Genomic DNA, 144,179 nt, shown 5'->3' with positions numbered 1-144,179 from the left:
GAGTGGCCGTGTTTGATAGTGATGCTCTATGAAATTGCTTATGTTCAACAGGAGAACACCAGGGCCTCACTGGCAGTACAACCCTGCTCCTGGCTATCAGGGGCCATTTTTCTCTTTTTCACTAACCACTTCACTTTTTTCAAAGTCACAAAATCACAGGATAGGGGAAACAGAGAGGACTTTAAAAACCACCTAGTTCAGGGCTTCCCTGGTGGCACAGTGGTTGAGAGTCCGCCTGCTGATGCAGGGGACACGGGTTCGTGCCCCGGTCCGGGAGGATCCCACATGCCGCGGAGCAGCTGGACCCGTGAGCCATGGCCGCTGAGCCTGCGCGTCCGGAGGCTGTGCTCCGCTACGGGAGAGGCCACAACAGTGAGAGGCCCATGTACCGCAAAAAACAAAAAACAAAAAACACCCCACCTAGTTCAAAGCTCTCATGTTTACGTTTAGGAGATGAAAGCTCAGAGATGTTACCTGCCTTGCCAATATCACACAGCCAGTAAGCATCACAGGTGGCATGTCACAGCTGGCATTGGGACCCATGTTTCTTGACTCTGAAAGCCCTGCATACACTGGCTCTACCTCCTCAGCAGCCTCATCCATAGGTGCAGGGAGAGCCTACTTTGCTCTCCCTCTTTCTGTGCTCCAGCCTGCCCATCCCTTCAGTTCCTCCAACAGGTCAGGTTCTTTATTGTTTTAGGCCCTTCCCACAAGCTGTTCCCTCTGCTTGGAATGCTCTTCCACCCCTATGATCTTCACCTCTTGCTAAATCCATTCCTCCTCATCCTCAGGGACTGGCTCAAACACCAGTTCTTAAGCAGGCCCCTCCTGATTCCCCAGGCCCCACTCTCCTGTGCTCTGTGCATCTTGCTAACACTTCCCTGCCAGAGTCCCTCTGAGTCTCCATGCAGTCGGGAGTCTGGTCTATCTTGTTCACTGATGTATGCTCAGGACACAGCAGATGCTCACTAATGAATGGATGCTTTACCCCAAGCCTGCTGGAGGCTCTACCACTAGAATTTTTTTTATAGTAGAGTAAAAAAAGGATTCTGAAATCTTGGGGCCTCTATATAAACGTACAGTCTGATTGCAAGTAAAGAATACAACGGGCTAAAGTAAAAATGCTGAGGTGTTGCAAGGAGGTGGAGGATTAATTTGATGATCTTATTCCAACGTCGTCTTTCCTGCGATCGCTATCTGGACATGCGGGTGTGCTTGAAAGAACAGCGTGCAGCCAGGAGCCCTTCACACCCCTAAACCAGAGAAAGGTCCTGGAGTCTGAAGCTGCTATTGCATCATTATCTAAAATGTTAGAAGAGAATATAGAGAAGACTGACATGAAAAAGTGTATAAAAGCTAAGATAGTTCAGAGAGTTCTTATACATATATAGTATTCTGGGGCAGGGGGGAGGCAGAGAGGGTAAATGAATCTAGCTGAGATTCAGCTGATGAGAACTATGGCGGCTCGTCCCAGAAAAATGCACACCTGCACATGATTCTAAATGTCTCAGGGGTTTCATGTACCTGAAAAAAAGGTTATGTGACTTGCCCACAGAGGTAGAGCTAGAATAGAAGGCTTGTTTCCTCATTCCTCATGTAGTATCCTTTCCCTTACAACAAAATGTTTATTCCATCACGAGCAGCAACAGGGCATAACCTTTGAAGGTACGGGCTCTGGATGAACCTGGGGTTCAAATCTCTGCTTCGACAACCACTAGCTGGTGACTTGGGGCAAGTTGTTTAATTTCTGTGACTTTGTTTCCTCATCTGTATAACAATACAGGAATAACAATAGCAGGTTTGCTTATATTAAAATACTTGTAAGAACTTGGCAGAGAGCCTAGCACATAGTAAATGCTCAAGAAACTTAGTTCTTCATATGATGAGGACAGTGATGCCCCACTTGAATTGAGCAGAACTGTCAGTGTGCCATCTCCCTCTGGTCCTAGAACACACCTGGTTTAGTTCACCTGCGGCATGGCTGCCTTCAGACAGCAAGTGTATGACGATGAGACAGGACTGCTTCAGAAAGCCAGGCACGTCACCTGACAGCTAGATTAGAGAAATGGAACCCTCCCAGATGCAGTTAGCATGCTGTCCACAGGGTGGATGAGATTAGCTGTGTGACACACTCTTACATGGGATCATGATCAAAACATTTGCTGACATCTCTAAGGTGACACAGGCCAGATGGTGACATTCAGAAAGCTGCAAAAAGTCTGAACTGAGGGCAAGCAGAACAAGCAAGGAAAGACTGCTGTAGATTCCACAGGGAGGGATGGGTTTCAGGTTCCCAATGTGCAAACCCAACAATCTGACAGGTCAACGCAACAACTTGGAAGCCTGCTAGTGAAGAAACCAAGAGAAAGCACTCGGCCTGAAGAAACCTGGTGGAGGAGACCGTGGTTCTAGGCTCGGCTTTGCCACGCCACTGCCCCTTGGGACCAGCTGCTGCCCTTTTCTGGGCGTTGGTCTTTTCATCTGTAAGTGGGCCGGAGTTGAGCAGCGCGGGTTTCGTGGGTCCTGCGAGGACCTTTCTATGCAGGCGGAGCCTCAGTGACTGCTGGGCTTAGAAGTGGCCACTCTTCCTGTCCCCTCCCCTCGGCTCGTGGGTGAGAGGGTCTCCCTCCTCCTTCCTACCCACCGCCCATCTCCTGGGGGCTCAGCCACCGTCCTGCGGCTAGGGGCGCCGTGTGGGGAGAGAAGGGCTCTCCCCGGACGCGGGCTCCTTTCTCCGCCGTCAGCAGCCAGCCGGCCTTTCCGCCTGTGCGTCCATGCCCACATCCGCCGCGGGGCTGGCTGTGCTGGAGCAGAAAGATTGAAGATCGATTTTCAGCCCCAACCCGGCCGTGGCGTCAGCAGGGAAGAGAGATTGTTTTGACTTGTGATGCATGGGGCTAGAGGAGGGGCCCTCTGGCCTTGGGCGCCGGCTCCACGGCGCGGGATGCTGCCTTTGAGCCTTCCTGGTCCAGGCGGGCCATTCCTCCGAAGGGCCGCCCCTGCGCGCCTCTACTGGGCTCGGAGCATCCAGGCCCAGGGTCCTAGCTCCACCAGGGGTTATTGATAACTTAAGATCAGCGACATACTCTAAGCAGAATGAATACGTAATTAGAATCCAGTAATGCCTGGGCCAGAAGTCATCTCGGAATACTTTTAGCTTAAATCTCCCATTTACAAAAGGGTAAACTGAGGCTCAGAGAGGGGAGGCAGCTTGCCAAGGTCACATGGCCAGCCTCTAGCAGTGCTAGGAGTAGGATGTGAATGTCTCTCACTCCATAGAGCTTACTTAGGTAAGGAATGGAAGGTTTTCAAAAATTTTTTAGTGTACAAACTTTTTACAAAAGAAAATAAAACAATGGAAATGATGAAATAATTCATATTTTAAGGCATGACAAGAAAAATGTAAACATAAAAATTTTCTCTGCCCATTTTGGCCTCCCCCCTCCTCTCTATTGTGCATTATGTCTTAACTAGACTTCCCCAATGGCAGAAATACCTGCTCAGCTATAAAAGTTAAGTTTTCTTCTTCTGGTGCCAGCCCTGTAGCTCCCCAGAAGATAACATTCCTTTCTCAATCCCGTAAGGCTGACCTTACAGGTCACAATGTAACGTCACAATGACTTGCATGTGCAGACATCTTTGGTGAACGTCATGCACAAATGCCAACGTATTATCTCCTTAAAGATATCAGTTGGTGCAGACTGGTCAGCTGACCTGGGAAGATACTGGGCCGCACCTAATGGAAGTTCTTAGCTTAAATACTTATTTATGACCTTATTAATGTTACTAGCTATATTACTTGTATTCTGCCTATTTTATAAGATTACTGTTTCTTGCATTACCAAATGTGTGACTGAGCCTCCAATAAAATTAACAACAAACAATTGACCAAATATATAGTCCTATAAGATCAATGATTTTAACAGTGTAACTCCAGATACGGGAAGAAGCAACAAGAGGGAAGCATTTCCTGGACCATGAGAGACTAATAAGACAGGCAATCCAGAGGCTTCTGGCTACTGTTAACGGGGCCTAGTCCAATAACAGCACATCGAGTGGCCTAACAACAAAATCCTCACCTGACCTGGGAATGAGCATTCCTAGTGCCCTGGAACAAATTGGTCGCGAAACGCCTCCCAAATCTTGGTCGAAATTAAGTCTGAAAGGGAAGGGATTATAAAGTAATGTTGCCTGACCTCTTGTTCTATACGAATCAAGTCATTCGCCACTGCAGTCGCTGACCTACAATACATCCTAAAAGGAACTCAGAGCAAAAGATCAGGATGAGGGACTGTGCCCTGGGAAAACTTACAGAACTGGCTCTCAGATAGATATCTTCAGGAGAAATTTTTTATGAGCCTGGATTCTTGCATCTTCCCATACTTAGAAAAGCACTAAGATGTCTGTTCCTCATGACCAGCAGCAACCTTCTACCAAGACGTATGCTTGGTTGCACATACCCTCCTCATCAAAAGCACATATATTCTGACCCCACCCCTTACTCCTTCAGAACAGTTCTCAGAGCCCTCTGAGAGACTGACTCCCAGGTTATAATCCTCAGTTTGGCTTGAATAAAATTTTCTATTTCTTTCTTAGATTGACTGTTGGCTAATTTGTTTTTGTCGACAGAAAGATCCATCCCACTGGAACATTTACATATTGTGTCCAAATGATACGGAATTTTAAATTTGGAAAGGATATTAGAGGTCTTCTGGCTCATTCCCTCACTTCAGTCATGGACTGCTTAGTGGCAGAGAAGAGCAGAGACTCCCACAGACCCTGCCACTGCTCCAGCTGTTATTAAATAAGGAAACTCATCTTAACAGAAATGCAAATAAAATCCATACACACAATCCAGTAAGAAAGTAAAAAATTTTGCATCTAGTGTGTGTCCTGATTTTGAGGGTAGGGTGGAGTGGGAGGGAAAAGTATGGAGACTGGTAAGAAGTGTTTAGCAGACTTAAAAATGTACATTTAAACTTTAAGACTGTTTACCATAAAATATACACTTAGTATAGAGTATCTTTATAGTGTTGTGGGATCATGAAAATTTAAGCTCAAGGAGTTTGTCTATCTTGTAGGGACGTGATTGCACGCAGGCAGGGCTGTGTAAATCAACTGTAGTAACCCTAAGAATCTGAGGGTTAAGTCATTCATAATAAAATGCTAAATATGCGGTTGAGAATCGCGGAAAAGATAAATCAGCGAGTATCTGAGGGATGTATTTGAAAGGAGTGGGGTGTTGGGGGATGGAAGGTGGGGATCGGAAGCACAGGAGGGGGTGGCACAGTGGTGGTTCTGTTCTTAGGGGATAACCTTTACCTCACAGTGTTGCTGTTTTAGCACACGTAAAATTGTTAGTCCCCAATAAACAGACACAGCTCTGGCTCTGTTCTACTCAGACCCTTCCCCTCTTCAAAGTTACCAGCCCTTCAGTCCCTCGGGTTTTCAGGGTCTTGATTCCAGCCAGAGACAGAGGGGTCTATGTAAGTAGAGCACAAGAGGTGTGATCTCAATCTGAGGAGCTCAGATTCTTCCTTTTCTCTGCATCTGGCAACACTATTCATAACAGCAAATAATGGAATTCCATGCCCAACAAGTGAGGACTGGCATGCAAAGATGGTATAGTCTCACAACATAAGACTGTGCAGTCCTAAAAAACACACGGTAAAACTACCTAAAGACATGGGACAATACTTATGATATGCTGTTAAATAAATTTAAAAAACAAATTTACAGAACAGAATGTACAGAGAAACTAATTTGTTCTGAAAATACGAATAGACAAAGGAAGAAAAGATGGAGGAGTATTAACATCCCTGTGAGCTAAATAGGGAAGAGATTACTAGTGTTGGTCCCATGATGCTGAAAACAAACAACAGCAAAAGCAAAATTACTTGAGGTTCACGGGGATTAAGCAACTTATTTGCCCAATATTACATAACTGGTAACTGACAAAGCCTCAGCTGGAGCCAGATTTCGCATTCCTCTTTCAATGTTCTTCCACTGGACCATTCTAAGCCACTCCTCCAGATTGCTGGTGTCCCTCATAGGTATAACATTTCAGGAAGGACGTGTTACTTTACCCTAGCCATACTGACATGGCCACAGGGTCATTTAGATGCCTTTAGAAATACATCCTCCCTACTTCCTGAATCTCTCATTGGCAAGTCGTGTGGGCAAGCTGCCAGGCACGTTATGCACACACTCTCTGCCCCTAGGCTATCAGAGCTGGAGGGGACCCTGGGAAATACTTAGCAAATGAGAACATGAAGGGTCAAGACAAAGTGAATTGTCTTTACCCCCAGCTGGGAATGGACACTCCTGAGGGCCTCTTCCAGTCCCCATTATCTCACTTTGCAGAATCTACTCTGAAATAATGCTGTTGTCTTTTAGAGGCTATCCCAGAAGAAGACCAACCCCACCTCAAACCTGAAAGAAAGTTCTCCTTTTCTGGTAGAATTCTTAGTTGATGTGCCTGGGTCAGGAGGAAGGGGCTTAATAGATGTGGATGCAGGTATTTTGTGTGGAGAATGTGCTAGCTTAATGGGATCTCGAAGGAAGTAGGAGAAGATGAGAGCTAATAGACAAATAAGAGAGACGTGAGTAAAAGGTAAAAGGTATCTGCCATAGCTGTTCATTAAACCCTCCCAACGATCTCCACATGTTTTCCCCGCTCACAGGATGAATTCTGTGACACTCAGATATGTGAAGCAATGTGGCCAAGTCACACTGTAATAAATGATGGAGAAAGAATTTAAACCTAGGGTGGATTGTTCCCAGAAGACTTCACTGGTGTACTGGAGATTTTTGTTGTTGTTTTTATTGTTACAGTCTTTCTAGCTGTAATAGATCAGTAAAGAGTCTACAACTTTAATAAAAGATTTGAGTTTAAATGGCTTAATAAAAACTGCAGAATTAGAGCCTCTTCCATACCAATTAGGTTCATTCTTAATATCTGTTGAATGAAAGATTAATAAATTCAGAGCTTCCTCCAAACCTCTGTAGATCCTTACTCTACCCCATTGTGGACCATCCAGGTGAAGATCTGCTATGGGCAGGGAGAGGCTGGGGCTGGGGCTGGGACAAGAAAGACTTTAGCACCAAATGGTGAGAAGTGATGATTCTCCAAGGAAGGCAGTAAGGGGAAAATAAAATGAATGATAGCCTTAAGGTGGAATTTCGCAAAGTGTTCTTGGTCAAATATATATGGAAACACAGTGTCAAATAAAAGCAAACAGGTCTCTTTACTGCAGGATTTATACACAGTCTAATGTGCATCGTATAATCTCCAAGAAAAGGACATAGTAAATAAAGTTGAAAGTTAAGACAAAATAATGTCATTTTGTTAATTTTCTTCTTATTTTTTCTCTTTCCTGGATCTCAAGTTCAAAGTGCTGTAAGTCCTTGATGTTCTATGATTTATTTAATTCATTTGTGGTTAACTGCGATTCCCTGATGATGATGAACAGGGATGCTGCTCTGTGTTTCTCTAGAAATGTTCAGTCTATGTCACACTGGATTAGTTGGAAATAATCAGTACTATCTGACACGTCACTGGCTTCTGGCTTATTGTCATAAGTTGCCAAACTTTCTGTGTGTTGTTTGGTATTTAACATTGGCTGGGATTGAGATTGGGAGAAGAACAGGAAGGAGTAGTCAGATGCAGGCAAGCTCTGGGAGGAGGTAATTGCTGATCCTTGTGATTGACACCAGAATGGACCATCCTTATTTGTCGTCTGCCTTGGAATCAGGTGTCACTTTTCTTTCTTTTATAAAAGCATTTTTACTGAGGTAAAACTAACATACAACAAAGTTCACAAATCATAAAAGTACAACTTGATGAACTTTTACAAATGTATAACATCCATGTAACCACCAATCAGATCAAGACATACAGCATTCCCAGCACCCCGGAAGACTCCCTCATCCCCCCTCCTAGTCAATTACACCCCCAACTACTGTTCTGTTTTCTATTACTTGAGATTAGTTTTGCTTATCTTTAACTTCATATGTAACTCAGAGCATGGTGATGCTTGTTACCCTGCAGGTTAATGCATCTTAGTGTAGCCATTACTCACACCCCAGCTGCCACATATGTTCATCATGCTTGACACAACGTGTGTATACACCTATGTGCGTGCAGATATACCAGCATGGGAGCACTGGAATGAAACTTGTCACAGAATTCTGAATATTTTACCTTATGTGCAAAATGCTGTTGAAATGGCAGAGAAACAGAATGGAATCATGAAGCCAGTTATGTTCCCAGCAAGGGTTCCAAAAGGCCTTATGCTCTAGATTAAACTAAGACTGGGAGGCAGGGACTCCTCCTGTCTAAAGCACAAAGAAATAAAGAACATTGAGATCACACTATGTGCTATTCTACAATAGATCTCAAATGTCTGACTCATCCTCCAAATGTCTCATCAAACTGGTGTGATAGGCGGCACGTCTCCATCCTTCTAACCTTTAACTGGCAGCTTTGCCACTCTAACCTCCATGGTTGGCCCAGCCCTGACCCAGGTTTTGAACCAGTTCCCACTTCTGGTGCCAGGAAGGCAGCTCTTCCTGTTGAGACCTAGCTCAACAGATTTCCCCTTCACTCTGTGACTTTGGCGACCCCAGTCTTGGTGAACTCTGATCCCAGTTACCCTGGTGCCAGGTTTGAGTCTCTGATCCCTGATCCAGGCTGGGTTTCCCTAATGCCAACAACCTGCTCTTCTGGAGCTTGGACTATTGCAGCCCCATCCTTGCCTGGACTCAGGAAATGAGCCCTATATTGTTTCTATAGGTAGGTTACACCAGGCTGTCAACCTCTGCAAATGAATCATGTCACCACTGCTTTAGGGGCCATTTGGATCTTAAGTGAAGCCAGTTAGATTTATCTACGAAACACAACTATCCACCTCATATCCGTCTACCTCTCCCTGATTCACCAACACCCCACCTAGTCCAAGCCATCATCTTCCATCTCCTGAATGACAGCTTCCTAACTGGTCTCCCTGCTCTCATGCTTCCTTCTAAATAATCCATTCCCCACCCCCCATTTTTCACATAGCAATTAGAGTAATCTTTTAAATACCGACGGATCTGCCTCTCCTAAATGATCTAAATCTAAATGACCTGCTTCTCCAGCTCCATTTTGTACAATCCTCCCTTTGCTCATTATATTCAGCCATCCTAGACTCTCACCTGTTCCTGGAACACACCAAGCTCTTTGGCCTTGCTGTTACCTCTACCTGAAATGCTCTTCTTCTGTCTGCCTCCTTCTCATCCTTCAGGTCTGACCTCACATGTCTTTCCTGACTAATATATCAAAAGTTGCCCTCACCTAGTCTCTGACATCCCTGTATATTTTGAATTCGTAGCACTTATCTGTGGTCACACACTCTGTAACACGGAATTGTAATTTGCAAAGGCAAGCATGTAATTGTTTATCTGTTTACTTACTTATTATCAACTCTCTAAGCTCCAAACCTAGATTGTAACCCCCTGAGGTCAGGGACCTGCCTGTCTTGTTCATAGCTGAATCTTCAGTACTTAGCATATGTTGGAATTTAATACGGGTGCAATAAATATTTGCTGAATGAACAGACTATTCACCCTCCCCTTTCCTACCATCCAATTCATCAGGAGATCCTACAGACTTTTGCTTCTTAAATAACGCTTGATTCTTCCCACTTCTTTCCAGCTTCACCACTATCACCTAGGTCAAGCTACCATCAGCCCTCATGTGGCTTGCTGTGATGGCCTCTCACACTGTCTCTGTGCATTCACTTGGGCTCCCCTCCCCTCCAATCCATGCTTCTTTTTGCAGTGGGAGTGATCTTTGAATACAGGAATTTGGTCTTTTCATGTTCTTGCTTAAGTCACTTCAATGGCTTCCTTTGCTGTGAGGGTCAAGACCACAACTGTTATCATGGTCTATAAAGCCCTGCCTTTTTCGGTCACCGCCTGCCCCCAACCTCATTTTCTGCTCCACACCCATCATTCTCACTACTCCAAGATGTGACTATGTCCTGTTCTTTCCAGCCTCTGGGCCTTTGCATCTGTCATTCCTTTCACTGGGAATCTGCTTCTCCTCACTCTTTGCTACATTTGTCCTGCTCATTATTTGGATCTCAGCACACCTGTCATGTACTTAAGGAAAATTCCCCTGAATCTTCCCTACCCATTCCCCATTCATCCACACAAGATTGGGTCTACTCAGCTACATGACATCATAGAATTATACTTTCCCATCATTGCACTTAAGTTCTAATAGAATATTCATTTCCGTAATTGTTTACTGCTTGTCTCCTTCACTATGCAGTAAGCTTCATGGGGATGAGGGCTGTTTGGTTCTCTGTTGTATCTCCAGTGGACACACAATGCCTTAGATGTAGTAAACACTCAATGAATATATGATGAATAAAAATTAAAAAACAGACATTCCAAATGGTGGAATTATATCTATAAATTATGTATGAGTAGTAGTAGCTCATTATTGCTGAGGTACTCTTTCATGCATCAAAAGTCACTGATAACATACACTGACATCTTTCTAACTTACAGAGTCAATAGATTCCAATCTTCGTGTTAATAATAACACCAAAAATAACAGCTAACATTTATTGAGCACGCTTTATGTGCCAGACTGTACTAGTACCTGAAATTTAGCCCATCCAACCACCTATTAGGATGGTACAGTTTTACTCCCATTTTTCTAGATGAGATAACTGGAGTTTTAAATCTTTCTTCCCTTTTTAAATGCATCATGGGAACTCAGATTCCCTTGTTCTGTGACAGATGATTTGATGAGTTTCAAATGTCAAAAGAACTTTGAGGTAACTAGTAAATCGATCAGATCCTTTTAAACTTCCAAGATAGACACCCCAAACTGAGATCATTCACACCTGCCCCCCACCCCCGGCTGCTGAAAGCTAGAAATGCCAGTGGTGATGTGTGAAACTGCGTCCCACTGGCCTTCTCTGATTTCCCTTGTCCACGCTTGGGTATTGGAAAAATCAGGTAAAATGATCATAAGGTCAAGGGCAAAGCAGCCTCGAAGGGATAATAAACCTGCAGCCCGAGGAGAGCAAAAGGGAAGAGAATGGTCCTACCCACTTATGCTTTGATGATGTGGCCATGGAGTGACTGTGTTTGTAGGAGGTGCACCCACGAAGAAACAAGATTAATTTGACAAACATACTTAAATAATAGTGCCTTACATTTGTATGGGGCTTGACAGTTTGCAAAAGAGCTTTCATGTCCATGACCTAATTTGATTCTCATAACAGCTCACGAAAAGTGGACATTAGGAACATCCCATTAAATATGAGCAAACATAAGCTCTGCGAGGGTAGGGACCTGACCGAAGCCACAGCCCTCAAGTTAGGGCACAAGCCTGGCTCGGTTCCAGAGTTTATGGTTCCCTAGGCTTCTGCCACCCCAGGCACATGTCCTTCAGAGACAGCCCCTCAGAGAGCAGCCCTTGATGCTCAGAACACTTCTGATATGAGTGCCCCTCTTAGAGCCAATTTCTAAGCTGTCCAAGAAAATCAATTACACCTGACTTGGCAACACAATCTTGTTACTTAGCTTAATCATTACCTTCACCAGACTTAGCTGGCTCCTGGCAACTTGGACCTATTTCTGAAAATCAAATCCTCCTTCAAAGGTGGAAACTTGGCCCAAACTGAAGATATTCAAAAGAATGGGAAATACAGAGAAATGCCTGTAATAATGTTCACCAAATATTAATGATGAACTTTCAGGTGTTTATAAAAAATCGTTTAATATTTGTTCTTTTCTACATGACTTGAAATTGTTATAATAAACCATGTTTCATTTTAATGAGAAACAATAGAAAGAGATTTCTTAAATAAACAAAAATGTTGGAAGCAAATATGCCAAAATATTAACAGTATCTAATTCTGAGTTGTAGATGTAGATGGTTGTCATTTGTGTGCACGTGTGTGTTTTCCTTTACCCAGTTCCCCAACAATCTTTTGAGCAACGGAAGCGTCACGGAATAAGTGCAAAGCCTTTCGAAAGGCTTTTCTTAAAAGAAGACCACACTCATTAGGCTGTGCACACACCAGTGTGTTGGTGGAAAATAAATTAACAAGTTATTTTATGCTTCATTCGTAGTCCAACTGTCCAGCTGTGCCCTTTGTTCCCACCTGGAGGCAGAGGTAATCATAATACGGCCCACCTTACTCATATGTGCAGGCAAGGCTCTTTATCCATTTGTTAGATGGTGCAGCATCCATATTTGAGAAAGTAGCAAAGGCAAGGATAAATCTACTTCCTCCTTTCTTCTACCCTCCCCCTTACAGGTCCAGAAAACTCTGGTTTATGTCCTTTCAGTGACACAGATTAGTCTCTTGGTGATGCATTCCACACTCCTGAGGTTAATAAATGACTCTGAAGAAAAGCAAGTCATTTATCATGGGCTTTTGTGTGACCCTCAGTCCAGTCAATGAAAAAATACTGTGCTATGGGCACTTTCAAATAAGGAATTGGCCTTACTGCCTCGTTGCCACGTGTCCTGTTAGGGCAAATGGTCTTTTTTGGCCATTTTCATTCCAAGGACTCCTTAGCAGCCAAGAAAATTTTTACTTGGCTAAATTTTAGCCATTGGAGTCTAGACCATAAAGCATTCCTATACAGTCCAAGTACAAAGTGAACGACAACAGAGCTTACTTGAATAGTGGTACACCTCTCCCTGTTGGGCTAGAGCTGGGACTCAGATGTGGCATTAGATGCTCCTGATGTGCCCAGCCCAGCACCCCCACCTCCCACCCACCCCACTATCTCCTGGAGGTTTATAAACATTCTGAACTAAGAAAGAATAAGAAGGTTGTGTCTCCATGCTCTTGTCTGAGACACACAAATGAGAAGCTGGAGAACTGGGTTTTCTTCCAGCTTTGAAACTGCTTGTTCACCACTCCCCTCCCATTTAAGATACCATAAAGCTACTATGGCATATTTTAGAGAGGTTCAGAAGGAAGCTTGTTTCCTTTTTTTCTCTTTTTTTAGAAGACAGTACAAAATAAAGACTTTAATGGGTAAAATGGATATGCTCCATTAAAGGATCTTCAAATGGATATTGTAGGTAGAAAAAAAGAACAGAGTCATAAAGTCGAATCAACAAGCCTAAAAGAGCAAATGACAGACTCTGGCACAGAGACCAGAGGGACAAAGGGATAAGGAAATAGTATACAAAACAACAAAAATGCAGGCACTTCTAAAAGTCACCTTGGAGTTTTCCAGAAGAGGCGATGACACAGGATCAAGTGCTGAGGAGCTAAATGTGGGCAGACAATGCACTGATATAGGTCCTGGACAACAGGCAGAATCTGGTCAAGAGGAACAACCACATGGGAGAAATGAGAAAGACAACTTCAAGAAGAGGTCTTGCACCTCTTAGAAACTATAGGTGAAATAGTCAGGAGCCACCCTGAGCAAGTCATCCTAGATTATCCTTGACCTTTCCTTGCTATGGTCGTCAAAATGGCAGATAGGGAATAAGTGATTTCAGTAATTCAGACAGGTGTTTATGAAACTGGCTTAGTCACTATTTGTAAATAGTTAGAAAAAAAGACAAAAGAGTCTATGATGCCTCATAAAGACAATACATGAGCCTCAGGGTCAGGTGATTACTAAAAGCAATGTATCGTTAGCAAGGACCAGGGGGACCTATCAGTCTCAGCCTTGGCCTAGACTTCGTATGCAGTACGGTGTCCAAGTATGTGTACCTCAGTCTCAGAGAAGGGGACCCAGACAAGCTGGCCTATGTTCAGAGAAGGAGAGCAGGACAGTGAAAGCTTGGAAATGAAGCCATGGGGAGGAGACAATTGTGGGAACTAACCCTGAGAGTCTGCCTGGAGAAAAGAACTCTTACTTGGGACATAGTTTGGATACTCGAGATGCTAAAAGAAGTCTCAGATTTTTTTCTAGGTGGGTATGGAGAACAGGGCTGGACAGACAGGCAGAAATTCCATGGCGATAGATTTTGGTGTGATGTGAGGAAGAATTTTCTAACCTCAGAATTGTACAGCAATGCACTAGGCTTCCAACACAGCACAAGAAAAATTTCCCATTACAACAAGTAGGGCTAGTCAACAATGGAAATAATGCCTCCCAAAGTGAAAGTGAAAACATTTTCAGAAAAAGGCTAGATGATCAGGTGTAAGGGAAGCAGAGAGGACATCGTGCCAGGGTAAGTGTAGACATGAGATGTGTAGGTCCAACTAGAGGAACCTGCAATTCTAAGAATAATCTTGAATTTACATTGTACTTTTCTTTTTTTTTTAAGATTTTTTGATGGGGACCATTTTTCAAAGTCTTTATTGAATTTGTTACAATACTGCTTCTGTTTTATGTTTTGGTTTTTTGGCCCCAAGGCATGTGGGATCTTAGCTCCCCGACCAGGGATAGAACCTGCACCCCCTGCATTGGAAGGTGAGGTCTTAACCACTGGACAGCCAGGGAAGTCCCTGCACTTTTCTTTCTTGGAACTTAAAGTGCCTTTACCTCTAGTCTCACAAGATTCAGTGAATCACAGAACAATGAAGCAACTTGCTTAAAAATTGTCTGCAGCCAATTTGGGATCAAAACCCTTCCTAGGAGCTCCCAGTTTGGGCCTTATATGAGCCCTAGCAGTGATGCTGCCCACAGGGGCAGCACAGCCCTTCTGTGGGCCTCTCAATCAGCGGCCACCAGGCTCTGGGCCTCTAGGAAACACTAGTGGCCACAGAGCGCTGCAGGTTAAAGCAATGGGTTTTGTTGTTGTTTGTTAGTGGGGATCACAGAAGTGGTGCTTTGCAAAAGTAGATTTAATATTCTTAATTTAAAAATCATAACATTTATTTTGACATTTCAAATAACATTAAAGGAGAATGATTTAGGGACTTCCCTGGTGGTCCAGTGGCAAAGACTCTGAGCTCCCAATGCAGGGAGCCCGGGTTTGATCCCTGGTCAGGGAACTAGATCTCACATGCCTTGGGGCCACTAAGAGGTCACATGCCACAACTAAAGGTCCCGCACGCCGCAACTAAAGATCCCGAAAGCCAAAAACAAAAAAAAAAAAAAAAAAGATTTCACATGCCGCTACTAAAAGATCCCACATGCTGCAACGAATATCCCGTGTGCCGCAACAAAGACCCAGCACAGCCATATGAATAAATAAATAAATCTTTTTTTTTTTTAAAGGAGAGTGATTAAAAATATTTTTTAAGGCATAGCTTTTAAATAATTGAAAAACATTTAGTTTAAGAAGGCTTTTTTGATAGCTTTTTAAAAATGCTTGCATTTTTTCCCTTAATGTCTTAAAAATATAAAAGGTATGAAATGTTCCCTTTTAACACATAGGTACTATTTCAGTTTCTCTTTGGACGTTGGGCATAAGGCCTCACTGCCATTCACTCTGTGATCATAGCAAGAAGAATCTGGGCCCCAGTGAGCCGGTGGGATCTGATGTATCAGTCTGAGAAGCTGAGTTTTATCATTAAAATTAAGTTGAAAACATTGAAAACAAAAAACACCAAAACCCTTCCTAGGAATATAATTCTCAGTGGTTTCTATGCACTTATACCTATGAAGCTACTTGAGTTTACCCAGAGGCAAGATACTACATAAATCCAAGGCAAGCTTTTCAGATTTTATACAGTAAATATGGGGATACTGATTTTTATGTTTTAATATGTCAATAAATTGAATCAAGCAGTCCTAATGACGAATTTGTAAAATAAAATAAATGAATGAATGCAGTTACTCTGGTTGAATTTTGGCAAGTCACTCCTGCTATCTGGGCCCTGCTGGACCAGTGAGGATCACCTCTTCAGATCTTTCCAGCTCTGACATGTTGTACACTATCAAAGCCAGAGGCAGCTTTAAGACATGGTGCCCCAGAAAGCCAGCTAGTCCTTGACAGGGAGGTGGCTGGCAGCACGTATGCAATCATATGGTGAAAGCACCATATGATTCCAGTTCTCCGTGTAGAGTTAGCCTTTGGCTCTCTCTGGCACCTCTGGTATTGCCTTCCCTCCAGCAGGGCACAGCCCCAACCTCCTCTTCTTCGAGTGACTCTCTCTGTCCCACTCCTGCCACCTCGCAGTCCCTGAGCCCAAGTCAAAGCGTCTCTGGCAGGAATTGCAGCTCCTCAAGTGATGAACGTGATTTTAAGCCTTGTTTGCTTATAATACTTCCCCTTTTCTTTTCCACTTTAAGAATAAATCCAATTCATTGTGTGATGAATTGGGAGATTGGGATTGACAATATACACTAATATGTATAAAATGGATAACTAAGAAGAACCTGCTGTATAAAAAAATAAATAAAATTCTAAAAATCAAAAAAAAAAAGAATAAATCCAGTTTATCTGCTTAATAGGAAATTTGCATTAAGTCTCATTTCCTGAGGCTTGGGTTTCTGTTTTATACAGCACTTATTGTCTTACTAGGCAGAGGCCTGTCTCTATGTGGAACAGATCTTTACAAGGAACCATGGCTTAAATGGCCATCCTGTTACTTCTCCTTCCCAAAGTTACACAGGTCTCTTATCGCTCCCCTCAGTGTCCTTTGTGGGATGCAGACTGAATGATCAGCCTTACCTGATGTATTTGCTTATTCATGGTCTCCCTTCATACTTTCCCATGAGTTCCTTCCATTGTTCATTGTCCCAAATCTCCCATTTTCTCCTGCATTTCCCTCTCCTTCCATTCTCCCATGTTTGGAGGTAGCCGTCTGCCATCCTCCAGGGGTGCTACTCATGGTAGCTGCTGTCACTCTCTTGAGTTTTCCTCCTTCCTTCTAAGGCACTTTAATAATTTTGCTTCCTTGTCTCTGTTCTGCCCAGTGTTGGGATGTTTTAAAGAGACAGTATTAGGACAGTGTTTTTCAAAGTGTGATTCCCAAGCCAGCAGCATCCGCATCACCCGGGAACTTCTTAGAAATGCAAATTCTCAGGCCCCAACTTAGGCCTTTCAAGTCATAAACTCTGGGGTGGGACCCAACGATGTGTAATTCTGATACCCCACCCACTGCATTATAAGGTGGTTTTGGCTGGGGACTCAGAACTACTCAAATCCTGCCCTCAAGGTTTCAGAGGAAAATGCAAGTACAGAGAATATTATCTGGGCTTTGCCCCCCAACCGCAATGTCAAACTCTAGTAACTGAGGGTGAACAACACGGAAGATCCTCTTTCTCCACTACGTTAGCCTAAATAATCTAGACTAAGGCAAGCAATCGTGCCCCTCTCTCCAAGGCTAACCTTGAGTTGAGCTCTTTCCAATTAAGTATGAGAAAAGTGTATTCCAAAATACACAGAAACTTGGTGCTACAGGTGCTGAAAACAACATGTAATGATAAAATGTTAAAAGCCTTCCCTTCAAAATCAGGAAGAAGACAAGGATGCCCCCTCACCACTTCTCTTTAACATGTTCCCAGAGGTTTTAGCCAGTTTAGTAACATAGTGAAAAGATATCATAAGTGTAAGGTTTAGAAAAAAAAATAAAATTATCATTGATTATAGACAACATGATAACCTTAGAATCTACATTGAAATAATTAGAATAAATAAGAGAAATGAGCAAAGTTACCAGACATATACTATATAAGTCAACTGCATTTCTATTAATCCTCAGTAACAGAAATAGATACTTTGTAAACAGATACTATTTATAATAGAAAAAAAGTAAGTTTCTCAAAAACAGAATGAACTAAAGATGTGTAAGAACTGTATGGAAAAATTTCAAACATTATTGAAAAACTTTTTGAAAAAATTGAAATAAATGGAGATCTCCACTGTGTTCATGGATAGTAAGACTCAATATTGTTATGATGTCATTCTCCCCAAACTGATTTATAAATTCACTGCAATCCTAATAAAAACTTCAACAGGTGTGTGTGTGTGTGTGTGTGTGTGTGCATGCGTGTGTGTACTTGACAGCAGGTGTGTGTGCTGCATGTGCACAACTTGACAAACTTCTTCTAAAATTATATGGATGAGCAACAGGCTGAGAATAGTCAATACTCCTGAAGAGGAACATGGAAGGAAGGCTCACCCTACCAGCTGCCAAAACAATACTATGCTGGAATAATCAAAACAGTTGATAATGGCAGAGAAGACAGATATTACAGAACTGAGAGCCCAGAAGCAGATTCATGCATACATGGAACCGTGATCGTTGACAGATGGCATCTGTACTGGTAGGAGAAAGGGCAGACTATGCAATAACAGTATTGGGACAACTGGTTAACCATGTGGGAAAGAAATGAATTGGACCTGTACTCAGATCATACACAAAAATCAATTGCAAATGGCTTGAAGGTTTAAATGTGATAGACAAAATTTTTTTAAATTTAGGAGAAAATATAGAACGTCTTTATAACCCTGAATATGGAAAGATTTCTTAAACAAGTAAAAAAAGCACAAACAACAAAAGAACAGATGATAAATTCAACTATATTAAACTAAGAACTGCCATTCATAAAAAGACCCTATTAAGTGAAAAGATAAGCTGCAAAAAGGAAGAGGATAGTTGTAACAATATAACTGAAAAAGGAGTGGTATCCAGAATATATGGCATTCCTATTGTAAGAAAAATAGAAACCTCCCAATGGAAAAACAATGGGCAAAAGACATCAACAGACATTTCACAGAGGAAAAAATGAGTAGACAAGGAAAGAAATATATACACATTTGTAAACAAATTAAAACCACAACAATTTGGCAACAACTCAACTCTTGGCAATGACGTGAATACATGAGAAGTTGCATACGCTAATGATGGAAGTTTGAATTCGTTAAATCACTTTGCAAATCCATTTCACATTATCTCGTAAACATGAAGATGTCCATACTCTAAGCCCAGCCCTTCCTCCCCTAGGTAGAATGCACTAGAGATTTTTGCACATATGCCAAGGAGTCACGTACAAAAATATTTATAACAGGCTTCCCTGGTGGCGCAGTGGTTGAGAGTCCGCCTGCCGATGCAGGGGACACAGGTCCGTGCCCCGGTCTGGGAAGATCCCACATGCCGCGGAGCGGCTGGGCCCGTGAGCCATGGCTGCTGAGCCTGTGCGTCCGGAGCCTGTGCTCCGCAACAGGAGAGGCCACAACAGTGAGAGGCCTGTGTACCGCAAAAAAAAAAAAAAAATATATATATATATATATATATTTATAACAACATTTTTATTTTTACAACAGCAGGAAACTGCAACTACTAGTTGCTGGTCGACAGGAGAATACATAAATTTTAGAACGCTTGTACAATGAAATTCTATACAGCAGTGAAAATGAATGAGCCACAGCTATAGTCATTAACATGGATTACTCTTACAAATAAAATATTTAAAAAACTGTACATTGAAGAAGAATGCAAAGAACAGGACTCCATTTGTACAAAATTCAAAACAATGCAAATTAAACAATGCATTGTTTAGGAATACATAGGTGTTTCTCATATAAGGTAATATATCTATTTTTAAAAAAACTTCTCTCATCCTACAAAACCATGCATTAAAAGTAACAGACTTAAAAGCTTTTGCACAGCAAAGGAAACCATAAACAAGACGAAAAGACCACCCTCAGAATGGGAGAAAATATTTGCAAATGAAGCAACTGACAAAGGATTATTCTCCAAAATTTACAAGCAGCTCATGAAGTTCAATATCAAAAAAAAAAAACAACCTAATCCAAAAATGGGCAGAAGACCTAAATAAACATTTCTCCAAAGAAGATATACAGATTGCCAACAAACACATGAAAGAATGCTCAACATCATTAATCATTAGAGAAATGCAAATCAAAACTACAGTGAGATATCACCTCACACCAGTCAGAATGGCCATCATCAAAAAATCTACGAACAATAAATGCTGGAGAGGGTGTGGAGAAAAGGGAACCCTCTTGCACTGTTGGTGGGAATGTAAATTGATACAGCCACTACGGAGAACAGTATGGAGGTTCCTTAAAAAACTAAACATAGAACTACCTACGACCCAGCAATCCCACTACTGGGCATATACCCTGAGAAAAACCATAATTCAAAAAGAGTCATATACCACAATGTTCACTGCAGCTCTATTTCCAATAGCCAGGACATGGAAGCAATCTAAGTGTCCATCGACAGATGCATGGATAAAGAAGATGTGGCACATACACACAATGGAATATTACTCAGCCATAAAAAGAAACGAAACTGAGTTATTTGTAGTGAGGTGGATGGACCCACAGTCTGTCATACAGAGTGAAGTAAGTCAGAAAGAGAAAAACAAATACCATATGCTAACCCATATATATGGAATCTAAAAAAATAAAAATGGTCATGAAGAACCTAGGGGCAAGATGGAAATAAAGATGCAGACCTACTAGAGAATGGACTTGAGGACACAGGGAGGGGGAAGGGTAAGCTGGGACAAAGTGAGAGAGTGGCATGTACATATATACATTACCAAATGTAAAACCAATGGCTAGTGGGAAGCAGCCGCATAGCACAGAGAGATCAGCTCGGTGCTTTGTGACCACCTAAAGGGTTGGGATAGGGAGGGTGGGAGGGAGGGAGGTGCAAGAGGGAAGAGATACGGGGATATATGTATATGTATAGCTGATTCATTTTGTTATAAAGCAGAAACTAACACACCATTGTAAAGCAATTATACTCCAATAAAGACGTTAAAAAAAATTTTAAAAGTAACAGATTATGGACTGTTTTCCTATGGAAAAAATGAAAAAAAATGCTATATCACTTTGTAAACAGAGTATTAATAAAACCAATAAAACCCCTAATAAACACATTAGTATAATCACAACATACATTGCATTCTTAATAAATAAATAATACTGAAAATATGAGAAAAGAGGAAGATAGCTTCTTAGGAGAAGGTTTAAGAAAGGTTGAGGAAGCTGCCTTTGGACAAAACGCCTGATGATCAAGGCATGTGTAACAAGCACTTCCCACACAGGGTATTAGGCCAAAGTGAGCCAAGAGAAAAACTTGGAGTGGATGAGCTTCGGGAACAGAGATTCACAGCTTGCTGCATTCAGCTGTGTCAGTGTACTCTGTGTCAGCTGCTGCTCCTTGGTGATGCACATTTACATGTGGGTAAAAATACTTTATAAGCAATGTGACTCCTGTGTATATTGACACAATTCCCTTATTTACTTATTGCATATGAATCAATGGGCATTACAGTAACACCAAGTTGTAGCATAATGAACTGAACATATGTATCTCATAAAACTATAAGGCAAGGGAATGTGAAATACAAATTTGGGAGTCGTTACCTCTTTGGAAAAAGGAGTAGGACTTGACTAGAGGCACATACGGGCTCCAAAGAATGAATTTTCTTAAGCTGAATTATAAGTACACAGGTATCCATTTTATGATTATTCTTTAAACTGTAATATAACTTATCTCTGATATGAATGACAGATTTCATAATAAGAAGCCAGGCAAAGGATGTTTGATGTTTTCATTGTAAACAGTAGGAAAATATAAAATAAACAATCAAAAATTGAAGTTATTTATGTAATTTGCTAAGAAAAAAACTAAGATTTTTCTTTGCTTAAAAACAAAATTTGCTAACTGTAAAATATGCAAGCAATGTAGAAAAGTATAAAGAAGAAATCAAAAGAAACAGAAAATTAAAAATCATCCAAAAAGTTCATCATCAAGAGACTTCCTTTTGCTGACTCTATACAGACGTACATATATAACTTTACAGAAATGGGATCCTCTTATACATTCCAGTCTGCAACCCAGTTTATTTATTGCTATAAATACAGAATAATCATATTCAATGACTTTATAGTAGTATATACGAGTCCAAATGTACATAGCCAATCATCTACTGCTGGGCATTTAAGATATTTCTTATTTTTTTACTATTACAAACAACATTTCAATTAACCTAGTTTCAAATACTTCTTTAACACTTGCCAGAGATCTTCTTAGGATTCATTCCCAGGGATGGAAATTAATGCTCTGTCACGAACTCTTGTTTTGGTTAGTCAGGGATAATATATATATATCTTATAGAGGAAATGCTAATTAATGTTTTGTTTTAGTATTTTATTTTTCTGAGGTTAAACTGTTCCTTCTACAACTGATTAGGTCCTAAAGAAAAAGGCACGAGTCAGAAAACTCCACACCCCTCTCAGGACAGGGTGTGGTGGGACTTTTTTTTTTTCCATTAAAGAATTGAATTCATTCTTTTTGTGGTTGTTATTGTTGGAACTTTGTTTTAAAATACCTGAAACAACGCTTCAGGGAAGGCCCAGATCAAAGGCTGAAATGATCAGACCAAGGATTACCAGCTAAATGGAGAATATACAATAAGTCCCCTATCCATGAACGAGTTCCATTCTGAGAGCGTATTCGTTTAAGTCCAACCAAGTTAGCCTAGGTACCCAACTAACACAATCAGCTATATAGTACTGTACTAGGTTTATAATACTTTTCACACAAATAATACATAAAAAGCAAACACAAAACATAAAGAAATCATTGTTAATCCCACAGTGCAGTACCTTGAAAAGTACAGTAGTACAGCACAACAGCTGGCATCCAGGGGCTGGCATCAGTGAACAGGATAGAAGAGTTACTGACTGGAGGAGGGAGAGGAGGTGGGAGATGGTAGAGCTGAAGGATCGTCAGCAATAGGGGACCGAGAGCAAGCTGCAATTTCACTCACACCTGACGTTGATGGAACGCACGTTCACATCTTTGAAAGTTTGCAACTTGAAGGTTCGTATGTAGGGGACTTACTGTAAATAGATAAGAGACAGACAGGTGGGCCCGACGGAAAGAGAAAAGGGGAATACAAAGGGGTTGATGAAGCAAGCAGCAGACAGATGATAAGAGTGGTGAGAGCAGAAAGAAAAGCTGAGGCAAGAATGAGGGCACTTTGCAAAGACGTCTTGAGTCCTGAAAGAAGGAGAGGCAGTGTGATGAGTGCAGGAGATCAGTGTGAGTCAATGGCACAGGCAATTGGGAGGCGACCTGGTCAGGACACCAAAGCACACTGGGCTAATGAGAAAAAAACGAATGAAACCCTACACTAAAAAAAAATAAATAAAAGAAACAGCAAAGATAAACTCAGTGTCTGGAGAAATGCTTGTTTGTGGGGGAAATTATAAATATAAAATGGGAGCATTAGTAAATGTGAACAAAGGCTGCATGTTCAAACAACATGCAGCCATTTTCCAATTAAAAAGTAAATAAATAAATACAAAATTATAAAACCCCTCAATGTCAATTAAAAAAGTAATTATTACATATGAAAAAAGGTTTTCATATTACATATGAAAATCTGGAGATTTTCTTCTCCAGAAGAAAATTAAAATCAGTCTTAATTCTATCCCCTTTATCTCATGACTCTTCACAGTTTTTATGTATGCTACATATCTGAAATCCTATAGTATGTTATTTATTACATCATGAACACACTTCTGTGCCACCAAATATTCTTTTTTCCAAATAATTTATAATGACTGCTTGGTATTTCACTGTTTCTATGTATCATACTTAATTTAGCCAATTCCTTTCTGTTGGACATGGAGCCTGTTTCAAATTTTTCATATTATGAATATTGTTGCCCTGAACTTCCTTAGGGTTAAGTCTTTACACATACTAATGATTATTTCCTTAGCATAAATTCAGGCATGGAAATTGTTAGATTAAAGGATAAGAACATTTTTAAAGCTTTTAATATGTATGGCCAAATTGCCCTCCAGAAAGGGTGTACCCATTTATACTGTCACAGTGATGTATGTGAGAGCTTTTGGCAAAATCATTATATTTTTTGAAGGATGGAAGAAAGCTCCCAGAAACTAAATTTTGACTATGAGCTTTGGAATTATGTGACATAGATTTGTATCTAGCCTGTTCCACTTACTGGCCACAAGACCTCACGCAAGTCAACCTCCTAAACCTCAGTTTCCCCATCATATTGGGATAATACCTAACTAAAGTTTTTGACAGGATTAAACAAAACAAGGTATAAAAATGCTTGTTCGTGCCCCGGTCCGGGAAGATCCCACATGCCGCGGAGCGGCTGGGCCCGTGAGCCATGGCTGCTGAGCCTGCGCGTCCGGAGCCTGTGCTCCGCAACGGGAGAGGCCACAACAGTGAGAGGCCCGCGTACCGCAAAAAAAAAAAAAAAAAAAAAAAAAAATGCTTAGCACCATGCCTAATACATTGGAAACACTAAAGAAACAGTAAAGGGCAGTCCTCAGAAAGACTTTTTTTCCTAGGGTTTCACTCTGAAAGCATCCAAGAAAATGGAATGAGGTCCCAAGGGGAAGGAATTGAGGCCCCGGAGACACTGAAGGAGAGTATCAGGATCACTACGGAGATGGCTTATAACCATGGGTCACAAAAAGCCATCTGAATGAGAAAACTAATTGAATCTAAAATCATCTACTAGTGCAGGTGTCAGTTTAGCAGTGTAGCTCCACGAGGCCGACACAACCAATACTTTCATCTAATGGACAGGGAGGAAATGAAAGCAACACAGAAATCCCACCCTTTTGCTACGAGGCCCAGTTGCTCTGAAGACCCCTTAAAAGTTTTGGGAAAATTACAAAAGGAAGCTTACAAGGCCTGAGGTGTGTAAGCTATCAGAGTGGGTTGATAATACCAACCAAGCAATATCAGGAATGATGACCTCAGAAGGAGGAAGGGAGTAATGAAGGGAGGGAGAAGAGGAGGAAGAGGAGGGGAAAGGGGAGGGGAGGAGAAAGGAGAAAAGAACCAAAGTGTACAGACCAGGTGAATGTGTCCCACTGTACTGGCCCTAGGAGGTTTCATTAGGGGGGAAGTAACTCCGAAGATATACAAGTTAGGAGTGGGCAAGGGAGAACTTCTTGACATATACTTGAATGAAGACAAGGATGGAGAGTGAAACTCTTGTTTTCGTTTTTTTTTGCAGTACGCGGGCCTCTCACCGTTGTGGCCTCTCCCGTTGTGGAGCACAGGCTCCGGACACGCAGGCTCAGCGGCCATGGCTCATGGGCCCAGCCGCTCTGCGGCATGTGGGATCCTCCCTGACCGGGGCACGAACCCGTGTCCCCTGCATCGGCAGGCGGACTCTCAACCACTGCGCCACCAGGAAAGCCCGAAACTCTTGTTTTACTGGGAAGTAAAACAAAGGAAATGGGATTTGAGGAAATATGAAAGGAGGGGAGGGGTGTCTGGAAACCCTCAAGAAGGGCACTGCAGCTACTTTGCTGCCCAGTGCACGGCCGCATGGAAACCTTCCTTCTCATGATACTGTGGAACAACAGGGCAAACACCAGCAAACCACCCACAACTGCACTGCAGGGAAGGGGATTAAGAAGGGTTCAGCCTGGCCTATTTTTCACCTTCTCATTGATGTGGCTTGATTTTACCAAATTAGGAAAGGACAAGGTAGAGACTTGGGGGATAGGAAAGGAGAAGAGTAGAAAGGGGGATAACGGAGGCAATCAGTCCCCACCATGGCTATTCCAAGGGTGACCGAGAGATGCAAGGGATGGGCCCTTCCTTCGAGGAGTTCCAAGTCCAGTTAGGAAGACAAAAATCCCTTGGTATGAAAATGCAAGCACATATGATAAATGGCCAGATTATAACAAAAGATGCAGAGGGGTGTGGGCTATGGGCAGGAAAGCTAGGAAAGCTTCCTGGCGTAGAAGGCCTGGATGGGATCTGGACAGATTCTGAGGTGAGGGGTGTTCCATATTGGGGAGCTAAACAGCTGGGACAGGACTGAGAAGGCATGTCACTGGAGACTTGGTGACATGTACCACTGTGTGAAAGAGGTAGGGCAGTAAAATGGAAAGTAAATTGTTCTTCCCACTTACTGGGAGTCCTAGTACTTCAGTTTTCTCACCTCTAAAACTAGGATAATAATGCCCTCTTTTCAGGGTTGTTGAAAGGGTGAAAAAGCGATATGAATAGAGCACTAACACAGTTACTGGTACATGACAAGTGCTTTGGAAAGTGATAGATAAGTTTATTATGTTACTACTCCTGGACATAAAAGCACAGCATAGAAATAAGAGGACAGGAGAATGAGAATATAAAAAGCAAGTTGAAGATTTCCAGAAATGAAAATGTTCACATTAAAAAGGGACAGGGCTTCCCTGGTGGCGCAGTGGTTGAGAGTCCACCTGCTGATGCAGGGGACATGGGTTCATGCCCTGGTCCGGGATATCCCACATGCCGCGGGGCGGCTGGGCCCATGAACCATGGCCACTGAGCCTGCATGTCCAGAGCCTGTGCTCTGCAACGGGAGAGGCCACAGCAGTGAGAGGCCCGCGTACCGCCAAAAAAAAAAAAAAAAAGGGACAACATAAGGGGTGTTAAAAATTAAGGCATAAATGTAAAATAGATAGCTAGTGGAAAGCAGCCACATAGCACAGGGAGATCAGCTCAGTGCTTTGTGACCACCTAGAGAGGTGGGACAGGGAGGGTGGGAGGGAGGTGCAAGAGGGAGGAGATATGGGGATATATGTATATGTATATCTGATTCACTTTGTTATAAAGCAGAAACTAACACAGCAATGTAAAGCAATTATATTTCAATCAAGATGTTAAAAAATTAATTAATTAATAATAAAAAAAAATTAAGGCGTGACAAGACCTGAACAGGATCTTACTGTAAGTTGAAGGGAGTTTTGCCCTAACTCATGGATTGTGCAAGAATGAACTGCTGTTGGGTTTGACCGATTGTAGATGGGTTGTGGTGTGGTGTGTCTGAAGGCTACTGAATGCAACTTACAATGCTTAATAAAAATCTTTATTCTTTTAGTATATAAAAAAAATTAAAGCGTGGATTACAGCAGGGCTACGTAATGTGTAGTCTATGGATCAGCATCACCAGCATCACCTTGGGAGCTGTAACAACGGTGACTTCTCTCCAGACCTACTTAATCAGAATTTCTGGGGGTAGAGCTCAGCAATCTGCATGCTAATAATATCCCCATCTTAAAGTATGAAAGCCCTGGACTGGAGGATGTGGAAAAGTTTCTTGGCCAAGAAATTAGCTCAAAGTAGATATACCTGATTCCAGTTAGCTTTGCCCTCAAAATTAATCTTTTCACATGTGCAAGAGGGTTATTAATTTATAAAGAGAACCTTAGAGATTCTACAAGGAAAGCGAAACTATGAAAAACAGTTAAGATTCAATCTCAATTATAATAGTAGAAAATAGTCACAGTAAGTGGGATAAAGTTATGTTAGTTTATGTTATTCAGTCATGTTCTCCTGATAATAAAGTTCTGAAAAACCTTTACGTTTTTAAAGCTTTGAGGATTTTAGAATTGTAAACCTATATCAATTCATTTAATTCACAAAACTACCCTATTGTGATAGGTACTCTGGTCATCCCCAGTGTATAGATGAGGAAAGTGAGACGTGGAGAGGTGTCTAAGCTTAAAGGGCTAATAACTGGCAGAGCCGGGATTTGAAGCGAGGCGGTGAGACTCCAGATCCATGCTTCTAGCTGCCAGTCTGTGCTGCTTCATCCCCACCATAAATGACTTAGCCATCCCCTGACTACTGGGCACAGTGGTTGTTTCTAGTGTTTCAGGTTCATTAATAAACACTGTGAAGAACATATTTGGGTATAAGTTTTTAACCATATTTCTGATGATTTCTTTAGGATAGAGTTCCAGAAATTGAAATCCTTGGTCAAGGGTGACCAACAATTTTAAGGCAATTGTTTTCCAGACAATATGTTAAGAGGGTAGCCATTTCCTTACTCCACCTTCATTATCTTTAAAGTCTTAGTATTCTTGATCAACAAACTGGTATATCATTCTAAAAATTCTTACTTCTTTTGTTGAGTCAAAATGTTTGTATATGTTCACCAACCATGTGCTTTTCCTCATTTGAAAAGTGTTATAGCCTTTGCCCAATTTTTTGAAGCCATGGTTTTAAATTCTATGAGCTCTTTAGATATTGAAACTTTTAACCATCTGGCATACTTGCTGCAATATTTTTTAGTTTATTTTCCTTTTAATTTAATTATGACTTTTTACACATAAGTATTTTAAATGTTTATGTAATACAATCTATCAAAATTATCCTTTATGATTCTCTGTTACTTTCTCACTTTGAAAGAACTTCTGCATTCTCACAAAAAATATCCCCTGCTTTCCTCCCCACACCCCAAAATAGAAACTTTCCAAACTTCAAGTTTTAACTTGAAGTTACTATTTGAGGATATCTACAGTAAGATTCATTTTTTTCAGAGAGCTAAACAAGTTATGTGTGTTCATTTCTTTCAGGTGGATATTCTTTCAGGTGGATATTCTTTCAGGTGGATATTCTTTCAGGTGGATATTCACAAAACCTGTATAGGATCGAGAGTCAGATAGTGGGAAGAGCAGAGGGCTAGAGATAGAGTCAGGAGCATTAACCAGGTCTGTCATTTATATCATTTATAGCTGTGTTTCTCTTGCAAGTCACTCTACCTTTCAGTTTGCTGGTTTCCTCATTTGTAAAAGACGACACCTAGCCTGCCCATATCCCTTATGAGTGCTTTGTCAGTCACTTACTGCTATACCAGCCTGTGTATTAGACTTGTTCATTCTGTATGCTCCTCCAACGTACCAGGCACTATGCTGGATTCTGGGGTTTCAGTGTTAAATAAGACATGCTGTCTGTGCCTGACGACCTTGAACAATGTGTATTAGCTCAATGAGTCCTTTAACAATCAATGAGGTAGATAATATTAATAACCCCAGTTTATAGATAAGGAAAGTAGGGCCTAGAGTGATTGAACAACTTGCCCAAGGTCACACAACTGATAAGCTGTAGAGCTGGGACATAAGCCCAGGTAATCTAACTACAGAGCCCAGACTTTTAACCAATGTACTGCACTGCCTCTCCTAAGATGAGGCTGAAAATTGGCTGACAATGGCACAGAGCCATACTTTATCTGGAATATTTTCATTTTTAAGAGTGCAGAAAGAAAAGGTCACTTGGCCTCCTCATTCCCTTCTTCTCCTGATCACTTAGCACAGAAGGTGCCCTGTGGACGTAAGGATGAGCAGATCTGGATCCTGACCTGAAGGTGCTCATGATCTGATGGACTTGTGGTCTGAAGCTGTGGTGGAGAACCTCGGCCTGAGGGTTCCCCTCTCGCCAGCTCTTTCAGATCAGCTGGCAACCCTCCTCTCCCTGGCCACCCTATTCCGCAAGGGCTACCAGACTGGAGATCTGGGTACCACAGCTGGCGTCTCTGAGTGAACGGTGCCAACATAATGCCTGACAAGCAGTTGGAACTCAACTGATGCTTGTTGAACTAAACTATGTCAAATTATAGAACATTTAGAGAGACTCTGAGGATATGATCATTCTTTCAACCATCAACCTCCATTGTGAGGTGAAAAACAAAGCTTTTTCTCTCCTAAGTACAAACAGTTCACAGTTATTAGGGGGAACAATTACAATCTCTTTGAGCCTGCTTCTTTCTTTCTACATGAAAAACAACAATTTAAACAAGAAACATGCATGTTAGGAACTCCACCAACAAAGCAACATGGGTGAAAGAAGTCAAATAATTCCGTTTTTCTATTTGATAGTAATTTTGCTTGTGTGTATTGAAAGATTTGTTGAAAGAAGAATATCTAAAATTAGCTTCCTCTCTGCAGGTATCATATTACCTTTGCCCTCATTACTGATAAGCATTCCCTGAGGGTGGAGGAAAACAGGTTTCCAACCCGGTTCCCAGGGGGCGGGGGGGGGGGGGGGGGGGGAGGGGGGTGATCAATCATAGATGAGAAATACATAAAAGCCAATTAATTCAGTTTACTTAACCTAAGAAACCTTCATCCTTCCTGTTTTTTCCATGTAAGGATAAACCTCAGAGACAAGCAGGGGCAAAGGATACGGGCCAGGTAAGCAGCTACCATATGCCAAGCACTGCGTTAAGCACTTTCCATATAGAGTCCATTTCAACCTGACAACTACCCTTTGGAGGAAACATTACCTCAGATTTATAGCTATCAAAGGGATAGCCACCAGTGAAAACTGAGGCTCACAGAGCTTAGATAGATTGCCGAAGGTCAGAGAGATGGAATGTCCACTTTTTTTACTTTTATTTGCATTTATTTTTTGTGGCATTTATTCCTAGGCCATAAGCTTTTGTTTCTTCAGTTTCTTCTAGCATATCTTTTTCTTCTGTGCAACGTCCTCTTCTGGTTTAGGAACAAACTTCTTTTTCTGTAAGGATCATCTCAATGTGGCAGAGAGAGCTCATGTATGCATTGATCCAACCATGATCTCTGTAAGTCCAGTGCCGCATCTTGGCGGCTTTGTTCACCTGGATGTGCTCAATGACCAGAGAATCTACATCTAAGCCCTTAAGTTCAGCATTACTCTCTGCATTTTTGAGCATGTGCAGTAAAAAGTCAGCACTCTTTTTGGGTCACTGACCCTGCGTCCAGCCCCACTGTTTGGCCTGGGCACACCTACCAACTCCACCATTGTAATGACGGAATGGCACACGTTGCCTCTTTGAAGTGACATCCTTCACATACTTGGTGGCTTTTTGGATATGCATACCCTTAATGGCCTGGGCAGTTTCACGAGTGTTCTTAAAGTGAACATGAAGATTTGAACATCTTGACTTGCATGGTTTTGTGGGGTTTTCTGGGTCAGGTGAATAGCGAACCAGTTTTAGAGGTCACCTCAGGCTGCTTATCGGAAAAGGGAAAGTCCACTTTTAATCAAATTCTAGACTGTCCATGGCAGAAACAGACCTTTTTTTCCCCTCGTTTCACATTTTGCCACCTCACTCATTGGCCCTGCCTAATTTAAGGTCTGTTCATTTCTGTGGCTTCAAGTAATTAGACAGTTGTTCAAGCAACTGAATCCAAGAGAACCACATTCAATCAGCATTTCCCAGGATCCACATTTGGGGGACACAGGCATAAAGCTCCCAGCAACTTTTCAGCAGACACTATCCATATGTCTGGATTATTTTCTGTCTTATGAATGGACAAATGTGGTTACCAAGACTACACTGTATTATAAAATAGGGACCACCTAAATCCTCTAATTCTCACTGACTTTAATAAAGGCACCTTGGCCAGAGGTTATTGGACTGTGGGAGGACACTTGAGAAAAAAGAAGGAAAAATTCAGTCATGCTAGTGTCAGGCAAGAATTGAACCAAAAGTACCAGGCATGAGTGAGGGTTATATGTGCCACATTATGACAATGGCAAATGGATGAAGTCTAACGTTCGTCCACCTTGAGCTAAAAGCCTCCCAGAAATGAGAGAGAGAGAGAGAGAGAGAAAAACAGAGAGAGACAGGATGAATGAATGAATGAAATTTGTTATGGATGAACTAGACTTTCCTGATCCTATTTAATGTTATGAGATGGAAATTGTCAAGGGGTCTCCTAAATTAGAAAGGCAGCTTTTTTTTTGGTACCAATCACTGAGTCCTCAGTATATAAGCACTTCCTAAATATCTGATCCCCAGTTCTGCTTGACACCTGGCTTCCTTTTGTTTATCCTAAGAACACTTGGATGACAGTACCAAAGGATGACAGACCAGAATCCCATTTATCACAGATAATGAGTAATTGAGTTCTGTGGTATTTACCTTGCAGACATCCAAGCACTTGTCTCCTTTTCTCCATGCCCATGGCCACCATGGTTCAGGTCATCATCACCAACATCTGAATGGTTATAATCTCTTTAAATGGTTGCTCTCCTCCAAACTTACCCCCCATTAACCCAGCATCCACATGCAGCCAGAATGACAGCGCTCTAAACAAAAATGCTCACTAAGTCACTTCTCTACGTAAAACCCAACAGTGGCTCCCTTTGCCCCAGGATAAAAAATGAAAATAACAGCCAACAACAAGTGGGTGCATAAAGTGCCAGGTACTCCATGACTTAATTCAGTTCTTGCAGCAACTTTATGAGAGAGATACAACCTTCGTTACCATTACTTATTGAGGCTAAGTGACTTGACCAAGGCCCCACAGCTAGAAAATGGCAGAACCATGACTCATACCTGGGACTGTCTGACCTCAGAGCACATACTTTAATCACAATGCTATCGGTGTGATGGCATGCAGGTTCTGTGTCCTGGCCTGCCCGCCACTCCAGCCTTATCTCTTCATGAGACCCTCTTTGCTCTTTATGCTTCAGCTCTTTGAGACACTTGCAGGTCCTCGACCTTGACACTCTGTTTCATGCGTGTCTTTGCTTGGGCACATGGATCCCTCTTCTATAATGCCTTCTCCCCTTTGTCTATCTCGTGGTATGTCTCATCTTTCAAGATTCAGCTCAAGTATTAACTCTTCCATGAACCTTTTCTGGACCCCTCCTCTCCTTTTCTAGTAGAATTGACCACTCCCCTTCCTTGTGCATCACTGTACTTTAGTTATGCTTCCATTCTAGCAACCACAATGCTTTCCTACCCTTACATAGATTAAGTATGACTCTCTCCTCTTACACTTCTGTGAATTCCTTAAATGCTGGGACTGAATCTTACTAATCCATTTTACCCACAGTATCTAACAGAGTGCTAGGCATATTGAAAGTTCACTGTAAATATTGTTGAATGAATAAAAATATTTGCGCATGAAATATGATGCTTGGTCAAAACTCACCATGCCACTATATTGTGAGATTTATGTTAATTTTACTTACAGCGTCAATGCAATTAGTAATTTTTTTCTTTACCTAACGACTGTATATGAAACTTTGAAGAGGTACTAGAGCAGTGGATAGGGGTGGAGAGAAGACACTGTAGCTGACCTGCCACACCTGTTTTCACCTGGGAAAGTATTCAGTGACAACAATGAGCTATCACCATACAAGCCAAATTTGGTATAGGAGTTATGTACATATCTACCTTAGCAGTGGAAATATGGATGATTCACATTTGAACCACAATGCACACATTTTATTGTGCTCAATAAACTAAACTGACAAGAATAAAATTAATCTAAACATTTAATTTAGAAGCAAGAACAACAATAATGGAAAACCATGACCAACTCAGGGCAGTACAAACAATGCTGTGATAACAAAGCATCCTTGCCCCAAATTCCAGAAATTCCAACTCTACATGTGTGCATATGCAGTATTGCAAACAGTACACCTGACTTCTTGATTACTGGCAGCCAAATGGAATTCCTAACTGATACATTCTGGTCCTACCTCAAAGCCATATATATCCCCAACATTCCCACCTACCCTTGAACCTCAGCTCAAGGGAAACCTCCTTGAGAAAGCCTTCCCTGATCTCAGAGGACAGTCTGTATACACCCTCAAAGACCTTTATTTCTTTCCTTTAGAAAGCTTATCTTAGGGACTTCTCTGGTGGCGCAGTGGTTAAGAATCTGCCTTCCAACTCAGGGGACGCGGGTCTTGATCCCTGGTCAGGGAACTAGATCCCACATGCATGCCGCAACTAAGAGTTTGCATGCCACTATGCAGGCCGTGAGCCGCAACTAAGACCTGGCGCAATCAAAATAAATAAATAAAATAAAATAATAATGAAAAAAAGGAAAGCTTAAAAAAAAAAAGAAAGCTTATCTTAGTTTGTAATTACATATTCAATACTCAGTTATTTTACTAATGGTGGCCTCCCCAAAGCATCTGTAAACTCCAGGAGATCAGAGACCTTGCCTGGTTTTATTCATCATTTTTCTCCCAGTGATTGGTACATAGCCAGGCATTCTGCAAACATTCTGAATGAACGAATGAATGATGAATGAGTCCTTCACGTCTTACTTACTCATTATTGCCTTGTTCTAAGAATTACACCCGATTCCTTACCAGTCTCAAGCTGGTACTCAGTGCATCCCTCTTCATTATTCCCCTACCCTACCACAAGGCTCAGTCCTTATTTTCCAATCCTCTCCTCTCCCAATCCTTCATTTAAAAAGGCTCTTAGAAGTGGCAGCTTCTAACCAACCTGAACTTCCTGAACTGTGTGGGATGCAGGTCAAGGTCATGCAACATGAAAAAATGAACAGAGCAAAGGAAAATGTAGTGACTGGAGTAGCTATTAGGTTATTTTAAAAAACCCTATTAATTCAGGAAAAATAATTTAAACCACTTCTATTTTATCACATAGACAAAAGTGGGTTAATTTGCTGATTTTTTTCCCCACTTCTCAGTATGTTTTGGCCTTGCATAGAAAAAGTCTTGGAAAGTAGTTGATTGTGCTGGTTGATGGCAAGAAGTAAGCTGCATGTGTGGTCTGCTAGCCAAATTATCTAGAGGTTGTTCCTAAATGACAGGGCCCCGCTTCCAGGATTCTTCTCCTCTTAAGGGTCTTGGCCTGCTCCTCTCTTTCTAATCCCCTGATCCCCTCTAACTCCTTCTTCTATAGCTTCCCCTCCCGCCTTGTCTACCGCAAAGGTATGTCCCTGAGCCCCTTCACAAATATAAAACATCCACCCTATGAGATTCCTACTGATGAAAAATCCTATTCCTGTTACTTTGCTGGTCCTAGGTGAAGGCAGCAGAGAAAATGGGAAGTGTGACTGGCAAAGTTCTGCTTTCAGGAATAGGAACTAGTGAAGTGTTAATTTCTGGAAATCTAGAACACTTTAGGAAATTTCCTTCATTAATTTTCCTCAGTACCAGACTCTACTTAAACTGCATTTGCAAAGTCCAGTTTAAGGGAAAGAACAGGTAGTACAGAATTCATCAGGGGCTCTTTCCCAAAGCTCCTTTCTTTGAATCTCTGGGAGAGTTAAGACAAGTAAAAGAAATGTCCTCTCGGGAGTGGGCTCCCTACCCCAAGGGCCACCCGGGTGAAAGACTTTTGAAGAGAGCAGGGGTGGGACCAGCGAGGAACCCAGGAGATTAAGGGATGCGGCCAGTGGCGGTGACGTCATTTTCTTTTGGTACTTTCATTAGGCAGGAGGTGAGATAACGAATCAAAGGGAGGGGACAGAAGAAGTAGAGTTGAAAAAGATATGGGTAAAAAACAAGGAAGGTATAAATAGACACAAATACAAGTATAGGAATATCTCTAGAAGTTAAACTTGCATTATTTGATTTTTTAAAAAATCATCTATTTAAACTATAATTTATTGATTAAAAAATAATAAAAGATTCCATCAAACTGGTACTTCTTTTTTCTCCCCAAGGAATATAGCGGCTGGTGATAAAGCCCTGGGACTGACACCTTAGTTTGGTGTCACTGAGACAAGGTCCCCAAGGCAGCTGGAGGCTTGGGCCAAGGATCCTGCTCGGGGACTCATGGCCCAGGAGGATGGGTGCTGACGCTGTAGCCTTCCATATGCACACACACTAGAAAACTGCCCGTTCTCTCATTAACACACGGAAAGGGAATACTTTCTGATTGTGTCACGGGCAGAAACAAGGCGGAGGCACAAGACGCTACCCAGAAGCCGCGTCTTCGTGCGCACTCCCGTTCATCCGCGAGGGCGACCCACTGCCCCTTCTGAGGACCGGTGAGCCCTTGGTCCGGTAAGGTGGACCCTGACTTCCCCCACGCCCCACGCCCAGTGTTCCGAGGCCTGAGCTGCTCCAGCGTGCGCCCTTCGCTTAGCCCCCAGCCCGCGGCCCCCAGCCCCGTCACTGCCCTCCCCCATTGGGGCCCTTTCTGACCGCCCTTGCGGCCGGTGGTCCAGGTTACCTGGCGCCCCGGCCCGGGCTGCCTCACCGCGGGCAGCGCTGGCCCGTCGGCCGTGGGTTTCCACAAGGCGCGCTCAAGACGGCGCGCGGGGTCGGCTCCCGAAGCCAAGGTCACGGTCTCGGAGAAGCGCTCGTCCTCGGATATGTCCAAAGCAGCCCCCACAGACCCTCTGGGCTGCAGCCGCTGCCCCGGCCTCGGAGCTCCGCCCCTCTCCCGCTCCCGCCCCCTCGGGGTCCCCGACTGCCGAGTCCAGCTCCCCTCGGAGCCGCTCGCGGGCTGCTCTTCAGCCCTCCACCCCGGGTAGCTCCGTTTCCCTCACCGGCTTCCCAGGTCGTGCTGAGCTGACTCCGCTGGAGCCAGGCGCCGAGGGCCACGCGTCGGGTCTGGTTCTCGGGGCGGCGGACCCCGCGCTCGCGTCCTCTCCTGTTCTTTCCGGTGCCGCGCTGGGAGGTCCCGGACCCCAGATCCTGCTCCGGAGGTTGGAGAGACCCCCCACTTTCCTCCTCCTCCTTGGAGATGGAAAGAGGCTTAAGAGGTTGGGGGCCTACGACTCCTCCAACGTTCTCTGTGCTCAGTGCTAAGAGTGGGAAACTTCTTTTTCCGATAAAAGCCAGAAAGTCACCGTAAAATAAATACAAATCGCGTACCAAAATTCTTACTCATTCTGCAAGACTCAGGTCAGGTGCTGCCTACGTTGCGAGATCTCCTCGGTGCTTGCAAACAGCTCCCTCCTTCCACTCTCTTGCGCGAAAGGGCACTTCGGCCCTCCCTGGTTAGAGGCAGAGACACCTGTTGCGTGTCGTTTCCTCTGCCCGACCTGACCGTGCTCTCCTTGAAGACCGCGACTCGGCCTGCCCTGCTCATCCCTGTACTCAGTCCCTGGCACGGCACCTGCCACCTATCAGGGGATCGAATACTTTATGAATAAGTGGAAAATTGATTTCTTTTGTAAACAGCCAGTTATTTCTTTTTATCCTCAAATAACACATACTCCTTTGGGTGAGCAATTTGCTAGTCTCTATAAAGAGCCACAAAAGTTGTTATCCTCTTTGATGCATTAATTCCATTCTTGGAGAAATTTCCGGAACAAAATACTACTTATGTGCAGATGTTTGTAGCAGGATCTTTTATTACAGAAAACAATAAAAAATAAACCCCACAAAAAGCAAAGAAACAAAATCAAACTGTCAACAATAGGAAATTGGTAAAATAAATTATGGTAGGGTAACTGAATGAGATATTATACAATCGTTAAAATGAGAAACATCAAGGCAGGAGTGCCTCAAAATGTTTTTAGAACAAGGAGGGAGTATTTATTTACTTATAAAGCAAAAAAAAAAAAAAAGGAAAATATGAAGCAATGTGATAAAGTGTTTACAAAATAATATTAAGCCAAAAGAGTAAGAAATTGCATAGTTACCATGCTTAACAACTTCAAGTGAAAATGCAGATTTCTTCTCAGTAAAATGGGGTTAACACCTACCTTAAGGGGTTCTTGGAGCTTTAAATAAGTTATTGGAGAAAAGTGCCTGATACCTAATGGGAACTCAGCAAAAAGTTTCCATTTTCCTACTCCAGAAGAACAGATACATCTAGAATCACAAATACATCCTCATCCTAGCCCAGTTCTGCTGACCTCCTTCTCTTCAAATGCAGGGTAAGAGAAGGAGTTGAACAAATGTTGAAGCACCAGGTTAAAGTGAAGGGGAGAATCTAGTTAATAAGAATAAATGCCTAGTCCTCCCTCAGGCCCAATTGCCCAGCAATACAAGTTCACAGTGGGGCATTTGGCTCAGCAGCAGTCCATATCAAACTATCTTAGAGATTTTAGTTGGCTACCAGCACAGCCTGGTCAGTGCCCAAAGGCTGAATTAATTCAGCCCAAAAGCTGAATGACACTGCAATCTTAGCCTGAATTTATACTCTTCAATCATCAACTTACAACTGGAGCAAAATATTCAAATGTCTTTAAGAAAACATCACTCTGAAGAGCTATTGTTACTTCCACTTTGAAGATGAAGAAACTGGTTAAGGTGTATAGGATTGGGCAGCTAGAAAATGGCAGAACAATGACCTGAATCTGATCAGGTTGACCACTGCCAAGCTGCTTTGCCAGTGGGTCCCAGTGTGTACATCTCCCACTAGAAGTATAGGCAGTGCTTTTGAGTGGTACACAGACAATGTTAAGTAACAGTGGATCACATGGTGAAAAAAGTTATGCTTTCTTCAATTCTCTTGAACCTATGAATGTTAAGAAAGAAGTATCATTTCTGTGGTGCTTTGTCTTTACACCTCTCAACACTTGCTAATCTCCTGTTCTAACAAAGCGAGAGCCTGCCTCAGGAGCAGCACTCTTGCCAGGCAACAGTTCCTGAGTAGAATTTAACATCATCACTTTCTCTTCCTTCTGATATTATCCCTTATGCTGTTAATTTGTAATTGGTGTGAGGTTTTCACTTACAAGGTGATGTAGTTTCCATTTAAGGCAAAATTACTTGGCTAAGAAAATTGGGTAATTTGAAAGGGAGATATTAAGGACCTAATAGGACCAGTGATACATAGATATGGTAAAAATGACAAAATGTGGAGGTGGTACACAGGTGTTTGATGTTTGGGAAATACTGCCCTACACTCTGTTATGATCAGTGGGTGCAAGGTATGGTGAGGTGGGTTTCAGTTCAAAATGAATGAGAACTTTCTGACAATCAGAGCTGTCTAGGAAGATGAAAAAGGGCTGCCTTGGGGGTGTTAACCACATTTCCCTCACTCTGGGGTTGAAGCAGAGGTTAGATGCCTGTTTGTCATGAATGATGCCTTGAGAGGTCAAACACCAGATAGGCTAGAAGCTTTATAGTTCCTGCGAACCAGAATCTGAGATTTTTGAAAGCAGAACTTCCCAGGGACCTGACCACCTCAAAGACTGGATTTTGGAGTAAGTTACATTAACTTCCTTTGAGGACAAATCCCAAAGAAGAGTTCCAAGTGAGCTTTGAGCAATAGCTGCACCACTGTGCCAACTGTATAATTTATGGAGCACTTGAAAATGTTAGGATGCTTGTTTACAATTCAATTATCTACTCTCTAATTACACTTTCTTTTGAGTAGCCTGTATTCATAACCATCCCCAAGGGCCAAGAGGATGGAGTTGCTCCTTCCTTCCACACATGAGCATCTCCCAGCTCCAGGCTTTTGTGGTATCTGCTTACCCAAAAGCAGCGCTTCTGCTGTTCACTGTAACCCGTTTTGACTGGAATAAAAATATGTGTGTGGGGAAAAAGGTAAATAGCAGTTAAAAAGTTACTTTGGTTTAGGAAATTTACTTCGCAACCATTTAGCCTAAAATTGATGATGTATAGACCACGTTCTGACTGCCTTAAAGTTCTAGAATACTTTGCACATGAGCTATCTTAGAGGTCACCTAGGTCCATTGCCTCAAAGGGCAGAGATCCTCTTAGGAGCTTGTTTGGCAGGTGAGCTGGAGGGAGAAGAGCATTCAGAAGGCCCCATGAAGGAATAACTGCTTCCACTCGGATAACTGCATCAAGGGAAAGCTCATCTAACTGTCAGACAGCTCTTTGGGTTAGGAGGTTCTTTCCTGAGGCATTCGTGATACCTTTCTTTCCCTCACACTCCATATCCAGTCCATCTGCAAGTCTTGCTGGCTCTGATTTCCAAATACATCCAGAATCAAACTCTTTTCTCCACCTTCACCACTACCAGTTTCTCTAAGCCAGTTTGATCTTACTCTTAGAAAACCTTCTAACTGGTCCTGCATCCACCCTTGTGGATATCTCTATAGTCTATTCTTCACACAGCAACTGGATTGATAGATTTGAAACAACTTGGATATGTAATTTCTCTGCTCAAAAACCTTGTCTGTAATGGCTTCCTGTCTCTCTCAGAGTAAAACCTGAGTAAATCCACGCCCCATGGAGACCAGCATTATCTGGCCCCTCGCTATTTCTATGATGTCATCTCCTACAATCTTTCTTGGCCCCATACACACTGGTTCCTTTACTGGTTTTTGGAGGTGCCCAGCATATCCTGCCTTGGGGTCTCTGCATTTACTTTTCTCAGTCTGGAGCACTCTTCTCCCTAACTTCTTTTACTCTCAATTCTAAGTGTTACCTTTTCAGAGAGACCTTCCTTTGGGATTCCTGTCCTCTAATAGTATAGCCTCTCTTTCACCCCTCTTCATCACTGTTTATTTATCCTGCTTTACTATGTTTTAAAGATGTTGTAAAGTTTACTGATGGTTTGAGAGCAGTAAATTTGCGGGGTGTGTGTGTGATGGGGTCATAGAGGGGTTAGAGCAAATCACAGCACAGAAAACAACTTAAAAATGAATATTAAATACTCTGTTCTTTAAAAACACTTAAGGAATCCAGCTACTGTGAATTTCTCGTTGGCTGTCTTTCCTCCATGGTTCCCAGTCTCCTGTTTCATTACTGTCGGGTTTTCTCACACTCTCACTTGTAGCCCAAGTGCTCTTTTTATTCTAACCCCGCTCAGGATACTCTAAAAAACTCAAATGGGGCCTATCTCTTTTGTTCATTTTTGTTTTAATTAACTAATTTCGTTTAAGTATAACATATGTTTAGAAACATGTACAGTTTGACCAGCACGTATATCATTTTCCATCCTCTAAACCCTCCAGAGAGTAACCACTAGCCTGACTTCTAATACCATAGATTATTTATATTTATACCAATGGAATCATTCAGTAAACACTCATTTACGTCTAGCTTCTTTCACCCAATAATTTGTGAGATTCAACCATACTGTGCAGTAGTTTGTTGCTTTTTCATTTCTGTGTCCTATTCCAATGTGTGACCATGTCACAATTTATTGATTCATTTTACTATTGATGGGCATTTGAATTGCTCTCAGTTTTGAGCTATTATTAATAATGCTGCTGTGAAATTCTTGTATATGTCTCGGTGTACATGTGCTTGCATTTCTGTTGGGCAATATGTAGGAGTAGAATTACTTGGTTAAAAGATATGCATATGTTTAGCACTAGAAGATATTGCCAAAGAATTTTCCAGAATGGTCATACTAATTTATATTTCCACCAGTAGTAAATGAGAATTCTTACTTATCTCCTTACCAACACTTGGTGTAGTCTTTTAAAAAAAATATTACTCTTGTGTGTGTAAAGTGATGTCTCATTGTAGTTTTACTTTGCATTTCCCGGATGACCAGTGAAGTTGAGTGCCTTTTCATGTTTATTGACCATTTAGATATTCTCTTTAATGAAGTGTCTGTTTATGTCTCTCTCCCCCTTCTCGTTTTAAAATTGGGTTATCTCTCTTTTTCCTTATCAATATATGTTTTTTTCTGATATGCTAGGCTTATATTTAGGGTTTTTTTGTCAATTATTGACATTGAAAATACCTTTTCCAATTCTGTGGTTTGCCTTTTCACTCTTTTTTTAAATTGAAGTATAGTTGATTTACAATATTGTGTTAGTTTCAGGTGAACAGCCTTTTCACTCTCTTGATAGTGCCTTTTCATGAACAGAAGTTCTTATTTTTAATGTAGTCCAGTTTATCTATATTTTCCTTTATGGTTAATGTGTTTTGGTCCTGCTTAAGAAATCTTTGCCTACACCAAGTCATGAATATATTCTCCAATGTTATCTTCTAGAAGCCTTTTTGTTTTGTCTTTTACATTAAGATCTGCAATCCTACTGGAATTGATTTTTGTATGGGTCAACTTTCATTTTTTTCCCAATGAATTTCCAATTGACTTGGCACCATTTATTGAAAAGATCAACCTTTCTCTACTGTTCTGTGTGTCACCGTTGCTTTGAAGTACCCATATATGTGTGGTTCTGTTTATGAACTCTCAATTGTGTCGGGTTAGTCTATTTATCTATTCTTTTGCCAAAATACCATACTGTCTTATTTATTGTGGCTTTATAGTAAGTTGTAAAATCTGGTACAGTGAGTTCTCTAACTTTATTCTTCTTTAAGATCATCTTGGCTACTCTTGGACCTTTGCATTTCCATATACCTCTTTAGAATCAGCTTGTCAACACACACACACACACACACACACACACACACATACACGCACTCACGAATTGTTCTTTGGGGTTATGTTAAATCTCTAGAACAATTTTGGAGAAAATGGACATCCTGAAAATATTTAGACTACTAATCCGCAAACACAGGATATCCTTCCACTTATTTAAGTCTTCTTTAGTTTCTCTCATCAATAATTTACAGTTTTTTGTGTATGTGTCATGCACATACTTTGCTGGATTATTCCTAGGTATTTGATGCTTTTTGATGCAATTGTATTTGACATCCTTTTAAAATTGTATTCTTAATTGTTTGTTGCTGATACCTTGTTATATTTAACTTCTTAGGATACATCACCTCATCACTTGATATACTATATATTTATGTTATTGTCTATCTCTCTTCCAAAATGTAAACTATGTGAGAATAGATAATTTTGTCTATTTTGATCATTTCTTTATGCCCAGTGCCTTAACCAGTTCCTGACACATAATAGACTTCATATATATTTATTGAATTGGATTGACTTATATTGAGCTGAAATCTTCTTGCAACTCATACTTCCTTCCTCCAGAACAATACAGAATAAGTCTCCTTCTTCTTGTATACTGTGGGTTGTCATCTATTCCCCAGCACTATTCCTTTCCCAAAGCCCAGCACTTCAGTTCTTTCAGCAGTTCCTCATGAGGCAGGTTTTAGAATTCTCTCATTATATTGTCTGCTTCCCCTTAGTACATGCTCTGGTTTGCCAATATTCCCTTTCAATCTGGGCTCCCAGAATTGATCTGATCAATGTATATGGTAAATTTAGAATATTAATTGCCTGAGCTGGATCATTTTTATTTGCTGTGTCACAATATTGATGCATAGTAAGATTGCAGTCATACAATATCCCCCAGTCTGTATTTTTGAAATAAAGTTTAATTATTTTAATATATATGAAGGAGTATTGCCAGAAGTACTTATACCCTGAAGCTAAAAAAGTTTAAGCTTCAGGATCTTTTATTTGTATGGCCCCTGTGAATGTAGGGAGATGTTGGGAGTTGGATAAAGAGATCTAGCTCCAAGCCTGGGCTGATTTCTTTACCATGCTGATAAATATTCACTTTTGTATTTTATTTCTTTATTTTTTTTGTATTTATAATTTTTTTAAATTAAAGAGGCCCCTCCAAATTCTGTAGGCTTCAGGCCCCACAATTCTTGGATCTGCTCCTGCTAAATTTTAACCTAGCATTACAACTCACTGAGATCATTTTGAGTCTTGAACCTGTCATCAATCATATTATTAAACCCTTGTGTATCTAGAAAATTTGATAAGCAGGTCCTCTTATACATTAGTTAAGTAACTTAAAACCTACAAACCTAGATAGGGTTAAAGACCAGGCCCTGCAGGTCTTCACTTATTTACACCTCTGGGTAAATACCAATCTCTTTATCAACTCTCTGAAGATACACTGGGTCAGTCAGCTGCAGAATTGCTGGCTATATTATCATCTAGCTCTTATTTAACCATACAAGTAACATTACTATCACGAGAGACTTGTCCAACTCAAGGAATCTAATAACACCCTTCCTGTTATAATCCTAGTAATTCTGTAAAAAAAGAAATGACATTTGCTTGTTTCAACTTGTATTATTGAACTGAATGACCCTTCCTTCTAAATACTAAAAAAAAAAAAAAGTTTAGTTTTAAAAAAATTTTGTCCGGAATCAACACCTACCTTATTTGTCTTTTGTGTCCAGAATCCATTTGTTGCCCCTTATTTGAAAATAAGGAGAGTATTTGCCTTCTTTATCCATTCTTTACGGTTTCTCAGTGTTGCATACAGGGACTTTTAGATCATACCTTTAACGTTTTCTACCTCATTAGAATGAGGTCTTCTGGAATCTGAGGATTCAAACCCGTTCATAGGGGTTAGGTGTCTTTATTATCTCTCCATCTACCTCAGACTTTCTTTCCGATGTTAATTCTCCACTTTTCTGTTGGAAGGCCACTTTGATTGATTGAGAAGATAGAGGCAAAACAGATCTAGAATAGTTTTGCCTTTTCTGCACTGGTAAACAGCTACCTAGGCGTATGGTTGGAGGAAATTTAGTTTTCCTCTCTTTGCCCCAGTCCCAACACAGTGTCCTCCCTGAGCTACCATCCTTTAGGAATGTTAGGATTGCTAAACTTTTCGTATTTACCAGGTTCTATTGTCCTAACCCAACTTCTTGCCACAGTTTTTCATGACTCAGCACTGATAGCCTGGTTATAAATTATTTTTGAGCTAGCTATTAAATTCCTTTTCCATAGAGAGTTTTAGTCTCACTGGGAAAAAGAGACCACACTCATGCAAGTGTCAGAGAATTAAAAAAAACACAAAACCCACACAATGAAGTCTTTTGTTTAGCAGAACTGGCAAAAGTCCTGGGACAGACAGACACTACTCTTCAAATGGGTGTAATTTGCAATTTGAGACAGCTCTCTGGACCCAAGCTGTTGACCGTCACCCTTCTCCAGCTTCTATACGCATAAGAACATTCCTTCACCTTCCTAACTCCAGGTACCAGTCTTGATATCATCTGTAACAATACAGGGGCCAGTTGGGCCAGTGGTAGGTGTGCTGTAGAGAACATACACCCTCTCCTGACCTCTGCTTCTCTTTCCTCCCGTTGATTCCACCTTTGCTTTTGTCTTTTCTCTCAAGTCTCCTCCTTTTCCAGCTTGGAGGAGAAGGGGGAGGAGTTGGAGCAGCTCCCAGGTACTGGAGAGAAGATGGAGCTTAGCCAAAGAAGCAATTTGCAAGTTTTCTTCATCCAATTTTATGGTGGCAACAAAGGAGAGCTAGGAGATAACTTTTTAAAAACCATTAGAGGAAAAAAAAGTGAACAAAGGAAATTTGATCAAGGAACAAAAAGCAGGAAATAGAAAAACAAGACCCAACAAGAAGGCATAATAAAAGGAAAACATAAAAGAACATGACTGGAATAGATCCAACACATCACTAATCATAATAAATTATTAAAAGGCAGAAAATCTCAAGTATAGTTTTAAAAGCATCCAGCTATATGCTGTTTCAAAAGACACACCAAAAATAAAATGACATGAGGATATTTAAAATTATAGGAATAAAAATGTAACTGATAAATGCTTACAAAAACAATAGTAGTAACAGAAAAGGCTGAATTAAAAGCTAAAAGCATCAAATGGAAAAAAATTTACACTGGTAGAAAGTATGATCCATCTAGAAGATAGGACAGTTGTCAATTCTTTATCCATCTATCAAGTTAATTTTGAAATAGATCTTGTGGGTATTGCTTTACAACCTTAGGTATAAAAATTAAAATGAAACAAATTTTTATGTAAGTGAAATTAAATTTTGTTTCAACTGTTCATGCTGCTAGATGGCAGAAATGTAATCTTATTTGGTTCAGGCGAATCTCAGTTGGTTCAGATTTTCCGTATTCCATTTATACTACCTGACAAATTCTTTGAGTTGAATTTGTGTTCCAGGGGACATACTTAATGCCAGGGGGGCATCATTTTCTGTCTGTTCTTAGCATCTGCTGAAATGCTTGTTCCTGATAGGTCTCTAATCATTGGCCCATGTGAATCAGTGAGGCAGTATTCTTCTTGTCCTCATTTCAAGACCTCTTCAGGTCCGACCCTGTCTTGGTTACTTCTATGCCCCTCTTGGGAAAATTTGGAAACCTCTACAACACTGTATGAAATATTTGCCTAGTCAGTGAATGCAGCCACCTCTACTCTACTGCTCCCATTCCATATTTCATGATAGAGAACTTTGAGTATTTGCCACTTCTTCAAGCTTCACTCAGGAAGCAACGTGCAGGTCCTCTATGCTCTTAGATCTTTCAACCCTGTCTGGAGTTTTTAGTGTGTCCTCTAACCAAAGTAAGTTAGCCCACAGTGGGGAGGGGAGAGGGAGCTGGTCACTTTCTCAAGGAGACACACCAGTCTCCAACTCTCTTAATTCCCTTCCAGTCTCCTGATCCTAGCCCAAGGAATACTGATCTAGTCTGAGAAAGTAAAACCTAGCTATTATAACATCAGGAATTCTTGCAAATTTGTTTTATGGCTTTGGGCTTCTAATCCATCATGACTTAGACCTTTGAAAGCCAGGCATGTGCAACTCAAAAGCTTTTGACTGATATCGGACTTTATTTTCTTCTGTTTTTGTGTAGAAGCCTTCCTCTCTCAAAGAAATGAATGATTCAAGGTCTAGTTTGAATGGGGGAAGAAACACTGGGAAAAAAGACATTACCAAGAGCAAAAAGCACATCAGCTGATACACCAAAAATTATCTTTAAACATATAAAAGGATATGTATTAGAAGCACAAAGATAATTGTCAAATTGACATTCATAGAGGGAGAATTGACACCTTTTTTTAAAAAAGATACATTTTTAAAGAAATTAGAAGATCAAGTAAATTAAAAAATGAGTAAGAACGTATGCTATGTGAGTAGTACAATTGAGGTTAAACACACACATGTGTATGCATAAAATTTTGTGGTCCATAGAGAATATTAATTCCTTTCGCTCACTTCTAGAATATATTTTTTAAATTGTCCATGTATTAGATCACAGAGAAAATCTCAACAAATTCTCCAAAGTAGACGTCATAAAAGCCACGTTTCTCAATTATAATAAAATAATGAAATACACAGACATTTAAACTCTCTACAGTTGGATATTTTAAAATCTTTATTTAATTGAAGTATAGTTGATTTATAATTTTGTGTTATTTTCAGGTGTACAGCAAGGTAATTCAGTTATACATACAGTATTCAGTTATACATACATATATATCTAATTTTTTTCAGATTCTTTTCCCTTATATGTTATTACAAAATACTGAGTATAGTTCCCTGTGCTATACAGTAGGTCCTTGTTGGTTATCTATTTTATATTTATTAGTGTCTACAGTTGGATATTAACAAAAATTATTCTAAGTAACTCTTAGATTAAAGAAGTAAAAACTGACATTATAGATTGCTTAGCAGTAAGTAGAACATAGAAAAACCTGTTGAATTTAGCCAAAGCATTATTCAGAGAAAAATGTATAGTCTTAAATTTTCTCCTTGGGAAAAAAGTAAAGACTAAACATAAAGTACCTAAACATTTAAGTCCATAAAAGGACAATAAGTTGTCTAAAAGTGTAGAAGACAGGAATTAATAGACGTTAAAGACAGAAATTAATGAAATACAAACATACAAAAAAATCCAGTGCTTCAATTAAATCAGATACTATTTTTTCTTGGGGAAAACCAATAAAATAGATAAATGTTGTCATTCAAAAGAACAAAAAAAATCATAAAATCATTAGAAACAAAAAAGTACACAGAACTACAATGGTTGAAAGGAAATTCATTATATCAATATATTAGACAATGTGGATAAAAATGGAAAAATTAATAGGATATCATAAATGATCAAAATTTAATCAAGCCCTTGACTTCTGGAATGACAGAGTAAGGACTTCTGAAAATCTCCATAAAAGCAATGAATTAGAACACTGGCAAAAATGGACAGACCAAGTTTTTCAGAACTCTGGAAATTCACTAAAGTCTTACAACAATCAGAGGAGTGTTTATTCAAGAAAATCTGCTGAAGCTTACTTGGAATGGCAAATCTTGTGGCATTTTACCTTGCCTTAATCCTATCTCCCTCTCCCCAGTTGTGTGGTAGCCTTGAAAGCCAAGAGTAATGCAGTTATGGTAGCTGTGAAAACCAGCAGGCTAGAAGCTACTGAGTGAACAAAAAGAGTTTGGAGCTCCCCAAAGCCCCATCCCCAGAGAATAATCACCATTTTACCTGCCTAGAAACTTGTTTAAAAGCTCCATTCTCAGGCTTGCCTTTATTAGATCTCACTCAGAGCTCACCGCATGCAAACTGCCCTGCCTTCTGGGTATTCCTTGGAAACAAGCAGCAGTAATTAGCATCACAGCTGCCTGATGTGGCATTACCAGAAGTTGAAAAACTTGATAAAACATGGGGAATAAGATGTCCATAGGGAACTTTAAAAAGCTGTGACATATTCCTTGGACTCTAATGTGCAGGGCTGTGTGGGAAAGATCTGAGAAGGCTCTAACTTCTCACTTCTGGCCTTGAGATTCTGTGCAAACAGGAAGTGGAGGCTAAAACAGAGTTGTAAACTGCCTGTGGGAGCAATGAAGGCATATCCCAACACACAGAGCCTTTCAGCAAAGGCTGAGGCTATTGGTCCCAGGCATTTAAGGAAATCCCTGTCCAATCATTAGCTGACCACTAAACTAACTAAGCAGAGATTTCAGCGGCTGCACACCACAAAGAATATAGACTTTACAGAATTAGTCCAGGAATGTTACCAAGCAAGCAAACAAACAAACAATAAATAACAACAACAGACTTTGCAAGAAGGATCTGATTTCCATAATTGATACACTATGTTACTTTAAATATCCAGCTCTCAACAAAAAAATTATGAGACATGCAAAGAAACAGGAAAGTATGGTCCATACAAAAGAAAAAAGCAGTCAATAGAAATTGTCCCTGAAGAAGCCCAGACATTGAACTTAATTAGACAAAGACTTTAAATCAGCTATTTTATATGTGGTAAGAGAACTAAAGGAACTGATGTCTAAATAATTAAAGGAAACTTTGAGAACTATATCTCATCAAATAGAGAATATCAATAAAGAAATAAATTATGAAAAGAAACAAATAGAAATTCTGTCACTGAAAGGTAAAATAATTGAAATAAAGTTTTTACTGGGCAGACTCAACAGCATATTTAAACTGGCAGAAGAAAAGAATCAGCAAACTCAAAGACTGATTAATTGAAATTATTCAGTTCAAGAGAAAAAAAAGAATAAATAAAAAATAAACAGAGCCTCACAGACCTGTGGGATAATATCAGGAATATCAATATACACATAATGGGAGTCTCAGAAGGAAAGAAGAGACAGAAAAGGGCATAAAGGATTGTTTAAAGAAATAATGGTGGGAAACATCTGAAATTTGATTTAAAAAAAAACAACTATTAATCTGCACATTCAAGAAGCTCAATGCATCAAAGTAGAAAAACTCAGATAAACCATATCTAGACATCATAATCAAACTGGCAAAAGGCAAAGACAAAGAGAAAATAACTAGAGAAAAGCAACTCATCACATACAAGGGATCCTAAATGAGATCAACTGCTGATAGAATTCTGAGAAACTATACAGGCCTTCAGGCCCCACATGATATAAGGCAGAGGGATGGCATGTTCAAGTACTGAAAGAAAAAAATGTCTAACAAGAATTCTATAATCAGCAAAATCGTACTTCAAGACCAAAAGAGAAATTAAGACATTTTCAGATGAACAAAAAGTGAGAGACTGGCCCTACAAGAAATATTAACTGTTATACTTTAGGTTCAAATGAAAGGGCACTAGATGACAACTCAAATCCACTTAAAGAAATAAAGAGCACCAGTAAAGGTAATTACAGAGATAATTATAAGAGAGGATATAAATGTATTTTTGTTTGTAATACTTTTCTTCTCCTATCTAATTTATTATTTTTTTTCTACCAAGGAAAAAATATAATGTTTTTTTTCTCCTATCTAATTTAAAAGAACCACATAAAGAATAATTATAATGTTGTGTTGGTGAGCTTTGAAAGAATTTTATACACTATTGAAATTAAGTTGGTACTAATCTAAATTAGATTGTTTTAAGTTAGGGTGTTAATTGCAATCACTAAGAAAATAACTAAAAATTATATACTAAAATAAACAAAAAGGGACTTAAGGTGTTACACTAGAAAATATTTTATCTGATAAAAGGCAGTAATGGAGAAATAGAAGAACAAAAAGACCTAAGATTCACACATAAAACAAACAACAAAATGGCAGACATAAATTCTACTTTTGCAGTAATGTAAGTAAATGTAAATGGATTAAAAACCTCAATCAAAAGGCAGAAATTGGCAGAATGAATTTAAAAAACACGATCCAACTATATACTGTAATAAGAGACACAAGATTCAAAGACACACTTAGGTTTAAAATAAAGGGATGGAAAAAGATGTACCTTGCAAACAGTATCCAAAACAGAATTGGAGCAGCTGTACTAAACCCAGACAAATATGCTTTAGGGCAAAACTTATGACTAGAGATAAAGAATGTTATTTTTTAGTGATAAATGAGTCAATCTATCAGAAAGACATAACAATTCTAAACATATATGTACATAACAAGAGAGCTTCAAGATACATGAAGCAAAGACTGATAGAATTGAAGAGAGAAATAGACAATTCAACAATAATAGTTGGAGATTTCAGTACTCCAGTTTCATCAGCTGAAACAACTAGAACAACTAGGAAGAAGATCAACAAGGAAATAGAAGACTTGTGCAACACTATAAACCAATTAGACCTAAACAGATAACTGTTTAGAACATTCTACCCCTAAACAGCAGAATATGCAGTCCTCTCAAGTACACATGGTCATTCTCTAGGATAGATTGTGCTATAGACTAAATGTTTGTATCTCCCCCCAATTCATATATTGAAACCTAATCCCTAATGTGATGTTATTTTCAGGTGGGGCTTTTGGGAGGTGATTAGGTCATGAGTGCTGAGCCCCATAAAAGAGGCCCAGAGAGCTCCCTTGCCTCCTTCCCCATGTGAGGACACAGAAAAAAGACATTAATCTCTAAACCAGGAAGCAAGCCCTCACTAGACACTAAATCTGCTGGTGTCTTGATATTGGAGTTCCCAGCCTCCAGAACTGTGAGAAATAAATTTCTGTTGTTTGCAAGCCATGCAGTTTATGGTATATATTTTTTTAATAGTAGCCTGTACGAACTAAGACAGACCATATGTTAGGCTGTAAAACATACTTCAATTAATTTAAAAAGATTGAAATCACACAAAGTATGTTTTCTGACCATGATGGAATGAAGTTAGAAGTTAATTACATTAAAAAATTCAGGAAATTCACAAATATGTGGAAATTAAACAGCATCACCCTTAAATAACAAATATAGCAAAGAAGAAATCATAAGGTAGATTAGAAAATTCTTTGAGATGAATAAAAATGAACAACATACCAAAATGTATGAGATGCAGGCAAAGCAGTGCTTAGAGAGAAATGTATAGCTGTAAGCAACTCTATGGGAAAGGAAGAAAGATCCCAAATCAATAATCTAGTTTTCTACAATACCTTCCATAAGAAACAATCTGCAAAAGCAGGGAAACTAAATCTAGAGCAAGCAGAAGAAAGGAAAAAAGGACTGGAGTGGAAATAAGTGAAACAGAGGCTAGAAAACTAATAAAATCAGTAAAACAAAAATTTGATTCTTTGAAAAGATCAACAAAATTAACAAACCTTTACCTAGATTAACTAGGAAGAAGAGAGAAAACACAAATTATTAAAATAAAGAATGAAAGAGGGGGCATTATTACTGACTTTACAGAAATAGAAAGTTTATAAGAGAATATTATAAAAAATTATATGCCAACAAATTAGAAAACCCAGGTGAAATGTATAAGTTCCTCAAAAGACACCTACCAAGACTGACTCAGGAAGAAATAGAAAATTGGAATAGATCTATAATAAGTAGATATTGAATTAGTAATCAAAATTCTTCCTACAAAGAAGTGTCCAGGCCCAGATGGCTTCACAGATGTATTACACCAAACATTTAAATAAGAATTAACACCAATCTTTCACCAACTCTTCCCAAATATAGAAGAGGAGAAAGAACCCCCTAACTCATTGTATAAAGTCAATGTTACTCTGATATAAAAACCATTGAAAGAAACCACACAAAAAGAAAACTACAGACCAATATCCCTTATGAACACGGAAACAAAAATTCTCAACAAAATACTAGCAAAGCAACGTTGGGTTAACATCTGAAAATCAATTATTGTAATACACCACATTAATAAAATAAAGGACAATGTTCATCTCAATAGATGCAGAAAAATTATTTGACAAAACCCAACACCCTTTTATGAAGATAAAAACACTGAAAAAACTAGGAATAGAAGAGAATTTCCTTAACCTGAAAAAGGGCATTTTTGAAAAATCCACAACTATCTTCACACATAAAAGTGAAAGACTAGACGCTTTCTCCTTCAGATAAGGAACAAGACAAGTATGTCTGCTCTAACTACTTCTACTCAGTTCTGAAGGTTCTAGTAAGAATAGTTAGGCAAAAAAAAAAAAAAAAGCATTTAGATTGGAAAGAAAGAAGTAAAACCATCTTCATGACATGGTCTTCTATATAGAAAATATTAAGAAATCTACAAAAAACTATAAGACCAAATAAATGAGTCCAACAAGGTTGAAGAATACATGATCAATATAAAAATCAAGTTCCTATACACAATGAACAAGCTGAAAATGCAATTAAGAACAAAATTCCATTTACAATAGTATTTAAAAAATGAAATACTTAGCAATAAATTTAACAAAACAAATAGAAGATCTATACTTTGAAAATGACAAAACATAGTTGAGAGAAATTTAAGAAAACCTAAATAAATAGAAAAACATATCATATTCATGAATCAGAGGAGCTAATATTATTAAGATGACAATACTCCCTAAATTGGTCTACAGATTCAATGTAATTCCTATCAGAATCTCACCTGAACTTTTGGGTAGAAATTGGTGAGTTGATTCTAAAATTCATATAGAATTTCAAGGCACTCAGAATTGTCAAAACAATCTTGAAAAAGAACAAAGTTAAGAACTCACATTTCTTGATTTCAAAGCTACTATAAAGCTACAATCATCAAGATTATGTGGTACTGGTATAAGGATAGACATATAGATCAATGGAATAGAATGGAGAGTCCAGAAATAAACCCATGAATCTATGGTTAACTGATTTTCAACAAGGGTGCCAAGGCCATTCACAGAGAGAAAGAATAGTCTTGTCAACAAATGATGCTGAGGAAACAGGATGGCCACAAGCAGAAGAATGAACGTGGATCCTTACTTCAGATCACATACAAAGATTAACTTAAATAGATCATAGACCTAAATATAAGAACTAAAACCAAAAAGCTCTTAGAAAAAAACATAGGAGTAAATGGAAGACATGAAAAGATGCTCAATATCATCAGTCATTTGGGAAATGAAAATCAAAACCACAATGAAATACAACTTTATTCTCACTAAGATGGCTATAATAAAAAATGGACAGTAACAAGTGTTGACAAGGAGTGGAAGAAATTAGGATTCCCATAAATTGGTGATGGGAATGTAAAATGGTATAATCACTTTAGAAAACAGTTTGGCAGTTCCTAAAAGTGTAATAAATAGAGTTATCATATCACCCAGTAATTGCAGATATATATAGGTATAAGTATATATGCCTATATCTATACCCAAGAGAAATGAAATCATACCTCCACCAAAAACTTGTACACAAATATTCATAGCAGTATTACTGTAACAGCTAAAAGTGGAAACAACCCAAAATCCATCAACTAATAAATGGATAAACAAAATGTGGTATATCCATATAACAGAATATTATTTGGCCATAAAGAGAAGTAAAGTTCTGATGACATTCTACAACATAGATGAATATTAAAATCATTATACAGGGCTTCCCTGGTGGCACAGTGGTTGAGAGTCCGCCTGCTGATGCAGGGGACGTGGGTTGGTGCCCTGGTCCAGGAAGATCCCACATGCCGTGGAGTGGCTGGGCCCGTGAGCCATGGCCGCTGAGCCTGTGCGTCCGGAGCTTGTGCTCTGCAACAGGACAGGCCACAACAGTGACAGGCCCGCGTACCACACACACACAAAAAAAATCATTACACAAAGTGAAAGAAGACAGACACAAATGGCCATGTATGATTCAACTTAAATGAAATGTCCAGGATAGGTAAATTCACAGAGACAGAAAATAGATTAGTAGTTGCCAAGAGCTAGGGGGAGGAAAGCAATGGGGAGTGACTGTTAATGGGTATGAAGTTTCTATAAGTAATGATAAAAATCTGCAATTAGACAATGGTGATCAATGCACAACTCTATTAAGACACTAAATACCAGTGAATAATGCACTTTATTTTATTTATTTATTTATTTATTTAAATCTTTATTGGAGTATAATTGCTTTACAATGGTGTGTTAGTTTCTGCTTTATAACAAAGTGAATCAGTTATACATATATATGTTCCCACATCTCTTCCCTCTTGCATCTCCCTCCCTCCCACCCTCCCTATCCCACCCCTCCAGGCGGTCACAAAACACCGAGCTGATCTCCCTGTGCTATGCAGCTGCTTCCCATTAGCTATCTACCTTACGTTTGGTAGTGTATATATGTCATTGCCTCTCTCTTGCTTTGTCACAGCTTACCCTTCCTCCTCCCCATATCCTCAAGTGCATTCTCTAGTAGGTCTGTGTCTTTATTCCTGTCTTACTCCTAGGTTCTTCATGACATTTTTTTTTCTTAAATTCCATATATATGTGTCAGCATACGGTATTTGTCTTTCTCTTTCTGACTAGCTTCACTCTGTATGACAGACTCTAGGTCTATCCACCTCATTACAAATAGCTCAATTTCGTTTCTTTTTATGGCTGAGTAATATTCCATTGTATATATGCGCCACATCTTCTTTATCCATTCATCTGATGATGGGCACTTAGGTTGTTTCCATCTCCGAGCTATTGTAAATAGAGCTGCAATGAACATTTTGGTGCATGTCTCTTTTTGAATTATGGCTTTCTCAGGGTATATGCCCAGTAGTGGGATTGCTGGGTCATGTGGTAGTTCTATTTGTAGTTTCTGAAGGAACCTCCATACTGTTCTCCACAGTGGCTGTATCAATTTACATTCCCACCAACAGTGCAAGAGGGTTCCCTTTTCTCCACATCCTCTCCAGCATTTATTGTTTCTAGATTTTTTGATGATGGCCCTTCTGACTGGTGTGAGATGATATCTCATTGTAGTTTTGATTTGCATTTCTCTAATGAAGTTGAGCATTCTTTCATGTGTTTGTTGGCAGTCTGTATATGTTCTTTGGAGAAATGTCTATTTAGGTCTTCTGCCTATTTTTGGATTGGGTCGTTTGTTTTTCTGTTATTGAGCTGCATGAGCTGCTTGTAAATTTTGGAGATTGATCCTTTGTCAGTTGCTTCATTTGCAAATATTTTCTCCCATTCTGAGGGCTGTCTTTTGGTCTTGTTTATGGTTTCCTTTGTTGTGCAAAAGCTTTTAAGTTTCATTAGGTCCCATTTGTTTATTTTTGTTTTTATTTCCATTTCTCTAGGAGGTGGGTCAAAAAGGATCTTGCTGTGATTTATGTCATAGAGTGTTCTGCCTATGTTTTCCTCTAAGAGTTTGATAGTTTCTGGCCTTACATTTAAATCTTTAATCCATTTTGAGCTTATTTTTGTGTGTGGTGTTAGGGAGTGATCTAATCTCATACTTTGACATGTAGCTGTCCAGTTTTCCCAGCACCACTTATTGAAGAGGCTGTCCTTTCTCCACTGTACATTCCTGCCTCCTTTATCAAAGATAAGGTGACCATATGTGCGTGGGTTTATCTCTGGGCTTTCTATACTGTTCCATTGATCTATCTTTCTGTTTTTGTGCCAGTACCATACTGTCTTGATTACTGTAGCTTTGTAGTATAATCTGAAGCCAGGGAGCCTGATTCCTCCAGCTCCATTTTTCGTTCTCAAGATGGCTTTGGCTATTCGGGGTCTTTTGTGTTTTCATACAAATTGTGAAATTTTTGTTCTAATTCTGTGAAAAATGCCAGTGGTAGTTTGATAGGGATTGCATTGAATCTGTAGATTGCTTTGGGTAGTAGAGTCATTTTCAAATTGTTGATTCTTCCAATCCAAGAACATGGTATATCTCTCCATCTATTTCTATCATCTTTAATGTCTTTCATCAGTGTCTTATAATTTTCTGCATACAGGTCTTCTGTCTCCTTAGGTAGGTTTATTCCTAGATATTTTATTCTTTTTGTTGCAATGGTAAATGGGAGTGTTTTCTTGATTTCACTTTCACATTTTTCATCATTAGTGTATAGGAATGCCAGAGATTTCTGTGCATTTATTTTGTATCCTGCTACTTTACCAAATTCATTGATTAGCTCTAGTAGTTTTCTGGTAGCATCTTTAGGATCCTCTGTGTATAGTATCATGTCATCTGTAAACAGTGACAGCTTTAGTTCTTCTTTTCCAATTTGGATTCCTTTTATTTCCTTCTCTTCTCTGATTGCTGTGGCTAAAACTTCCAAAACTATGTTGAATAAGAGTGGTGAGAGTGGGCAACCTTGTCTTGTTCCTGATCTTAGTGGAAATGCTTTCAGTTTTTCACCATTGAGGACCATGTTGGCTGTGGGTTTGTCATATATGGCCTTTATTATGTTGAGGAAAGTTCCCTCTATGCCTACTTTCTGCAGGGTTTTTATCATAAATGGGTGTTGAATTTTGTCAAAAGCTTTCTCAGCATCTATTGAGATGATCATATGGTTTTTCTCCTTAAATTTGTTAATATGGTGTATCACGTTGATTGATTTGCGTACATTGAAGAATCCTTGCATTCCTGGAATAAACCCCACTTGATCATGGTGTATGATCCTTTTAATGTGCTGTTGGATTCTATTTGCTAGTATTTTGTTGAGGATTTTTGCATCTATGTTCATCAGTGATATTGGCCTGTAGTTTTCTTTCTTTGTGACATCCTTGTCTGGTTTTGGTATCAAGGTGATGTTGGCCTCATAGAATGAGTTTGGGTGTGTTTCTCCCTCTGCTATATTTTGGAACAGTTTGAGAAGGATAGGTGTTAGCTCTTCTCTAAATTTTTGATAGAACTCGCCTGTGAAGCCATCTGGTCCTGGGCTTTTGTTTGTTGGAAGATTTTTAATCACAGTTTCAATTTCAGTGCTTGTGATTGGTCTGTTCATATTTTCTATTTCTTCCTGATTCAGTCTTGGCAGATTGTCCATTTCTAAGAATTTGTCCATTTCTTCCAGGTTGTCCATTTTATTGGCATATAGTTGCTTGTAGTAATCTCTCATGATCTTTTGTATTTCTGCAGTGTCAGTTGTTCCTTCTCCTTTTTCATTTCTAGTTCTGTTGATTTGAGTCTTGTCCCTTTTTTTCTTGATGAGTCTGGCTAATGGTTTATCAATTTCGTTTATCTTCTCAAAGAACCAGCTTTTAGTTTTATTGATCTTTGCTATCGTTTCCTTCATTTCTTTTTCATTTATTTCTGATCTGATTTTTATGATTTCTTTCCTTCTGCTAACTTTGGGGTTTTTTTGTTCTTCTTTCTCTAATTGCTTGAGGTGCAAGGTTAGGTTGTTTATTCGAGATGTTTCCTGTTTCTTAAGGTAGGCTTGTATTGCTATAAACTTCCCTCTTAGAACTGCTTTTGCTGCATCCCATAGCTTGTGGGTCGTCGTGTCTCCATTGTCATTTGTTTCTAGGTGTTTTTTAATTTCCTCTTTGATTTCTTCAGTGATCACTTCGTTATTAAGTAGTGTATTGTTTAGCCTCCATGTGTTTGTATTTTTTGCAGATCTTTTCCTGTAATTGATATCTAGTCTCATAGCATTGTGGTCGGAAAAGATACTTGAAACAATTTCAATTTTTAAAAATTTACCAAGGCTTGACTTGTGACCCAAGATATGATCTATCCTGGAGAATGTTCCATGAGCACTTGAGAAAAATGTGTATTCTACTGGTTTTGGATGGAATGTCCTATAAATATCAATTAAGTCCATCTTGTTTAATGTATCATTTAAAGCTTGTGTTTCCTTATTTATTTTCATTTTGGATGATCTGTCCTTTGGTGAAAGTGGGGTGTTAAATTCCCCTACTATGAATGTGTTACTGTCGATTTCCCCTTTTATGGCTGTTAGTATTTGCCTTATGTATTGAGGTGCTCCTATATTGGGTGCATAAATATTTACAATTGTTATATCTTCTTCTTGGATCGATCCCTTGATCATTATGTAGTGTCCTTCTTTGTCTCTTCTAATAGTCTTTATTTTAAAGTCTATTTTGTCTGATATGAGAATTGCTACTCCAGCTTTCTTTTGGTTTCCATTTGCATGGAATATCTTTTTCCATCCCCTTTCAGTCTGTATGTGTCTCTAGATCTGAAGTGGGTCTCTTGTAGACAGCAAATATATGGGTCTTGTTTTTGTATCCATTCAGCCAATCTGTGTCTTTTGGTGGGAGCATTTAGTCCATTTACATTTAAGGTAATTATCGATATGTATTTTCCTATTCCCATTTTCTTAATTGTTTTGGGTTCGTTATTGTAGGTCTTTTCCTTCTCTTGTGTTTCTTGCCTAGAGAAGTTCCTTTAGCAGTTGTTGTAGAGCTGGTTTGGTGGTGCTGAACTCTCTCAGCTTTTGCTTGTCTGTAAAGGTTTTAATTTCTCCATCAAATCTGAATGAGATCCTTGCTGGGTAGAGAAATCTTGGTTGCAGGTTTTTCTCCTTCATCACTTTAAATATGTCCTGCCACTCCCTTCTGGCTTGCAGAGTTTCTGCTGAAAGATCAGCTGTTAACTTTATGGGGATTCCCTTGTGTGTTGTTTATTGTTTTTCCCTTGCTGCTTTTAATATGTTTCCTTTGTATTTAATTTTTGAAATTTTGATTAATATGTGTCTTGGCGTGTTTCTCCTTGGATTTTTCCTGTATGGGACTCTCTGTGCTTCCTGGACTTGATTAACTATTTCCTTTCCCATATTAGGGAAGTTTTCAACTATAATCTCATTAAATATCTTCTCAGTCCCTTTCTTTTTCTCTTCTTCTTCTGGAACCCCTATAATTAGAATGTTGGTGCGTTTAATGTTGTCCCAGAGGTCTCTGAGACTGTCCTCAGTTCTTTTCATTCTTTTTTCTTTATTCTGCTCTGCAGTAGTTATTTCCACTATTTTATCTTCCAGGTCACTTATCCGTTCTTCTGCCTCAGTTATTCTGCTATTGATCCCATCTAGAGTAGTGTTAATTTCATTTATTGTGTTGTTCATTGTTGTTTGTTTGCTCTTTAGTTCTTCTAGGTCCTTGTTAAATGTTTCTTGCATTTGTCCATTCTATTTCCAAGATTTTGGATCATCTTTACTATCATTATTCTGAATTCTTTTTCAGGTAGACTGCCTATTTCCTCTTCATTTGTTAGGTCTGGTGGGTTTTTATCTTGCTCCTTCATCTGCTGTGTGTTTTTCTGTCTTCTCTTTTTGCTTATCTTACTGTGTTTGGGGTCTCCTTTTTGCAGGCTGCAGGCTCGTAGTTCCCGTTGTTTTTGGTGTCTGTCACCAGTGGCTAAGGTTGGTTCAGTGGGTTGTGTAGGCTTCCTGGTGGAGGGGACTAGTGCCTGTGTTCTGGTGGATGAGGCTGGATCTTGTCTTTCTGGTGGGCAGGTCCACGTCTGGTGGTGTGTTTTGGGGTGTCTGTGGACTTATTATGATTTTAGGCAGCCTCTCTGCTAATGGGTGGGGTTGTGTTCCTGTCTTGCTAGTTGTTTGGCAGAGGATGTCCAGCACTGTAGCTTGCTGGTTGTTGAGTGAAGCTGGGTGCTGGTGTTGAGATGGAGATCTCTGGGAGATTTTCGCCGTTTGATATTATGTGGAGCTGGGAGGTCTCTTGTGGACCAGTGTCCTGAAGTTGTCTCTCCCACCTCAGAGGCACAGCACTGACTCCTGGCTGCAGCACCAAGAGCCTTTCATCCACATGGCTCAGAATAAAAGGGAGAAAAAGTAGAAAGAAAGAATTAGTAGAAGTAGAAAGAAAGAAAGGAGGGAGGAAGGAAGGAAGGAGGGAAGGAAGGAAAAAAAAGAAAGAAGATAAAGTAAAATAAAGATAAAATATAATAAAGTTATTAAAATAAAAATTATTAAGAAAAAAATTAAAAAAAAAAAACAATGTACGGATGGAACCCTAGGACAAATGGTGGAAGCAAAGCTATACAGCATAAATCTTGCTCTCAAAGTCCACCTCCTCAGTTGGGGATGATTCGTTGTCTATTCATGTATTCCACAGACATCAAGTTGATTGTGGAGCTTTAATCCACTGCTTCTGAGGCTGCTGGGAGAGATTTCCATTTCTCTTCTTTGTTCTCACAGCTCCCAGGGGCTCAGCTTTGGATTTGGCCCTGCCTCTGCGTGTAGGTCGCCGGAGGGCGTCTGTTCTTCGCTCAGACAGGACGGGGTTAAAGGAGCCGCTGATTCTGGGGCTCTGGTTCACTCAGGCCGGGGAGAGGGAGGGGCACGGATTGCTGGGCGAGCCAGTGGCGGCAGAGGCCGGCGTGACGTTGCAGCAGCCTGAGGCGCACCGTGTGTTCTTCCGGGGGAGTTGTCCCTGGATCCCGGGACCCTGGCAGTGGCGGGCTGCACAGGCTCCCCGGAAGCGGGGTGTGGATAGTAACTTGTGCAAGCACACAGGCTTCTTGGTGGCGGCAGCAGCAACCTTAGCGTCTCATGCCCGTCTCTGGCGTCCGCGCTTTTAGCCGCGGCTCGCGCCTGTCTCTGGAGCTCCTTTAAGCAGCGCTCTTAATCCCCTCTCCTCGCGCACCAGGAAACAAAGAGGGAAGAAAAAGTCTCTTGCCTCTTCGGCAGGTCCAAACTTTTCCCCCGACTTCCTCCCGGCTAGCCGTGGTGCACTAATCCCTTGCAGGCTGTGTTCACGCCGCCAACCCCAGTCCTCTCCCGGCGCTCCAACCGAAGCCTGAGCCTCAACTCCCAGCCCCGCCCGCCCCGGCGGGTGAGCAGACAAGCCTCTCAAGCTGGTGAGTGCCGGTCGGCCCTGATCCTCTGTGCGGCAATCTCTCCGCTTTTCCCTCTGCACCCCTGTTGCTGTGCTCTCCTCCGCAGCTTTGAAGCTTTCCCCCTCCGCCACCCGCAGTCTCCGCCTGCGAAGGGGCTTCCTAGTTAGTGGAAACCTTCCTCCTTCACAGCTCCCTCCCACTGGCGCAGGTCCCGTCCCTATCCTTTTGTCTCTGTTTATTCTTTTGGGGGGTTTCTTGCCTTTTGGGAGGTCTGAGGTCTTCTGCCAGCGTTCAGTAAGTGTTCTGTAGGAGTTGTTCCACGTGTAGATGTATTTCTGGTGTATCTGTGGGGAGGAAGGTGATCTCAGCGTCTTACTCTTCTGCCATCTTCAATAATGCACTTTAAAAGGATGAACCTTATGATACATGAATTGTATCTCAATAAAGCTGTTATTAAAATTTAATCAAGACAAAGTGAAAAATTTGAAAATACCAATAAAAATAAATTGAAAAGTAGTCCAGTAAATAAATGAATGGAGAGTAATGCCATTTTATGCATAGAAAGATTTAAGATTATAGCAAGGTACTATTCATCCCCAAAGTAGTATATAAATTCAGTGTAGTCTCAATAAAAATTAATTGTTCAAAAAAATGCTCTTCAGATGGTTCTAAAGTTCATCTGGAAAAGTTAATATACAAGAATTACCCATAAAATTTTAAAACGGGAAAAATATCAAGGAGTAACTTGCTCTAGCAGAACAAAACCTATTATGAAGGTAATAATTAGAGAGTATTACACTAGATCCAAGGGAATTCCCTGGTGGTCCAGTGGTTAGAACTTGGCACTTTCACTGCCAGGGCCCAGGTTCAGGGAACTAAGATTCCCGCAAGCCACGTGGCCCAAAACAAAAAAAAGCTAGATCCAAGAAGACTATGAATTTATTATGTGATAAATGGACAATTGCTAATTGTTTGTGAAAAATAAAATGAAATCACACTTTATTCAAAACTAAATTCCATATAGATTAAATAGCTAAACATAAAAAACAAAAATATTAGAATAAATCTTCTGAGAATATTTTTATAATCTTGGATGGGTAAGACCCTTCTAAGGTAGGTAAAAAGCACAGGTGTTCAAAAGGGAAAGACAGATGGATCTGACTACATACAAATTAAAATCTTCTGTACAATAAAAAGCATTAAAAACAAAGAAGGAAGGAAATATTTGCAATATATGTAATAGGCAATATATTTTTGTAATATTTAGAGGTCTTCTACAATCAGTAAGTAAAATATGAACAATCTAATAGAATAATGGTCAAGGTATGTGAACAGGCAATTCACAGATGAAAAAAATACAAGTGGCTGATAATATGAAAAGACAGCCCCTCTAGCAGTTGTGGAAATGTAAGTTAAAATAATAATATATCTTTGACCATCAGATTGACCAAAATAGCCTTATGATGAATTTTATAATACTCATGTTTGCAGAAATGTGGAGGAATGAGTATTTTCATACATGGTTGATGAGAGTTTAAGTGGTCTAGCCTATTTGGAAGGTAATTTGGCATTATCTACCAAAAGTTCCACTATGCATATCTTTTGACTTAGCAATTATACCTCTAAGAATACCAATCAATCTTAAGAACATCTCCCTCCAGAGAATAAGTGGAAGTTAACAGAGAGCTTCTTTTGTGTAAAGAAAATGGGATTCCCCTAGTATTGATGGAAGTAGAAACTACTTTACCAATATTAACAAGAGTTCAAAAATTTCATATCATCTGAACTGGTAAATTCCATTGCTGGCAATTTATCATGAGGAAATTATCATAACTACGAAAAAGCTTTATACATAAAGATATTCATAGCATCATCCTTAATAGCTAAAATTTTGAATTTATTTAGAAGTCCAAAATAGGGAAATGTTAAGAAATCCATGGTAAAGCTGCTCAGTAGACTATTATGACACCACTGAAAATGATATTCATGAAGATAATATATTATTAACATAGAAAGTGCTACTGAGATTATAGTTTGCAAAAATAGTCAAGGTACTAGATTTTCATGAATTATCATCCCAGATGTGTTAAACAAGTACATGCCTATCACTTGGAAAGCCCCTTTGCATGTAACAGCCCCAAGGCCTTCTAGCCCCGTCTACCTGTTTTCCCTTCCCTGCCCCCTCGACTGCAGGGTTTCTCCTGTGTCTGTCTCTCTCTTAGTCTGTCCACACTGCAGCCAGCCTCTCTACTGTTTCCTGGCTTCTACCCTGTCTTTCAGCGTCAGTAGCTGTGGTCCTGTCTCCCCCTGCTTCACCCCACACAGGCACCACCTTTCTTCCTTTATTCCCCAACTCTTCAGGAATACAAGGTGGCTGTCTATCGTAGACTCTGATTGAGGAATTAGGGATAACAGAGAGGAATTTGAAAATAGCACTGGAAAGAGCATCAACATGAATGTACATTACTGTTGGGAGAAGTGGTTGTACTCTTCCCTTAGTGGAATTCTGGTGTCAACTATTAAAGTAGTAATGTGTTTTCTTCTCCTAGTGAATAAAAAATATGCATCTTTGAACTGAGGAAATATATGATGGTTTAGATCACACATGCCTCCTGTGGTTGATGGGGCTGCCAAGAGCTCTGTATTCTGAGATTGGAGCGAGGTTCAGCGAGAAGGATCCGCGCTGCATCTGTGGTGGCCCAGGGCTGGCCATCTTAGTAAGGTTAGTGGTAATAGTTTGTGATTAAATAGGCTTATATGCTGAACCCATTTCCACAGGTAAGAGAGGAAATCAAATTCTCTCGCCTCAGATTAGGGACAGCTTGTGCTGTCCCAGAACCCCATTAGACAAATTAAAACAAAACTGTGCTTTCCTGTGAAATGGTGCTGCCCTCATATCCATATGCTGGAAGAAAGATGACACATGTGGCTCTGTGCCCTGGTCAGCCATGTCCACAGGCTGTAGCTGGTAGTCAAGGACAAGGCAGGAAATGACCTTGAGTTGCTCACCACAATTTGCTGCTGGAGAGGGAAGCGGCTGGTGTCTTCAGGATATTTAAAGGGTCTGCAATCTTATTAAGCTCCTGTTAATAAGCACAACTTCCTTATTTATGAGGATAATATGGTCTGGGATTAGAGAGAGAGCCTGGTCTTTAGCTTTCAGGAAATAAACTTTTCTTTCAGTCTTACCCCACAGCCGTGAACCCAAGATTAATCATTTTACTCTTTCAGTATTGTCCTTAACTGCGATGTCCCAAGCTCATATCTGAGTGTTTAATTCTATCTCAGTTCTCGATTTTTAAAATTATTGTCAGCTGATTACTAAGAAAACCATAATTAGAAATATCAAACTTCCTTTCCAAGTAGTGGTTCAGGCTACTTTGAGAAGGAAAATTCTGGCCTTATTTTTCTTTGCGGTAGAAGAAAATCTCCTTGAGTTTCAGATGATCTATTGATTGGGTCCATCAGAATTTCCATCAGAATATCTCGGATGATCCTTACCCTTTCAGGTGGAGATGTGCAGACTGTCTCTCTACTTCTCTGAGCAAATCCCATGTCACAGACTGGTTTGGGACTGAGTGCGGTTCAGAGGGAGCTCCTTCTGGGCCCCCGTGAGCAGAGTTCCCTGCAGAGCTAAAGCTTCCATTAAACAATCAGGGAAGCAGCCAGAGGTGGTGCCCTTGCAGGCAGGCCCCGAAGCCATCCTCTGACAGTTCATGATTTGGCGTGGGGTGGTGACGAAGCAGGTGACAGAATAGAGAAGATAGTTCCTGCTGCTCCACTGGGAAAGTTAAAACATGTGAGCTGACTGAAGACCACCAGGGTGTGGGATGGATAGAGCTCTGGTTAGGAAAGAAAGCTCCAGATCCAGGTATGGGGCTTGGGACAGGGTCAGTGTCCAACTAACATCATACAACCTTATGTGTTGAGCAGGTGGTTGGCAAAGCCTCTGGCCAGCTTGAGATTTCCTTTTAGCTAAACTTGACTAAGAGTGTGCAATATACATTACCAAGTACTTTTAATTTATTCACTTAAGCAAAGAATATCCATATTGCTGTCTGCTTTTGTGACTAGGTCTGCCTAGGAAGTTGGAAGGTAAATAAGTCCAGCAAGGCACTTGAGCAGGTAAATGGAGGAAGGCTCTTCTTTTCCATCCCTGAGGGCCTTATCTAGGCTCAGCTGTCTTTGAATGCCCCTGAGTCACTCTGTAGACTTATCACCAGGCCTCTGAAAGCCTCTGTGGGGTCACAGAGACCACCTACTCATTTATCTCAGAGATGCAGCCTCACTATTTCAGAGAGCCCCCAGTAATAAAAGCACGGCTAATCAAACAATAAAACGTTTATTGGGTACCTAATTTGTGCAGCACTGAGCTGCGTGCTGAAAAAATTAAATATTATAAAAGTGTAATGCCTTTTATATATTAAATATTTAAAAACCCCTAGGATTCTTAATAAAACTGGGGGGTGGGAAACATAGGAGACCCATTATTATTCACATTTTATGCACGAAGAAACTGAGCCCAGGGTGAGTAAGGTTAAACAACCTGCCCAAGACCACGCAGCTGGTGGAGCAGAGATTTGATTGGAAATACCAGGCCCTGAGTTCAGGAAAGACACTGGAAGGCACTTTCCTGTCATTTTAGGACTTCTAAGATCCTGAAACCCTGAGGCTCTAATGGCTTGTTTCCCAGATGATGATGACAGAGAAAATGTGGATTCATTGACTGCATGTTCTATTTTCTGTTTTTTTCATAGTCCATATATTTAGGTTTGGTTTTGTGACAAGATCTCCCCTATTATTGTGAGGGCCTCTCTCAAGGTATAGGAGGCATTTACATGCCACTGCTTCAAACAGTACTCAAAATGTACTTTTATTTACTGCACTATCCGTTTGTTCATCTAAGCACAGAGTATTTTATCTGGATCAGGTTCATCTGACAACTCCAGAGTGATTTTTCCACCCCTACATGCTCCAAATCCCTTACGCTAGGAGTTTTATTTTTCTGTCACCTGTTTGTTGGCTCAGTTTTCTCAGAACTTTGTTTCTCAGAGCCAGAGTGACCCAGGCCATGCTGAGTCAGCAGGGCAGCCAGAGAGAGGGAAGCAGAGTCAAAGTAGAGTCTATCACTGTTAGGGAGGAATGGTGTCAGGCAAAATAATAGCCACAGGGATCAGACAATTAGAATAAATCATGATGAGAGCTGTTGTGGAGGTGAGCCAGGCACAGTGGAAGCTCTAACACTTATTCTCTCTCACAGCACCTTGTTTTTCTCTTGCATCATATTTACTACAATATGAAATGAATGTGCTTGTTTAATTACTTGTTTAATATATGTTCTTTCCACTAGACTGTGAGCTCCATGAGAGCAGGGGTCTTGTGTGCTTTTCACCACTGTATATCCAAGGCCTAGCACTGTGCCTGGCACATGGAAAGTACTCAGTAAGTATTAATTGAATACATGAATGAATGCATGGCAACCATTACATCCCGAGAAGGACCAGGGATTATATTTCATAGTAGGTACAATGTCAAAATGTTTAACAGCAAATTAGATATAGGTAAAGATATATTTAGTGAATTACAAGATAGGACAGAAAAAAATGTCTAGAGAAAAAAAACTGGGGGGAATACAAATGAAGTTAAGAGACAAGGAGGATAGTATGGGAAGGTCTAAATCAATTCATCAGAGTTGCAGTAGGAGAGGAAAGAGAAATTCGGAGAAATAATATATGAAGAGATAATGGGTAACTCACTGAAAATGAAAAAGACACAGCAATATACCAACTTAAGAAGCTAACCAACATAAATAAAAAGAAATCCATACCTAGGCACATCATAATGAAACATCAGAAAGACAAAGACAAAGAGACTATCTTAAAAGAAGCCAGAGGGGAAAAAATACAGACTGCTTTCAAAGGTGTGACAGCTTGTCAGTTGACTTCTCAACTTAACAAGGAAAGCTAGAAGACAGTGAAGTAGTATCTTCAATGCACTGGGAAAATAATTGCCAAAATAGAATTTTATATCTGTCAAGAATAAGGGTAAATAAACAAGAACTGAGAGAGTTTTTCAACAGCAGAGCATCACTAAAAGAAATTCTAATGTTTGAAGTGATGGTTTGACTGGAGTGTACTTATCTCCAAACTCATTAAGTTGTATATGTTAAATATGTACAGCATTTTGTATATTAATTATATCTCAATAAAAAAATTTATTAGAAAGAAAAAAATTCTAAAACATGTACTTCAGATAGACAGAAAATTATCCTACAGGGAAGATCTGCAATGTAAGAAGAAATAAAGGACAGGCTTCCCTGGCAGCCCAGTGGTTAAGAATCCGTGCTTCCACTGCAGGGGGACCAGGTTTGATCCCTGGACGGGGAGGTAAGATCCTGCATGCTGCGTGGTGTGGACAAAAAAAGAAAAAAAACAAGAAATAAAAGGACAATAAACTAATAAATATGTGGGTAAATTGACTATATAAAACAATAATGACATCTTGTGGTATAAAAAAGATATTAAAATGCATCATAAAAACAATAAATGCTGGAGAGGGTGTGGAGAAAGGGGAACCCTCCTACACTGTTGGTGGGAGTGTAAATTGGTACAGCCACTATGGAGAACAGTATGGAGGTTCCTCAAAAAACTAAAAATAAACTGCCATATGATCCAGCAGTCCCAATCCTGGGCATGTATCCAGAAAAGATGAAAACCACAATTCAAAAAGACACATGCACCCTAATGTTCATTGCAGCACCATTTACAATAGCCAGGACATGGAAGCAACCTAAATATCCATCAACAGAGGAATGGATAAAGAAGATGTGGTACATACATACAATGGAATATTACTCAGCCATAAAAAAGAATGAAATAGTGCTATTTGCAGAGACATGGATAGACCTAGAGACTGCCATACAGAGTGAAGTAAGTCAGAAGGAGAAAAACAAATATCATATAATATTGCTTATATGTGGAATCTAGAAAAGGGGTACAGATGAACTTATTTGCAAAGCGGAAATAGAAACACAGATGTAGAGAACAAACTTATGGATACCAAGGGGGGAAGGGGGAGTGGGATGAATTGGGAGATTGGGATTGACATATATACACTACTATGTATAAGATAGATAATTAATGAGAACCTACTGTATAGCACAGGGAACTCTACTCAGTGCTCCGTGGTGACCTAAATGAGAAGGAAATAAAAGAGGGGATATATGTTCACTTTGTATACAAAGTGAATGTATAACCAATTCACTTTGCTGTACAGTAGAAACTAACACAACACTGTAAAGCAACTATACTCCAGTAAAAATTAATTTAAAAAAATAAAATGCATAATAAAAACAACATGTAAGTTGGAAGGGGTTTAAATGGTATTAGAAGTGTTCTGTGGGCTTTGTATTGTCCAAGAGGAGATAGTGATTAACTGTACACTTTGGTAAGTTTGGCTGTTGTAATTTCTATAGTAATCATTAAAATAATGGGAAAAAATTGTTTAATTTCACACCTAGTAGAGGAAAAAACTAGAATGTTTGGAAATAATCTAAAAGAAGGCAAGAAATGATAGAAAAATATACACTGAAAAGGTGGGACAAGTAAAAATCACAAAATAAAATGATATAAACTGAAATATATCAGCAATTACAATAAATATAATAATAATTGATAAACTGGATTTATCAAAACTAAAAGTAAATGTTTAGACACATCTAAAATATAAGGACACTGAGAGGTTAAAAGTGAAAGGACAGAAAAAGATACAGTATACAGATACTAACCAAGAAAAGCTGGTATGTTAATTAACATCATGCAAAAAAGACTTAAAGGCAAAAAGAATTACTGTTAATGAGAATCATTCTATAACAATAAAGGGCTCAATTCACAGGAAGACATTACAATTTAAAATTTATAATGCACCTAATTATATAGCCTCAAAATATACAAAGCAAAAATTGACAGAATTACAAAGAGAAATAGAAAAATGGACAACTATAGTGGGAGATTTTAAGTTTCTCTCAGTAATTGATAGAACAACAATCCCCCCTAAAATTCAGCAAGGATTTAAATGATTTAATTAACATGATTAAGAGATTTTTACATAATGAACTTATATAGAACACTGCACCCAACAACTACAGAAAGTACTTCCTTTTCAAGCCCAAACGGAACATATTAAAGAATTTGACCACATGCTGAGCCATAAAGAAGTTACAACAAAACCAAAGGCTGGAAATTATGCAGATCATGTTCTCTGACCACAATGTAATTAATCTAAAATTGGTAAAAGCAAAAAGAAACAAAAAAACGAAAAAATCCCTAAATATTTAGATAAGAAACACATTTATAAATGACCCATGTGGAATTTAGAAAATAGTTTGAACTGAACAATAATGAAAATGCTTCATAGCGTATTTTGGGGATACAGTTAAGACAGATTTTAAAGGGAAGTTTATAGCCTTAGGTAGATCAGAAAAGAAGAACGAAAAGACAACTTATGGAATGGGAGAAAATATTTGCAAACAATGCGACTGACGAGGGGTTAATATCCAAAATATACAAACAGCTCATACAATTCAATATCAAAAAAAACAAACCACCCAATCAAAAAATGGACAGAAGACCTAAACAGACATTTCTCCAAAGAAGACATACAGATGGCCAACAGGCACATGAAAAGATGCTCAACATTGCTAATTATTAGAGAAACGCAAATCAAAATCACAATGAGGTATTGCTTCACACCTGTCAGAATGGCTATCATCAAAAAGTCTATAAATAATAAATGCTGGAGAGGGTGTGGAGAAAAGGGTACCTTCCTACACTGTTGGTGGGAATGTAAATTGGTGCAGCCACTATGGAAAATAGTATGGAGGTTCCTTAAAAAACTAAACTAGAGCTACCTTATGATCCAGGAAGCCCACTCCTGGGCATATACCCAGAAAAGATGAAAACTCTAATTTGGAAAGATACACACACCTCAATGTTCATAGCAGCACTATTTACAATAGCCAAGGCATGGAAACAACCCAGGTGCCAATCAACAGACAATTTGTTTAAGAAGATGTGAGATTATATATATATGTGTGTGTGTGTGTGTGTGTGTGTATAAAATGGAATATATATAATGGACTATTACTCAGCCATAAAAAAAATGAAATATTGCCATTTGCAGGAACATGGATGGACCTAGAGAATATCATACTAAGTGAAGTAAGTTAGGCAGAGAAAGACAAATATCATATGATATCACTTATATGTGGAATCTAAAAATTAATACAAATGAATCTATATACAGAAACAGACTCACAGACACAGAAAACAAACTTATGGTTACTGAAGGAGAAAGGAGGGAGGAGATAAATTAGGAATATGGGATTAACAGATAGAAACTACTGTACATAAAATAGATAAGCAACAAGGATTTACTCTACAGCACAGGGAACTATATTCAATATCTTACAATAACCTATAATGGAAAATAATTTGAAAAAATATATGTAACTGAATCACTTTGCTGTACACCTAAAACTAACACAATATTGTAAATCAGCTATATGTCAAAAAAGTAAATAAAAAATTTAAAAGATTTAAAAAAAGAATAAGTGGATTCTCAAAATTATGCTGAGTGAAAGAAGCCAGTAACCAAGCCAATACACACTGTATGATTTCATTTATGTAAAATTCTTGAAAATCAATCTACTATCTATAAACTTATCTTTAATGACAAAGAGCAGATCAGTAATTGTCTGGGATCAAAAATGAATGAGATGAAAATTGAGGTCAAAAGCCCACCATTCCCCCCAAAGGTAGTCTTCATCCTGCCTTTGTGATAAACCTTTTCTTGTTTGATTTATGGTTTTATAGACTATGTATTCGCCCTAATGAATATAGTCTAATTTGCCCAGGACTCCAAATTTTATATAGAGTTATACTGTATGGTTTTTTATGTGTGACTAATTTCTTTAAAATAATATTATGTTTCTGAGACTTATACATATAGTGTGTGTACACCTATAGCATCTTCCTTTTAAATGCTCTATGTTGTTCTATTGTATGAATATTGTATGAATATTTTATGCAGGGTCGGCTTCATGGGGTATACAACTAGGGCAGTCACACAGGGCCTCTGATGGTAGCCTATCTCCTTGCCCCCAGGAATACTGTGTTCTATGAGCCATCTCTAGGCATCTCTGAGGCCCCCCTGGCTGCTGTTCCAAACTTGCTGCCCATCACATTAACTATGACCAATACCTCTGATGTTTAAGTGCCACCCCTGGTCTCTGCTATTCCAGAATTTTGTCATCCCCATTGATACTGTAAAGCCCACTTCTGTAGAAGTGTCTTCTACTGTCAGTCCTGGCCTACAGAGAACAGATATTACTGGACTTTTGAAAATGTGTATCCCTCTCTCACCAGCATGTTTCTCATCGCCTTGGTTAATGAAGTATCTTCCAGGCCCTGCTGAGAAACAGAGACAGTGATAGGTTTTCAGGTTTATAAGCAGGCTTATTCTAGCATTCCAACTTCCCAAAGCCCTTTGAGACTTTCCTCCACAGTTTGCATCTCTACTTCATTTGCTACGTATGTGTCATGTTTTTTTCTAGTCTTCAGGCACCATTTCAGTGGTGTATTAGAACTGTCACTCAGAACCCTTTAATAACCAGATGTTAAATCCCTTTTTTAGATTTTTATTCTTCCTCCCTTGATCCAGCACCCCCAGGATCTACTCCCAGTTCCTGCCAGTACATGTTAGCCCGGTCCTGCAGTTCTTTTGGTGTATTTTCTCTTTCTTCTCTTATCAAGCCTGTATTCCCTCAGTCAGGTTTTACAGAGTCTTGGTCATAACTGTGCATCTCGTGGCCAGATGGAGGTGGGAACAGATCCTGAAGAGGGCCAGGATTGCCTTGAAAGTGTGGGTGCCAGATTTAGCAAATAAAAAAATAGGATACAGGAGATTAGGATACTAAAATATTATTCATTATTTATCTGAAATTCAAATTTAACTGCACATCTTGCACATTATCTGGTGACCCTACTGCCTCATTTGAGGCCTCTTTATAGCCTTTAAGCAGCGGAAGTCCTCTCTCTTCCAACAAGGGAGAGTTGGTCACTTTGGTAGGCCGAGAGGATTCAGGCAATTCAAAGTTCTCATTAAATCCTCAGCCTGGTCTTCAGCTGCGCCTGCCCTCCAGCTGTAGGGCATGAGTGTCTTTTTAAATGCTGTCAAGGGAACACTCTGACTCTCTCACTGCTTAAAGTTGTTGATGAGTACAGCTGAGCCTGTGCTTTTCTCTCTGCAAAGAATCAGTGGTGATTACCAACAGCCTGATTCCACGGTTCTTCCTTACAGTTACTATTGCTCCCATACCCCTCAACTGCCTGACGCAGTAGTTCCTAAATTGGTCAACACATTGGAATCATCTGGGAGCTTCTAAAAATACTGCTGCCCCTGTCCTACCCCAAGAAATTGCTATGTCATTAGTCTTAGGTGTGGTCTTGGTTCAGAATTTTTAAGAGGTTACCAGGTGACTTTAATGCTAGGACATTGTACCAGTTAGTACATCCCATTGTACCTGTCTCCCTCTATAGCTCATTACAGGTAAGTCTTAGTCTACTACCACAGCATCCAGGCAGTCTCAAAATCTAGTCCTCATGGTCATCCAGCTGGTGAGTAATCCAACTACAAAATCTCACACTTAGTGTCTACTTCCTAGGACCTTTTTTGGTATCAACTGTCTTAGGTAGGGTTCCCTGAAGACAGGGAATCTTATCCAAGTAACTTGCCATGAATGCTCTTAGAAAAAGAGAGTGAGGAAGGCAGGAACAGGGCAGGAATGAAAACCAGCAGGAATGTGGTCCTAGCTAAAGACTAGCTGTAGAACCTGATCCCATGGGGAGTTCTAGAACAAAGTTCAGCTGCAGAGTTAGTCCTATCTTGAGGCAAGGGGGCTAACCTTTTGTACCCCTACATCAGTTAATCATTGGCTGAGGTCTGCTCCCAGAGGGGATGGCAGAGGGCTGGAGTGCAGCTTCTTAGCCAGGGCTAGGACTAGGGTGAGGTGAGCAGGGTAAAGATAGAGGAGTGCCAAAATCTCAGTAATCAAGGTGAATACTATTTTAATGCAATATTTTAAATAAATCAAAATTAACCCCCAAAACTCACAACGAACAAAGTCAAATTTTAAATAAAGAGAATTAGGGGAGGAGGCTCCTATTTGGCCAAGGGCAAGTCTCAAAGAGAGGGCAGCTGTGGCTCGTTGTCAGTCAACATTCACAGCATCTGGGGGATCCATGCATATAAAAGGGGCCTGGGCGGGGCACCAGCAACATCCAGTACACCACCGTTCCCCAGTTCCATGTATTTAAGTTTGGGTTGACTCCATTCCCCTAGCATTTTGGGGAGGGAGAAGAGGAGAATAATACTTGGACCTGTTTCATAAGGTCAAAAATCTCTGGCCATGGTGATTACTTTAGGGATGAACATGTGACCCAAACAAGCCCAATCAGCTTCCTCTCAAGGATATTTCTGCTGAAGCTAACAGAAAAGATGCTCTGGACAACATAAGTTAGAGTTGCTTGTGGATGTCTTTTCTAGCTCCACCGAAGGAATATGCCTGTAATAGGAGAAGAGATCAAGATGCAGAGAAAATCTGAGCCAAAACTGAAGCTAGAGAGAGAAAGAGAGTGACCTAAAAATATTGATTGTGCTGGACTCAGGTGAGCCAACGTTTTTCTGTTCTATGATGTTTCAATTAGGAATATATTTGTTGTGTAGAACAGAAAGTAGGACTTAAGGAATAGAACCAACTTGAGGAATAAAAAGGGTGGGAGGAGAGGAGAGGGAGAGAGAGAGAGAAAGAAAAACATAACTGGAGAGCCCAGGAGTACATTTGTTTCAGGTGTGGTGGGAACAGTGCCTGCATAACATCACCAGGATCTATCTCCTGGATCTGCTTCTTAGGACTGGCTCCATCTTCAGGCTAAACATGAATCAGACAATAAGCTGAGGGACAGATACTCTGGTTTCCTCAAAATCTACTTACCTCTCTTGGCAATAGTTCCATGATTCTTGAATCAAACATCTATGCCTGGATTCTCTCTTTTTTTAGGATGAATTATTCCCTAGCATCACCAGTTCTTCCCCACCAGTTCTCTCCTCATGATCACTTATACCTGTCTTAGTGTAGGACAATTTGTGTTTAGACTGCACCTCCCCACTCTGCCCCACTACAGTAACATACTTGCTCACTGTTCTGATGCTCTCATAATTTTTTTTCTTCTCTGAATTCTCATACTATCTCATATCACTACACTTTCCTTTTGGTTCTCCCTTCTCGTCTTAAAATGAGTTCTTAAACTTCTACAAGATGATGCAGCCTTTCTTCCTTCTTCCCAAGATAATATATGTAAACTGTTTAACACAGTGCCTGGCATGTAGTGTGCTCAATAAATAGCTATGATGATGACGATGACAATGGCAATGAGGCAGCATCGACCCCTTACCTAGTGTTGGGAAGATTTGACAATTGTTTCCAATGCTAAACACCCTGATACGAGATCTTTTTCATATCTTACCTATATTTCCTGCTGCAAATAAACCATTTCTATCAAGTTCTTAATATAAGCAATTACTCAGGGAGAAGGAAAATTCTTAAAATTCTCATTGATATGTCATCTTGTTTCTTTGAGTCTTGCTACAATATTTTTTTTCCAGCCAGAGTTTAAACCCAGGGGACACTCACCCATGTTAATATGCGTGGCTGGTTTGGACACAGGAACAAGATTTATTTTTAATGTTAAAAAAGCATTCCTTCTTTTTCCTTTCTTTTTAAATTGATAATGAGAGTCTCAAATATAACTCTGAAGCTGTGACTCCAAGAGAGTTCAACAACTAAATTGAAAACTGGAGGAAAAAAAAAAAAAGTAAAGGACTGATTTAATTGTTTGGTTTGGCTTTTTTTTTTTTTAATGGAATGGGCTTGATGTTTTCCCATCAAGTGGACACAGCTCAGCTGTTCTTACAGAGATTGTGAGGCCTGAAGCCTGAGGGTAAATACTTGATGTGTGCAGTTAAAAAGTGGCAGGTGGACTGGTGGAAACAGCATGCAACTAGTTTGTGTTACCAGTTAGCAGAGTGACCATACCCTGGCCTGCTCTAATAATAAGCTTCAGGTATATGCTCTGGGTTGAAAATATGAATTTAAGGGAGGGTTTTAATTATTAGGTAACCAGTGTTCTGGGAGCAAAGAGCCCCTGCTTCCCATTCTGTGTCTCTGGGCTCTCACATCTTTGCCCTAACCCCATGTTGGGTCTATAACATAGAAAAAGTTTTTTTCACTTTGGTGACTAAATCAAAGACTATGATTGATAATACTATTTTCAGTCTGCCGGCTATGCCTGAATCATATAGTTTTTCTAATATCCAGTGTTAGGATTTCTTTCCTCCCATTAAGATTGAGTGCAGAGAACTCCCGTGGTCCATATCTTCTAAAGCAGCTCACTTAAGTTTTCATTTCCCTGTCATTTGCATCTGCTTCTGTAGTGGAGTCTACTTGATCCTGCCTTTGGTCTGATGAGCCTGGCCTCTGGGGTCCAGCCTGGAAATGTCAGGAGGCTTCTCCTAGCTCATCTCCTTAGAAATGCCAAACTTGTAGGGGTTAATTGTGCCAGTTTCCTGTTTTTCCTGTACACCCCTCCCCCAACAAACCACCCTCTGCACGACTTTAAGAGTAAGTCCTCCAGAATCTCAGCAGGGAGGCCCTAGCCCTTGAGAGATCCCCTTTTTCCTCTCAGTCCAGCTGCTTAGAATCTCATGTTATACTTAGTAAGGACAGAGCTCTCTGCCACCATGACAGAGAAGTAGATATTATTGCATGTCTGGAAATAATCTTGACAAAGGAAATATAAAGAGGGTCTTAGAAAGATGGCTTTGGCCTCAATCGGTAAGGATGGAAAAGTCCCATGAGCATAACGTGATTGCATGAATCATCTCAGTCCCTGGGTTTAGATGCTGAGAGACTTCTTCAAGTGAGGCTAATGCGGGAGGTATTGTAGGAGCATTTCTGGCTTTCAGCAGGGTGTGGAGGGACTTCTGTGCTGAGTGTTATATGAAAGAACCCACGCCTACCCCTATTACTCCACGATGGCTTCCTGTTCCCATTCTCCTACTTCTAATGCTCCCTCACCACCGCCAGCCCCACCTTGCTGCAACAAGGTACCCAAATTGTTGTTTGCTGAAGCCCCTTCCCTTCCCTTCTTTAACTGTATAATCCTTGTATCTTTTGGATTGCCCCTGATTCTATGAGGTAGGTAAGGAGGTATTACTAACCCTATTTTACACATAAGAAAATCTAGAATCAGAAAGATTAAGTAATTTGCCTAAGGTTACATGCCAACTATAGCGGTGTCTGGTCTACTTGACCAAAAGTCCACGCTTTTGCTGCGTTATACTCTGTCAATGCACATTTCCCACATGGTCTGGGTAACAGGAAGCGTGGAAAGCACCCTTGACTGAAGCTGGGGAACCTGACTTTTGGTCATAGCTCTCTTTAACTTTTGGTGAATCCCTCTCTTCTGCCCTTATTTGCCACATAAAATGGAAGGGCTCTACTGGATGCTTTCTATGTTTCTTCCATTTCTAATAGACTGTTAGGACTATTTAGTGACTCTTTACTCTGTACTCTCTATATTTAGGAAATCCATGAGTTCACAGCATTTAACCTCAGGAACAATGATTTACAATCAGATCATGGGAAGAGATGTCACTTTGCCACATGTGCTGAGTAGTATCAAGCTGGCACTACTGCCAGGGTGGAGAGCTACTTTCTGAAATAAGTTTATGTGTATTTTTAAAAGGCATCTTTTCATAATAAAAACACTTAAAAGGTACTAAGCACTCTAATCTTTGTTGAGTTACACTTGCTTATGCAAAATGCTTCATTGTTCTTGTGTACATATGAATAGGGAAGAACATAATTGGTGCCAGCATGAGGAAGGCTAGGTATAAGTTTCCTCTGAAAGCGTCATTAGTAGACAGCCTTGACCTAAGGCATAGCATCTATGGTTCCCCGAACTCTGTGATTCTGATTTAGACTCTACTAAAGTAGAGTACTACTTTAGGACACTATACATACTGAGATGTATTGCCCTTGTCCACTAAAGAAAATTTATTAATCACTCTAATTGAAAGTGTAGATTTATAAGAAATAAGTTGAGCAGTGGGAAATCTTATGTGCTTCTTATAAGATGTGGAAACTACTGATTCTGATCTTTTTGTTTCCTTCATTATCATGCCTTTTATCCTTAATGTTTGTTAATGCACTGTCAACAGGAAAGTATTTTCATAAGAAAGTTATAAGGAACAGATAGATAACTGCCTACATAATTAGAAGCATTTTGTTACATGCTGGCAAACAAAGTGTAGCACGGTTCAGAAATGTTGCTCTAATGGACATTTCTCCTTTTCTAGTCTAATTTAACCTTGCCACCACCCCACCCATCTCTGACTGAATCTTCATTTTCTTTCCCATCTCTCCAGACCCTGCTTCCCAATTCCTGTGGTACCTAGCCTCCATCTCCCATGAGGCCAAGGAATATTTGACTTCTTTTAAGCTCTAGAATTATATGATTTCATGAAATGAGAGGTTTTACTTTAGTTAATAAGGATCTCTACTAAAATTGAGGGGTAGACACCTCTACCTCCTGTATAGAGTCAAGTATGTACTCTGTGATCCTGCTTCCTCTTGGCTGGGAAGAGCTCGTCTGGTGTGAACGCTCTGAAATAATGGGTTCTGAAAGCTGAGATGATGGGGGGTTGATTATCCCGGGTGGCCAGAGGCAGTTTTTTTAAGGGAGTAAATCCAAGTCATTCTTAGAGTGGGAAACTAAAGTTCTAACCTGGGAGGTGGAGCTGATTGTCAGGTCTGAGTGTTGTGGCAAGGACAGGAGGCAGCTGGGCGGTTGAGAGCTAGGATGATTGGGGTGAAGATGGCAGGTAGAGCATGAAACTACCCAGACCAAGAAGTTTAGGACTAAGGCTGTGAACAAGAACACTTGCTTATTCAGTGGCTTGAGGTTCCCCTTGGGAAACCTGAAGGTGCTCTATATACTGACCAGTGACCAGAGTCACGGTGCTTGGTGGGGAAAGGAAGTGTTGGGACAGGAATGAATTATTGCTGGAATGGGTATTCTTGGATCACAAGATACTGTGTCAATTGTGTGCAGCCTGGCTAGTGGTGAGGTATGTGGCCCAACAGAAGCAGTGGTATTTGAGCCGAGCTCTAATGATGAACAAGAGTCCGATAAGCAGAAAGAGATGGTGAGAAATATTCCAGAGACACACAGAATAGCACAAGTGAAAACAACCCAGATAATACAAGCTATATTTTGGAAACTATTAGTAGTTAAATTTGGCAGCATCATGGTTATCCAATATGAGAAGAGGGAAAAATAAGGTTGGTAAAGAGTTGAGTTAGTTTTGAGTCACATTGTTGATGACTTTGGATTTTAGGCTGAAGGCAGTCAATGGTAGAGTCCTTGAAAATTTTGAATAGTGGAGTTCCAGGTAAGAGGGTTGATTAAATACACACATCTAATTCCATTACGTCCTGAAATTCCACTAAAACTAAAGAAAAAATATTTTTAAATTTCAAGTACAAGAATAAGAAAGGAGACAACAGTTTGGAATCTGAAAAATAGATGGATGCCTGGTAACTAACTTAGGAAGGCAGGATAGCCAAATCTTTCCTGTCAGTGTAGAAACCAAGAAACAACCCAATTTGTACCCCAGAGTCATCAAAAGCCTCAGGAAATGGCAAGACTGGGAGCCAATTGACAGTGAGTGTGAGGGCCAAAATAAGGAATACTGGGTAAAAGTTGTTTGAGAAGCTGAGCTCTCTTTCCCACTCCATACCACTGGACAACTTTCCTCTCCCACCCTGGCAGAAATCTGGAGTTTTATTATCTGGAGAGGGAAAAGCAGAAAGTTTTTGAAAAGAGGGACATCTCACACATTTGAGGATGGAGTTAACCCTACTGAAAACATAGGGACAGGGTAAATTTATACATACTGAATAAAGATTGCAGAGACTTCACCACTCGTACACACACACCCCTCTTTTCTCACTTGTCTCCCAAAATTCTGACAGCCAGACTTCTACCTTTCAGGCAAGATACTGGAAAACTACCAGCCCAACAGGAAAGACGTAAAGATGGTTTCCTGACAAAGCGCTCCTGCCAGATCCCTTTACAGTAAAGCTAAAGTTAACAAGGCCATCCATAGACTCAGATCCTCCAAACAGATCTTCAGTTCTGCACTTTTAACATGAACAGGCAATCAAGGAATATTAGATATTTAAGGAATCCCCCAACATGGATGATATATACCAAATCAGGAAGAAACAACTTGGCGTATACAGAGACAATGCAGGAAAAAGAAAGCTTAACCTATCATTAATATCTTCAGAGAGTTGATAGATGATATTGCAACCATGAAGAACAAGGTTCTTCAAGGTCCTTGAAGAATAAAGAAGTATTCAGAGAACAAAAAAGATCTCTTGGACATGAAAACATGATAGCAGAAATTAAAAAATACAACAGACAGATTGGAAAATTAAGTTGTGAAAACCTTTAAGAAATAGAACAAAGACAAAAATACAGAGAAGAGGAGAGAAAGATAAGAAAATAGGAGGATCATTCTAGGAGGTACAACACTGGAATCCAATAATCTAGAATGAGAGATGAGAGAAACAGAGGGAAAAATAATCAATGAAACAATTCAAGAACATTTTCCTGGAGTGAAGGACATGAGTTTCCAGATAGAAAAGGCCACCTCAGTGCTAATAACAGTGGGTGAATAGGTATTTCATTACAAAATTTAAGAACACTGGAGGTAAGAGAAGATCCTAAAAACTTCCACATAAAGATAAGGAATCAGAATATCTACTGATTTTTCAAGGGCAACACTGGAAGCTAGAGACAATGGAAATGATTTCTAGTCCAAAATTCTCTATTGAGCCAAATGATTAAGTGAGAGTAGGATAAATACATTTTCAGATACACAAAATCTCATTAAATTTAATCTCTACATACCTTTCTCAGAAAGTTACTGGTGGATATGTATGTACAACCAAAGTGATTGAGTAAATAAAGACAAATACATGAAATGCAGGAAACAGGAGATCCAGTGCAGAATTTGTTCACCAGACCTAGGATCTAGCTTGTCCAGATTGGAACAGGTTCAGAAATTTGTGTCTAAAGACACTGCAGGACTCTGTATCTATATGTATTTTTTCTCCTGGTGTGAACAGGTAGCCATGGTGAAAGCCAATGGAACCTCACTTTTATAAGATCCATAATAATTCTGGCATATGGGTGAGACTGAAAACTGACACATGAAAGAAGTACGTTTTTAATTTGAAGGGTCATACTAAAGACTGGTATCTCTCTTAATTATCTTTGCAAGATCCTTAGTTTAGGCTCTTTTGGCTGCTTAGGTACAGAGTAAAAGCAAATCTGCCTGAATAAGGGGAAAACATACACACAAACATACACCCACATATAAATGTATGTGTATGTATGTATATGTATACACATACTATATATGTGTGTATATATGTATACACATGTTAAACACACATGCACACTTACCTAGAGGCATAGTGTATCTATAGAAAGATGCATAAGAAGCTGGAGATCAGTGCTGCCTCTTTGTGGCTAGGGAAAAGGAATGTGAGGAAGACCTTCATTTCACTATTTATCTCCTTGTTCCTTTTGATGTTTTGGACAAAATGCAGGGTAAGAGAGACAGTAGACTGGGATTATTTGGTTGGTGATTGTCATGTTCTTGGAACGAGGAAATACGGGCTTGAATGAGAAAAAAGTGGGTGGATGCTAAAGCTGGAGGAATCTTTGCCTGGCCTGGTGATGACCAGATGTGGCAGGAGGGTGGGGGTGGGCAGTGGGCGCCAAGGGAAAGGTCAGAGGGCAGTGGTCAGAGATGACTCCTTGCTTTCTAGCCTGGGTTCACAAATGTGAGGACACTGAGTAGATGAAACTGGCTTCAGAGCGGCAGAGGGAGGAGGGTGGATTGCAAAAGTATAATAAGGGGAAGGAGTTAAGAGTCGGCAACCGTAGCTCACGTTTTCTCTGACCAAAAACATTCATTGGTCATATCATGTGCCTTATCATCCACAGCTTCTGGACTTATGAGATGATGGAATGGCTTCTGGAAAACTCAGTGATGAGTCTTCTGGAGGCACCACCTTGGAAGGCTGAGTTAGTGTAGTGTAAGATGGAGTGTAGGCACTCAACCTGTAACCAACCAAGATGTGGCCTCTTCCATGGCCAGAAAGCACAAGGCTGGGAAATAAAGAGGTGGAAGGGATGATGATTCACAAAATTTTCCCCAGCTCTGCCACTTACTAAGTTAATGACCTTGGGTAAATCACTTTGACTTCTCTGTGCCTATGTTTCCTCATCAGCAAAATGGGCATAATGGCCCAGGACCTTCATCACAGGGTTGTTGTGAGGATTCGATGGGATAGTGAGTGTAAAGGTTTATAAGAATGCCTGGTACAAAATAAACACCAGTAATGTTAGCTAGTACTGTTTCACTTTTCACCTTTCTTGGGGTTCTTCCTCTCAGACTTGGAACACAAAAGGCCTAGAGAATTTAATGTACAAAGAATGGATGTTTTCACCAGAGGACATGTTAGTGTTTTATTCAATCTTTATTTTTTAATTTATTCATTTTTTAATTTAAATTTTATTTTTGGGCTGCATTGGGTCTTCATTGCTGCATGCAGGCTTTCTCTAGTTGCAGCAAGCGGGGGCTACTCTTTGTTGTGGTGCGCGGGCTTCTCATTGCGGTGGCTTCTCTTATTGCAGGGCACAGGCTTTAGGCACACGGGCTTCAGTAGTTGCAGCACGTGGGCTCAGTAGTTGAGGCACGCGGGCTCAGTATTTGAGGCATGCGGGCCCTAGAGTCCACGGGCTTCAGTAGTTGCAGCACATGGGCTCAGTAGTTGTGGTGCACGGGCTCTAGGGCACGTGGGCTTCAGTAGTTGTGGTGCGCAGGCTCGGTAGTTATGGCACGTGGGCTTAGTTGCTCCACAGCATGTGGGATCTTCCCAGACCAGGGATCAAACCCATGTCCCCTGCATTGGCAGGCGGATTCTTAACCACTGTGCCACCAGGGAAGTCCCTTTTAAACAAATAGTTTTGAAGTACTACCTTAGGTGCCTGGGATCCACTGGTGAAGAAATTAGACACATTCCTGCCCTCACAGAGCCTGGACAGTTTTCTTTTTTCCGTAATTTCCATAATTTCCATAATGACTCTTCTCACATGCCATGTATTTATTTATTTTTAATTGAGATATAGTTGACATATAACATTGTATTACTTTTAGGTGTACAACATAATGATTTGATATAGTGTATAGTATGAAATGATCACCACAATAAGTTAACATCCATCACTACACATAGTTACGAATTTTTCTTCTTGTGATGAGAACTTTTAAGATGTACACTCTTAGCAACTTTCAAATATACAATTACATGCATTTATTTTATAATCAAAGTATTTTCAATGAATAAATTTTTATACTAAGCTTTTGTTTAACATACATGCAAGCACACATTACATGGAATAAAACATTACAAACTGAAAAGCAAAAATCCCTTCCTTAACTTCAGATTTCCTAGTTATCCGGAGAAACAACATCCCTTACCTGACATATGTCTCAGTAACTAGATAAACATAGAATCATATGAGACACAGAGGAAAGGGAAGAGGAGAGGGTTTAGGTGAGTCAGAGGCTTTTAGCTAGGTGACTGGAGAATGAGGCTACCTTAGAGCTGTTAAGAGGAAGGACATACATTAGGAGGATAGAGGGAGTAATATCAGACTATAAGTACTGTTAAAAGAAGAAGAAAATTTAGACTTTTACATCATTTTAATAGAAATTTATTGAGAACTGCTCTGTATAAGAATAGATACATGTATATGTATAACTGAATCACTTTGCTATACACCTGACACTATCCCAACATTGTTAATCAACTATACTCCAATATAAAGTAAAAAGTAAATAAAAAAACATGTTACAAAACAGCAAGATGCTTAGAGCCTAATGAAGGCAAGGGCAGGGCAGAGCACACAAATGGTACTATTACAAGTACAAGCATGGCTAGCATAGCCGTCTATAACCCTTTAGGGTCCTTTATGTAGAATAAGAAGAACTACTATTTCTGGGACTTTCCCAAAGTTCTCTTTAGGTTTGGACTGAGGCTTCTCCATCCCTTAGTGATGCTGTCTTAGAGCCAGAGTCTCCTAACTCATTTCTACAGGGCTAACATATTCCTCTCTTGCGCCCAGTTTTCCTGTCATTGAGAATGACGCATAGACAGTCCTCAGACACAAGTTTGCTAGCCCTGCTCCGGGCCAACCATCACCTCCTTAGGACATCTGCAGGCTAAGTCAACCTCTGGGCAATTTGTATTCTGGTCCTTTTAATTCTGCCCCAGCTCCTTCTCTCTCAGCCATTCACTGAAAGAGCCCTAAGCCTCCTTCCATTCACCCCATTATTAAGATGATAGCTCTCCCCCGCCAGCTCTGCTTCCAGCCAGATGAAACATCACAACAACCTGGCTATCATCAAAACCCCTCCCCAACCTCCAAGGAAACTGCAGTCGGCCTTAAGTCCATTTGGACAGACTGTCCATCTGTTGCTCTTCCTATGGCTTGTGGAAGGACTGGACAGACTGAACATTCATGTGTATTTCTGTTGGTCAAGATCTTTCATTTTCTTTCCTGTTTTGAGTATTGCAATCTGTCTCTCCGCTCTTGAACAGTTGCCCCAGGCCATCATCTCAGTCATTTTCTCTGAGAAGAGAAGCAGGGTTTATCATGCACAGCACTCTCCTGCTTTATCCAGCCCTCTTTGCTAAGGCTCGGCAGTAGCTTCTTGGGCAGGTGGATCCTCCTTAACATTAGCAACAGCCCAGATGGTAATGGCTACAGGACTGGTTCCTTCTCTGTCTCTAACTTCCCAGATTTTGAGTTGGTCTGCTCACTGTTGTCAGCACACTGGGCCACCACTTTCCTTACTGACCCTCACAGAGGGACAGGAACTCCTTAGCAGAGGGTGGACTTTTCTCAGTAATTACATTATTATAGTACATATTTCTTTATACTTCAAAATATTAATATTAACACTATAAGGCCATAAAATACATAACTCCCACCCGGACTGAAAAGGTAGTTGTTCAGTCACAGGTATACAAGATGGAATGAGGCACTACCTGAGATTCAGAGTAGATAAAAGCCACAATTCCAGGAACTGGGAGTTTTACATAAAACACAATTTATAACATTAAGAAAAGAGACTGAATCTGAAACAGGAGGTGTTAGTCTTACACATGATTCCTGAGCCAGGAACCAGTTAGGTGGGCTTGACCCACAAGTGTGCTCTGAAATGAAAAGAAACAGTAAAAATCTGCTCCTGGCATAGAGAGCAGAGCTGGCATTGTAGGGAGGCTATTTCACTTAGAGGGAATCGTGAAGCCCCCTCTATTATTAATAGTAATATTTTCTTGCCTTCTGGGAAGGCTTAGAGAGACAAGAAAAAGGTCAGTCAAAACTTGAAAAGAAAAGCATATAAAAACCGGATAGTCATATGGCATTTACTCTTTAATTAAAAATGTGTAGCACTTTTGTCGCGTGAGGCTGTCTCTGAAACGTTAATATCACACTGGGCTTCATCAGATCTTTCAGGTTCTTGGAGTTCTACTCTGGAAAAACAGAGAAAAGAATTCAGTGAGATTTCACAGTAGAGCCACTTTCTCTTTCTAGATTTCAATGATAGGGCAGAATATAAGGGGACATTGCAATAGCAATGAGGAGAAATAAACTACTGAAGAGAGGTGGAGATGTACCGTCCACACTTCCTAAATTACTACCTTTGATTTTTGTCTGGGCCTGCCCCTGCCCTATGCTGATTCCCTGCTGCCTTCCCTCCGCAGCTCTTCCGGACCACTTCCGAACTAAGTCTGACAGGGCAGGCAAGATCTCAGCACCTGGGCTCACCATCCTGGATTCCGAGACTCACAGCGGCTGGTGTATCCAGGTAAGTGCTAGGCACACTGGGAGCTGTGCACCCTGGGATCATGACTTGTGTCTCTGTGACCAGGTTTTTTTTTATTTATTTATTTTTGGCTGCATTGGGTCTTCGTCGCTGCGTGCAGGCTTTCTCTAGCTGCGGTGCGCAGGGGCTACTCTTCGTTGAGATGCGCGGGCTTCTCATTGCGGTGGCTTCTCGTTGCAGAGCACGGGCTCTAGGCGTGCAGGTTTCAGTAGTTGTGGCTCGCGGGCTCTAGAGCGCAGACTCAGTAGTTGTGGCACACGGGCTTAGTTGCTCTGCGGCATGTGGGATCTTCCCGGACCAGGGCTCAAACCCGTGTTCCCTGCATTGGCAGGCGAATTCTTAACTACTGCGCCACCAGGGAAGACCTGTGACCAGGTTTTTGACTTAGGGTTGCTTTGACCCCATGACTGTGTGACCAGAGCCTTGATATTCTTGAGAGTCCAGTTTCTCAGGGTGGGTGGAGGTACAGACAATCTGATTGCATCATGCTGTGAAAGGATGGATCACCAGGAATCTTTGTGTATTCCTTCATGCATACATTCATTCTTTCAACAAATATTTATTTTTATAGCCAAGATATGGAAACAACCTGAGTGTTCACTGATGCATGAATGGATAAAGAAATTGTGATACACACACATACAGTAGACCATAAAAAAGAATGAAATCTTGCCATTTGTGACAACATGGATGGACCTCGAGGGTATTATGCTAAGTGAAATAAGTCAGACAGAGAAAGAAAAATACTATATTATTTCACTTATATGTGGAATCTAAAAATAAATGAATAATAATAACTTAAAAAATCAGTTTATAGATACAGAGAACAGATTGATGGTTGCCAGAGGTGGGGGGGTATGGAGGTGGGAGAAATGGGTAAATTTTTTTTTAGTTTAAATAAATTGAATTTTTTAAAACAATCTGAAAACTTGAACTCTTAAAGAGAAAAAGCACCTCACCAAATTTTGCCTTCCACAGCCCTCGTACGTGAACAAAGGAAAATATAAAGAAAAGGGTATACACACTTCTCCCTATGCCATATTTAGGGTTACTTAAGTGCTGTTCTTATTTGAATTTGATTAGGTAAAGGATCTAGAAAGAAAGCCAAATAAATGAAAAATAAGTACAAATCAAACAAACAACTTAAATTATTGCTCAGCTGAAAGCAAACGTAAGAGAAACTAAAGCCCAGAATAATGTTTACTTTTCCACAAAACTCCTTTTCAACATGTTATATACTTATCAAACCATTAGAGTGTAAATTCTGTAAGTCCTATCATCTTTCAACCAGTATTCACCATGAAAATTACAACTACTGAAAACTGTTAATATTATTAAAAGGCTACTTTCTATAGATCCAAACATATCTGCTGCTGCAATTTTACAGTTTAAAAAATTTATTGAGCACCTACTATATGCCAGGCACTGTGCTAGGTTCTGGCAGCACAATGATGAGCTTCGATGATATGTTCCCTGCCCTCTATAAAGTTTGATTTAGTTAAGTTTATAGAGTTTAATAATATAATTACACCACTATATAAGTATAACCTGGTGTTATGAAGAAAAAACACAGGAATCCACATGATACTATAACAGGCTGACACAATCTAGTTTGGGAAGGGTTTTTAAGAAAGTGCAACTTGAGTCAGGATCTGAAGAATGAGGTGAAGAAGTGGCAAAGAACATTCCAAGCACAGGGCACAGCAGATGCAAAGACACTGAGGCTAGAGGGTACATATTATCACTCCTCATTTATTTATTCATTCCACACATATAGGACACCCAGGCACTATGCTAGGTACTGCAGTTACCATGTTGAATAAGATGCAGCCCATGCTCACCACATCAGACCCTTTTGGTATTAATTTTTTACTTGACCACAACTGAACTTGCCATGACCCTTGGGCATTGTGCATAGGGCACACTGCCATCCATTTATAGCTAGGGCATTTTCCTCCAAGTCCTAACTAGTCTCACTTTCCTTTTCCTCTCCATTAGTTCATGTATGCTGAGGTCCCAGCATGCCTCAGACCAAGCCTAGTTAAATTATAGACTCTCTGGGGATTGTATCTCTTTCAACAATGTTATAGGGTCAGGACTCACCTTTTCTCAGTCTGTTCACTCTCTGTCCCCTCCACTTTGATGGTTTCTGAAAGAGACAAAAACAACTTCAGAAAATGTATTGCCCATAAATACTAAAAGAGGGAAAGTTTGAAGAGGCTCCTAAGTCCTAGGACTCAGAGAGAAATCATTGTTGCCATATATGTGGAATAGATGGTTCCTTGATGAAATTTCATGGGGACTGAGAAGGAGCTTCTTTCATCCAAAAATTAAATGCCTTCTTTTGTTTATTGTGCCTTAAGTTCTAATGTTGGGAATAGGTTTTACTTACAGCTCTATTCTTTACTAAACTAAAAATACTACTGGGAGGTATAATACATTTAGTTTTAGCAATCATTTAGTGATGGGGATAAACGTTTCCAATCCTTTTCTGAAAGTAAGGTTTAGAAGGAAGAGGAAAAGGAAATCTTGCAGATGTTCGTGACTAAATGGGTTAGCCAGCTGGTGCTACCAAATAATACACAAGGTTGCATGGAGAGGTTCAAGTGGGAAATTTCTAGTGGGCTAGACCTCCCAAAGCCCGAGTTCCTACTGGCATGGACTTACTACTGATGCAGCTTTGGGTGAAAATTCCTCTATGTTGACTGTTATGACCGTGCTGTTGTCCCGCTCTGCACCTTATAGCAGGGGTTGTTAACCCAGCGTCCATGGAGGAATTTAGGGACCGCAGCAATCCTTTCAACAACACCCCTGATGGTTTTGAACACTTCCTATCTTTGGCAGTTCTCTTTGTGTGTGCATGTGTGTGTGTTTAAAAATAATCAGTTTTATGGAGGTAAAATACACAGTAAAATCCAATCATTTTCCATACAGATTTTGATGAGTTTAACAAATGTATGCAGTCATGTAACTACCACCACAACCAAGATATGGAACATTTATATAAGCCCAAAGAGTTCCCTCCAGCCCCTTTTCAATCAATTCCTTCCCCCCACCCCATCCCCTGTAACCACTGATCTGCTTAATGCCACAGTGGTTTTGCTTTTTCTAGGATTTCATGTAATGTGTAGTCTTTTCGTGCCTAGTGTCTTTCATGTAGCACAATGCTTTTGAAATTCATTCATGTTGTTTCATGTTACCAGTAGTCCATTCCTTTCTATAGCTCAGCAGTATTTCATTGTATGTATATAGCACCATTTGTTTATCCATTCACCAACTGCAAAAATTCAGGATGCCAGATTTTCAGTATTATGAAGAAAGCTGCTATGGACATGTGTGTGTGTGTGTCTGTGAAGACATATGTCTTTATTTCTCATGGGTAAATATCAAGGATTGCTGAGTTGTATAGTAGAGCATAAGAATTTCAGTTGCTTCACATCCTCTCCAACATCTGATATTTATCAGTCCTTTTAATTTTAGCCATGTTAGTGGGTATGGGGTGGTATCTCATTATGGTTTGAATTTGTATTTCCCCAATGACTAATGGTGTTACGACTGTGTAACTGTGCTTATGGGCCATTTGTGTATATTTTTATGTGAAGTATCTATTCAAGTCTTTTACTTTCTGCCTTTTGTTATATGGATTGTCTTCTCATTACTGAGTAGTATTATATAAGTATATATTCTGGTTATAAGTCCTTTATTATATTTATATTTTGCAAGCATTTTGTCCCAGTCTGTGTCTTGACTTTTCATTTTCTTAAAGTCAAAGGGCAAACATTTTTAATTTTGATGAAGTTCAGTTTATCAATCTTATCTTTTTATAATACAGTTTATGCTTACCATGTCCTATCTGAGATTTGCCTAACCTAAGCTCACAAAACTTTTCTTCTATGTTTTCTTTCAAAAGTTTTTTAATTATAGCTCTTATTTTAGGTTTATGATCCACTTCAAGTTATTTTTTTGGGTGTCTAGGTTCATACTTTCCCATGTGGATATCTAACTGACCCAATACCATTTGTTGAAAAGACTATCCTTTCTGCATGGAATTAACTTGGCACTTTTGTCAAAATCAGTTGACAAAATCATATTTTTTGACTCTCCATTTTGTTCCATTGGTCGATATGTCTGTCCTTTCACCAGTGTCACACCTTGACTACTATAGCTATATAATAAATCTTGAAATTAGGTAGTATAATTCCTCCATCTTTGTTGTCATGTTTCAGAATTGTTTTGGCAATTGTAGATCCTTTGCATTTCCACATAACTTTTAGAATAAACTTTTTAATGTCCACTAAGGAGCCTGCCAGGATTTTGATTGATAGTGCATTGAAACCAAAGATCAGTTTGGGAGAACTGGTATCTTAATAGCTAGTCTTCTAAACCATGGACACAGCATAACGCTCCATTTATTTAGGTCTACTTTAACTTCTGTCAGTAGTAATGTTTTTTAGTTTTCAGTATACATACAGGTCTTGTACTTGGTTTTAAAAATTAATTCCAAAGCCTTTAATATTACTTGATGCTACTGTAAATGGTATTAAAAAATTCAGTGTACAATTGTTTGTTGTTAGTATGTAGAAAAACAATAGATTTTGTGTATTGACCTTGTATCCTGCTACTTTGCTACACTAAATCAGTTGTAATAGCTTTTAATGGATTCCTTAGGCTTTTCTACAAACATGATCGTGTCATCTGCAAAATAAGGCAGTTTTACTTCTTTCTTTCCAATATGTATGCCTTTTATTTCTTTTTCTAGAGTTGTGGCACTGGCTAGGACCTCCAGTACAAGGCTGAACAGAAGCAGTGAGAGTGACATCCTTGCCTTATTCCTGATCTTAGGTGAAAGCAATCAGTCTTTTATCATTAACTATGATGCTAACTAAAGGATTTTAGTAGCTGTTATTTGCCAAGTTGAGGAAATTCTTTTGTATTCCTACTTTTATGAGAGTTTATCTTTCTTTTTAAAAATTATGAATGGGCATTAATTTTGCCAAATGCTTTTTCTGTATCCATTGACATGTATTCTGTATCCACATGATTTCTCTTTTCAGTCTTTCAATAGGTGAGTTTTATTGCTTGGTATTTGGATGTTAAACTTACCTTATATTCCTGGAATAAACCCCACTTAATCATGATGTATAATACTTTTAATACATTGCTAGATTTCAGTTGCTAATTTTGTTGAGCATTTTGGCATCTATGTTCACAAGGGATATGTGTAGTTTTCTTTTCTTGTAATGTCTTTTTCTAGTTTTGGTATTAGGGCTCCCCCTGCCTTCAGAGCAGCCTAGAAACTGACTCCAGGCAGTAAGTTGTGGACAATCATAGGGCTCACCTTATCTTTTCCCTTCTCTCAGGGACTATAGTTTTCTGTAGCCTGTTGTCCAATATCTGAAAACAGTTGTTGCATATATTTTGCCTGATTCTAGTTGTTTACGGCAGGAGGGCAATTCCTGTAGCAGTTAATCCTTAATGGGAGGAAGGAAAAATCTGTGTCTTCTATATAATTTTAAAAGAGTTTTAACTGTTAGAAAAGTCTCTTATTTCCTTCTACCTTCTTATAACCTTCATCGAGATACCCTTTAGAGCCTCAGTTAAGTATGATCTTTGCACCCTATGGCAGTTTTTAGATATTTAAAGGCAGCACTTGTATCCTCCCCAAGGCTTTTTTTATCCCCCTGGCTGAGCATTCTGAGTTATTTCAGATATTTCTTTCTTTTTTAAAATACATCTTTATTGGAGTAAAATCACTTTACAATGCTGTATTCGTTTCTGTTGTACAACAAAGTGAATCAGCCATATGCATATATATATCCCCATATCGCCTCCCTCTTGAGCCTCCCCCCCACCCTCCCTATCCCACCCCTCTTGGTCATTGTAAAGCACCGAGCTGATCTCCCTGTGCTATGCAGCAGTTTCCCACTAGCTGTCTATTTTACATTTGGTAGTGTATATATGTCAGTGCTACTCTCACTTCGCCCCAGCTTCCCCCACCCCACCGCCGTGTCCTCAAGTCCATTCTCTATGTCTGCGTCCATATTCCTGCCCTGCCACTAGGTTCATCAGTACCATTTCTTTTTAGATTCCACATATATGTGTTAGCATACGGTATTTGTTTTTCTCTTTCTGACTTACTTCACTCTGTATGACAGACTCTGGGTCCATCCACCTCATTACAAATAGCTCAATTTCGTTTCTTTTTATGGCTGAGTAATATTCCATTGTATATTTGACTGATCTTCCAGATACTTTGTAAATCTAATTACGTTCTATTTTTGTCAAAGTTCCTCTTAAAAATAATGGTGCTTATAGTGAATACTGTATTTCAGGATGTCTGTACACCAACACAAATAATATTATCCTTTCGTACTCATGACAAAATCACCACTGTTTTTTTTTTTAAAAAGCTTCTTTTTAAAAATGAAAGCAGACAATAAAAAGACAGCTTCTAAACTTTTGGATTTGATTACAAATTTAGCATTTTGAAGAGTAGATATGATGATATCACCTGGTTTCAGTTTTTAAGCCCTGTGAAACTTTCTGTTTAAATGGTGGTTAAAAATAGTTTATTTTGGAAAAGACATTTGCCCTTTAAGAAATCATTCCTGAAAGAGCTGAGACTTTTCCAAATTTGGAGGAGGGAGGCAAGTTGTAAAAATTGTAGGTTGCTAGGCACTATTACAATACAGATTTTAGTCAGACAAGAACCAAATGAGGAAGTAAAACTTCAGGAGGAGCTATTTTAGTCTTTCTCCCCAATGGGTAAGCTGAGAGGGTAACTTCTGATTGGGAAAAGACAGTAATTGAAGGTTACAATTTCTCATGCTTTAACTGCCCTATTTGACAAAACAAAAAAAGAGAAGAGAGATTAGAAACCAGCTAGAACAACCATGGCATTTCCCTTTTATTCATTTAACAGCCTAAACAGGGTAAATATGTACAGTTGAGGAATAGAAAAACTGTAACTACTGAACAATCACTGGAAAGGACTTTTGACACCAGGTTAGTTAGTTGGAGGGCTGTCTCCTCTGAGAAAAGGATTAATATTGGATTAAGAGGAAGCTGCACTGTTGGAAAAATTTCTACTCATCAGTAAGCTTGTGTCTCTGTGGATGGGTCATGACTGTTTCCATGTTTGTCTACTGGCAGAATTTAGTTCCTTGTGGACTGAGATCCCCATTTCCTTGCTGGCTTTCAGCTGGGGGCTATTTCCAGTTTCTAGAGGCCACCCACATTTCTTGGCTTACGGCCCCTTCCTCCATCTTCAAGGTCAGCAGTGGTGTGTTGAGCCTGTCTCAAGCTTTGGATCTCTCCTCCTTCCATTTCCTCTTTCTAATCCAGGTGGGAAAGATTCTGTGACTCACGTGATTAGATTGGGTCTACTTGGATAATCCAGGATAAACCCATCATTTTAAACTCAGTATTTAATCACGTATGAAAAGTCCCTTTTGCCATGTAGGATGACATGTTACAGATTCTGGGGTATATGAGGTGGATATCTTGTTGGTGGCATTATTCTGCCTATAGTACAGCCAATGCCAGGGGTATCCACAAACAAGTGCAGACATTGCTAAAGTTACAAAACCCAGTTTTACAAACATCTTATATCTACGTGGCATGGTTACTTGGTACATCTCCCTCCTCCAGTAATATCAAGGCTCTTCTCTTTGACCAAACTTACTGGCACATGTGACTATCTGACCAAACAGCTTTTTTTTTTTTTTTTTTTTGCGGTACGCGGGCCTCTCACTGGCCTCTCCCGTTGCGGAGCACAGGCTCCGGACGCGCAGGCTCAGTGGCCATGGCTCACAGGCCCAGCCGCTCTGCGGCATGTGGGATCTTCCCGGACCGGGGCACGAACCCGTGTCCCCTGCATCAGCAGGCGGACTCTCAACCACTGCGCCACCAGGGAAGCCCCAGACCAAACAACTTTTATCTACCAATATTCTTTATCACATTCTTGAGGGGGTCGTATATGTACTGTGCTCTCTTGTGGTCTTCTGCCTTTTAATACTCATAGCTCAATTTGACCATCTCAAATGCAACAGACACCCTTACAACTCTCTCATGTATACAGACACATCCTCTTTAACTCCCTTTATCTAGTCTCCTGAATTTTTCTGATTGCTTTTTAGGGGAAGAAACATTTTACTTGGCTTTTCTCCATCCCTTTTCTTTGTTTCGTTTGTAAGCTAATCATTCCAATGCAAAACCAAATTTAGGAGACAGCTTATTTCCAAGCAGAAGGTTGCTTCTGCACATTTAGCTAATTCTAAATGGCAATGAGATTGACAGAAAGAGAAGTTCAAAACGGTCACTTTGAAAAGTCAAAGCCTGGACAAGCATGATATATCTGTACATCTGACCCTGCACTGTGAATTTTACACTTTTGTATCATAGAAATCTCTCAGTATACCCTGTACTTTGGCAGTTTGAACGGCTCTGCCATATGCTTTGTGTTAATATATTGAAACTGGATTAGCACTCCTAAATTTCTTGTTTTTGGAATACAGCTGAATGAAATGAATGACTGCTAATGTCATCCATCTATTTTCTAGATGGATCTTAAAATCAGTACCCTGAAATCTTAAGATGCTGACCAGAAGCCTTACTCATCTTGTGCTTTTTACCATAAGCGAGTAAGAAGGTTTTACCTTAATTATTAGCACCAACCAAACTTTTACTGGAGGCAATTACTGAGATAAAGTCCAAGCTTATCTTACAACTTCATCCAAACCAGCCCAAACCACAAACAGGCATGGGATTCTTATAAAGTCAGGGACCACTTTGTCCCCTATTAAACACAGGGCATTTTTACAACAGAAGTCATCGGGGAGGCAGCTCAATGCAGTGCTGTTTAAAATAGCAAAACTACGGGAACAACCCAACTGTCCCACAATATGGACTTGGTTAAATAAATTAAGGTGTATCCACATAACGGAGTATCTTGCAGCCATTTTAAATGATGCTGTAGAATAATACTTAGTGACACTGAAAATATTCTTCCAACATTTAGTATAAAAAAGTTAGAAAACAGTACATGTTATATTATTCAAATTGTGAAAAACAGTCCTCATAATACTATCCCACTTATGGAAAAATAACAGGTTAATACATAGAAAAATCTGGAAATTATACACTAAAATGTCGGCATAATCATTTTTTCTTACTAGTAGAACTATAGGTGATTTTTATTTTCAGTATATTTGGTAATGGATATGTACTACTTGGTAATCCATATGAGTTAATATTATTTTTTAAAGTCAGTGGGGAATAGTTCATCTAACTTACTTCTCAGTAAACTGAGACTTTTAGAGGCAAATCTTATGGTCACCTAATCCTCCCCTTCTCCCACCAAACATTTCTGCTTGAACATCATCAGGTCCATAATTGTGAACATTTAGAAGTGTTTTCACCATTTTACTTCATTGAATTCTCACAGTAACCTCATGAAATAAAGTAGGTAAGGCAAGGAACCATCAGCTTTGTTTGGAAACCAGAAGTACATTTGTAAACCTTAGGTTAGAAGTGTTGCCTTTCCTGGAAATCCAGGCAACCTTATCAGCTGCTCAGTCCCATATGTATGGGCTTGAAACCCTGAGGGAACCTTTTCCTCCCAACACCTGCTGACTTTTTGCCAGCCTGGGCTCAGCCAACGAGCTCCAGAAGGCCGCTGATTGGGAAGTTAGCTGCAAAGTGGCAATCTGCAGAGGACAAGCACTGACTCACCACATTCTTTAGAGGGGCCAGCCTGCTGCTTCTTCCTTTTCTTTAGTGTTAGAAAGAACACCATCCCACACACAACGACCAATGTTACAAGTAGAGCTGCAATCCAGAGGATGTGGTCTGGGACAGGGGGGCTTGGCACAGGTGGCTTTGCATCTAAAAATGAACCCAAGTTTTCAATCAGCCAGGAAGGTTGATTATAACAGCTTTATAATTGCTGCTCTTCTCTTTATTTACATGCCAGAATCTCCTCAGGGCTCTACTGCCAGAGCAGCCTGAAATCCACATGATTTGGGCCATAGAAAATCCTAGTCTCAGGGCCTCGGCAGCTGACTGAGAACCAAGCCAGTGACTCTGACCAAGTGCCTGGACTGAGCTGCCTTGCCTTCCCTTCCCAGAGACTGAGATGACAATGACCATGATCCAGAAGAGGGTCACCTTGGCCCGTGGTTCTGGAATCTGGGTAATGTACCTGTACTGAGGCTCTGAAGGTACAGTCATCTGGGCAGCATCCGGCTTCCTCAGCCCCCTATGTGGTCAGGCCCCAGGTTTTTTTTTTTTGTTTTTTTTTTGCGGTACACGGGCCTCTCACTGTTGTGGCCTCTCCCGTTGCGGAGCACAGGCTCCGGACGCGCAGGCTCAGCGGCCATGGCTCACAGGCCTAGCTGCTCCGTGGCATGTGGGATCTTCCTGGACCGGGGCACGAACCCGTGTCCCCTGCATCGGCAGGCGGACTCTCAACCGCTGCGCCACCAGGGAAGCCCTGGGCCCCAAGTTTTGACGTTTCTGTTATAGTAATTCCTCCATCCACTATCATCTCTAAATCAGGCTCCAGACACCTCTCACCCGGACAAACATAGCAGCCTCTTTATAGGCACCCATCTCCAGCTTTGTTTGTTCTTTCCCCTGATGTCTAGGTGGACTTCCTCAAGCATGGCGTTCAGCCTCTCTCTCCTACTGGAAAACTTTTGATATGTCTTCATGCCCTGAGGATCAGGGTCAGAATCAGCTCCTGGGAAGTCAGGACTTACTTCCTTGCACAAGGACTCCTAAACTTACAGGAAGTTAAAAAACAGGCTTTGGTTGGAAAAATTTGGACTGAGTGGCCCATGTTATAGACATTTATGGGAAGAGGTCTGGTAGTTCATCTCAAATTACAGGAGAATAGGACCAGCTGACCTCCCATTAGCTTAGGGGCATTTTGTGGACCCATGCCCTGTTTCTGGGACCTTAAGAAAAGGAATTGTTGGTACTGCAGGCCACATTCAACACTTTTTGAGTCTATCCCAGTTTAATCTCACTTGAACCTGTTTGGCATCCCAGTAAAGGAGGGTAATACTTGTTAACATGGAGGCTGCTACCTTTTGATACCCCAAAAGATTCCTTGACACAGGGCCTAACCTATATCTTATCTAGCCATAGAATAGGGACACAGAGAGGCAAGCCCCATTTTCCTGAGGCAGCTAGAGCTGAAACATTTCTGAACATGGCGGCAGCTAGGAAGGTTTTGGCAGCAGTTGAGAAACGGCAGAAAGGTGAGCCACGATGAGGCTCTAGTGGTGGCGAGGCTCTGTTCCTGTGGGAGTCATGGCAGAAAGCCCCAGGGTGTGTCATGTGTGGTGATGTTGGCAGTGCCAAGAAGGTGCTAAATTTCAGGACAGCATGGGAGAGGCTTCTATCAGGCCAAGAGAGGCTACAGTGGAAGCAACCAGGACAGACAGGGTGACCTCGCCAGTTACTGAACTGTCAAGAGTCAGAGGTGTCTGATCAGAAGGAAATCAGCACCTGCACAGGGGACTGGCCCACTGGTACAGCTAAGCTGGCTGGTGGGGACTGGCCCCAGGGGCTGTCCGTAAGAATGCATCAAGAGGCCAAGTTATGTTTGAACAATGAAACACCAGGAGAGGGGAGGCATTAAAGCCAGAGGATGGAGCAAGGAGCTGGATGGATGCCTTAGGAGGGGGCAAACCAAGGGGCCAGAGTTGGAGGAGGGGCCAAGGCAAACAGAAGGCAGATGGGTGGGGGGAGGGGTCAGGATCAGAATAAGCAGTGTTGAAGGCAGTGTGGGTACAGAGTGCCTTTATTGCAGGAGAGACTCTTGCAATTACTGCTCCTCAAAAGTGGGGTCTCAAATATGGATGTATTCTAGGGCAAAGCCAGGAATTTAAAATGGCAGGCTCCTATTAGTGTACACGGCTTAGTTTCAACCCTTTCCCAGTGGGATTGGCCCCCATACTACACTGTCAACATGCCACAAGCATTTCTGCTTCTGCATATTTCCTTGACACATGTGTGCGATGGCCACCACTGCCTGTGCCCATGGCAGGTACTGCTAATAGATTGTGGCCCTCTCACCTCCCAAGCCTGAATGCTGTTTCAGAATTTTTCAGAAGCTACCACAAGTTTGAGTTCCTGCCATCTCTTTACCACACTTATTAAGCCCAGTTATTTCTGTTATGGTAATATAAGGTCCCATGTCCTTTAGGAAGCCTTCACTGACCCTCAAGGAACTTGCCTATCTCTGAATGCTTATAAATCATATTATCAGTCACTCTTGTTTTTAAATTTAGTTGTATATTTCCATGGGATATAATTTAGATTCTAATTCAATCCTTTTACAATCCAATTTACCATGTGTGTCCATCATGGAGTTCTGATTCTATTAGAAGGGCAGAGAGCGTGTCTTATACCTTTTGGTTTTCTCCCCTGAAACCAACAATGTTTAGAATGGTTTTGTACTCATAACAAGTGCTGTATGTATATATGAATGTGTGTGTGTGTGTGTGTTTTAATGAGTGGAAGAATTTTAGCCTGGAGAAATCCTGCATCTTCTAACCTAAGCTTCAGAATCTTCTCTCTAAAGGTAGCCCAAAAGACTGGGCCAGTGTCAAGGCTAAGAACGTGCTTCCTCAAGAGCGGCATAGGTTCATAGCCTCTTGGACCTTGTAGCACTCAGATGAAACAAGAGCCCTCTGTCTGGGTCTTTCCTAACAGTATGAAAATGGCCCAGTTGGAGGTTTCCTGGCAAGCAGGGGACACTGGATGATCTGCCTTACCCATCTGTGTATAATACCTGATAAAAGAAACTGTCAGGCTTACCTATATTGCAAGGTGGCGAGAAAAGCAGTGTCTTCGTTGGCTCAAGTTGCAAGACACAGAAGATGCTCACGTTTGTTTCAGGAGGGATGGAAAAAGACATGCTGATAGAAATGTTGTACAGTTCTGTGATATTATTTTGAGATTTCTTCATGACAGTGTCATACTCAGTAGTAGAATTCTTAGTTTTTAGCAATATATACATCCTCTGAGGTTCTGGGTAACCTTGTGTAGATAAGCAGGTCAAATTTATGATGTTAGAATTTTCTGTTTGATTAGGAATTAGATTTATTTCTGGTTGACTGAAGTTAGCTGAAAGCAGAATAGAGATACAAACAAACAAAAAAAGAAATCAGTTTAAATTTAGATGTATCTAGAAGGGAACAACAAATAACTAGGTATCCTGGGAACTCACTGGGGGCACACCTGGCAGGCCCCAGGGTGTCTAAATTGTGGGCCTCAGCCCACGGTGAGAGCCACATAATGATCCCACATTTATTTTTCAGGAATGGAGTTGGGGCCACCATGCTTACTTCCCGCTGACCCCAATCAAGGAGCTGCTCTCTGAGCAACAGGAGGGCTAGCTCCTTCTGCCAGCCAAATCCCTTGCTCTTCTTCTGTAGTCAGTAGGTACTGTGCAGGTTCTACATACTAATTTATAATTTAGTATATTGTTTCTAAAACTTCAGTGATTCGCATGATATTGTTACAAGTTTTGCTATATCCACCTACTCCTTAAGTGCTCTGCTTGTACGTGATGTGGCCGGTGGAAGGTAGATTGCCATGGTGTTACCTACTTTAAACCTCATTAACGATAATTAATCTGGACCTAGTAATCCCACACCTGGGTATCTACTCTAGAGAAATGAAAACTTACGTTTACACAAAAAATTTGTACATGATTTTTTACAGCAAATCTATTCATAATAGCCACAAACTGAAAACAACCCAATGTCTTTCCATGGGTTGAGTGGATAAACAAAATGCTACTTAGTAATAAGAAGGAACAGATTTTTGATACGTGCAACAACTTGGATGACTCTCAAAGGCATTACGTTAAATAAAAGAAGCTGGTGGTAAAAGGTTACATACTGTATGACTTCATTTATGTGATATTCACACAAAGATAAGACCATAAGTTGCAAAACAGGGGTTATGGGTATAGAGAGGGTATGACTATAAGGGCATAGCATGGGGAAATTTTTTTAGGGTGCTGAAAATGATTTGTATCCTGTTTATATTGCTGGTTATATAAACCTATACATAAGTTCATATTAATAGAACTGTACACCAAAATAAAAATAATTTTACTGTATTTTAATTTTAAAAAGTCTGTAGTGACATTTAGGTTTTTCAAGGCCTGGAAAAGCAAGGGAGCTGTTTTGTCAGCTTTTGGGTTGTGTGCCTTGGGTTATTTCCCTCCTGTCTACTGGGCTTATGGTTGGGCCGCAAACAAGTCATAAGCAACCTCTAGGAGGCTGAAGGGAAATCCCAAATCAGCCAGCTGTCACCCTTGGTAGGAGCTCCAGGCAAAGATTTAGTGGGTGAGAACTCTTGGACTAAAGGAGAAAATGAATGTAAAAGAGATTTGAGACCTATATGGTTCATATAAACTTAAGGGCCAAATCACCCATGGTTTTCACTTAGCCACATTACCTTGGTTTAGTTAGCTCTATCTGGTCCCCAAAGCAGATTCTTACAGATCATTCAGAAGTAAACTATAAAAAGTACGAAGGACTTTTTAGTTCCCTCCTCCCAAGCCCCGCACTCCCTTCAAACGGGCTTCCCAGAATTGGCTGTCCTCTGCCTCTCTGGAGGCGGCCCTCTCCCCCACCTATTGCAGTCTCATCTGAGAAGTCCCCGTATCTGAATGCGCCATTGGCTACATACCCAGCACTGACAGGTCAGAGCTCATCTGGTGGATGGGAACCAGTCCTTGGGGTCCTTTATAATGGATGAAACATTGATACGAGCCCTTGTCCTTGATCTGAACGTTGTGGAGTCGCAGTGTCCAACTGTCCTGGTCAAAGCTCGTGCGGCCTATATACTTGGGATGGACATTGTGAGGATTCTCTTGGCCTCTGTACAGCTCATAGAGAACCAACTTATTCTGGTCCTGCCAAAATATCACCAGCTCATCCAGGCTTAGGTTTCGAGAGTTTGAAAAGTGGCATGGCAGGTCTCCAGTCTCATTGAAAAATGCCTGACTTTCCAAGGAAGCAGCACCTAAAAGAAGGAAAGGTGGAAAGTGGGGAAAGAGACACAAAAGGGAAGAAAGAAAGAAAGAAAAAAAAAAAAAAACAGAAACTCCATTTCTCTTTATACAATACCCAGATGCTATCTTATCAGTAATGATCTTGAAGAAGTAGATATTAAACTCTGGAACTGTGCATACACATTGGCATGTGCAGAAAGGAAGGGGCTTTTGTCCTCACTCTACTGATAACTAACTGGGTGGCCTTGTGCAAACTGCAACTCCTATGAGGTTCAGTTTCCTTATCTGTTTAATGAAGGGGTGGACTAAATGTTCTAAGGTTCTTTCCAGTACTATGGTTCTGCGAATTTAAATCCCAGAATAGCGAAAATCAGAAAATTAGACAACTCATTCACCCATTGGTTACTTCCCTATAATCTGAATATTGATTCTCTTCACTGTAGCTGTTACAGGCTCCATTACTTCTTCACCATGACCAAAAGCTCCCTTCTCCCCTCCCTATCCCCTTATTCCTTGGCCTGCTGTGGTGAAAAGAGTTCCGATATCCCTCCTTTCATTATGCCTCGGTAGCTGGGGATCACAGTGACTAATATCTTTGAAATTCAAATAGTTCCCTTTATAGACTTTCCCTCATGACTGCTGCTCCCATGGCCAGCTCTCCCAAGGGTAAAAACAGTTTGGAAATGACACAAATGGTCAACCAAGGCCTCTATTCTGTGACCTCTCTAAGCTCTTTCGGAGATCAGAAAGAGAACTGGGCAGATTTGATGGTTGTTTTGGGATTGTGGTGGTCGAAGACCATTTAAGGTACATGAATGAAATGCTGGAAATGAATCATAAATGGGAAGGTGAGGATGTACTTTTGGAGTACTGGGGAATCCCCAGGTACCACAGACTTGCTCTGCCCAGGATGCATTGCTTTTGGAAATGTTTTCAACCCCTGGAGAATGTGCTGGGAGAGTTCAGAGAAATGCTTTCATCCCTGAGGGCATATTGGGATTTGTGGAGGGATTTGGGTCTCCTCACTCCTTAAATGTGATTGCTTATAGGGTTTCTGTAGGACCTATTCTGGATCACAGAATTACTTGAGACCCGGCCAAGAAATTAAGTAGTGGTGAGTGAGAAGTGCAGGGTTAGGGGAGAAATGCTGTTTCTTAGTTAATATGAAGTTAGACGCCACCTTGGGGAGGGAGTTAGGATGGGTTCTAAGTAACGCTTCATCATTCCAGACTTCAGTAAAGGGATGTTGACATTAAGGAGGAAAGGAGAAGCAGGTTGGTGAGGGAGATGAGAGGAGTTATCTGAGGCGTTCTTTGAGGGGTGGCAGGAGAAATTAAATTGATCTGATCAATAGGGTTCTCTTCTAAGAGGGAGTAGAAGAGAAATAACAGTGACATGCACTTGGTGAAATTGAACTGTGTGCAGAGTGGCCCAGTGAGAACCATAATCAAGGGGGTGGGTGCCTGGGGTGGTCTTGGACTCTATGGGAAGGGGCTCTAGGCATCAGTGAGAGTCAGCACAAGTTTGAATCACTGCCTATTGCATTACACTCACTAGAAGCCTGTGAAGCTCTTGAAAGCAGAAAGTACAGTCTGTACAAGGTGCATTCCCATATTGGAGGGAGGCGGGAAAATCTACCTGGGTACCTGGAACAGTGAAAGGGGGACCTAAAGAAGTCTTACTGTGTTCAGTAACTACTTATCAGGCACTCCTGGAGTGCTGCTACTCCTCTGCTAAACTCTGAATGATAATGTAAGGGTGTCACCTACTGTAAAAGCTTCTAGCAGCTATCTCTGGGGAAACTCACGCTGGTTTTATCACTAACTTGCCATATGATATAGAGCAGATGACCTGGTGGGGAAACCAAACACATAGTTGAAAATTCTGCCAGTTAACAGTCACCATTTTGTTATTATTCAGCAGTGCTTCTGGCCTGGAAATGACTTTGCCTTTGGCTTCTTCTGTCTTCCTGACTTAGGGTTGCTTCTCTACAGAGCCTCACAGAGCCTCTTCTCCTGCCCACCCACTCTCTCCACTCACAGAGGGGTCCAAGACCCAGGCTCCCTCTCCCAAAGATTATATGGAATTTTTCTTCCACCCATGGAACTGCTCCCCTCTCACCTGCCAACCGAAAGTGTGGTCTGTGCTCTAAAGGCATCGGCATCCCCAAGGGGATGCAGAATCCCTGGCCCCACTCCAGACCTTCTGAGTCAGAATCTGCATTTTAACAGACCTCCAGTTTGAGAAGCTGCAATAGAGTATTTCTATCTCTGCCTCCAGAGTGGAACAGAGAGATGACGGAACAAGAAAAATTCGTTTCCATCCATCCTTCCCCAAACCCTCTCTCTTCACCCTGGGGTGGAAATCACTCTGAAGTCCATTCTGAGTGGAACTGAAAGTATTTCACAACTTATTCCATAGTTCCTCGCCAACCACTGGCTTCCGTGACGTCACTTAGAGCTATGTATGCTAATTGCCTCTCTGATGATATGGGAAAACTTAGCTCAAAGTCTGTTTTTTCTAAGTGGCTTCAGGCCTCCCCTGTTATGACCCTAAACCTTAGGCCACCCAGCTACGGGACTTGCTGGGCTCCCCTGGAGGGTAAGCATTGAGATTCTCTCTCTTTCCTAGCACTTGAGTCATAGAAATGGTCTGGGTCTAGTTAAAACTGGTTGCTATGATGATGTCAGGAGCTAGGCACTCAAGAATCCATGTAGACACCTCCCTAATTAGCTGAAGACCTTTCTTTCAAAGGATACTTGAGGACATCATCAGCAAGAAGCTGTTTGGCTGTCAGACAAAAACTACAGTCTTCTAACTTTGTGAGTTCTCTGACCCCACCTGGGACTTCAGTCTTCCCCAGCTACTACCCCGCATGCATGTCTTATGTATTCTAGGGTCATATCTTCCTCATATTACTATGCTTATCTGTACTCATGAATTTCCCTTCTTTTACTAAACTTCCTCCAGAGCTTTACTAGGCCCTATGGAAGGCTCATTCCATTGTAATAAACTCCCCTATGTCTTCAACCTCTTCATCAAATGTTTCCCCCAGGGTTGTGCTTTCACTGAAATCTGGCCCAACCCAAAGAACGTCACATGCCTCCAGCCGCTGCTTGTTTTATCACACATCAGAGGGACCTTGAGCAGCACTCTTCCCCTTTTGAGGTGTTCTCCTCCCTCACTGCTGTTAGCTACTAATTATTTGTCACTACTTCCTTGCTCACTGAAGATTTTTGGCATTAGATGCAAGGTCTTTCTTTCCAATCAGTTATTCCTATCAAATTGGGTGACTTTGGCATGGATGAGTTTACCAACACCCTTGCCTCAAAGTTCTTTGATCTTTCCCACTTCAAAGATCTTCATCCACAGGCTATTTCAGCAGCCCCTTTCCCGTGACATAATCTTAAACCTTATCACCAAGAACACCTCTGCCCCTAGAATCTTAAACCTCAATGTACCAATCTCTGTCCACAAGATATTTTCCACCAAGATTTGCTCTTGATTCTACCTACATCTGTTCTTCAACTTTATTAAGACCTCAGCTCTGTCCAGTCTAGACCCTATAATGCAGTGCTTTCCAAAAGCACTCTCTTAATAGGTAGCTAGTATGACTGAGAAACTGAATTTTCATCTTATTTAATTTTAACTAATTTAAATTTAAATAGCCACATGTGGCCGGTGGTGGTCATATTGTTTGCACAGTGATAGAATAATTTTTCAATCATTCTCTTGCAAGCAACTTCAATAAACTTGCCCCTTTGTGCAGATTTCATCCCAAGAGCAATCTACTTTTGATCTACATATCTGTTCCTTATGACTGAATGTTTGAGCACTCCTGGAGGAAATTATGCAGTTGATCAGGCTGGTGACATTACAAATTGGTAGTCTCTAGTTCCACTTAACTTGGCCTCTGAGCTGCTCGCCCTGCTCACCACCCTCTCCCTTCCTCACAGCACTTACTTCAGCAGTACCCTCTGCTACTGATTTTAGTTTCTCTTTCTCCTATTTTTTTTAACATGTTTATTGGAGTATAATTGCTTTACAATGGTGTATTAGTTTCTGCTGTATAACAAAGTGAATTAGCTATACATATACATCCATCCCCATATCTCTTCCCTCTTGCGTCTTCCTCCCATCCTCCCTATCCCACCCCTCTAGGTTGTCACAAAGCACAGAGCTGATCTCCCAGTTCTGAGCTGATCTCCCTGTGCTATGTGGCTGCTTCCCACTAGCTATCTGTTTTACATTTGGTAGTGTATATATGTCCATGCCACTCTCTCACTTTGTCCCAGTTTACCCTTCCCCCTCCCCGTGTCCTCAAGTCCATTCTCTAGTAGGTCTGTGTCTTTATTCCCATCCTGCCCCTAGGTTCTTCATGACCTTTTTTTTTTGGATTCCATATATATGTGTTAGCATACGGTATTTGTGTTTCTCTTTCTGACTTACTTCACTCTGTATGACAGACTCTAGTCAACTCTCTGAAAGAGTAAGTGGAGATTGCTGCCTCCACCCCCAGCCTCTGTCCCCACCTCTCTGCTGAAACTTCCCTGGCAGATGTTGTCAGTGGCTTCCCCCCACTGCCAAACGCAGAACTCTTTTCAGACCTCATCACCTCTGACCACGCTGTTGAACGCCACACTGTTGGCCATCTCTCCTTCTGAAACTCTGTTCTTTTCCAACCTCTGACATCCTGGTCAGTTTTCTCTCATCACTCCTTAAATGGTGACTAGGGCAGGGATGGTTCTCCAGGAGTTTTCATGGCTGATATGGTATTTCTGTTAAGATTAGCTTTGCTTTGATCTCATGCTCACCATGGATCCCACTATAGATATAAATATAATGTATATACAATTATGTATATTTATATATTATAGATATATAATGTCTGTATATTTTATAAAATATAGAACTATACTATATGTTATATGAAATATGATCTATTAAAATATATGAAGCATTATATAATGTAAAATGTAAAACACATCATTACATGTCAAAAAATTCAGCTCCTGGTAAGTCCAAGCCATCAGATTACACTACCCACTGCTCCCAGTATCCATCTCCTCCTAGGCACCTGGCTTCTCCATCACTTCCCTTGCCTAGGCAATTTCAGCCTCTTGCGCACAGTGCCTAGCCTCTCACTTTCTTGTCCTCTTTTCCTCCAGTATCTTGTCGCCCACTCTACCCCAGCCGTTTCTTCCCTGGACCAGACCCCAGACCCTATTGTTACCACTGCACCCCATAAAAACTCTCAATATCAAGCATCTCACCTTGTGACCACCACCTCTTGTCTTTTCACTTCATTCTTTCTTCTACCACCACTCCATCAATTCTCCCACCTCACTGGGATATATTATGAATTGGAATATTTCTCACTGTATCTGCAGATACTACCCTAGGCCAAGACTCCATTACCTCTTGATTAGATAGTTGCAATTGCCGCCTAACTGATCTCCCTACTTCCACCCTTGCCCACAAATCTAATTCCTTAAGCCCAACTGATCCTTTAAAATATGTCTCAGATGGTATAACCCTCCTGTTCAAAAGTCTCTGATGACTTCCCACCACTCTGAAAATTATATCCAAATCCTTTCCCATCACGCTGAGAACTATACCCCCAATCCTTCCCATGACCTACAAAGTCTTGTGTAATCTGGCCCCTGGTACCTTTCAGACCTCTTCCCTTCACTTACTCTGCCCCAGCCATACTGGCTTCCTTGCCATTCCTCCAATATGCCAGGCACATTCTATCTCAAGGCCTCCCCCCTTCACTCTTGTTGCACAGCCAAGAAGGCATTGCAGTCTCTGAAGGGAGTTGCAGTCAAGGACTCGGCCCCGTCACTGCCCAGTCATGCTCTTTCACATATTTATATTTGTAGCCCAGGCACTTTCGTTCCTCAGTTTCTTTACTGGGGCCTTGGGCAGAGGTCTTCTTCAGATGCTTCTGCTCAGGCTGCCTTATGGTAGGAGGACCTTGGAGACACTTTCCCCATGGAGAATTACTTTTCCCCAGCTGACTCAGTATTTCTACTCTTAGCCCTTTCCCCTCATCCTTCCCTTCCACCTCTCCCCAGGGTCCATAAAACTGCTGGAGCCTTTTGTCTGGGGCTCCCTCAACAGTGAGAAGAACCCCCGTGTCTGTGCTGATCCACCTGATCCTTGACTGGTGTGCTGCACAGAGGGAAAAAGAAATAAAAGTGTGGAAGAACAAGTTAAGAGTCAAGGGGAGTTAGTCTGAGAAGCTCTAGTATTTTCTAGAAGAAGAGAATGCGAGGAATGGTAGAGAAACAATATTTAAAGAGATAAAGATTGTGACTATTCAAAATGGAAAAAGACACAAGTCCTCAGATCAAAAGTGTGTTCTAAGTACCGAGTAAGATAAATGAGAATAAATCCACACCTAGATATGTTGTGGTGAAGCTGATAAACAAAAAGCGTAAAATATTTTTTCAAATTTACAAAGAAGAAGAATTGAATTGAATCTTTTCATTCTTTAAAAAAATGAAGAAAGAATACCTATAAAACAATGACAGTTACAATGAAAGCTCCGTAGCAACCATAAACCAAAGAAGACAATGGGGCAATAACTTCTGAATGAGTAAAATACACACACATTCAAATAAAGCAAATTACAGCATTTCAACCCACTGGACTAATACAATTTCAAAAATTATAAAAATGAAAAGAATTTAGAAACATGAGAAAGTGTGTATGAAACAATATTGAATAGAACATATTCAGGGATTTGCCTATATATTGTGGTCACAACTATATATAACTAATTTTACTGTCTTGTCTGTTACACTGCAGTAAGGACCAGAGGAGTGATTTTTATGTTTTTTTTATTTTTTATATTTTTAAAGTTTTTTTTTTTGATGTAGGCCATTTTTAAAGTCTTTATTGAATTTGTTACAATATTGCTTTTGTTTTATGTTTTGGTTTTTTTGGCTGCGAGGCATGTGGGGTCTTAGCTCCCCGACCAGGGATCGAACCCACACCCCCTGCATTGGAAGGCAAAGTCCCAACCACTGGACCACCAGGGAAGTCCCAGAGGAGTGATTTTTAAGTAGTGGAGGGAGCTGACTACTTTTTAATGGAGACATCTATAGGGAGAATGAATGAAAGAAAGAGTGAAAATGAAACCAAGAATGGGTAAATACTCTTAGAGACTGTTGAAAGAGTTTTCATAATTTTGAGGTCCTGGAACTTGGCCCTGTGACTGGCAATGGCTATAAAGGAAGGGCTACAAGTGTGTTTGTTTCTGTAAATCTTAAGAGTACCGAGGGGGCCAAAATCCCGAGTTGCATACTCTGGAAATGGTATTAAGATCTCTCACAGAGTAAAAACAAGCCACAGTCTCTCAAACTCTTGCTGCTTCCCAAAGTAGTCTGTTTGCTATTGGAGCCTCTCTGTTCCCTACAAATTTCACTCTTGCTCCCAATCAGGCCTCTACTTATCCTATTCAGTGACCATCTTCCACTAAATTAACTTGTCTGACAGCCCATTCTCTCTGGAACCTACTAAATACTCTACTAAAATGATCCACTACTTCGGAAGTAAGATACTCCCTACTGGGGAGCAAACATCTATTTCAAAGGCCTCTGAGACAGTACCTTAACATAAAGGGGTGACTCCAATAGGAGAACTACTAGGCTCCATGACAGTTCTTTGGGAATTTGGGAATTACGTCTGAACTATCTATCTATTCACCTCTGTGATTATAGTGACAACTATCAACAGCAACAGGAAGTGGGAGTCAAAGTAATCATATAAACGTAATCCTCATGCAGCCACCCATGTAGGAACCTGCAGAAACCTGGGAGGAAACAGTAGACCCTTACACAAGATACGAAATGAGGGTTAGAGCCAATTTTATGTAAATCTTAAAGTGAATGAAGACCCCCAACTATACTCCTGGTACATTAATTGAACCAGAGGTATTGTTCAAGAGAAATGAGAAGCCTTAGGACCCAGTAAACCCCCAGACAATAAGAGCAACCATAAAAAGTCAAACTAGGAAGAAACTTCCTCCTGATACGTGAGCTACTGATTTTCCAAACACCACTCTGACTCCAGCTTTAAGTACTACTGGAGGTGCTGGGTAGCAGCCAACAGAGCTGGACAGTTAGAGGTGCCTTTGCAAGTGGCACTTCAACATTCCTTTGGCTTTATGAATACAAAGCACAAATTATAACCTAATTCTGCAAGGCCATGGCTGACCTATCGCCCTTTTAGGTTTTAAACTCTCGTCCAATTTTCGCCTCATGGGCCAGGGCAGCAACTACAATGTCTGATTTCCATGACTAGGGGAGGACACAAAACATATGGAGGAAAAAGGAGACACAGAATTATTTCACTGTACTGTTTTATCTCTGCTGTCAAATGAATTATTCAGCCCTGCATTTTTGCTGTGGATTATCTGGGTCAATTGCATCTCCTTTCTCCCTTTGGATTCCTGCCTATGGGCAGGTCACTGCTTGCCAGCCCAGCAAGCAGAGATGTGCCCTGAGAAGAAAGATAAAATTCAAATAGATTCTTTTCCATTCTTTAAAAAAGAATGAAATCTGTTTTATTATTTTTAATCGTGTGTTAAGTATTGGCAATGTTATCTTCCAATCAGGTGTTACCATTTTCCTATCCCACTTAAAATTTCTACTGCCAAAAATATAACTACTATTCTCTCACCACCATAAAGCTTAAATGACTTCCGTTTGGGGGAGTTATTTTTAAAGTTTCAATATTGATAACTCTCTTTTTAGAATTTAGGAAGTATCCAAGTATCCAAGTATCTGGTACATTTTTCCTTCTTCTCTCCCAAGTCATAAAAGCTGGGCTGGTCACTGTATGAGAAGGGCCAGGGCCCGAGCTGTAGGGACAGCTAAGGTGTCAGCTGCTGGGAAGGTGGAGGATGTACCTGGTGGGGAACTTGTGAACTTGGCTAAGGCACAAGCCACATTATCTATCAAAGTTGTTTGAGTCCCCAAGGGACAAATCCTAGTATTATGGAGAGTTCCCTAGCAAGAGTTAGGAGGAACAGCATAATGTCAAGGTGAAGTGAAGAGAGGCTGAATCTATACTGCTAGGTGTGAATCCAAGCTCTGCCACTTATTAGCAATGTTGTCTTAGGCAAATTACTGAACCTCTCTGGGCTTTAGTTTGCACAGCTGTAAAATGGGGAATCATATAACAAGACCTAAAGCAGAGAGTTTTGGTGACGTTTGAGTTAATATTTATAAAATGCTTAGAACAGTACCTGGCGCAAAGTAAGCACTACATCTCTGTATTTGTCAAATAAATAAGAAGTGGGATAGGAAGGGGTTCTTGCTGGATAATGTCCTGCAAATCTTTGTTTTATCCCCTTTCTCTCTTGCTCTTGCTCACACATCACTTCTACCTCCCCAAGAGCTAGAGTAACAGGTCATATTGGTGCTGGGAGGTGGAAGCTGCTGTTATGACCTAAGTCAGTAAAGTGATCAGTTAGCCCATCTATAGATCAGGCAGCACATCTATAGCACAGACCCAACAAGCTCCAAGGTGCTAAACAGAAAACACATCACAAAAGGCCTGTCCCAGCCAGCATCAATCTGAGGGAGCATCTCTCCCTTGTAGCCTGACTCCTTTTACCCACAGCAGGGACAAGGACAGTGGCCAAGGGCCTGGTGTGTGGCTGTCAGAAGGAGGTAAGCTCGTGGCCGGGCCAGTTAGTCAGGGGCAGCCTGTGTGCCGTTGTAGCCAAACAGCAGGCTGGGCTCCCCCTCCCTGTCTGCCCCACACCAGGATCGGATGCCTTCCCTCTCGGTGCTAAGGGTGGGGAAAACAAGCAGTAGGAAGGGGATGGGCCAGGAGAAACTAAAGGCACCCAGTCGCAGGATGGGCGGCAGGAACCTCGGCCAACCCCAGTTTACAGATGAAACTGAAACTCAAAGAGAGCAGTAAACAGGGAAGGTCTGAGTTTTGTGAGGCCTGACACTTCTAAAATTTCTTTTGAGGGGGAAGAGCTCTTTCAGAAAAAGAATACAGAACACAAAACAAAATGCCCATGGCCACTACAGTGCCACTCAACATGGGGAGAATGTGATAGAAAAGTCGAAAAGTCGCAGTGGAAAGAGACAGTGGTCTTAACTTATTGTGGTTAAAATATCTTATTAATGAAAATTTTACTAAGGCTTAAGACACAGGACCACACTGTTAGGGCTCCTCCTGGGGTCTCGGAGGGGCTTGGAAAGAGCTGTGCAAGTGAGGAGCCCTGAAGCTTAGTCCCTTAGCTTGATGGTAAATCAGCTGATACAATTAGCTGAGGCTCACTGAAGCAGGTGGTAGCAGAGCTGGGTTTCTTGATCCTCCCAGTAATCAGTGCCAACTATGATCTATGGGCACGGGCTGGTGGGGAGGGCAGTGGATTGGGGGGGAGAGGGAAGGTAGGGAACGAGAAAAACAATGATCGCTAGTGGAAGGAGACTTTTAGAAGCCTGTCAGCCATTTCCTAAAAGTGTGAGAATGCAGAAGTGGGAACAGAGGAGCAGAAGAGTTAAGCCTCAGGCGTGTCAGAGTAGGGACCCTCCCCCAGCTCCCTGGGCACCAATGGACAGGCCAGTCTACCCTCCTCTGTGCATCCAGGACCACAGGTGTGAGACGACAGAAGGTGTAGGGCTCCATCTCAGGCTGGGCCTGCCATCAGCTGAGATACTTGTTCTCGATTGTGATACTTCCTTCTTCTCCATGAAAGTCTTTTGCATGTGGTATTGTGAACGCTGAATAGAAAGTGAGTAAAACCCATCAAATCTCAAACCCCAGCTTGTAGGTCAGGTTCATCGGGAGACAGTGGGAGGATTCTAGGACTTTATAAAGCCCAGAGGGTGCTTACCAGACAGCAGGAGGGCCATCACAACGAGAGTGTTTCTCAGTCCCATGGTGCTAAAGTTAAAAAAGAGAAGATAAAACTTGATTAGAAAATGAAACCAAAAACCAAAATATAACAAGTGGAGTTTGAAATTCACTTAGGCCCATGGGTGTGGCAGAGATCAAACAGTGTGTACACCAAAGCCTTTTTTTTCCTCCTAACCCCACAGACACGCCCTATTTCCCAGTCCCCCCCACCCCATGTTAGGTGGGCCATGTGACTGGTTTTTGGCCAATGGAATTGTGGGCAGAAGTGACAGGTGTTACTTCCAGATACAGCAGCACTAAAGCTTCTCTCTTGCCTCCTTCCCCTGCCTTCTTGGATGCAGAGGATCCAGAGGAGGAGTCCAAGGGCCTAGAAGATGGAAAGCCTCACTATGAAAGAAGCTGGTTTGCTGGACAAATTAATGAAACAGCTCTCAACACCCCACAGTGATCTATATTGGGTTGTGACATGAGCAAAATATAAAACTTTATTGTGTTAAGCTAATGAAATTTTGGGAGTTGTTTACTGCAGTAGCTAGCATTACTTATCTTGACCAATAAATGGGTATGGTGGGGCAAATAGAAAGTATTTATGTTCAGAAATCAATTTTTCTTTGGCTTCCCTGTGGTTTTCAAACTTTATTGTGCACAAAAATCATCTGGAGGGCATGTCAAAGCAGTTTCCTGGGCCTTGTCCACAGAGATTCTGATTTAGTAGATTGAGTGAAACCCATGACTAACAAACTCACAGGTGATAGCGATGCTGCTGGTCTAAGGACACCACTTTGAGAACCACTGCACTAGAGTGTTCACTTAGTCTATATGATGGAGCCAAGGAAAATGACAGGCATTGCTCTATAAACTCCATCCTCTCTTTTTAACTCTCCTGCCCTCTGTCTTTCTTCATTCACCCACTTACCCCAACTTAGACCAAAAGGGCTGTAGAGTGGCTTACAGGGAAGCACAGAATAGGAAAGATGACCAACATTACAAACAGGGGAAAAGCAAACCAAATGCAGGAATATAAAATGGAGCCGAATACAAGGCAAATGCTAAATGCTTACCATAGAACTCTGCCCACTTTGCATGGTGTGGGTCACAAGTTTGGCTTGTAGCTTTTTTAACAGCCAAAGAGAAAAGGTAAACCTAATTGGTGAATTGATTTACAGATCTGTCCATGAGATAAAAATAAACCAATGCTCAGGGGAAAGTGTGCAACTATTCCTGATGCAATAGCAGAAATTTCTTTCTTAGGGGTGATTTGTCTAGAAGCCATCCCTGATGACTTTGGGCTAGGCTAGACACCCTTCCTTTCTTTTCCCATAGCACCCAGCACACAGCTTTGGGCCCAAAGTGTCTGTTTCTTCCCTTCTGGACTATAACCTTTCATTTTTAATTAAAAAAATTTTAGTAGATCATACCTGCACATGGTACTAAATTTAAAATGTAAAGGTGATAAATAGTGGAAAGCAACTCACTCCCAACCCTGCCCCCTAGCAGTCTGATTTTCCCCCATAGAAATAACTGGAGTGACCACTGATACCTATTAGCAGTTTCTTGCCTCTACTTGAAGTTATTTTAGGCAAAACGAAATGAAAACTTATACCCATTTTTTTTTCATTTTATTATAAAACACAACTGTTAGCATACTATAATGCAGTTTTGCACACTAACCACTCCCCTGGAGATTGTTCTGTATCCGCATGTACTGAGTATCCTTATTCTAACAGTCGAATATTATTCTGGTGTATTCTATTGGATGGCAATAATTTACTTTACCAGCCCCTATCAATAGATGTTTAGGTTTTTCCAATCTTCTGCTGCAATGAAAAACCTTGATCATATGCCAAATCACATACATGAGAGTAAGCTATCTTCCTATAAGCAGAATGCCTTGACCAAAAGGTCAAAAGGTAATTGCAATTTTAATCTTCACAGATACTGAAAAAATTGTTCTCCCCTAAAATTTTATGCTTATGCTCCCAGCAGCAAAACATGAGTGTGCTTAGTTTCATGTAGCTTTTGCCAACAAAAGCTAATTTGCGATCTTTATCAATAGGGAAGGTTAAAATGACATCTCAGTGTAATTTTTAAAAATTTTTTGTTGTCATGAAATACACATAAAGTTTACCATCTTACTCATTTTTTGAGTGTATAGTGGTATTAAACACATTCACATTATTGTGTAAGTATCACCACCACCCATCTCCAGAACTTCTTTCATCTTGCCAAAATTAAACTCTGTACCCGTTAAGCACTAACTCCATACTCTCCCCCACCCCTTCGTCCCTGGAAACCACCATTCTACCTTCTGTCTCTATGAATCTGACTACTCTAGGGACCTCATGTAAGTAGAATCAGACAATATTTGTCTTTTTGTATCTGGCTTATTTCACTTAGCGTAATGTATTCAAGGTTCAACCATGTTGTAGCATATGTCAGAATTTCCTTCCTTTTTAAGGCTGAATAATATTCCATTGTATGTATATGCCACATTTTGTTTATCCATTCAACTGTTGATGGACATCTGAGCTGCTTCCTCCTTTTGGCTGTTGTGAATAATGCTATGATCATGGATGTGCGAATATCTCTTTGAGACCTTGCTTTCATTTCTTTCAGGTATATACTCGAAAGGGGAATTACTGGATCATATGGTAATTCTATTTTTAATTTTGGGGGGAACTGCCATATTGTTTCTCATAGCGGCTGCACCATTTTACATTCTCACTAACCATGTACGAGAGTTGCAGTTCTCCACATCCTTGCCAACACTTGTTATTTTCTGTATTTTTTTCTTTAGTACCCATGCTAATGGGTGTGAGGTGGTTCTCACTGTAATTTTATTTTATTTATTTATTTTTTGCGGTACGCGGGCCTCTCACTGTTGTGGCCTCTCCCGTTGCGGAGCACAGGCTCCAGACGCGCAGGCTCAGGGGCCATGGCTCACGGGCCCAGCTGCTCCGCGGCATGGGGGATCTTCCCAGACCAGGGCACGAACCCGTGTCCCCTGCATTGGCAGGCGGACTCTCAACCACTGCGCCACCAGGAAAGCCCAATGAATCACGTTTTGTTCAAACAATTACATGAAATTGGTATGGCCCTGGGAAATCCTGGACAGACGGTCCGTGTAATTCGTGCAGTGGGGAGGAGCACTGGATATGAGAAGGAAGTCAACATCGTTTCTGACTTCTCTGTTTGGAAACTCTTTCTTCCCGAGGGAGAAGCTGCCTCTCCTTTATTTCCTCTCATTGATACTGGTGTTGTTCTCTCAAACTATCTCATCCCTTCATGGATTTGGGGGATAGAGATCATGTTTGTTCTCAAAATGCTGGCCCAACAGTGACATTCCTAGTAAACTTCACTAACATTAATTTGGAGACTGCCCACCATCCTGGCCAACACTTTAGACACTTAGTTTATGAGGCCCTTTTAAAATATAGGGCTAAAACACTTGAGATTGACATGATTCTCTCTTATACAGTATAAATGCCCCATGTAAAAAATTTCTCTCACCTCTAGCCATGGAGTGTGCATGAGGGTGGAGGCTTGACTTAGGAAGCCAGTTTTCTTCAATGTCATCGGCTCTGAAGAAGAGCAGAAATGTCACTGCTTCCTGTGCAATGAACTCTTAACCCCAACTATGAGTCACTGCTTTTTCCAGAGGGCCTGAGAAGTAGACACTCTAGGCTTTGGAGGGAGAGAGCAAAAAGGGGAATGGGAGAGGAAAGAACCTAAGAATTTACAGGGAGGATTCTCTGAGAGGAGATTTCTGTCAGCTATGAGCAGAGTAAAGTCTGTAGGTTTGTGAACTGGTCAGAAACCTAGAATGAGTAGCTTCCATTTAGCTGGAGGTTCGCTTTAGAAACCAAAGAAAAGTACCCATCAGACACTACTTTCCCTTGCTTTACATACCTGGCCATCATAGAATGTGAGTGAGAGTCAGCTGAATGGCTAAGTATATTATTATGCCCCACAACAAGGTGAGATTATTTCTCCCCGTGTTACAGATGAAGAAATGGAGTTTCAGAGAGGTTAAAGAATGTTCCGAGTCACCTGGAGGTTGAGATTGAGAGGTTGAGATCCAAGGTTGGGATTTAAACCTGCACAGCCTCCTTGCATTCTTTTTAATAAATTCTTTTGAGGTAACATTGGTTAATAACATTATATAAGGTTCATGTATACAACATTATATTTCCACTTCTGTATACACTACAGCTTGCTCACCACCAAAAATTTAGTCTCCATCCGTCACTCACTGTGTTCTTTTTAACACTGGTGTGGTTCCTTTAAAAGTTCCAGCTGGTTTCAGATGTGCTGTAGGACCCAGTGAAAGGATCCCAGTTCTACCCTCTCAGGACAATAGGGGAGCAGCACATCCCTGGGGCCAAGTGTGATGGTGGCTCCTGGAATCAGAGTGTGACACTCAGGGGGACAGGCTGGGCTGCGGGCAGGAGGGAGCCATAAGTGTTCCTGTGTATCAGGAAAAGTTCTGTCCTGAGCTGCCATTCAGTCCACAAATATTGCTTGAGCACCCACTATGTGCCAGGCGGAGAATGCTCCTCTCCATTCCAGCCCTAGACAGGTAATCAGTTTCCTGGCCTGGGCTGACCTCCAGACACATGTTACTGTGTTTCAGCTAAGCTTCACCTAGAAGAGCTCGGGGAACTACAGGTATTGGGGCAGAAAAAGGAGAGGATTAAGAAGAGCTCTTTTTCATCTCAGGTCTGCAGGAGGATGTGGGATCTAGTTCAGGCCAAATGCAATATGCAGAGGTATGGTGTAGTGGTGGCCAGCCGTAGGGTGGGACAGGGGAGCACAGACATGATGACTCAGGAAGTGAGAGAAGGATTCCAAGGCAGAAGTTGGGGAGCACCAAAAAAGTTCCCTATTTCTCAACTTTGTCTAGACTATTAGTGGTGATCAGGGCACCAGGAAAAATGATGATAGGTTTGCTGGTGTCTAAGGAAGGTGTTCATTGAGACCGTCTCCTGCCAACATGTAGTGAATTTGCTCGGCGTCAGGCTTGTTCTAGAGGTTATGGGGGAGTGTAAAGATCTGCAGGCCTTGGTCCCTGACCCAGCATTAAAAAGAGAAACAGAATGTCCACAAATAGCTACCATTCAAGCTCCAGGCCAGTGTGGAAGGTGGACTCATTTATCTCCTCCTGGCACATACGAGAGTCCTTGCTCCGAGCGAAGCGGGAGACGCCACAACCTCCGTGGAGGGAGGACTAGATGGGCCTCAGCCCAGTGCTCAGGCCCTGGCCCTTTGCCTTCTGCCAGCTCAAACTGTAACTGGACAAGCCAGGTGTGCTGGATGGGCACAGCCAGCCAGGTGAGAAGAGAGTGAAGGCCAGGAGGAGGACAAGTTTGCCCGGGGCTTTGGCTGGCCTCGGGGTGACGTGCTGCATGAATCACTTCTCAGGGCACCAGAAGCTCTACCTTTAGAGCAGCTGTGATCACCTCTGAGGCCCTGGGAGGAATAGGGTAGGCTTATTTCCTTTTTTACGAAGTTTCTGAACTGCAAAATAAGAAGGTTGCTGGGACTTGACTGTATCTGAATTTTAACTTCTGACAGGGTGTCTCATGATATGCTTGAGAGCAATGGAGAAATACGGGATATATACTCACACAGTTACTTGGCTGAAAAGCTGTGCCCTAATGTCATTCATTCATTTAACAAATAGTTAGGAAGCCAGGCCTTGTGCCAGGTGCTGGGAATAGAATGATGAGCAAAACCAGAAAGGACTCCCCTTCATGTGGTTGCTTACAGTTTAGCTAGAGGAGCAGGATAATGACCATACAAATAAATGTAAAATTACAGTGATGACAAGTGCTACAGAAGAGAGGTTCATGGTACTCTGAGGGCCCATAATAGGTCTAGTCTAAACTTTGAAGAATGTTGTGATAGATTAAAGATGGACACATAGTCTTTGCTAATCTCCTCTCTTGAGTCTGGACTGGGCTTAGAGGCTTGTTTGACCAATAGAGTGCACTAGAAGGGATGTTTAGGATTTCTGAGGCTAGGTCAAAAGAAGCCTTGCAGCTTCTGTCTTTCTTGGAATACTCGTGTAAGATGTCCCACTACTGAGACCACCATGCTGGAGAGGCCATGTGTAGGTGTTTGGGTCAGTAGACCCAGCTGAACCCAGCCTTCCAGCCATCTCTGCCAAGCCACCAGACATGTGAATAAAACCTTGAATCATCTAGATCAGAGGTCAGCAAACTGCAGCGTGAAGACCAAATCAGGCTATCACCTATTTTTACAAATAAAGTTTTGTTGGACTACAGCCGCACCCATTTATTTAATTATTATCTATGACCGCTTTTGTACTACAATGGTAGAAATGAGTAGCTGCGACACAGACCATATGGCCTGCAAAGCTGAAAATATTTTCTATCTGGCCTTTTATAGAAAAAAAAAAAATACTGACCCTTGCTGTAGATCAGCACTGTCTAACAGAAATATAATGCAAGCCACATACGTAATTTGAAAATATCTAGTAGCCGCATTAAAAAATTCAAAAAGAAATAGGTGAAATTAATTTTAATAATATATTTTGTTTAATCCAATATACCTAATATTATAATCTCAACATGTGATCAATATAAAAATTATTAATGGATTTTTTTTTTTTTTTTTTTTTTTGCGGTACGCGGGCCTCTCCCTGTTGTGGCCTCTCCCATTGTGGAGCACAGGCTCCGGATGCGCAGGCTCAGCGGCCACGGCTCACGGGCCCAGCCGCTCCGCGGCATGTGGGATCTTCCCGGACCGGGGCACGAACCCGTGTCCCCTGCGTCGGCAGGCGGACTCTCAACCACTGCGCCACCAGGGAAGCCCTATTAATGGATATTTTACATTCTTTTTTCTGTACTAAATCTTCAAAATCTTGTGGGTATTTTATACCTACAACAAATCTCAATTAAGATGAGCTACCTTTCAAGTGGTCAGTAGCTGCATGTGGCTAGTGGCTACTGAATTGGACAGTGTACTTCCAGACTAGCCCATTCATCAGTTTAATACCACCAAGTGACCTCAATTGATGCCATGAGGACCAGAAAAATCACTCAGAAGCCTGCCCAAATTTCTGATTCCCACATTGTGAAAGAGTAAGATGTTCATTGTTGTAAGCTGCTACGTTTGGGAGCAGTTTGTGATGCATCAATAGGTAAAGAGAACAGATTGAATAGGTGCTAAGTAGGTGAAGGGTTGGGGGGTGACTTGGAAGGATGCTAGGCAAAGGGAATAGCATGTGCAAAGGCACTGAGGGCACATGAGAGGAGGTCAATGTGGACAGAGCAGTGGAGGGCAAGATTGGAGAGGTCGGCAAGGGTCAGACCATGCTCATTTTATGGGTCAGTTAAGGATTTTGGTCTTTATTCTGAGAGCAACATCAACAGCAGAGGAATGACATAATCAGGTTTGCATTTTGAAGATGACTGGCTGCTGTGTAGCAAATGGATAGTAGGGAAGCCAGGGCAGAGGCCAGAAAACCAATCAGTTGGCTACTCTAGTTGTTTAAGTGAAAGAAGATGGCCTTTGGTTGTGGTGGCAGAAGTAGATAGAAGTTTATAGGTTCAAGCAGGATTATAGCCAACAGGACATGGTGATGGGTTAAATATGGGGAATGAGGACAAGGTATTGATTGATTCATTCACTCAACTGAGTGCCAGGAATCATTCTTGTTTAATAGACTGATACCATGGTGGGTGCTGTGGGGCTGTTTTTTCACTTTCACATATTTAGTAAAACTATGAATGAAAGCACAGAAATCATACTTCTGCTTTCAAATGTGCAGATGTGCATAAAAATGTGCACAAGAATGAGCCAGATAGCTACTGGTCAGTTGGTAAGCTGAATTAATATTTATAAAGCCTGAAAAGAAAGTGGGATACTAGCATGCTGAATCTCAGGGTACACATGAAGATCTGCACTTAAGTGAAGTAGTTAAGTAGACAATAGAGACGTAGTTTATCCATAGTAAATGTAAAAATCATATAAGCGTTCGCATGGCAAGGCTAACCAAAAGTTAATTCACTCTTAGTGTAGAATGTGGTGACTGTGCTCTGTGCTAATCAGACCACATCACTTGTGGTTATACTTGAATGACAATGACAAATTAGAGTTTATCAAGGGATTCACCGGGGAATAGTGAAAGTATGTCAAATGAGGAACAGTTAAAAGGCCTGGGATTAACTAATTTAAGAGAAGCCTGTAAGTACCTGATGGCCCTCTGCAAATATTTAATGGCCCTCCCACAGGAAGACACATGCACTGTTGTTAAAGGGCCAGTAGTTCCAATAATTGGAAGTTACAGGGAGCCAGAGCTCAGCTTCAGATAATGAAGAACTTTGAATAGAGTGGTACAACCAAGGACTGGACTTTCTTGTGAGGTAATGAGCTCCTCATCACCAGACTTGCTCAAGCAAAAGTGGGGTAATAATGCAGAGAGACATTTTAAGAGAGATGCTTGAATTGGGTGGGTGGTTGAACTTCATAACTTTTAAGTTTACCTTGAAGCTTCTCATTCCATTCCCAGGAGGGAGGAAAAATAAGGGAGAAAACCTGGACACACCACCTTTCCCTGCCCCCACCCAATTCCATTCCTCTTATTTTTAGCATAGTATATGGTAGGGTGCATTTAGAGGAACCCAGGGTCTATGGAGGGTCTGCTGAGCTGACATGTGGTCTAAGGCTTCAGAAGAGATGGAGAACAGCAAGCACTCCTATAGTCCAGAAGGGTGGGGTGAAGATGGTGATAACTGACCTGGGACTTAAAAGTAGGTCAGATTTGGTCTCAGATCTGTCCTCTGGTGACAGGAACAGAGTAAGCTAGGGGTGTTAGTGCTTGCTGGAGAGAGTCAAGTTCTGTCAGAGCAGATGAGGCTTCTACCCAGCGCTCCACCTAAGCCCACTCATTCTGATATTTCCACTCCAGAGACTTGTCAGACTAGGCCACTGCGTTACAGAATCTTTCTCAGAGAATTTCTGTCTTCCTTTCATGTTAGCAATTGTTGATTGTCCAGAACTCGATGTGGTGGCTATCTGCCTCTGTCCTTGAAAGCCTTTGCAAGCTTCCAACAATTCTTCCCAGGACAGCCCTTCAAACAGATTCCTGAAGAAGTACCATCCTAGGCATCCAGTTAATGTGTCTCAAAAAATTGCTGCCTCCTGATCAACCACTTTTAAATGTTTGATTGAGTTTAGCTGGATAAATATTTTAGCCATATTCTTATTTATTTTATTTTATTTTATTTTTTGCGGTACGCGGGCCTCTCACTGTTGTGGCCTCTCCCGTTGCGGAGCACAGGCTCCGGACGCGCAGGCTCAGCAGCCATGGCTCACGGGCCCAGCCGCTCCGCGGCATGTGGGATCTTCCCGGACCAGGGCACGAACCCGTGTCCCCTGCATCGGCAGGCGGACTCTCAACCACTGCGCCACCAGGGAAGCCCTTTAGCCATATTCTTGAGGTGCATGCACATGTATAAGAACAGAGGCAGAACCCTGTGTTCAATGTTTCCTACTAGTATAAAAGTCTTTGGCAACTTCCTAAGCCACAATCAAATATAGTAATGTTATGACACCTGGAAATAGGGGAAGGACCATGGTCTTTTCATAGGACAGTAAGAAAATCAGGCTGGACTGGAAGAGAGGTTGATGGTTGACTCTGGACAAATAATGGGAAATGAGTTTCTGTAAGCAGCGTAGGATAGCTTAACAAGGCCTAGAAAGTCAGATAAAGAGTTTATATTTGATTTGATAGAAAATTGGGAGTTTGGGATTAATAGTGTGGGAGCAAAAGAATTATGTAATGAAAATTTAAAGAAAATAGTCCTGTCAGTGGCCTGAGGAAGGAGGCGAGGGCTGATATCAGGGTGATCAAGAAAGCCAATGTTAAAGGCTTGTAGACCTTGAGATGAAGAGGCTGAACCAGCTTAAGGGCAGCAGGCATGACATGAAAGAAGATGGGCATGAGTGATGCCTTGATGAAAACGTGAACACCTCCTGGTGTCTGGTGGACATGGGAGGTGATTGGTACGGATACACGTCACCCATCCTGAGCTCTGCTTTCCTTGAGCTTCCCCACCAGCCACATCTCCTAGCTTAGGCTGGATCATATGTCTGACTTGGTTTCCAGTCTCTTCTTGGAGCAAATCCCTTTGGGCCCTCATTAGTGGAGAAGTTTCTTACCTAACACTGCCTTCCTTTCGTTAGCTGTCCTTTTGCTCACCCATTTGGGACAGTGTTTCCACACAGATATGAGGGGAGCAGTATCAAAGATGCCTAGGTACAAAGAAGAAATGTCTAGGCAGATTCATAAGGAGCAGGGGGATGCTTTTCTTCACTCCCCAATATTGTAGGTAACTAAAGTCTTAAAATTGAGTCCATTCCCCTCACTTGCCCAGAAGAAGGAGTGTAACGTGGCAATAGTAATTAGCTTTTCCAGTCTCCCAACAGCAAGTTTGTGTATGAGACAGATGCCCAGTTTTCCTAGTCGTATCTAGAATCGGACCTTTCTGAGTCAAGAAGCACTGCTTTTTCAAATTATCAATGGTTTTGGAAACCACTTTTCCCCTTTTGCCAAAAAGTTCCTATGGATAAGTATCATGCAAAGTTTTACAAGTTCCTCTCTCTGAGTCTGTAAACATCCAATTAGGGGCTCTGCCTGACATGAATAAGACCCACAGAACTTACCAAAAGGCAGCCATGCCAATTCCGGCAACCTAAGGGAGCCCCTTCCTGTTCTCTCAGAACCAGAATCATGGTCAAAAAGAGAAAACCAAAGTTTCAAGGGCACAATCTTCTCCCCATTCCATGTACTAACCCTACCCTGGTACTTGGAATTCCCAAATTACTCATTCCTTGGGTAAAGGCATTTTTTGAAAGCCCCTGTTAAAATGCAAATGCTATCTGGAAAGGAGAAATGTCTTTTGTTTTTAGCTATTAAGAGTTAAGTTTGGGCTTCCCTGGTAGCGCAGTGGTTAAGAATCCACCTGCCAATGCAGGGGACACGGGTTCGAGCCCTGGTCCAGGAGGATCCCACATTCCGTGGAGCAACTAAGCCTGTGTGCTACAACTACTGAAGCCCGTGCTCCGCAACAAGAGAAGCCACCACAATGAGACGCCCGCGCACCGCAACGAAGAGTAGCCCCTGCTCCCTGCAACTAGAGAAAGCCTGCGTGCGGCAACGAAGACCCATTGTAGCCAAAAAATAAATTAATTAATTTAAAAAATAATAAAAGAGTTAAGTTCAAGTTAATTTATCTAAATAGGAAATGGAACTCAGAAAGAAATCATATTCATGAAAGGAGGGAGAACAGGGAATGGGACCTTTCCCATCTTGATGGAGAGACAAAGTGCTGGATACTTTTCTTCTTCTACATATATTCAAAATGGTTTCTCTCTCGCAAACCTCAGCCTAAGTATACTCTGATGTGCAGCTCAGAAGGTCTCTGTATCAGATTCGAGATGAGGATAAGGGTCTAATAAAGGGTTATATGCTCAGCCTAGGGCCCTATCCGTCCTTCCTGGCCATGAAAGGTGAAGTGTCCCGACTTGCTTGGACTCTGAATGACTCCAGGAAACTCCCCACCACCTCCTCGCTTGTTTAGACATGTTTGCTCTAGTTCTGTGTCTTCACAGCTTCAATCTCCTGGCCCAGAGACCCCTAAACTCAACTCCCACCTCTATCTGATTTTTTAAAAATAAATTTATTTATTTGTTTATTTTTGGCTACTTTGGGTCTTCGTTGCTGTGCGCGGGCTTTCTCTAGTTGCAGAGAGCGGGGGCTACTCTTTGTTGCGGTGTGCGGGCCTCTCATTGCGGTGGCTTCTCTTGTTGTGGGGCACGGGCTCTAGGGCACAGGCTCAGTAGTTGTGGCTCGTGGGGTCTAGAGCGCAGGTTCAGTAGTTGTGGCGCGTGGGCTTAGTTGCTCCGCGGCATGTGGGATCTTCCCGGACCAGAGCTTGAACCCGTGTTGGTGGATTCTCAGCCACTGCGCCACCAGGGAAGCCCATCTGATTTTTGAAGCATGGTATCTGAACCTTGATTCTTCTCCTAAGGAATCTAGCTTGGCTCACCCTTTCACCTTTCATGTTCTCTCCCCTCCCACCATAGCCTCAATTTCATGAAATCCAGTCCTCACCTCCACCAGGAGGGGACACCTGTTATCTGGGGATATCAGAGGAGCCAAAATATCAAGCTCAAAGGCATAGTTATTGAACAGTGAGCACAGTCACAAAGAACCATTTCTTCTCTTCAAAGCACTGTTGCTATATGGTCATTTTTTAGTGTGACTATTTAATTAGCACTGTTTTCCCACTAGGTTAGAAGCTTCAAGAGGACAAGGACCATGTCTTTTATGCTCCCTGTTAGAAACCCAGTACCTAGGATGTAAGAAGCATTCAATAAATGTATTTAGAACACACAAATGAGCAGAGATTTGAGAAAGCTTCCATTATACACAGGATAGCTCATGTAAATAGAGTTGGTGGTATCTGTAGCAGCAAACAGAAGATATAATATAAAACTGTGAACTTGTGCACATAATTAAATTGACTTATTTTAGTCTAGAGTCTGAGTCCCAAGATTGAGGTTGGGAGGAACAGGTCAACTCCTCAGTTATTACAATTTGAGAGGAGTGGGAAGTTCCCTTGGCCAAAAATTATTTTCACCTGTCTCTCCAGAGCCTTAAATAACTATTAGTGGAGGCACTATTTTAAGCCTATTTGCAAATGCAAATATGTTCATGGTATACAGAACATGATAAACCACTGCCTGGGCTCTCTTTTGACCTAGGACTATTTCTTTCCAAATAAGCTATTGGCCTCTGGTGCCAGAAGGGGCCAATATTGGGATGGGGCACTTGGATGGGAGGAAGAAATGGGCAAAGGTTTCTAGACAGGAGAAGGGAAAGGCCAAACAAGAAAGAGGCCATTTCAGAGAGTGTAAGTTTTGTCCCCGTCCTCTGGACTTTCTACTGGCACAAGGGGCTCAGTCAGGGCTAGCATACTTGGACAGCTTCTCCTGGAACAGAGCTACTTGTAGCCCCCAGCACTCCAAGGCCAAGAGCGACTGCCAGTTGTTTGGTAAGTGGTGCCCTCTATTTCCTGCCTGTCGTGTCTCTTAGCTCACCAAAGCAGACAAAAGGATCTGACTGGAAGAGACACGTTTCGATAATGTCCCACCTCCGACGTAGCTGGTCTGAGAATCAAGCCTAATGGTCAAAGGTTTTAAGCATGTACCCCTCACCCCTTCTTACCCACTCCCTTGTTGGCTGTCAGCCCCACCTCTGAACATCTGCCCCAGATGCAGCTTGATCCCACACCATGCTCCCCCAGGCATACAAGCTTCATAAGAACATACCTGTCACAAATGCCCATCCACTGCAGCTCCCAGAGACCAGAGGCATAAGCCCAGTGGCATTCCCGAGGAACACAGAAGCAAGGTATTAAGAATAAACGAAGAGGAGCCTTTGTGAGCTCCCCATACCTCCTAACACTCCTAATAGAGAAAGAATGTCAGGGCTGAGGCTAGATCTCAAATGCAGAAAGGGGAACTGACCAGAGAGAAATAACACCACAGACAGTGACAGTGTTCTCGCTGGTTCCAGATAACTTCTGCTGACAGGTGGGCATTTCCACTGATGAGAATGACTACAGATGCACTCCTGAGAGCGAGTGACTGTAAAGCCCTGAGGAAACCCCCCAAAGACAGCCCTGCTACAAACATGGCAAAGACACCTTCCCTGACAGATTACAGAGGTCTACAGGTAAAGAGTCAGCTCAGTTGAGCAAATGTTTTACTGGGCAGCCACGTGCCAGATGCTGTGTCTGGCTCGGCTGGGTTGCAGGAGACAGTCCTCAACGAGAGAGAGCAGAGAGTCCCAGTGTTTCACCTGTCACCTTCCCCACAAAATCATTCACTGAGTGCCACTCCATGGATCCTGTGAGAACCCAATGAGCCTACACAGCCCCTATTTTCAGATTACCCTAATCTAATCCTCATTGTCGTAGCCTAGAATGTTTCTGTTACCTTGGTTTGCTATTCCTGGAAGCCGATGGTACTCTTGAGTCTGGGGAAAAGTCACAAGAAGTATGAAAGTATGTGAATTCCAAGTGGATTTTTCCAAATCCAGTGCTTAGGCAGAAATAGGCCTCACATATATAATCCTGCCCCAAACGCATAGCTTCTTTTTCTGACCTGATCAGGCCCTACAATGCCCTCTGCTCAATTTTGGGGGCAATTATGTGCCTCTGAGTCTGCAGCTCAGGAGAGAGGCAGCCCCCTCTGAGCATGCCTCCCCACCTCTTGGAGGCTAGCTGTGCCCTGGAAGGCTGGAGAAATTAAGAGTGACAAAGTGAAAACTGCTTGATGTTGTCTGAGTGGAGGAGGTCCACCCAAGCAAGGGCGTGTGGTGCAGGGGAAGTAGTGCAGGTTTGGAACTGGTGATCAGTCCAAGGGCAAATCCTGGCTTGAGCCACTGGACCCTGGGCAAGTTATTGAACGTCTCCCAGTCTCAGTCTTCTCATCTATGAATTGTGACTAGTAATAGCTTCCTTGCCGCGTTGTTGTGAAAAACAAATGAGGTCTTGCATGTAAATCACCCGACACAGAGCATGCTCTGCACTATTTAGTCTTCATTACTACTTTCCTATCTTCTTTTCGGACTTTCCAATTCTCACTTTGACCTTTCCACAAAAATCTTCCTTCTATCACTGGAAAGGTGATGATCATTCTTTCCCACTACTTCCCCTCAGCCACTCTGTGTGCATACCTTGGAAACGTCATCCTTTACTCGAATAGGCCCCACCTGGGGTTTTCCTCTGGATTTTACAGTCATATAGTTTTTAATTTGAAAGGGTCCATTTGGTTTCCTTATTGTAACACATGAAATTACCCCACCTATCAGAGCACAGGGAACTAATTCACATTCAACTTACTCTTCAACTTTTCTTCTCTTCCTTGTACTCAGCAATCAAAATGTAAGATTGACTAAATTGGAAAGTCCTGCTATCAAAATATTTGGAATAGTATTTCCCAAACTTCAGTCATTCTAGGTACTAGTACCACTTCATACCCATGTAAAATCTGTACTATTCTTTGTACAATATTTTTCTCTTAACTTACTTTAAGTAAATTTATTTTAAAAGGAATCCTATGTCAATACTAAAAATTTTAAAAAGCAGTATCATTTGTCATAAGTAAAGGATGAGTAAAAATAACACGCCACACTGGACTTTGGAATGACAGAGACCTGTGTTCAAACCCCAGCTCCAATAGTTAATAACTGTGTGCTCTTGGGGAAGTTACTTAACTTCTCTGAGCCTTAGTTTCCTCACAGAAGTAATACTAAGTATCTTATAAGCTTGTTGTGAGGGTCAAACAGGATGACATATATACATATATATACATGGTACCTAGCACAGATTCTGGCATGTAGTAGGTCCTTTTTTAAAAAAGGGTTTTTGTTTTTGTTTTCTTTTTTCCATATCCCTTCTTTCATACATTTATTTTAGTTCTTGCTTAGAGCAGCCTCCTCCAAAGCTGTAACATAGAAGTGCAGGGAGATGAGACAGGCAGCAGAAATAAAAGATGATACAGTGTCATGGAATTCTCCTACTCTATGACTTAATTTGAGTTGCAGGGTTGTTTAAGGGACCTCAGAAGTCATTCCAGTCTCTCACTCAAGTAACGACCCCCCTCGATATCATCTCTGATAGATGGATGTCCAGTCTTTGCCTTTTCACTAATATTAGAAAACTCACTACCTGATAAGACAGTTATAAGACAAAGGTCTTCTTCACAGAAAGACAAATACCATACCATATTGTTCATATGTGGAATCTAATTTTTAAAAACGATATAAATGAACTAATTTACAAAACAGAAACAGACTCACAGACATCAAAAACAAACTTATGGTTACCAAAGGGGAAACATGGGGGGGAGGAATAAATTGGGAACTTGGGATTAACATACAGACACTACTATATATAAAATAGCTAACCAAGAAGGGCCTAATGTATAGCACAGGAAACTCTACTCAATATTCTGTAATAACCTATATGGGAAAAGAATCTGAAAAAGAATGAATGTATGTATATGTATAACTGAATCGCTGTGCTATACACCTGAAACTAACAAAACATTGTAAATCAACTATCCTCCAATAAAATTAATTTAAAAAGTAAGACAAAGGTCTTCTTTATAATAATCCCAAATCTCCCACTCCTTACTCCTCACCCCCATAAGTACCATCTAGTTGTCCTTGACATGTTTTCTAGAACTACCAGAATATATGTATGTGTGTGTCTATATCTATATCTGTATCTATATCTATCTAGATATAAAATCCTCCAAATAGTCAAAAGCAGATATTATAAATTTCCTTAATAGTCTCTTCTCTCAACTAAATATGGTCAGCATCCTCAACTGTTCCTCATATGATTTGGTCTCTAGAACCCTAATCAACTTGGTGGCTCTCGCACTGGCACCCATCTCCCTGAGTTTGTCAATTGTCTCTTTGCTCACAGAATGAAAGGTGCAGTGACAAGATCACTTTTGTTAATGAGTCAGAGATCAAATTAGCCTGTAAATAGTTGCATTGGGAGGTTGGCTGACCATGATTTTTTTCACATGTCGAGTCAGATCACCACCCTCTGGCCCCATCTTGTTTGTGTATCAGTATTTGGGGCCAGCGTTCAGCCAATCGAAATTACTCTGAATCCCACATATGTCATCCATTGTAAATTAGCCATCTCTCCAAGCCCGTGCCACTTGAAAATCTGATAAGGAGGCCTTACCAAGGGTCATCAGAGCCAAGGACAGAGAGGGTTCAACAGTGATGGCGGTCAACAGTTTCAAATGCTAAGAGGTCAAACAAAATGAAGATCAGTTCCTTGTGTTTAGTGAGGAGGAAGTTGCTGGTAACCTCAGAAACCTGCCCTCTGTGTGGGGCTGCTTCCTCCACTGCCTCACTCCCAGATGCTCTAAGGTCTGAGGAGGCCAAGGCTACCAGGAAAGCAGCAGGAGGGGAGTGGCTTATAGATGGTGGCTGAGTGGAGGAAACAGATCCCTTCCCTATGTCCTTGCTCAGCTTTGCTCAAGAGATGTTCCTCTGGGACCACATCGTTAGGGTCCACTCTGGGAGGCAAAGCTAGAAACCTGTGGTATTTGGAAACAGCCAAACACTTAGCTGAATTTTCCAATTCCATTCATATTGGTTGCTTTATATAAATGGCTTCCTGTGGCCAGTGGTCAAGAGGCACTCTAAAAGTATGCCAGGTGGTGGTTCTGATACTGGATAAAATAGTTTCTACAAATAATTGTAGAGAAATGATTTATTGAAATGTTAATTAGTGTTTGTTTTCTGAGCTTCCTTGATACAGAGATTTTTGCAGAGAAGGAAGCAGAAGAGACCTAAAGTCAAAGGCACTTCTGGACTTTTGTGAAAGCCCCTGGAAAAGACAATACAGGTGCCCTAGAGGGTGAAAGACAACACAGAGTGCCTTTGAGATGCAGAAGGAAGGGAGAGAGGGCAGAGGGGCATGGGGACCATGTGTAGTGGGAATCAAGCACCGCTCTCACTGCTCCCAAAGAGACAACAACCTCAGGGGCAGTGGCTCATGCCTAGAGAGCCAGCGCCCTTGGCTCAGGGGACCCAGCCTCAGTACGTGACCTCATTCCCCACCGTGGCGTGGGGCAGAGAGCTGCCAGACTTCACAGACCACTGTGGGCTAGAAAGTAAGGCTGCCAATGGCAACCAATACAGACTAGGACTTCCACCACTTCTTAGGCACCAGGCAAACTTCCTGAATTCTGACTGGGCCCCAAGAGGGGAAGGGCACCCCTGTATGATCAAGATGGAGTCTCCTGTCCGACTGGCAGAATGGGGGCTCAGAGTTGGGATTAAGAAATAGGAAGAGTGATCATCTCTTACACACTTGGATTCATGGACAGAAATTCATAGCCTACACGTGGTATAATCCATGCAGGGGGCCCAGGATTGGACTGTAAACACAGTTTCTGAATTTTTCTTTATTTAGAAGTGATGCAGCCTAGGGCTGGGTCCTATTCTTATTCCCAGCCTTGTCGCACAACCTCTAATAATGCAGGATGGTCAGCCACCCCAGCATCTGACTCTACTTTTAATGAAACTCTGCTGGGTCCACAAACAGGATTCCCTGACACCACCTGAGAAAGAGCATAGAACATTTGCTATGACATTTGCCTTTTACTGCTGTTGTAAAATTGTATTTTTAGAACCTTCCTCCTTAAAGCATAAACACACTAACCACTAAGAGAATGAAAAGACAAGCCACAGACTGGGAGAAATATTTGTAAAACACAAATCTGATAAAGGACTGGTATCTAAAATGTACAAAGAACTCTTAAATCTCAAAGATAAGAAAACAAACCGCTCAATTTAAAAATGGCAAAAGATCCGATTATACAAAGTCACCAAAGATATACTGATGGCAAATAAAGCATATGAAAAGATGCTCAGTTTCATATATCGTTAGGGAATTGCTGATTAAAACAACAACGAGCTACTAACTACATAACTGTTAGAATGGTTACAATTCACAAAACTGACGGTACCAAGTGCTGATAAGAATGTGGGGCAAAAGGAACTCTCATTCATTGCTGGTAGGAATGCAAAATTATATAGGCGCTTTGGAACACAATCTGACAGTTTCTTATAAAACTTAACATAAGCCTACCATATGACCCAGCAGTCATGCTCCTAGGTATTTACCCAAATGAATTGAAAACTTATGTCCACACAAAAACCTACACATGAATATTTACAGCAGCTTTACTCATAATTGCCAAAACTAGAAGCAACTAAGATGCCCTTTAATAAGTGAATGGATAAACAAACCGTGATACGTTCGCACAATGGGATATTATTTAGTGATTAAAAAATGAGCTATCAAGCCACAAAAAGACATGGCAGAACTTTATATGCATATTGCTTGATGAAAGATGCCAGTTTGAAAAGCATACATACTGTATGATTCCAACTAGATGACATTCTAAAAAAGACATAAACCATGGAGACAGTAAGAAGATCAGTGGTTGCCAGGGTACTTGAGGAGGGATGAATAGGTGGAGCACAGGGGATTTTTAGGGCAGGGAAACTACTCTGTATGATACTGTAATGGTAGATACAGGTTATTATAAATTTGTCAAAAGCCATAGAACACAAAGAGGGAGACAAAGTATGGACTTTAGTTAATAATAATGTATCAATATTGGTTCATTAATTGTGACAAATATGCCGCAGTAATGCAAGATGATAATACTAGGGGAAACTGTACAGCGTAGGGGGTATACGGGAATTCTCTGTATTATCTGCTTAATTTTTCTGTAAATCTAAAACTGTTTTAAAAATAAAATCTATTAATTAAACACACACATGCACACTCATCACATGCAATGATTCCTGGTAAAGCAACCAAATGAACGATGTGACATTTTAGAGGGCTTCTAGACGAATGGGTAAGAAATTAGCATGAATTTCACAGTCCAGAGGTTCACTTCTCCATGTTGCGCATTTATCAGATGCCATGCATAAAATGTTGCAGTGAAAAATCTCCAGTTTTGTGGTTCTGTCCTCTATTTTGACATTTTCTGCATCTTTCCTGTGCAGAGCCATAGATTTTTATGTCAATTCCTTAGGTAAATTAAAGAAAAAGCCCCTGTTGTTTTCTAAGGGCCAGATCAATTAAAAAAAAAAATAGCTTTCAGTTCCATGTTTCTGGAGGAACATTCTTAGAAATAAAATGTTTCTTTTTTCTTTGAGGAGGAGATACAATCTTGAACTACACTTAAAATAGATTTTATATAGTTAAGCGTCAGAGTCTTTTTCTCTGAGCCCAAATTCTGCAGCCTCAGTATTTATATCCTGCAAGTGGGTCGACAAGGTAGGAGAGACCCTCACCCTTACAACCTCTAGCATGGGCTCCCCTCCCGTCCTAGGCTGGCTTGTTTGGTCTCCCTAGCTGCCCCTCCTTCTATTCACTTTCTCATGATGCAAATTCACACCTATCATTCATGCATGCTAAGAAAGAGGCCATGTGTATTGTTTCTTAACTTGTATTTGATCAGCTTCTGAACACCGAAACTAGGACCCAGTGATACACTTTTGCCTAGATGTCCTCTAAGAAGTCAGAAAGGCAAGAGGCACCAACAGTTGTTTTGCAAGATTCTATCCAGTGAATACAAAACATTCTCTCAAAATCACACGGTGGCTTAATATTCAGCAGCAAAATACGCCTGTTTGGATTGAAGATTACATTAGCACGTACTGAAAAGTAGGTTAAGGAAAAAAACTGTCGAAAGGGTAAGCGTCAGGGTACATGCATTTTAGAAAAAGAAGTACTGTTGTACTGGAGATGAGGGTGGCCTTTAGGTGAGCTCTTACTTTAGTGGTCTGGGTGAGTGAGGAAAGGGAGGAAGATGGAGCTGGGGGCGAGAACCCCAGCATGTGAGGAGCCAGCCATCCCATACTCAGGGTCTGAGAGGCATCGGTGGTCTGGTGGAGACAGGGCAGAATGGGGTGGGGGTGTGCTACGACACACCCAGAATCAGGAGTTTCTGAGAAGTGTGATATCTACAGTGTGGTGAATGGAGATACTTCCTTGTTTGTCCCCATGGAACAAGGCCCTTCACTGGGGGACAGGCCCTAGGGACCAGCGGGGAACTGGACCACAGGTCAGAAACAAGGTTAAGCCAGAGAAGAACGGCAGCTCAAGGGAACCAAGGAATTCACAACTCAGTGGACAGAGACCAGGATTATACCAGCAAGATCACAACTAGAGCACCCCTCCTGCCTTGCCTGCCTCCTGAGTGCACAAACACCCCCTGGAAGGGCTGGGCAGAGCATCAAGGCTGGCGCCAGAGCATACATGGGAACTGGTAGTAACTATATACTCTAGTGACGTCCCAATACATACATTTTATGCTTCACCTGTGTTCCCACTGATCTTTGTATCTCAGTTAACATTTCCCATTTTTCAATAATTCTTTAAAATCCACAGATGTAATTACACCATTTGGAATTTCTACTTTTTAATTTGCCTTCATTCACCAACAAATGCTTAACCAGCCTTGATTAAGTACAGGCCCTGAGCTGGTCCTGGGATCCAAGGTGAGCAAAAGCAGAGGGTCCCTGTCCTCCCAGATCCTGCAGGTGAGTGCAGGAGACCTGTGCAATCTAATAATGTCGAGGTACTTGTCACCAACTGATTTTCAACATAAACAACTTCAGTTACATATGATGTCCTAATGATCAAATACCATCTTGAAAGCATGAGGCAGATTCTAACTAGATCATGCAGGCCACAGTTAAGAAAAATTTCCCCAGGCCCTCCATCTCAAGGATAGGCTCTCTGAGAGATATTTCATATTTTAAATGGTCACAGTGTCTGCATGACCATTAGTCATGGGTGGAACAATCGAGAGAGCTCAGTTGAGGGAGGCGTAGACTAAGTGATCCTTAACTAATTTAGTAATTCTATGCTCTAGCTATTCAGTAAGGTTTACAATACAATTTTACAATCCCAGGACTTTCTCTGATAGTTTACTCAAAAGATAGTTTACTCAAAAGATAGTTAACAGGTAACATAACCACATAAAATCTTTCCAAGAAGAAGGAAATATATACAGTGGCAAGTTTAAAAATTGATACAATAAATTGCCAACATTGGTGATGGAACTTTTCAGAATCTAACAGTGAATATCTGATTCCAAACTTACATCCTTTCAATCTTTAGCATTACCTGGGAACATTAAACCTCAGTTCAGAAGATTGTGATCTCTGAATTTAAAGGGGCCCCTTGCTTAAGAGTATGCACTTACGCATTCTGAGAAACTGTCATTTCTTTCACAAAGCGTTTGACATTTGCCATTTCCTTTATAACCTCGGTTAGAAGAAATAAAATGGGATAATATTCTAAATGTAAAAGATGCTAGAAGAGTTAAGTCCATGTAGTTTTCGCTGTGTGTGCAGAGGAGGGAATATAATACATAACAAAACTAACACATTTTAACAAATGGCAGTATATTTCAAATTTAGGGAAGCACAAAGACCTGAGAAAGCACCTTTTTATGCAAAATATTTATATAGGAGTATAAATAAAATGTGCACTACAAAGTAAAATAAAATAGACTGGGGCATACAGAACACAACTAATATGACTAAGCTTGTTTAAAAAAAAAAAAAAAAACCACTGGATTTTTTAAAGCTTCCATTTCACAGCAGGGTTGAGGGAGGGGGTACTTCATACCCAAAGGCTCACTTCCCTGTGTCATCTTTGTAACCAAAAGCAATGCACATAAGACTTCTGTGAACCCTTAAAATATGTATTTGTCAATTTGAATTTGCAATTTTCAAGTTGGTGGTGCAGAACCATACATAGAAGTGTAATTTTTGCAGTTCCCTTCACACACCTTTATCTGGAAAATTCTAAAGGTCCACCACCACGCAGAGGTGTTGCTATATGAAAGAAATTTTCCAGTAAAACAAGATGTTGCTCTTCTTACTCTGCAGCAATGTCAGTAAAGCTTCTTTTGAAAAGTGCCTTAAATAGATTTCCACATATCTGGTTTAAGACTGAAAACAATTTCAAATAAGCCTTGCGCTGGTTAGCTACAGCTTTAAGGTGAGGAGTTGGAATTTTTAAGAAGGACAGCATTTGTAAACCAGTTCCATCTTTGTGTTTCATGGATTGAAGACAGAAAATATTGTATCTGTCATCACACTTGAGTTGCATTTTCACTATGCACGGCCTATTTGCATACAAACAAAAGAGATTATTTTTAAAAGAGGTTTTCTGTGTTTTTGTTTTGGTCCTTTGGGATGACTGTGGTAAGAAGGGACCAAGCCATTTTCACACCTTGGATTTCACACGTGTTTAAGTGACCCCCTCACTTCCCCTTCCTCCCCACCCACTTCCAATGTCAATGGCGGTCAATGTTAGGATCTTTGTCACCATTTGTCTGGACTATTGCAGCAGCCTCCAGGCTGGTTCCCTCTCACTATCCTTTACCCTACCATTATCTTTCATCAAAAACAATCTGATTATGAAACTTCCTTGCTTTAAAGACTTACTCCCTGTTCCTCATGGACAGAAGTCACACTTACTTAGCAAGACACATGAGGCCCTTGACAGCCTGAATCCAAGTTTTCTCTTCTGCTTTTATCAGTCAACTCATATAACTTACCCTCTAGTCACACTTGAACTGTTCACTATTCCCTGACCCTCTCAAATCCTATCAAGGCATTTTGCCTTCTTTGCCTTTGCACAGACTGTTCCTTCTGTCTGGAATGCCTTTCCTGCCTTCTCTGTCGGCAAAATGCCCCCCTTCCTTTAAGATCCAGATCATTCCACAGTTCACAGCTGAAACCTTTTTTTTGGCCATCCTTCCCCTCCTCTTTTCACAATATCTATACCTTCCTTGCTCCCAAATCACATTACTTATTCTTCCATTATAGCTATTTCCTCATTGTGCTACAATCTCACTGCTCACATGGCTCTCCTGTCCTGAGTTCCACAAGGGCAAGGGACATGTTTCATTCCCCTTTGCGTTCCTGGTGCTTAGCAAAGGAACAGGTCCAGTAAATGTTATTAAAGTTAATATCTGTTAGCTGATTGCTTATAAGCTAGGTGCTCTGCTAAGTACTTTAAATCTATTACTTCATTTAATCTGCACAACAAACATACAAAGTTTTACAAGTGAGGGAACTAAGTTGCAGAGAAGTTAGGCCACTTGCTCAGGGACACACAGCTGGCAACCTCAAGGTTTTAGTGGTATATAGAATTGAATCTGTTTTAATTTCTAACTGATAATACTATGTGACTATCATTAGAATGTCAGGCATCAGCGTACTTTTTTGGTGTGGTTTGGCACTTTTTTGAGTACATGTCTCTACTCTGCCCCTTACTAATTTTGTGATGTTGAGTAACTTACTAAACCTCTCTAAACCTCAATTTCCTCATTTTTTTTCAATGGGGAAAATAATACCAAGCTCACACGGTCATCGTAAGGATCCAGGGACAACACCTATGTAAGTTCCTAGCCCTGTCCCTGCTCATCACAGCCATCACTGTTCCTTCCTTCTTTGAGCCACGCATTTCATATTCCTCCATTAGTTCACTTAATCCTTACCCTCTGAAAAACTGAAACTATTCAACCTTCTAACAGATGAAGAAACTGAGGCTCAGAGAATTAAGTAACCTGCCCAAAGTTCCTTTAAGCAGATGTTTTTCCTAAGGCCCCCCAGAACTGAATAAGCCCCTGATATCAATAACTAAGTAGTGTTTAAAGGGATCATTCTGCCTGTATGTGTGAAAATTCAGCTGGAGGCATTAAAGAGCCTGGGTTTGAGCCTGTTTTCCTTTTTTTAACTTTTATTTTCTGGCAACCATGAACACTTAACAAGCCAGGGAATTCTCTTGGAAATAAAGTCTTGGGTGAGCCACTGAATGGGCACATTAACTTTTCTACTCCCTACTGTCTAAATTCTCCATGTTCCTTGAATTTCCACCTTCTCCACTGAGCTCTCAATCAAGTTCTCCCCTCGCTCCCAATCCACTTCCTTCCAACCCCCAGGGGAAGATCATGGGAACACTCCCAACTCAGTCAGAAGAGAAGAAGATAAGTGGCCTCTGCCTTAGGATCTGGTTTCCATAGGGAAGTGTCTTGCTGGGTCCACACTTTCAACCCCCTTAGCTTCTGTCTCCCAGCTCTCACCTGCCTTGTTCCATCACTCACTTCTGTTATCTGAGGGTCTCAAAGGTGTTCTATGTTTGCCACTTCTGACTTAGAGTCTGTACCCCGCTACTAGATGACTTTTTACCTTGATTTCATCCTCCTTAGCAGAGCAATGAAATCCCTATTTCTAAAACCCACCAATCTAGAGGTAATCACTATGACTATTTTGACGTATTTGCTTGCTATCTTGTTTCTCTGCATTATTTTCTTTATAATTCCATAGTCTTATGTTTTTTTCTGTCATCAAGAAGTCATCATCAACTTCACTTTTAGTTTACTTAACCATTCACCTACTATGAAAAATTTAGGTTGATTCTTATTTTTCATTATAGTAAATAATGGTGTAATAAACATTTTTGTACACAAATCTGTTAACATCCCTGATTGTCTAATTATATAGATCCCTAAAGGTGAAATTATTAGAACAAGATAAATAAGTGTATTTTTATGATAAAGAAAAATGATAGTTTATGTATCTTCTAGAATTAGAAGTATAAATTTGAATATGTTACCCATGATTACTAATGAGCAAAAACGTCTTTATAAATTAAAAGCAGATAAGCAGAACTAAAATATTTGAGGTCCAAAAGGCTACAAAGGGGGTTTCAAGGACAACTTCATGAAGACACTCAATTGATTACCAATCATAGGACAGGGTTTCATTTTAATGTTTTTGGCATCCTACCTCATATAAATATATTTTAGGTGGCTTTTTTGTTTGGCTTTCACCTTATTCACTTGCATTGAGCCTGGCCTTCTCTTATCTATAATTAGGAGGTCTATTATAGCAACTTTTCAGTTACAGGTAAAAATCCATTTGCTAGAACTGAGTCGGAAAAGGCAGAGCCAAAGAAATTTAAGACTTCATTTAAAAGATAGGAAATAATAGATTTTAAAGAAAATAATGTGAAGCCTAAAATATTTCATTTTCACAAGACTCTACATCCATTATAAATTCTTATAACCCTCATAGCATTGGTAAGTACCAGTAGCCTCATTTTACAGATGAAAGCACTGAAGTTCAGGGAGCTGGATAGCTTCCCCAAGGTGACATCGCTAATAAGTACAAAATTACTTATTAACTACTTATTATTTGACACCAGCCCGACTGACTCAAAATGCTGGCACTTATCTAAGACACAATACTACCTACAGACAAACAGAAAACAGACACCTTTGTGCTCCTGGGGAACCCCCCACACTTCACTCATAAAAATATCACCACATTTGATATATTTACCACTAAGCTGAGCTCTTTCAGCACAGAAATCATATTTGCTCGTCTTTGGTATATTTCAAATGTGTGGCATACTGCCTGGAACAAAGGTGCTGAATGAACTGAAAAAATTACTTAGAACATAGAGAAATAGGCAGTGGCCAAGTGTGCTTGTATCTGAATTTTTAAGGCTCTTGATACAGCGTCTTAAATTGCTTTCCAGAAAAGTTATAGCCATTCACAATCCCACAATCAGTAGTATATGAAAGTACCATTCTTCCTGTATACTCTGAGCATTAATACCCCCATCCCCTAATGAAATATAAATTATTAATTTGATAAATGAATATATCTCATTGGTGTTTACACTGGCATTTCCTTAATACTTAGTGAAGATGAAAATTTTGTCTTTTAAAATTACATTTTAAACTGTTTATTTTGAAATAATTAAAGATTCAAAGGAAGCTGAAAAAAAGTGTACAGGGAGGCCCTATGTACCCTTCAACCAATTTCCCCCAATGGTAATGTCTTGTATAACACTAGTACAATGTCAAAATCAGGAAACTGACATTGGTTTAATCCACAGAGTTTATTCAGATTTCACCAGTTTTATGTTTTATGTGCACTCCTCTGTGTGTGTGTGTGTGTGTGTGTGTGTGTGTGTGTGTAGTTCTATGCAGTTTTATCACACGTGTAGATTCATGTAACAACTGCCATTATCAGGATACAGAACTGTTCCACCACCACAAGGCTCCCTGGTGCTATCCCTTTGTAGCCACACATACCTCTTCCTTTCCCCACCACCCCTAACTATGGCAACCACCAACTTGTTCTCATCTCCGTGATTTTGTTGTCTCAAGAATGTCATATAAATGGAATCACACAGTAGCATTTTGGGATTGGCATTTTCACTTAGCCCTGGAGATTCATTCAAGTTTCTGTGTGTATCAGTATTTCTTTCCTTTTATTGCTGAGTAGTATTTCATGGTATATGTGTAGCACAGTTTGTTTAATCATTCACCCAAGGAAGGACATTTTCCCCCTTAGTTTTCGACCATTAAGAATAAAGCTGGTATGAGTATTCATGTACTGTTTTTTGTGTGAACATAGGTTTTCATTTCTCTGGGATAAATGCCCAAGAATGCAATTGCTGGGTTATATGGTAAATGTATGTTTAGTTTTGTAAGAAACTGCCGAACGGTTTTCCAGAGTGGCTGCACCATTTTACAGTCCCAGCAGCAACGTATGAGTGATCCAGTTTCTCTGCATCCTGCCAGCATTTGGTGTTACCATTATTTTTTACTTTAGCCATTCTGATAAGTGTACGATAATAGCTCACTATGGTTTTAATTTTCATTCCCATAATGGATAACGATGTTGAACATCTTTTCATGTGCTTACTTATCATCTGTATATCCTCTTTGGGGAAATGTTTTTATGTCTTTTGCCCATTTTGTAATTGGATTATTTGTTTAACTGTTTAATCTGATAAGTGAAAACATCTCATTGGTGTTTCTTCAATGTCTACTGAAAATGAATATTTTTTTGTTATTTGTATATTTTAAAATCAATTATTAACGGCATTGGATTGCTTTTGTCACTTCATAATTGTTGTTTTCCATTCCCAATTAGATTATAAAGATTGTATGTCTGCTTTTTCTTCTGTATCCTCCATACTGCCTTAAAACTATCAGGTTCTTGATAAAGATTTATTGTTTACTCGGTTGAAAATAGTTGTAAGATGGAGGTGATGATCTAGGTTTATCTTTTGGGTACTTATTTATTTCAGGTTTTACCCCATGGTTATTTCCTGGCTGCTATTGACTAATTCATTTATTTCACTAAATGTTCATTTAAAAAAATTTTATTAGATCTTTTAGTAGAGTCAAACCTGATTAATTTGATCCCCAATAATATAGAAGTGTGACATTTGCATTGCTTGGCCAGTAATATCCTGAGGCTACAGAAGGCACATTTTAAACTCACTTTGACTTCCAAGCTTTCTAGGACAATGCTTTAATACTTCCCTATTCCAATTCTACTATGTTTTTTCCTGCTTATTGACCTAAGTTATAATAATCCCCCAAATTCCACTCAGGCTTGTTTTTTCCTTTACATCATTAGATTCACCACAGTCTTACAACATCCCCCTTACAACATCAGATTCATCATAGGGTTCATCTCTGAGAAGCTTTGAAAAACACATTTCTTATGGCTTAACAAAAGAGAATGGAATCTATGTCAGTACCACAAATCCAACATGTGAAATGACAGCTGCAGAAAGCAGAGGAGACTCCAGGTCTGGCCGATTGACTCTAGGGTGTCTCCGTGTGGCTCTTTATGGACAGCAGAAGTGAGTTTGGTTCAGTGAAGAGGTCCCCTTTCATCACCTAATGTTTTGTGGGAGTGATCTATCTGCTGTCTCTGTTCTCAGCTCTCTAAGATCTACCCCCTCTACTCAGCTGGGAGTGCTCCACAAAGGTCACCACAGACCTCTGGACTGACATTTTCAGTCATTCTCCTACTTCACCTTTCTGCAGAATTTGACACCGTGACTACCCTCTACTTTTTGAAATATTTTTCTCCTCTTAGCTTAGGTGACCTAATCCTTTATTGGTTCCTCACCAAGCTCTCTGAGATATTTATTCACAGTTTCTTTCTCTGGCTATTTGCACCCTCACCAAAGGATTATGTACACCCACCAAATGTATTTGTTTGTTAGGGCTGTGATAACAAAGTACCACAAATTTTGTGGTTTAAACAACACTCCTTCTGAGGGTTTTAAGGGAAGGATCTGTTCTAGGCCTCTCTTCTTGGCTTGTAGATGGCCATCTTTTCCAAGTCTCTTCACATGGTCTTCCCTCTGTGCATGATTCTGTGTCCAAATTTCCTCTTACTTTTAAGCATATCAGTCATCTTGGATTAGGGCCCATCCTAATGACCTCATTTTAGCTTGATTATCTCTGTAAAGACCCTATCTCTAAATACAGTCACATCCTGAGATACCATTAAGAAGAATGGTACTTTCATATACTACTGATTATGGGATTGTGAATGGCTATAACCTTTCTGGAAAGCAATTTAAGACTCTGTACCAAGAGTCTTAAAACATAAATTTTGAGGGGACACAACCAACCCTTAACCCTTAGTCCCTAGAGTCACTTTTTCTGTATCTCATGTGCTCAGTGTAGAAATTTGGTAAATATGCTTTGTCTTTCCATGAACATGTCCTCCTCTTTTTTTAAACTGAAGTACAGTTGATTTATAATATTATGTTAGTTTCAGGTGTACAGCTGTCCTTCTCTTTCTTGCATCTCTCTCCTCCCCTGGTTCCTATGACCTCACTTTTCTCCTGCTCTGTTCCCATTCTCTCTAGTCCCTCCTTGGTGTCTACTGTGGACTCTTTATCCTCATCTACCTCCTTAAATGTCAAAATTTTCCAGCTTCCATCCTTGGCTTCTTCTCAATTCACCATCCCCTCTCCCTAGTGATCTCACCCACAACGAGAATTTCAACTATCACCTATACTTGTGCTGAAGACTCTTAATGTTTTCTGCAGCCCATACCTCTTTTTTGAGCTTTACACCTGTATATCCACTTGTCTACTTGGACATCATCTAGCTGCTCCAAGAGATCTCAAATTCAGCATTAAAAAATGAATTCAACTTCTGTCCTCTTTCCCCTGGCCCAAACCCAATCCACTTGCTATATCCTCCATTTTGTGAGGATGCCACTGTATACTTAGATCTCTCCTTCCAAGCTCCATATCTGTCAAAAACCAAATCCTATCAATTCTGGTGTGTAAATATCTCCCAAATGCATCCTCTCCTCTCTCACTCTACCATAACTGCCCTGGTTTTATGTCCTCAACGCCTCTCCTTGAATTAGTTTCCTATAGTCCTATTAGCCTAATAGTTTCCTAAATGATTTCCTTGTTAACTCAGTTCTGCACTCTGCTGCCCGAGGAATTTTTAAAGCAAATTTTATCGTATTTTTGCTTGTTTATGGTTCTTCAAATGTAGGCTGTGACTTTAGGATAATCACAATGGATGCCTGGGCTCGGGGCAGGGGGGAGAGAGTGTCCTTGTTCTGACCCCTCCCAGTGTACACCTCATCCTCTATGAGTACTACTTGCCAGGCATCTTCTCACAGCTACACCTGCAATTCCCCCATGCACCCCATTTGTCTACTTAATTACCCAGACCTTGGGTGTTTAAATTATGTTGACTTCCCATGAAGCCCACAGCTGGTGGTCTAAAAAGCCTCAGGAGGGTCTCTGAGCCATCTTTTCTCTCCTGTACTAGCTCTCTGCTCCCGGCTTCATCCTTGCATCTAACTTGGCTCTCGGCTTCCCTACCCTCATCCTCCTTTCCAGCATTTGGCTTCCCACTGTGATCAGAGTCATTTCCTGGAAGTGGCTGGTCTTGTCCTTGGACTCTGCCTGTTTCACTGTCAGCTCCCCTGGGAGCCCAGCCTAGGGTTGTCCTGACAGGCTCAGAGGGGATTGAACACTTCTGCTGGGAAAAAACTTTCCTGATTCTAATCCTAGCATTGACATCAAGTAGCTGTATCATCTTGGACAAATGACCTCCCTTCTGTTTCTTAATCCTAACAGTAATAGTAATAAACAACAACAATAATAATAATCACTGAATACTTATTGCGCGGCAAGGTTCTAAGTAACTTACATGGATTATCTCATTAAAATCTCACAATTATCCCCATTATACAGTAAAACACTAAGGATTTCAGTTGTTAAGCAATTTGTCCAAGGTCACACAGCTAGAAAGTGAAAGAATCCGGGACAGAAACACTAGCACTTTGGTTCCTAACTGTGGCCATTTAACCCCTGCACTGTTCTTCTTTCACCGTGCAGTTCACTCCAGAGCCATGAGATCCATTTGTAAAATAAGGAAATGAGCACTCCGGTCTCTTCCACATAGAATATTCTATGAAAACAGGCTTATCAGGATCTAGTGATTTATGGGTAGAGTGAGTATATTTTGAGAAGGAGTTAAGAGACAAAAAAGTTAAACATAAAGGGCCAAAGCCCTAACAATGGAACTCCACAAATTATGAGTGATCACATACCACTAGACAGCTGACTGCTTTTCTGAGAGAAGCCAGCTATTGGTTACTTTTTCTTAAATATCTAGTTTTATTTTTCTGCCTGCAGATGTGATCCAGGTTCAAAAGCACAAAGTAGAAAATAAAAATCATCTGTATTTCTAACATATACATATAGAGGTATCATGTATAAAAGTAGTAGCAGTGTACATTCTGGTTTTTTTCTTATACAAAATACATTAAGAATTGTTCTACAATAGAGTTTTTAATGATTGCATGGTATTTCATCATGGATGTTCCATAATTAACTAACTACTTATGTTTAGATATTTAAGTTGTTTCTAAGATTTTCCCTATGGGAAATGATGGCAAGAAAAATATGCTTGCGTCCTTACAATAAATTCCTAAAAGTTGGACTACTTGGTTAAAAGGCGTATACATTTTGCTTTTGGTATGTATCACTAGATTATTGTCTAGAAAGATTATATTATCATCAACAGGTAATAAGGGTATAAATGTTCCTCCCTCCTTAGAAACACATAGGATTCTTACTTGCTTGCTTTTCAAACAAAATATTTGCCAAGTTGATAAAAGAAAAATGACATTTCACTTTTAATTTGCATTTCTTTTATTTCAGGTAAGACTAAATAGTATTGGCCATTTATATTTTAAAATTTCCTGTTCATGATCAATTTTCAGGCACTGTGAAACAAAGAGAATCTTAACAAGAACAGTATAGACAGTGGCCTGTGGTTCTATAGACATCTGCAGGCAGTGTTAGCATAAGGTACCACTTCTGTGGTTCCACAAAATTATATATTCTGAAATTGCTCACTTCATACGTGGGTAACATTTCAAAATTTCACTGGAGGGAAAAGGAGTCTTTACTTGGAAATTAAATTCTAATCTTCTGAAATAAAAGCAGCAAAGCTGCCTACCAAACCAGTAAGCACTGGATAGACGAGGGTTACGTAGATTTTCAAAGAACAATAATAAATAACCAGTGACCCCAGCTGCCACCATCCAAGAGAAGGGTGGATGTGACTTCTTCCAGTAAGTCACTGCCATGGGGGCCTGCCGGGACATGGAGAAACCTTGTGGTGCAGGACAAAGTGGAAAGAAAGATTTTTACTCCTTATGACCAGCGTGACCTTGAGTTAATTATTTAGCTGCTTTAAGCCAGTTATCTCATCCATAAAACACAATGATGATATCATCTGCCTGAGAGTCACTGTGAAGATGAAAATTCAGTGAAATCACACTAGTAAACTACACAGCATATCATGCATATTCAATACCTGGTAGCTAACTGAATTACTCTACCTCCTTCTGCTACCTCACCCTGCTCAGAATCTCCCATGGCCTCTTTGTGACTCATGATCTGGGTTCTGCATTTGTTTTTTACACCTCTTATTCCTCTTCCTTTTCCTCGGCCTCTCTCCTTCTACTTTCTCTATCTCATTCCCCACCCCCAGGCCAAACTGACCTTGGTGTCCATTGAATTTACTCCCTGTCATTTGTTATACTTGTACAGACATTTTAAAATTTCCTGATTCTTGAAATCAGCAACTGTAACATTTAAATATCTGACAAAAAATTTCAAAAATCAAAATTAAATCACTTAAAAAACCCCCAACAACCAATAAACATTTTGACATTTCCATAATTCTCATCTTTAATTAGTAGTCAAATATCTTCGGTAGACATTTTTTAAAAGCTCCCCTGCCTTGGAGGTATGGGATCATCTTAGAGTGATGGAGCAAGAAGTTGCGAATGGCTTCAAGACTCTAGCTAAACTTCCATAGCATAGATTGCTCTTTCTCCCAGATATTCCTGCTGCATAAATACATCCTTAATACATAATTAGCATTCTTGGGCAGGAAGGACAGAAAACAGCACCATCCTCGATCTCAGCCTGACACTGAGGTCACTTAACTCATAACTGCCTTTCAAGAATAAGAATGATCACTCACCATCCGAGACCCATCTTCACTGGTTTCTGCTGTTGGGGTAACTGTCTGGGAATGACCTCGTTTGTTGTCTGTCTGTCTGTGCTAGTGGGCAGTGGGAGGAGGAGCAACCCCTCCTACACCCCTGAAAACTTTCCTCCTCAATGACTGTATACTTTGTAACTTTCTTTATTAAAGGCTGTTCCTCTTTTTTTCTACAGATTTTGCCAACACTTGTGGAAGAAATTTAACCCTTTTCTTGCGTTTGAATTTGTTGACCTAGGTCTAAATGTATTAAAAAAATAATAATTCAGTGGCTTGAGTTCCAGACATGGCATTAAGATGAAGCTGACTAAAAATCCCCCCTCTTGAAACTCTCTCAAAAAGCCTAGAAAACAAGATAATAAGGGAAAAAAAGAAACCCACAACACTCTGCATCTGTAAGATAGAATAAAAGAACGTTCTATAGATTTTGGTAAGACAATAAAAAGTGTGATTTATTATGGATGTGTATTGGGTAGCCTCCCCCTGTGATTTCCACCACCAGGATGATGGAGGATTTCACTGAACTTCAAGGGCAAGGGGGTGACCTCCTATGAGAGCTGCACAACCAAGGAGGTCAAACAAAAACTACCACTTTTATTATGTCATTCCTACTATAGCCAAAAGTTAGATTGGTCAAAGAGAGGATTCCTGAAATAGA

At 40.8% G+C, this 144,179-nt stretch overlaps 2 protein-coding genes across 7 annotated transcripts in view; both read right to left on the bottom strand.

Annotated features, from left to right (window-relative positions):
- Positions 1-36,324, bottom strand: part of CASR (calcium sensing receptor) — an 80,455-nt gene extending 44,131 nt beyond the window's left edge. The window contains exons 1-2 of one of the 3 annotated variants that reach the window (XM_029214264.1): positions 35,623-35,802; positions 31,594-31,669 (exon numbers count right to left, since the gene is read on the bottom strand). The gene's annotated coding sequence lies outside the window, so the exon portion shown is untranslated. Of the gene's footprint in view, positions 1-31,593; positions 31,670-35,622; positions 35,803-35,941 lie in introns of those variants that run through there. The other 2 variants (XM_029214263.1, XM_029214262.1) reach the window with 2 other exon arrangements.
- Positions 36,325-81,571: 45,247 nt separating this feature from the next.
- On the bottom strand, positions 81,572-143,629 carry CD86 (CD86 molecule). 4 transcript variants are annotated; one of them, XM_029214265.1, is made up of 7 exons: positions 143,501-143,629; positions 110,442-110,491; positions 99,250-99,585; positions 97,363-97,671; positions 94,267-94,419; positions 86,638-86,683; positions 81,572-84,181 (listed from the first exon to the last, which is right to left on the bottom strand). In XM_029214265.1, the coding sequence occupies exons 1-7, from the start codon at positions 143,512-143,514 to the stop codon at positions 84,085-84,087; spliced, it is 1,005 nt and encodes a 334-aa protein (XP_029070098.1). In that variant the 5' UTR covers positions 143,515-143,629; the 3' UTR covers positions 81,572-84,084. The 4 variants fall into 4 exon arrangements, with proteins under 4 accessions (XP_029070098.1, XP_029070099.1, XP_029070101.1 ...); XM_029214266.1 differs by lacking the exon at positions 143,501-143,629 and adding an exon at positions 104,190-104,399 and having other exon boundaries at positions 110,442-110,458; XM_029214267.1 differs by having other exon boundaries at positions 84,073-84,176.
- Between the last annotated feature and the right edge of the window lie 550 nt (positions 143,630-144,179).

Source organism: Monodon monoceros, unplaced genomic scaffold, assembly GCF_005190385.1.
Source record: "Monodon monoceros isolate NGI ecotype Baffin Bay Population unplaced genomic scaffold, NGI_Narwhal_1 Super_Scaffold_11, whole genome shotgun sequence".
Lineage (NCBI taxonomy): Eukaryota > Metazoa > Chordata > Mammalia > Artiodactyla > Monodontidae > Monodon > Monodon monoceros.
Note: the sequence above shows the minus strand (reverse complement) of the source record. Positions and strands in the feature narration are given on the sequence as shown.

Excerpts from the sequence above, each read along its gene's own strand:
- CD86 (XM_029214265.1), bottom strand. Across the intron at positions 97,672-99,249 it reads CTCTGACCTGTCAGTGCTGG|CTAACTTCAGTCAACCAGAA; the intron begins GTATGTAGCCAA and ends TTCTGCTTTCAG. Across the intron at positions 84,182-86,637 it reads AGTGAACAGACTGAGAAAAG|AGTAGAACTCCAAGAACCTG; the intron begins GTGAGTCCTGAC and ends CTGTTTTTCCAG.